General features: G+C 49.6%; 9 protein-coding genes, 2 long non-coding RNA genes and 2 pseudogenes across 15 annotated transcripts in view; 6 read left to right on the top strand and 7 right to left on the bottom strand.

Moving 5' to 3' along the window:
* Positions 1 to 3,138, bottom strand: part of mtmr4 (myotubularin related protein 4) — a 19,157-nt gene extending 16,019 nt beyond the window's left edge. Inside the window, 1 exon segment of the mRNA XM_057055273.1 lies at positions 2,642 to 3,138. Coding sequence (XP_056911253.1) covers positions 2,642 to 2,686 — 45 coding nt within the window. The 5' untranslated portion in view covers positions 2,687 to 3,138.
* A 2,633-nt stretch (positions 3,139 to 5,771) lies between these two features.
* Positions 5,772 to 8,345, bottom strand: LOC130538058 (uncharacterized). The gene is made up of 3 exons (XR_008953757.1): positions 7,329 to 8,345; positions 6,474 to 6,565; positions 5,772 to 6,346 (listed from the first exon to the last, which is right to left on the bottom strand). It is a non-coding gene; the product is annotated as an uncharacterized LOC130538058 (long non-coding RNA).
* Positions 8,346 to 9,807: 1,462 nt separating this feature from the next.
* LOC130538054 (4-hydroxyphenylpyruvate dioxygenase-like) lies at positions 9,808 to 14,879 on the top strand. The gene is made up of 14 exons (XM_057055282.1): positions 9,808 to 9,927; positions 10,086 to 10,112; positions 10,257 to 10,319; positions 10,703 to 10,807; positions 10,891 to 10,933; positions 11,016 to 11,098; positions 11,758 to 11,847; positions 11,915 to 12,021; positions 12,111 to 12,188; positions 12,508 to 12,670; positions 12,779 to 12,850; positions 12,929 to 13,051; positions 13,132 to 13,248; positions 14,579 to 14,879. The coding sequence occupies exons 1-14, from the start codon at positions 9,925 to 9,927 to the stop codon at positions 14,690 to 14,692; spliced, it is 1,188 nt and encodes a 395-aa protein (XP_056911262.1). The 5' UTR covers positions 9,808 to 9,924; the 3' UTR covers positions 14,693 to 14,879.
* A 5,339-nt stretch (positions 14,880 to 20,218) lies between these two features.
* On the bottom strand, positions 20,219 to 23,538 carry LOC130538052 (E3 ubiquitin-protein ligase RNF43-like). The gene is made up of 6 exons (XM_057055280.1): positions 22,743 to 23,538; positions 22,494 to 22,628; positions 22,313 to 22,414; positions 22,054 to 22,224; positions 21,880 to 21,982; positions 20,219 to 21,788 (listed from the first exon to the last, which is right to left on the bottom strand). The coding sequence occupies exons 1-6, from the start codon at positions 22,809 to 22,811 to the stop codon at positions 20,287 to 20,289; spliced, it is 2,082 nt and encodes a 693-aa protein (XP_056911260.1). The 5' UTR covers positions 22,812 to 23,538; the 3' UTR covers positions 20,219 to 20,286.
* Positions 23,539 to 27,188: 3,650 nt separating this feature from the next.
* Positions 27,189 to 34,475, top strand: LOC130538051 (NLR family CARD domain-containing protein 3-like). 5 transcript variants are annotated; one of them, XM_057055275.1, is made up of 9 exons: positions 27,189 to 27,223; positions 28,620 to 28,721; positions 28,991 to 29,103; positions 29,204 to 31,025; positions 31,952 to 32,128; positions 32,239 to 32,412; positions 32,519 to 32,692; positions 32,899 to 33,072; positions 33,604 to 34,475. In XM_057055275.1, the coding sequence occupies exons 2-9, from the start codon at positions 28,621 to 28,623 to the stop codon at positions 33,839 to 33,841; spliced, it is 2,973 nt and encodes a 990-aa protein (XP_056911255.1). In that variant the 5' UTR covers positions 27,189 to 27,223; position 28,620; the 3' UTR covers positions 33,842 to 34,475. The 5 variants fall into 5 exon arrangements, with proteins under 5 accessions (XP_056911255.1, XP_056911254.1, XP_056911257.1 ...); XM_057055274.1 differs by having other exon boundaries at positions 27,205 to 27,223; positions 28,967 to 29,103; XM_057055277.1 differs by lacking the exon at positions 32,239 to 32,412 and having other exon boundaries at positions 27,205 to 27,223; positions 28,967 to 29,103.
* Positions 34,476 to 36,829: 2,354 nt separating this feature from the next.
* LOC130537714 (4-hydroxyphenylpyruvate dioxygenase-like) lies at positions 36,830 to 40,858 on the top strand (the record flags this gene model as incomplete). The annotated part of the gene is made up of 7 exons (XM_057054717.1): positions 36,830 to 36,918; positions 37,008 to 37,085; positions 38,605 to 38,767; positions 38,876 to 38,947; positions 39,026 to 39,148; positions 39,229 to 39,345; positions 40,558 to 40,858. Coding segments are annotated over 7 exons (756 nt in total), but the record flags the coding sequence as incomplete, so codon positions are not given.
* A 4,844-nt stretch (positions 40,859 to 45,702) lies between these two features.
* Positions 45,703 to 50,340, bottom strand: LOC130537713 (E3 ubiquitin-protein ligase RNF43-like; annotated as a pseudogene).
* Positions 50,341 to 52,847: 2,507 nt separating this feature from the next.
* LOC130538053 (NLR family CARD domain-containing protein 3-like) lies at positions 52,848 to 57,298 on the top strand. Its single transcript, XM_057055281.1, has 5 exons — positions 52,848 to 52,865; positions 53,823 to 53,924; positions 54,195 to 54,307; positions 54,408 to 56,231; positions 57,158 to 57,298. Exons 2-4 carry the CDS (start codon positions 53,824 to 53,826, stop codon positions 56,198 to 56,200), a joined length of 2,007 nt encoding a protein of 668 aa, XP_056911261.1. The 5' UTR covers positions 52,848 to 52,865; position 53,823; the 3' UTR covers positions 56,201 to 56,231; positions 57,158 to 57,298.
* Positions 57,299 to 63,183: 5,885 nt separating this feature from the next.
* LOC130538059 (uncharacterized) lies at positions 63,184 to 65,227 on the bottom strand. The gene is made up of 3 exons (XR_008953758.1): positions 65,132 to 65,227; positions 64,864 to 64,978; positions 63,184 to 64,170 (listed from the first exon to the last, which is right to left on the bottom strand). It is a non-coding gene; the product is annotated as an uncharacterized LOC130538059 (long non-coding RNA).
* Positions 65,228 to 66,612: 1,385 nt separating this feature from the next.
* On the top strand, positions 66,613 to 68,819 carry LOC130537712 (4-hydroxyphenylpyruvate dioxygenase-like). The gene is made up of 8 exons (XM_057054716.1): positions 66,613 to 66,618; positions 67,092 to 67,301; positions 67,370 to 67,476; positions 67,566 to 67,643; positions 67,963 to 68,125; positions 68,234 to 68,305; positions 68,384 to 68,506; positions 68,587 to 68,819. Exons 1-8 carry the CDS (start codon positions 66,613 to 66,615, stop codon positions 68,776 to 68,778), a joined length of 951 nt encoding a protein of 316 aa, XP_056910696.1. The 3' UTR covers positions 68,779 to 68,819.
* A 3,636-nt stretch (positions 68,820 to 72,455) lies between these two features.
* Positions 72,456 to 73,153, bottom strand: LOC130538056 (acetylcholine receptor subunit delta-like). Its single transcript, XM_057055284.1, has 2 exons — positions 72,911 to 73,153; positions 72,456 to 72,617 (listed from the first exon to the last, which is right to left on the bottom strand). Exons 1-2 carry the CDS (start codon positions 73,047 to 73,049, stop codon positions 72,508 to 72,510), a joined length of 249 nt encoding a protein of 82 aa, XP_056911264.1. The 5' UTR covers positions 73,050 to 73,153; the 3' UTR covers positions 72,456 to 72,507.
* A 1,419-nt stretch (positions 73,154 to 74,572) lies between these two features.
* Positions 74,573 to 79,514, top strand: LOC130537711 (4-hydroxyphenylpyruvate dioxygenase-like; the record flags this gene model as incomplete). The annotated part of the gene is made up of 8 exons (XM_057054715.1): positions 74,573 to 74,677; positions 74,746 to 74,852; positions 74,942 to 75,019; positions 75,338 to 75,500; positions 75,616 to 75,687; positions 75,766 to 75,888; positions 75,969 to 76,118; positions 79,437 to 79,514. Coding segments are annotated over 8 exons (876 nt in total), but the record flags the coding sequence as incomplete, so codon positions are not given.
* A 310-nt stretch (positions 79,515 to 79,824) lies between these two features.
* Positions 79,825 to 136,363, bottom strand: LOC130538057 (E3 ubiquitin-protein ligase RNF43-like; annotated as a pseudogene).
* Between the last annotated feature and the right edge of the window lie 4,493 nt (positions 136,364 to 140,856).

Below are 140,856 nucleotides of genomic sequence, written 5' to 3'. Positions count from 1 at the left end.
AGAACACAATGTTCCTCTGGCTAAATGCTGCCAAGACCAGAAGTTTAACACATGGAAGAGGCAGTGACACCACACAGGCTTGCACACATTCACACAACACCTCAATACTACATTTCTAAAACACAATCATGAAGCTAATGAGCTAATATACAACATGTACACGTGTGTACTGCTAAAGAACTGCTCCAAGTGACCCCTGGTGAACTGGAACCCTGGTGAACCGGTGCAGGAGCGGTCTTTCACCCCCCCAAAGTGAGTGAGGCAGGTCTGTTCTCTAATATTCACCATATCGTAGCGTGTGTGCAGCAGACAACAACCAGCTTAGAGAAGATTAGAGGAAGGGAGAAGTGCTCTCTGCTGCTCGGCCCCAGAGATGGAACATGCAGCTGACACATTTGGCTCTGTCACTGCAGCCATCTTTCACTTCCTCCCCCGCTTCCACCCAACCAGGAATCAAAAAGCTGCGGCCCCACGGCCTGCGTGCACGCGCACGTAAGCCCAAACGCACGCAGCACGCACGGGTCACCTCAAGCCACCGCAGCAGCAGGTCAGGCGTGTGCACGTGTCCACGTGCAGCGCTCCGTCACAGATATTAGTGTGTGGACAGAAGCAGCAGGTAGGACGGGCCGAGCAGTCCTCAAGCCCAGTCTCCACGAAGAAATGTCTGGTTACCATGGATACAACAACCCTTTCTTTGAAGCAGAGAAGCTTTAAGAAACAATTTTCGAGCCCTCCCTCCTCAGCAGATTATTTACAGATTATTGGGCCTTTGTGGTCCAGATGTGCAGATTAAAGAACTACTACATGATGCAAAGGTGAAGGACGCCCTCGTGCTGGTGCACGGAAACGCAGAGGTAAAGATTAAGAGACTTTTGGAGGGACAGCAGAGAAGGCGGAGCTTGAACGTCCCGGCGTGTTTTGGCAGGATTTGGGTGGTCGGTGGCCTGAACAGGTTTACATATTAGCTGGACCTGCCCCTAACCCTGGACGTGAGGAAAAACCCTGCGAAGAGCCTCATCGTGGCTGTAACAGAAGCCAAAAGCCTCCGTTTAAAAGCCCCAGGCAGGGGCCCCTCCTGGAGGCCTGCAGGGGCCCCTCCTGTAGGCCTGCAGGGGCCCCTCCTGTAGGCCTGCAGGGGCCCCTCCTGCAGGCCTGCAGGGGCCCCTCCTGTAGGCCTGCAGGGGCCCCTCCTGTAGGCTTGCAGGTCCTAGATGGGGAGCAGGTCAGTGGAACAGCTCTCTGTCCCTGGACCAGGAGGAAGTTGGCCACCACGGTCGGGACGGTGGGAACACTGGGACTCAAAAGTCTGAGACACAGGAAGAACACTGGGATTTTGAGGAAGCCAAAACTGGGCGCTGGGGTCCAAACTGGTTTAGTGAGAAGAACCAGAGGCAAATGTTGCTGCTGTGAAGGTTACCGAGTAGATGCAGCGTGTGCACGGACCTCCGCCATCCTCAGCGCCTGCAGCAGATCCCCAGGAAGCCTTTCACCCGCGACCACGCACTGGATCCATTTACCTAGTGGGTCTAATAGAATTGGAGCCATGGAAAGAATCTTAAGCCAGCCGAGCTTTATCGGCCCGTTTGTGCAGACAACGCCACATATGTGTCATTTCCTCACACATGAGGGATCTTGGACACGGAGCGGCGCGGCGCTGCAGCCGCCCTCCAGTGAGGGACAGAACCGCGCGGTCCGTTTTAGCAGCAGTGGACAAGGATGATAAATTATACAGACAGTGACGCAGGAGAGAAAGTGCTGACTCAGCGGCGCTGCAGACGTATTAAAGAGGCATCACAAACCCTGCAACACCCGGTCATGTCTGTTCAGAAAGAAACACACTAAAGTCAAAGGAGCGAGCAGCGACTGGCTCAGCCGTCAGCACCGGCACATCGGAGTTCTGGAGGCCTGCAGATGGATCCCTGGACAAACGCTGCAGGCAGGAATTCTGCATCAAGTTCATTCCAAGCCGGTTCTCTGCAGGTCACATGACAGACGAGTTTCAGCATGTACCATGTGACACTAGGCTGGTCCATGTTACACTAGGTAGAAGATAGAATTTCTTTATTTTAGCTCCACGGTGCAACAGAACACTGGCCAAAGGAAACAGACTGGGCCGGTTCACCTGTATCACCTGTATCACCTGGTCACTCTTGCGTTGCCCAGTGCGGTTTGGCGACTCTTCAGCGTTGTGTTGTGTTGTGTAGATAAGTTACGTGCCCACAAATGATTTGTGTAAAGCTCTACATGGGGGGCATGCAGCCATCTACGGCTGTGTGGCACACCTGTATCACAGGGTGGATTAACTCTACACAGCGAGATAAGCGGAGGCCCAGCAGAGGAGAACTGCCTGAAGACATCCAGCAGTTATTAGTCTGCACACAGTGTTCCGACCCACACCTGTCTGCTGCACCCCCCCCCCCCACACACACACACACACACACACGAGCCGACCCCTGAAAGACCAGGACTCCATCATGACACACAGAAAACGCCACCTCTCGTGGCACCGATCCCCGCAGCCCTCACGTGTGCACACCCGCCGCCCCATCCCCCCACCACGCACCCCCCCTCCGGCACAGACAGGCAGATGCACTACGCACAAGGACCACACTCCCGAGTGGGGAACGGCTCGGACACTTACGAAGCAGTTGAGCATGGAGCAAGACACCCTTCCTGCGAGGCTCATGTCGAGGAGAGGCGGGGTTGCGTCGGAACGCCGCGCAGCCTGTGGAGCAGCAGCACGTCCAGCACACGAGGAGCCGGCATTACCATTCTTCTCTCTGCCGGAGCCTCCCCACTCCCTTCTGTCTCCTGCCGCTCTACCTATTGTACATCCCCTCTTTTAAAAAGGTGCTTTAAGGTAACACCCTGGTGCCGGCATCCATGGAAGAAAAGCCCGGACCCCCCAGGAGAGAGGGAGACAAGAGGCTGGCTCCTGCTATGGAGGTGGAATAGTCCGAACCAGAGCGGCAGATCTGGCCATCAGGGAACTCACAGCCTGGGAAACAGCAAAGGCGCTGGAATGACACCTTCCGAGCCAGAGCGAGAAGAGAGTAGGAGCGAGGGGGAGACGGAGGGAACTGCCTGATGCTAAACTCCACCCTCTGCATGCGCATCAACCGGCCCCCCACACGCACATGCTCACATCGCTCCCCCTCATTTCTCACTCCTCCCCCTCCTCCTTCACCCTTCACCGACATCTCTCAAAATACCATTTTCCTCCAGTAATCAGGAAATTTAAAAGAAGAAATAAAATCAGCCCTGTGACTGCAGCAAATGCCCCCCCCCACCCAGCATCAGGCCCAGAGGGATTCATGCACAGGCTGCCTTGGTCCAAACAGGTAATAAAGTAATGCACAGAGAGACATCCCATCTATTAACTGCCCCATAGCAAGAATGCTGCACTGACATTGGATGGTGACGGAGGACAAAGAGGGAGGGAGAGAGGGAAGGGGGGAGGAGGGAGGAGGGACAGAGGGAGGGACAGAGGAGGGAGGAGGAGGGAGGGGGAGGGTGCTGAGGAGCGTCGATGCAGAGATCTCAGTCCGTGACACAGCACTCTCCAGCCACAAAGCTCCCCATCCCTCTCCTCCCCCTCCTCCCCCTCCTCTCTCCTCTCCCCCCTCCTCTCCTCTCCTCCCCTCCCTCTCCTCCTCCCCTCTCTCCTCCCCTCCCTCCTCTCCTCTCTCCTCCCCTCCCCTCTCTCCTCCCCTCCCCTCCCCTCTCCTCCTCCCCTCCCCTCCCCTCTCTCCTCCCCTCTCCTCCCCTCCCCTCTCTCCTCTCCTCCCCTCTCTCCTCTCCTCCCCTCTCCTCATCTGCTCCTCCCCTCTCCTCCTCTCCCAGCTGCAGCAAACTCAACTGTCCTCTGCTAAAATCACTCAGTCACAGGATGCTAACGTAGCTGCATATCAAAAGGGGACAGGCAGCCCCCCCCCTCCCCCCCTGAGTCGTGACAGCCACTTGCCTTCGGTTGTATGAGGCCTATTACGCAATGTGTCCAAGACAATGAAAACTCTGGGATCAGAGGGATTATTACTATTATTATTGGTTCATCACTCTTACGGTCATGTGACTGTCAAGTGGCTGAATTCCACTTTAAGTGCACCTGCACAATACAACTCACAATCAAATCAAATCCCAACCAGCAGACAAAGAAAAGCAACATTTTCACCTTCCTTGATGGCATTCTTTGAAACAAAACTGTAGAAATCGTGCACGTTTCCGTGTCTGTTCTATCAACGGTGATGGTCTCGGGTCAAAACTGGAGATCCAGTCAGGATAATGATGCTGATGCTGCTGCAGTCAGCAAAAACATGGGACCTCAGGGAAAGTTAAAGGCTTTTAAGTGGAAAAATCTGGCTAATTTCTAATAAAAAGGGATTTTCCACACACCGGCGTAAACATGCAGGAGACTGCAGCACTTCCCCAAATGAAAAGTTACAGAAACCTCCCGGCAGTCCCATGACACGCTTTTGACTGGAAAAAGGAAGTGAAAGTTCTGCCAAAAGACTTCTGCAAACAGCCAACAACTGCGGAGGCGGCACGGCGGCACCATCCCCTCAAAATCAGCTCTCCACGTTCATGATTAGCAACCTCTGTGCCTCCAGTTTGCATTTGGAGCCACCTTTCCTTCAAAGTTGTGACTGGAACCATCTTGAAACACTTGTTATTTGACCCAACGGAACCAGGACAGCGAGCCAGGACAACGGACCAGCACGAGGTTTCTGGCTTTAGCCTGCAAACCTGTGTGGCGTCAGCAGCACATGGCGGTGGTTTAAGTCCCCTTCAAGCAGGTGACACCGTGCACCACCCTTCCAGACGAGCCATAAAGGAACATTGTGCACTGTGGGAGAACCCCCCATTGTCCCCAGTTCCATGATCACATTACTGCTCCCCAGATGACAGCATGAGTGGACAGAGGTATAAACGCTCCTAGTCTCACGTCAGCCCAAAACCAGGTGGAGGCTGGGAAGATATTAAACGCAACTTCTCTAAATGGGATTAAAAGGGTCGGGTTACCTGTACAGAAGGGGCCCGAGCACTGTCTCACTCCTAAACTGGGAGGAAGCCCAACTGAGCAGGATTGGTAACGTAGAAAAGCTGGCAACAGTTGGACCTTCACCCAATGAGAGGTGCTCCCTGATGTGTGTCAGGACCTGATTTCACCCCGACACACAGCAAAAAGCAGGCTCGCAGAAATGGAGGAAGGTGAATCTCACCATGGGACGAGCGGAGCTTCTCATTTTACACGACTGACTGGCTACATTATGTTCCCCAGCTCTCACCATCAATTAAGCCCAGAGCTGGAGCGCACGTACGGCGACAGGGCTGAGATCCAGGCCGTCGGCCACCCCGGCATTCTGTGGAAGCAGCTGCCCAAAGCCTGCCCTCACACTTCCTCTTTCGGTCCCATAAAAAGAAGAATTTATCACTGGGGGCCGTGGCCTGCTCTTAGACAGAAGTAGCACAGAAAGCAGCAGCTAGCAGCAGCGATCGGCTCACAACAGACTGAATTGATCATTTTGGTTTAAGAAAACTTTGCAAACTCCCTCAGGAAAATCTCAGGTAAATGAGGAACCTCCCCAGACGGAGCACGTATGGCTCAGCGATAGCTTCTACGCTACATGTTTGGTTGGCGACCTGCAGCATCCTGATGTGCAGCTGCATGGAGCTGCTGAGGAAGTGATGGTCACATGAGGCAGTTAGAGGAAAACCAAGAGGACTTTCATTTCTTCTGTTGCCCACCGTTGTTGCCTGACGCTACTAAAACACATATAATCAGATAATGATGCTGGAATGATCATAGGACTAATGATAAATGTGGTGATAAGTGTCTTTATGTCCAAAGTTCACGGTGCAAAGTCTAATCTACCTTCAATCATGTGGGAGAGAAATGATGTTATAAAGTCCTTAACTTTATTTGTGAGGCACTTTACGACAACAGAGCCTAAAACACACGCGAAAGCGAACCCATCAGCAGTAAGAGAACAACAAACGAGAAGTGAGGAGCTCAGGCTGCCTGGTGTGTTGGGGGGGCTGATCTGCTGAGCTGAGCGGCCCAGATCGGCCCCCGTAAGGCTGGGGCAGGGCAGGTCAATAGGGCCCCATACTGGGGTGGACAGGAGGTGTCCTTTGGCTCCTTCAACACACCTCTCTCTGGTTCTGGAGGATGTTCGCAGGTCTGCTATTGAGACCAGTCCGGTTTCTTCTGGACGGTACTGCTCTGTCTGGTCGGTACCGCTCTGTCTGGACGGTACCGCTCTGTCTGGACGGTACCGTCTCTAAAACGTTCTGCTTGTTTGGCGTTAAGCTACAACACACGGCCTTCGGACATTCTCAGGAGCTTCTGTGAAACAGAATCCAGCTCGTTTCACTTTCAGAGTAGCACTAATCGGAAGTGAACTTTAATAGCAAGCACCATCTAAACACCGTGACCCCCCCCCCCCCCCCACACACCCCCGTGATAAGCTCACCATCCTGCCAGCTGCAGACGCTCGGCCCGGACGCTCCTCTGCAGAACCCTCCCACACCTCCAGTCACTGAACTCTGGTGCCAGCAAAGGCTCCTGCAAAAAAAAAAAAGAGAGAAAATGAGAAAAGCATTACCTTCAGACGGTGGGTGGGTAAACATGTGGGGGGGGGCTGCGGTCCATAAATAAAGGTCCATGGAAAAACATCACTCCAGACCTGCTAGCTGCACCGGCTCCCTGGACCAGACGGAGCAGAGGTGATATCCCAACCAGTCAGGTCAGTGACATCACAGCAATGCAAACATGTGTTCCGCCTGACACCCATCACAAGCACATAAGCTTCTTATTTACGGGAAATGCAGCTCCAACACGCCTCATTTTCTTATCAGATGCTAAACAGAAAGCGCAGGAAGTGGCACATGTGGGGGAGAGCCCGCGCCTCTAGCCAGGTCGACCCTTTACCAACTTCAGTCCCATTCATCTTTATTTATAGAGCAAAAAGCAAAGTTGCCACCGGGTGCGGTGCAGAACTCCAGCGCCAGTTTCTAAAATCAGTGCAGTGCGGCGTGACTGGGCCGTTACCGTGTCTGCTCCCGTGGGTGCGTGCGCAGCCTGGTCCCACCGCTCAAGGTTGGCGCTAATGTAGTGACAGTAACTCAGACTAAACACTGATTATTGCACATGCCCGTGTGAGTAGAAACACCACAAACCCACGACAAGGACACGTCTAGAGCTTCTGTCCGTCCTCTCGCCTCTTTCCCACCCCCCGAGGACACGCCCCCTTTTGCACACAGCTCCACAAAACGAAAACAACTGTGTGAAGTTAAAAACATCCGACCCCGACGTTGACCTCCCTTACCTGCCGCAGGCCTCGACGCCAAAAGCCCAGAGATCAAAGCTCGACCTGTCTCTGAGGGCTGAAGTCAGCTTGCAAGGAAGCAGCAACGCTCCCTCCCCAAACATTGTGGTAGTGATCCAGCGTGTGGTCACCTCCCACCGCCCTCGCTGGTCGGCTCTAGCTCCGCCCACAGCCAAAGGTGCCAACGCCGGGGCATCTACGAGTTCACCCTGGGCCACTCCCGACTCCTTTTACTGGCAGCCGTTCAGGGCTGGAGTCTTGGTTCTTACAGTAACGTGACACGGTGATCACGATGGGTCCTGATATCAGCTGGACATTTCAGCTTCTCCTCAATGAATGAACACGCGGAAAAAACTGAGCCAAGGGGGTTAAACGGGGAAAAGTAAGCTACAGGGCGCCCAGCTGCCGAGGCTTTGTTCTCCGGCAGGAAAAGGTCGCATCCGCTCCTGTCAGCGGCTCGTTTCCCACAACTTCTGGAGGCCGCGTGTCGCCGTCCAAACACCAACCCTGCACTAACCCTAACCCTAACCGGTTCACCTCCTGGCCCAGGTCTGCCAGTCTGCCTCCAGGTGACTCTGCTAAGAACTAAAGGCTGCAACGGAAGCAAAACTCACAAAACTGTGAAAAGCTGCCGAAGCGCCACACAGAAGGTCCTGGAAGCCACCAATGGGATCGCCATGTCAGCACTGATCAAACACACGATTAAATGATTATATGACAAGATTAAATGCACATTTCCCAAGACTCCATGTAAACCAAGTGTGTAATAATGTGTCATGCTAATTATATAAGCATCACACAATGTCAGGATGGGGGGCTGAGTGGTTGTGGCTCTTATTAGAGGTGGAACACTTATCAATTACTGGAAATGCTCAATCTTTCTAAAGCTTAGACTCAGCCAGACATGTCGCCTTTTAAATAAGAGGTGGTTTTGGACTATGGGGTGTCCAGACACGACCCGAGGAGGGGGGTTGTACTTGTTATTTTGTCCGGTGTAAAAGACATTTTCCCTCGGATTCGAACCTGATCTTTCCCCCTCAACAGGCAGCTGCAGCGGCCACGTGCTCCGTTTCCAGCCCAGGTGAATGATAGCAGGGCTCAGGTTTACACGCACGTAAAGGTGAAAGTGAAAGTGGGCACGGACGGTCTCGGGCGATGGGATGAAGTGGACCCGACCACCCGAAGGAGGGAGCCGAGTTGGGACCTGTTAGCGCCACGCTAGCTGCCGGATCGCAACATTTGTGGACGCCGAGGCACCAAAATCACAAATCTGCCAACCGAAGACGACACGTTGACTCGTGTCCAACACAATTTTGACACCAGAGAAGTCGGGCGCAAAGAACAATGTTCGGAAGTTACTTAATTCTGAGAGAAAATCGAGTTACTCACACAGAAAGGATCAGCTGACACGACGGTGACTCAGTAGACGACACGACTTCCGCATTCTTGTGCGATGATAACAGCGCCCGCCAATAGGAGCTGAGAAAAGTGGCCCTTCTCGACCAATGGCGCTCCACGATGATACCCGGCCAATGAAGGTTTGCTGGCGCGGGTCACTGGAGCGCGCACACCCACAAAACAACCAATCAGGTGTCACCACACTCCCAAACCCGCCAATAGGAATTCACAGCGCGGCAAAGCAGCGCCTCACGCACAACGAGCGGTACGTGCGCAAGTGAGCACAAGCACGCAGTTAAAAATAGCTTGAGTTTCTTTTTGACGGTGGTATTTCGTTTATAGTGTTGTTTGTGGCTCTGTTTTCGATCCCCGTGGATAAAAACCATTAACAATCACTGACAAAAAGAATAATGATAATAATAAATAATCTACAAAACAATCCAGGAGCAAAAACTGCGTCAGGACGTAAAATTACTTTCCCTGAAATTTGTCATACGCTAGAATTGCTTAAGGTAAATTAAAAGGCGCAATCTGGATCACAGGTTCTTCTCAATATCCACGTAATAATCTCCATTTACAAACCAATTCATGGAAGTACAATCAGTCTGACGTACGTTAATTGTCACTATCACGTGACTAAATGCACCGAGGGAGCATGTATCCATCAAGATGGGGGCCATCGAGACGTATTGATAAAGTAACACGGTGTAGCTACTCTGGGATGTGGGACACGTGTTGCCCAGATCCCAACAGCCTATCTGGCTCTGGCGCGCCCCCTGCTGGAGTAACCATTAATTAGTGTTTTTATCATGCAGAATTCACCCGCTCCCAGTCCCCACACGCGCCTTTAAACACAAAGCGCATTAAAAACACGTACAGTTGATTCTAAGCTGAAAGTTAGCGGGCCTCCGTCCTCAAAATGGCGGGTTTGGTGTCAATCACTCGTTCACTTGGACTGAAGTTAATGTGTCCGTGTTTCTGTCAGGACGGAGGCGCTGGGGACTGACAGGCGCACAGACACTGGACTCAGGGCAGATGACAAAACTTATGTCAGTGAACTTTTAGACAGACGGTGGGTGTACATCCCAAAGGGCCAATCACAACTAGTCAGCAGGCCAGTACTTATCTCCAGCACTGCACTGGTTTAAGTCCATCTTCTTCCAGTGGAGCCTGAATTTGAGCCATCTGTAATCGCACCATGGTAAGAGAAACGATTCTAGACGCTTCCTCTAAAGAACCCAGGTGATCGCTGAGCCTCATCTGGACTGGAACCAGTGAAAACTAGGAATTTACAGATGTTGTTTAGTGAGAGCACATGTGGATGAGAGGGTGATGGTGTCAACTTTGCTTTCTTTTTAGACCAGCTACACAGATAAAGGAGAGAAGGTAAAACTAGACCTTTGCTTTTGGACCCGCTGGAGTTTCATCCCAGAGTCAACCTTTAACATGCTCAAAACCTTTTCAAAATAGAGAATTTCATCTCTCCTCCTCTCTTTGCTCTCTTCATCTCATTTTGCTGTGTTCTTTCAGCATGCAAGAGGAAAATTTATCAAGTTCCATCACCTCACCTTCTGGGTCGGCAACGCCAAACAGGTCAACATCTCTTCTCCTTTTAACTTTGACCCTCGGGAAATGAAGTCTTAGCCAACAATCCTCTCCTCTCTAAATGTTATAATAAGCAGCCCAAGATGATTCCTATGATAACTGATAATGCTGTTAAACATCAGCAGAAATACTCAATTATAAGCCCACACCTTAGCTAGCATAATGCCCTCATCTCGACGTCCGTTTACTGTAAACACAGCCAGAAACGGGACGACCTCCACTGTTCCTACGCTCTTCATCTACACTAAAGGAATAAAGTGGCTGACCAATGCTAAAGACATGTTTGGCTTCGAGCATTGTGGTTCTGCTCACATGCTGCAGCCCTGATCACTGATGTGTGAATCTGTCTATATTCTGTCTGGTCCTCACAGGCAGCCTCCTTCTACTGTGATAAGATGGGCTTTGAGCCGTTGGCCTACAAGGGTCTGGAGACTGGCAGTCGTGAGGTGGTGTCTCACGTCATCAGACAGGACAAGGTTGAGTCTCGCACTTCCTGTTTGAGGCAGAGCAGCACTGTTGTTCGGCTGTCACTGATCCCACGTCGCTCCTCTCCTCACAGATTCTCTTTGTCTTTGCATCTCCGCTGAACCCTGGAAATGAAGGTACGTTCTAGCCTCAGAATAGATGCCGGCTGTGACGCTGTGACCTCGGTCTGCACGGTCTCTGGCTCTTCTCTCCCCTCAGAAATCGGCCAGCATCTGATAAAACACGGAGATGCAGTGAAAGACATCGCCTTCCAAGTGGAAGACTGCGACTTCCTGGTCAAGGTAACAGTCGGTACAATCACCAACATTCAGCTACCTAATTGGACCTAAGCCCGGAATAAGTGCAAATATTCCCAACGCTAATGCAACCAAAATACAGCAAATTATGCTTCATTTCATTGATGAGTTGTCTTTAATTATAAAGTAACAATTTGGAGCAAACATTTGGAGAGGTCTAACCCTAACCCTAACCCTAACCCTGAGGGGGGGGGGGGGGGGGGCACGGGAGCTGATAGGAGACAAACTAAACAAAAAGACTTAACTAATTAGCACTGACTGAAACCTTCAGTAACCCAGCTGGAGCTCCCGTAAATGAGGAATTACATGTTCAAACGAAATATTGGGCAAAGATAAGTGGTCTTGTTCTGGAATCAGAGGCACAAAAGAGTGTCAGAGTCATGTTTAAATGTTGCCCCAGAACCTGCCACGTGTGTGTTTAGTGGATCCAGAGAGTTGAAATGGAACCTTCTGAACTTCAGTCAAGGTTTTAGATAAAGTCTGTGTTTGAATCACGGTTTCAGTCCAGGCGTCAGGTTACATAGGACAGGAGCAGCAGGCCGTTCAGCCTGCCACCACTAGGGGGCTTCCAGGAGGCGTCTCCACGCACCAGCGCACTGTTGCTCCTCTGTTTCAAGCTGATCCCAAACGCTCTCCCCCCACAGACGGCCAGGGAGCGAGGAGCCGTGGTGGTCAGGGAGCCCTGGGTGGAGCAGGACGACCACGGGAAGGTCAAGTACGCCATCATTCAAACGGTACGTCAGGAGGAACACACATCAAAGTGGAAATGTGTGTTGACACACATTTGTGTGTTTTCCGCAGTATGGGGACACAACGCACACCCTCATCGAGTACCTCGGCCCCTACACAGGCCTTTTCCTGCCAGGCTACAAAGAGCCTCTGTACAAGGATCCTCTGTTAGCAAAACTGTGAGTCAAATCCAAGGATTAGAGCTAACTGGCTGCAGCTCTTTTCTCTGTGGTCTAACCCAAGATGACCCTTCCTCTCTCTCCGGTAGGCCCCCCGCAGGCCTGCGCTTTATCGATCACATTGTGGGAAATCAGCCAGATGATCAAATGGTGCCCGTCACAGACTGGTGAGCGCACGTCCTCCATGAGGGTCAAAGGTGGTCCCCTGCTCAGCTGCTGGTGTTTACTGCTAACGTTCTCAGAGCCATGTTACACATCCTTGGACATCTGATGCCACAAGACCTCTTTACACTGAAACTACGTTTCATGACTTTTATTTTGACTCTTTCATTTCAAAACCAATGGAGTGAAATAAATGGGTTCAATCAACACCTCACCATCAGACAGGACCACATCAAGGCCAACGCGCTTGTTTTTAGTGTCACATTTAAGCCTCGAAGCAGAAAATAAGGTTGTCCTCACACTCTTTTCCCCCTCAAATTCCAGGTATCAGAAATGTTTGCTGTTCCATCGGTTCTGGTCCATAGATGATAAACAGATCTACACGGATTACAGTTCGCTGAGATCCATCGTCGTGGCTAATTATGAAGAGACCATCAAGATGCCCATCAATGAGCCGGCCGTGGGGAAAAGGATCTCACAAATCCAGGTGAGTTTCCTTCCTTTTGGAACTGCTTGATTTTCAACTCTACACAAGAGCAATATGTGGACCAGCGTCCCGCCTGGTTTCAGCTGTCCTGTGTCTCTGTCCTCACAGGAATACGTGGACTATAACGGAGGACCGGGCGTGCAGCACATCGCCCTCAACACCTCGAACATCATTGAAGCTGTGAGGCTCCTGATACAGATGCTTCCCTCTCAAATCTGCAAGTGAAGACAAGCATGCTGCCTTTTATCTTTGAGCCAGATAGTGAACCTGCGTGCCCGAGGGATGGACTTCCTTTCAGCACCTGACACCTACTACGACGACCTGCGGCAGAAGCTCAAAACGGCAAAGATCAAGGTGGAGGAGGACCTCGATGTTCTACAGGTGAGCACATGTGGGGAGAGAGTAAAGGTTCCACTCTTTTCACTCGTCTACCCGCCTGTAAACCTTCTCTTTCTTTTCAGAAACTGAGAATCTTGGTTGATTTTGATGACAAGGGCTACCTCCTTCAAATCTTCACCAAACCCATGCAGGACAGGCCAACCCTCTTTCTGGAGGTCATCCAGCGGAAAAACCATTTTGTAAGTGGTTCTGAGGATAATCACTGTGCACGTGCGATGGGATATATCAGGCTCTGGTCATATTTCTTGCCTTGAACCCCTTTAAGAAGTTGGGCCAGGACACCTGGTCACCCAGTGTGAGCAGAATAAAAGTCACCCACTTGGAAAAGGCCAGTAAATCTGTCACAGGTACAGATTAAAAGGCTAAACCGGGAGGGGGATCTTTGGATCAGGTTGTGCCCTGTGGCACTCCACTTATACCCCCATCCTTCCTGTCAGAACAGGCATGTTGTCAATCTCCAGTCTTTCACGACATGAAAGTTAGAAAGCAATGCTGGAGCTCAGTGAAGCATCTCTCAGAGCCCTTTGAACGTAGCTCATTCTGTGAGAAGAGGAGGGTTCTTGGTTCAAGTCCCATTGCAGACAAAACATGGAAGGTGTTCTGGTCGTAGAGCCAGTATACCTTCAGAGAACTGCCCAGGTACCCTTGAGCAAGGCACCGAACCCACAAATGCACACGTAGGGCCCTGCGATGAGCTGGCGGCTGACCAAGGGGGGACCTGCCTTCACCCAGGGGGGGGCCTGCCTTCACCCAAGGGGGGGACCTGCCTTCACCCAAGGGGGGACCTGTCTTCACCTAAGGGGGTGACCTGCCTTCACCTAAGGGGGGGACCTGCCTTCACCTAGGGGGGGGGGGGGCTGCCTTCACCCAAGGGGGGACCTGCCTTCACCCAAGGGGGGACCTGCCTTCACCTAAGGGGGGACCTGCCTTCACCCAAGGGGGGACCTGCCTTCACCCAGGGGGGACCTGCCTTCACCCAAGGGGGGGGGGCCTGCCTTCACCCAAGGGGGGACCTGTCTTCACCTAAGGGGGGGACCTGCCTTCACCTAAGGGGGTGACCTGCCTTCACCTAAGGGGGGGGGGGGGCTGCCTTCACCCAAGGGGGGACCTGCCTTCACCAAGGGGGGACCTTCCTTCACCTAAGGGGGGGACCTGCCTTCACCTAAGGGGGGACCTGCCTTCACACATACGTGCTCCCTCCCCGTGACCCCGAAAGGACTAAAGTGGGGAAGAAGACGAGACCAAATGGTTCATTTTCTGACCATTTTCACTTTTTGATCTGTGTATAATTCACAAGTTCTGAGGAAATTCTCTACCAGGTTTCAGATTTGAATCCCAGATTTTAGAATTGCATTCAAACTGTCTGAAATGTTTATGTTCACATTAAGATAATCAGATTAAACCCATTTGTCAAGCCTGCTCTAAATACTCATCTCAGAATGGACTAGAATAGACTGTGAATACAAGAGGCTGCTTTATTTCCCATTTGTGTGTTTGTGGCTGTTCTAGGGCTTTGGAGCTGGAAACTTCAAGTCCCTCTTTGAGGCCATTGAGAAGGACCAAGATGCTAGGGGAAACCTCACAGTGCTGACACACCAAGGGCAGACCAAAGGCTTCCAGTGATCCCCCTACGGCTGCTGAACCTTACGTAGATTGTTATATATGGCCACATATTTCAGATGCAGTCAGCAGCTTCCCGCAGACCCATTCTGCATATGGAGTGTCGACTATCTATCTCTGTGCTCCCAGATATACTCTGAGGTGTCTGCTGATTGTATGCTGCCCAGCTAAATAAAGTTATGCTTGTTCATGTGGGTAGCCATGTGTGTTTGGGACAGTTGAAATGTATGCTTACATTGTTGCCAGGAGACAGCTGAGGAGGCTAAATGTGAAACTCAGCATGCTGTGATCAACTGGACTCAGACAAATATTTAAGCCAGCCGCTCTACCACCCTCATGCCCAGTGATGACAGGAGTGAAGGAGTTTGAAGTTGGCTTGAAGTGAGGGATGTTGAAAAAAGCCAGGTTTTCTGATCTACCAATTAAATAACCCATTCACCTGGGTTCACACTTGCCTTGGTAAAAAGCAGTTTCTGCCTGGGACGACAGGAAACCCGGCTAGTTTGGACCGGGTTATGGCACACCCTGTTTAGACACCATTGCCAGAATGGTTCCCTCAGCCTTGAGTCTCTGGTCTAGGTCTGCATCCATCACATGGGAAAAAGTCTCAATCCACCAGAAGTGTTTCCTAAGGAAATTTGGGTCTGGGTGAGGCCTTGATGACAGGTGAACCTGGAAGAAAGCCCCCAATGTGGAACGTTAGAGCGGACAGATTTAGGGACAAAAAGCCACTGGAGTAGAGTTGTTGGTTGCACCTCCAAAATCCTCTTGTCCATTTTCCAGGAAGCACCTCCTCAATGCAGTAGTGAGGCAGGATGGAACCAGGTTCTGAGCTGGAAAGGTCCGGGAAAACCGGCAAGACAGGGCACCCGGCTTGATGTTACTGGAACCTGGGCAGTACATGAGAGAGAATTTAAAACAGGCTAGAAAGAGCACCCACCGAGCTTGCTGGAGGTTTACCCACTTAGTGTTCCTAAGGTAAGACGGGTCCTTGTGGTTGGTCCACACCACTAATGGCTAGATGGACCCCTCCAGCAAGAGTCTCCTGCAAAGCTATGACAACCACGAGCAAGTCTCTATTCCCCACATTGTAGTTTACCTCCAACGTAGCCTGTAGAAGATGTATCTCTGTAGAAGATGCAGAGATGGAGCTTTTGGTAGTCATGCTGGGAGAGAAAAGCATCTTGTCCACAAAACTGGTGACAGGGATCCGGGTGTGAAAGGATGGGGAGCGGAGCTAAACCGTGTCCTCATCGGACCACTGGAAAACATTCAGGTTGGAGGAATGTTTGGTGAGAGGTGCGGCAACTTTGCTTTAATCGCAAATGAAGCAACGGTAAAAAATTAGCAAAACCCAAGAAACATTGTGACGGTTCAGACGAGAATTGTCCCTGTCCAAGGATGAACCCAGAAAAGAGGACCTCTCTCGTTTTACAAAACGTTTATTCATGAGAAGGCACTGGGACACTAGGTAGACATGTTGGATATGTTCCCCATTAATGTCAGAGATGACAATGTCTTTGAGGGCAACGAAGAGGGATCTAACATTGTTGATTAGAGACAGACTAGAGACAGACTAGAGACAGGTGCATAGTTAAGGCTGAGGGCACCAGGTATTCAGATCCAGGCTCTTTAGAGTGGACTAAAAGCCCTGTGGAAGGGGGTTAATGGGTACTTATGCTTGGTGGTGGTGTTGTTAAGGGATCGATAGTCAATGTCGAGAAAGTCATCCTGGATGAAAACCTGCCCCCTCCGTCTGTCCCTGAGATGGTCGTCTAGGCGTGCAGTAAGGGCGGTTAGGGTCTTGAGGTCTGGCATCTCATCCTTCAGCTCCCTTTTGCTGCTGCTTCACCACCCTAGACCAATGGCAAAGTCTGCTCCTCTACAAGTCTGTAGTCTGTCTTTCATTGACGCTGAGGCCCATTTTGCCGCCCTGATCTTTCTCTTGTTGGTAGGTTAATGGTTGAGGTCAAAAACGAAGGAACACTGCAACAAAAAAATACCTCACCAGAGTAATGCTAACCTGCTAGCATCTGATTGTTCCGTTGAGTCTATGTTTAGATTGGACCCGAAGGCAGACAGAAGACAGCCAATGAGGATGGAACAAATCTTTATTCATAGAACCCGAAGGGTGTGAGGCCTGAAAACTGTGGAGCGGGAAAGCAAAGTGAAGAACCAAAAAGGGCAGTCTTGGAAAGGGGCAACAGTCCAAGTTAATCCAGAGGTGCGATCCTTTGAGGACATTCTTATCCTGCGGGAAGTCTAGTCAACGAAGTGATGCTAGTCTCTTTAAGTGAAGGTAGGGGGGACTAGTGACCTCAAGAGGGATAAACAGGTGGATTCATCTGGATGAATCCTTTACAACTTTAACAAGGAGGGAAAGAAAATCAGAGCAGGACATTTTATTTCAAAATAATTTATTTGCATATAATTGGAATGAAGACAGGTTCATATATCTGTGATGGCACTGGTCAGATTCCATATAGAAACATTCAGTCTATACAGAAACCACTTTCAAACCTGAACAAAATGGATAAATATATTAGTAAATAAATATATTAGTGACGTGTCACTATAATGAAATGTTCTATCATATATAAAATACAACACTATTTCTTTTCTGGTTTTGTTGTTCCTTTTTGTACGCAAAGTATTCAAAAATATACTGACAAGTCCCTTTAAATTCTAAAAGGGACCTTTGTTTTTATTTACTCTGAGCAAAGGCAGTTTTAGCTCATTATTGTTGCCAGACTTGCATCCACCAGATAAAAAAGGCACAAAGGGGAAGATCCTGAAGAGGATTACCACCACACCAGCTAACCCTGGCATCAAGAATCCCATGCTGCCATGTTCTGGGCTGATTTGGGGATTTTAATTTTAATGTAAACTGAATTTTGCCAAAGTGCTGCATGTTATTCAGTCAATTCCAACCCCGGCGTCACAGTCGAGCCTGTTGGGGGTCCAAGCGTGGGTCACAGAGACGGATGCACAGATGGAGAACCTGGGGCTGGAGAACCTCATGCTGGCACATTTCTAATGAGGGTCAGAACAAAGATGCCAAATGTTTCTGAGCTACGGTGAAGGGAAAGCAGAGGTCAACCGAGGTCAACCGGGGTCAACAGGCATGTTCTTGTGTTCCGGGTAAGTGGGTTTACACACTGAGACACACACTGAGACACCACTGAGACACACACTCAGACACACACATGAGACACACTGAGACACACACTGAGACCACACTGAGACACACACTGAGACACACTGAGACACACACTGAGACACACACTCAGACACACACTGAGACACACACTCAGACACACACTGAGACACACACTGAGACACACACACTCAGACACACACTGAGACACACACTCAGACACACACTGAGACACACACTGAGACACACACTCAGACACACACACTGAGACACACACTGAGACACACACTGAGACACACACTCAGACACACACTGAGACACACACTGAGACACACTGAGACCACACTGAGACACACACTGAGACACACACTGAGACACACACTCAGACACACACACTCAGACACACACTGAGACACACACTGAGACACACCTCAGACACACACTGAGACACACTGAGACACACACTGAGACACCACTCAGACACACACTGAGACACACACTCAGACACACACTGAGACACACACTGAGACACACACTGAGACACACTCAGACACACACTGAGACACACACTCAGACACACTGAGACACACACTGAGACACACTCAGACACACACTGAGACACACTCAGACACACACTGAGACACACACTCAGACACACACTGAGACACACACTGAGACACACACTCAGACACACACACTGAGACACACACTGAGACACACACTGAGACACACACTGAGACACACACTCAGACACACACTGAGACACACACTGAGACACACTGAGACACACACTGAGACACACACTGAGACACACACTGAGACACACACTCAGACACACTGAGACACACACTGAGACACACACTGACACACACTGACCACACACTCAGACACACACTGAGACACACACTGAGACACATACTGAGACACACACTGAGACACACTGAGACACACACTCAGACACACACTGAGACACACTGAGACACACACTGAGACACACACTGAGACACACTGAGACACACACTGAGACACACACTGAGACACACTGAGACACACACTAAGACACACACTGAGACACACACTGAGACACACACTGAGACACACTGAGACACCACTCAGACACACTGAGACACACACTGAGACACACACTGAGACACACACTGACACACACTGAGACACACACTGAGACACACACACTGAGACCACACTGAGACACATACTGAGACACACACTGACACACACTGAGACACACACTGAGACACACACTGAGACACACTGAGACACACACTCAGACACACACTGAGACACACACTGAGACACATACTGAGACACACACTGACACACACTGAGACACACACTGAGACACACACTGAGACACACACTGAGACACACTGAGACACACACTGAGAGACACACTGAGACACACACTGAGACACACTGAGACACACACTGAGACACACACTGAGACACACACTGAGACACACACTGAGACCACTGACCACACACTGAGACACCACTGAGACACACACTGACACACACACTGAGACACACACTGAGACACACTGACACACACACTGAACACACACTGAGACACACACTGAGACACACACTGAGACACACACACACACTGAGACACGCACTGAGACACACACCTGACACACACACACACTGAGACAACACACTGGCACACACACACTGACACACACACACATTCAATTCCTAATCAGTGGGGCCGAAGAGCACATTTGTTATTATTATTATTATCACTATTATTGTTGTTAACAACAACAACAACCATATCATGATACTATTATCATCAACATCATTATTATTAGTAGTAGTATTATAATAGTAACAATTATTGTTATTGCTATTATTATTCTTAGTAGTAGTATTATTACTATTATAATTATCACAATTACTATTATAAATATTATTATCATAATTACTGTTTTAGTATTATTATTATTGCAATTATTATTATTTTTAGTAGTATTATAATAATAATAATTGTGATTATTATTAGTTGTGTTTTTACTATTATAATCATCATCGTAATTATCAATATTACTATTATTATTAAAAAGTAATAGTACTACTAGTAATAGTAATAGTAATAATAGTTCTACTAATAATAAGAATTGCAATAATAACAATAATAGTAAAAACAATCATTACTATGATCATAATTATTATTAGTAGTAGTATAATTATTACTATTGCTGTTATCATTGGCAATATTACTAATATTATTATTACTATTATAATTATCATCATTATTAATATTATTATTATTATTATATTGGTGTCTTTATTCATATTCTTGTTGTTATTATCACAATTATTATTATTATGATCAATATTAGTGTCTTTATTCATATTGTTGTTGTTTTTATCATAATTATTATCATTACTATGATTATTCTAATCCTTCTTCCTGTTGCTAGGGACCCTTACCCTGACTGTGATGTAAGGCTTGACAGTACAAACAGAGGTCTGTGCTGCGGTCAGCAGCGTGACCAGGGTGGAACATGCACACCGGCCTGTCCCGGGGCCCCCCGGGCCCCAGGAGCTGGGGGTCAGAGTGGGCCTGGGGCACCCGCTTTTGCCACACCACATGGGCCCCGGTACAATAGGAGCAGTCCTCCATTCCTGAGTCCAGAAGAAGAGGGACAGGCAGCAGGGCCCGGTGCAGCTCCGGCTGGGGGCAGCAGAAACCTGGACTCTGACCATAGTGGATGTGGATGCTGCGGTCCTCCTGCAGGTCCAGTCCCTGGTGGAAGCAAACAGAAGGGCCGTCCACCACACAGCTCCCTGTCCGAGCAGAGGGAGGGTGTCCGTGGCCCCGGTGGCAGCAGTGGGGTGGAATCTGTAAAGGGACGGGGGGCACTTTAACTGAAGGTCCTGCCGGCCGGCTCGGATCACGGTCCTGACAGTCTGTCCCAGGACTTGGTCGATCCGTTGGGTCTGGATTAGGGCACAGACAGGGACTGTGTTCCGGGGAGTCTTTGTCTAAGCTGAGAGCAGCTGGAGCTGCCGCAGTAGCTCCTAACTCCTCCTCAGAACCTCTCGCAGGACTCTGGCTGTGCTCCTCCTCCTCATAGTGGTGATGTCTGTGGCGGTGGTAGTGAATGTGGTTGAACACAGTCTGGGGCTGCTGCTCCTCAGGGCAGACCGCTTTGTTCTCCACAGAATCCAGAGACCTGGGCCGGGTCTGGGCACATGTGTCCAAGCTACTTCTGCGGGCGGCAGAATGTCCGTTACCGGGCCCGTAGTAAACAAACGGATCATAATCACTACTCAAAGAGCTGCGGAAGGTGGACCAGCTACCATAGACCCCCTGCAGAGATACGTCAGTACAATTGAGAACCGAGTCACTGGAGGAACCGTGACACGGCCCTGAGCTGGAGTCACTCGCTGGCCCATCAGCCAGGTACCCACTGCGTTCTGTGTGGTAGCTGCCACCTGAGCAGCTCCCCTCCCCCTGTCGGCCATGGCCCAGCGTCCTACGGGGCTGGGGCCCCACTGAAGGTCCGTGGTAGAGCCTTGAGCTGGACGCACTGCGCTGGGCGGGACAGGACGATCGATAGGTGTGGCAGGACCGACGTGGGGCGTAGTGGTGGGAAGAGGTCCTGCAGTTACCTCCAAACATCTGGGGCCTCCCGGGACCCTCTGCGGGTCGGTGATACCCACAGCTAGAGCCGAACGGTCTGCTAGCCAGGAATTGAAGAGTTTGGTCATCCCTTGGAGAAGAGCCATTGTAGTGGCCCAGATCAGGATAGGGTCCAGAAGGTCCACAAGGATACTGGGGCCTTAGAGAGAAGGGGACAGCATGCTGAGGGAAGTGCTGGTTCCTCGGGCCACTGTAAGGATGATGGTGGAGAAAGCCCTGGCTTTGCTCGGAACTCTGCTGCAGTCTGAACCTCTGGGCCTGCCGCTCGGTCCCTGGGGGAGGCAACCACAGACAAGATGTACCCAATGCTACAGGAGCTAACGGCAGAGCTGCAGACATGAATTAGAAATCAAAGGAACACACCCATGATGTTGTGCATGCAGAGGGGGCAGGTGCGGTGCTGCAGCAGCCAGGGGTCCACGCAGTCTTTATGGAACTCATGAGCGCACGATATAATCCTCAAGTGCTGGCACAACAAGGAGAGAGGTGAAGACAGGAGCATCTACAGGGGCTTTAGTGTAGCATCACCTCTCTCACCTGGCCGTCCTGGAACTCCTCCAGGCAGATAGCGCAGACCGGACTTGAGTTGGAGCTGCTGGCGGACCCCCAGGGGGCCCGCTGGTGATGGGGGCCTGAGCAGCCCTGAGAGTTGTAGGTCTTAGTCTCCAGATGGCTGATGGCCTGCCTGGTCTGTTGGTGAACCGAGTCCTGAACCCACAGGGCAGAACACTTTGACCGGATCCATCTAATAACTCCGGGTGGACTGATGGTGCAAAGGAATGTGACTCGGACTCACCCAGGTTCTGCTGGACCTGCACTTGTAACGTAGAGCGAAGATGAGGACAATGGTGAGGACGGCCAGGACGATGGTGAGGACGATGCCCATGTCGTAGTGCGGCTGCAAAGGCAAGTGGAGAAGTACAGTGGCCATACACAGCACGGGAACACACAGGTGACGCGTTGTGGGTTCTAATTACCCATCGTGGTGGATTCACCATGATCTCGATCCGAACGACGGCCTCCTCGTTCTTGTTGACCAGAGCCATCAGCTCCTCCGCATCGTCAGACTCCACCATCACGACGGGCCGGGGGAGGGAGTCGGCCTCCCGCAGCTGGGCCCGTGGATGGTGTCGGAACCAAGAGGAGGACCACAGACAGACACGGATGTGATGCTTCTGTTCAGAGCTCTGCTCCAGAGGTGCTTCCGGCCAACCCTCCACACTCACCTCAGCGGCAGCGTCGGCATCATCGCTGACGTCGAAGATGACAGCTTGGGCTCCTTTGTCCAAAGCCATGCGAGCCTAAACCATCACACACACACACACACACACACACACACACACACACACACACACACACACACACACACACACACACACACACACACACACACATTAAAGTCTCACTCTGAGATATAAATACCAAGGTACTGCTCAGTGCCTCGGGCCGCCACTAGGGGGCAGTAAGCGCACACGTGACATTTCCACAGCAACTTTCAAATCAGGGTCACTTATTTACCGAGTAAATATTTAAACTGTGGGTTTAAATGTTGCCACAGGTCAGTAGAGGTTATAGCCGAGGAGCGGGAAACCAATGGATCTCTCTCCAACAGATGTTGAGAGTGTCAGCGTGGCTCCGTGTGAGCGTGCATGTGAGCGTGCGAGTTTTCACAGTAACCGGCCAGAACGCTCACCTCACGATGGAAATAGAAAAACAGACTCACTTTCATCTCGCCACAGAAATTCAAGTTTCTGGCCCCTGTCCAACCTTAATAAGGATAATCACGTCTTTTAACCCCCTGGCCTTCTCGCCCAGTACCCACAATGCCTAGCAGCAGTCTGCTCGCACCCATATTGAGGACTGGGAAGATCGTACAGACATTTGCTTTTCCTGGTGCTGCCGGGCAGTGTGTCCTTCAATTACCCCCAGCCCTGTTATTAAGCCCTTTTTACGACACGTTAGCATTATACTGCTAATAGCACGGCGTGGTCTGGGAGCTATACGCCCCCCCAGAGGAGCGCTCGTCAGACACCTGTAACCTTCACCTGTGCAGCCAACTAAAAGAGGGAGATGATGGTGGAGAAGATGAAGAGCAAGTTGACATATATAACGAGGGGAGTTGACATATATAACGAGGGGAGTTGACACATATAACGAGGGGAGTCGACATATATAACGAGGGGAGTTGACACATATAACGAAGGAGTTGACACATATAACGAGGGGAGTTGACACATATAACGAGAGGGAGTTGACATATATAACGAGGGGAGTTGACACATATAACGAAGGGAGTTGACATATATAACGAGGGGAGTTGACACATATACGAGGGGAGTTGACATATATAACAGGGGAGAGTTGAACATTTAACGAGGGGAGTTGACAATATACGAGGGGAGTTGACATATAACGAAGGGAGTCGACATATATAACGAGGGGAGTTGACACATATAACGAGGGGAGTTGACATATATAACAAGGGGAGTTGACACATAACGAGGGGAGTTGACACATATAACGAGGGGAGTTGACATATATAACGAGGGGAGTTGACATATATAACGAGGGGAGTTGACACATATAACGAGGGGAGTCGACACATATAACGAGGGGAGTTGACATATATAACGAGGGGAGTTGACATTATAACGAAGGGAGTGACATATATAACGAGGGGAGTTGACATATATAAGAAGGGAGTTGACATATATAACGAAGGGAGTTGACATATATACGAGGGGAGTTGACAATATAACGAGGGGAGTTGACATATATAACGAGGGGAGTTGACATATATAACGAAGGGAGTTGACATATTAACGAAGGGAGTTGACATATATACGAGGGGAGTTGACATATATAACGAGGAGTTGACACATATACAAGGGGATTCGACATATATAACGAGGGGAGTTGACACATATAACGAGGGGAGTTGACATATATAACAAGGGGAGTTGACACATTTAACGAGGGGAGTTGACACATATAACGAGGGGAGTTGACATATATAACGAGGGGAGTTGACATATATAAAAAGGGGAGTTGACACATATAACGAGGGGAGTCGACACATATAACGAGGGGAGTTGACATATAAAACGAGGGGAGTTTCTGAAAGTTAAGTTTTGCTGTTATGCTAATGACTACTGATAAATAATGAAATGAAGCCACCTCCCGCTCAGACTGTCACCGTTGCATTGTGGGAAATGTAGTATTGGCCTGTGTAAAACATCTGCGGCCTGCGGCCGGTTCTAATAATAAATCAATATCATCCCGGGGGCCATAGAAAACCCTCGACCTTGACTCTGACATATGAGCTTTAAATGATTTCTTTTGACTCCCATTTATTTGTTGTTTGGATATCATCTTTGCTAGTGTGTGGTGTGCTCTATGGAACTGGCATAAAGGATGTTAAAATTAGTCTAAATTAGTCTAAATTAAATAAAAATCCATCCATTCATCATTCCCAACAGGCGGTGTTTGATTAGAAACTCTTTCTGAACTCTGGTGCTCTGAAACATCTCCGCTTCCATTTTCAGCTGTTTTTATTCTCAATAACATCAAATCATCCATCCATCCAAATCGTGGTCCTGTTGGACCACCAAAGGACAAACACTTTCCATTTAGCACGGACAAAAAAACCCAAATCCTGTTTAGCAATGAAGCTGTGGGGAGAGTTTGAGGAGCGTTTCTGAGGAACACGCTGCCATATTGGGTCCAAGCTGCTGGGGTTTTTGTTGTTTCCAGGTGAATCGGTGGGCAGCGGCGTTACCGCCTGTCTCTGCCCCCCCCCCCTCCCCGTGGTCGTGGTCACGCCGGGCATCTTTACTGGTCCCGTTTTAAACAGGTTCTGTTGGGAACAGGTGTTCTCCAGAACTGTATTCCAGGCTGCTGTGCTGAAGGGCTGTTTTCAGTAGCAATAGAGCCAGAGTGTGCCTGCTCCATATGAACCCCCCCAGGCCGTGCTTTCCTCCTGGCTGAGCCATAATCAGCTCTGGATGGACTGGTTCACGCTTGGACTGAGTCAAGATTTGATAGCTTGACTGATTCTTACAGTTTTTGATCAAACCCCCATCTGCTGATTCCAGGAGATCTTTAAAGGATCTCAGAGCTTCAGATTTATGAAGCCTGCTCAGCCCCCGGCAGCGCTGATGAAACCATTTCATTCCTTCAAAAAAGCAGAACATGAAGCTCCAGAAAAGGTTTTTGGATCAAGTTTCCAACAGAACGAGGACAAGTGGGTAAAAGCGCCACTTTAAAGCCTCCAGGCCTCAGAAAACATCCACCTTTAGGATGCCTGACTTTAGAGGATCGTCGGTTCGCTCCGAGCACAAGAACAAACATGTTTAACCTCAGTCCAAGAACATCTGACCTGAAATGATCAAAAAGCTTCAGCGTAAAAAGATGGTGGAGAGAAAGCTGCTGGGAGGTTCTCAGAAGAGAAGTGGCATTAAAGCCAGCTGGAAGAGTCCAGCCTGCTTCCTGCTCCTCCAAACAGGCGTCTCCACACCAACACTGAGGAACACGGGCTTCTGTTCTTCCTTCTTCTCTTCTGACTATTGTGTGTTTGATGAATGCAGCATCCACTCACTGCCCCCCCCCCCTCATTTACACTGCTCCTGGTTTCACAATGCTCCTCAGACAGATGCAACCAGAGACACTGATGCCGTCAGACAATAAACCTGAGTGTTGTTGTGTCCGGTTATTAACATGTTCCATGCTTTTCCTTCTGCAACAGTTCATCACACCTGCTCAGGGAAACCTCGGTGTAAAGGAGGTGAAGCCGTGCCTCAGTGACTCTACTTTGCTGTTTTAGAAACTAACAGTTATTAGATGAATATACAGTGTGCACGTACGCGCACACGTGTGTATAAACACTTAATACACGCGTGTGTGTGGACGTAGACTTTTTAGTACTTTGGGTTCATAGACTTTTTAGTATTTGCAGATACGTGTCTGTATATAAACCAGATCCTCCTGTAATAAAGAACTAAAGGCTGACTGTTGTCACGTGACCTGTCTCCGTCTGTGTCCGATGATGGAACCTGCCTGGAACATCTGGTCCACAGAAAGAGCAAAACAGCTCACAGAACTGGTCCAGTTTAGACCCCAAAATGACAATAAATAATGAAAATGTGTGACGCAGTAGAAAATGGACGAACTTTCTATTGGTCATTGACAGTTTCAGTCGTCATCAGAATTCATCAAAAATATTCAAACCAACAAACTACACACAGAACCGCAAAGTTTAGAGCTTAAAGGGAGCGACAGGTGAAGATTTAAAGCTCAACGCAGCTGAAGAAGTTCCAAAAAGGAGAAATATCATGTGGTGCTTTACCGCCACCCGGTGGACACGCGTGGAACTGCAGACAATAGTTAACGCGCTCCGACACATTCTGACCTCTGCTGCTCCTCCTGGACTCCAGGGCTGCAGAAATATGCTGCTTTTACAAGTCTTTAAAATCTGTCAAGCATCATAAATCTTATTTATTTATTTAACTAAGTAATCAGTTTTCATTTAAATGCAAAAACATATTTAGGGCATTAAAATAGCAAAACAACTTTTAATGTTGAACCCTCCCAGAATGCTTTTATAGTAGTGGGATATTAATCAACAGCCATAAAGTTGTTCATTAACAGAGGAAAAGGAAAGGTAAAAGTATTCCGTTCAGACTGAGCAGGAAGACTGAAGACCGACAAGGTGAGTGGAAACGAAGAGCATTATTGAAAAGAATTGACAGTTGTGTTTGGAGATAAAAATCAAGATTTGAAAACATTTTTGTTACTATTGAAGAGCTGCATAGAGCTGAAGAATTCTTGGCTTAAGAAAATTCAACAAGACTTCATATTTAGTTTTAGCATAAAACATCGTTATACATTATAAATGAAGAGGTCTTATTAACTTTCTTATAGTCTGGCTTTAGTTATAGTTGAATAGTCTTTCTAAGTGAAGTTTAGTTTATTTTTCTGCTCTTTGCTACTGATCCTAAAAGAACTTTGAACTTTAAACCCTCCCAGAATGCTTTAATGGTAGTAATATATACGCCATAAAGCTGCTGATTAGGTTGTAAAATTAAAGTGAAAGTATTCTGTTCAGTCGAAGCAGAAGAGCGACAAGTGAGTGTAAAGTGAGTATTATGCTGTTAACGTTGTTAGAGAGTCTTAACAGGTATTAACAACATTTTAAAACTTTTTTGTGACAGGTGAAAAGCTCTTAGAGTTATTAGAGCTGTTCAACAGTCCAGGTCACAGCTGGATATTTTGATATTACCTGTCAAACAACATCTAATCGTGTGCAAGTTAGCATCTCTCAGCCGGACCAATTTAAGACAATAACTAAAATAAAAATAAAATAAATAACTAAATCCACAGGATCACAGGACACCAACAGGATTTTGGGTTCATGTTGCACGTTTTCTCCAGTGGTTTATTGTTCTATGTTGTGGAACCACTGTGAAAGAAATGCAGGAGTGGGTGTCATTTCTTTCATCTATTTTAAATAGAGCAGTGATCTTTGAGGACTTGGATCATAGAAATAATTGAAGAGGGGAACAAAGGAGGGGAGTTAAAAAGTCCTGACTAGTATGTTTATGTAGCACCAGATAATTTAGTGGCTGAGCTGAAGACAGTCCTTTCACCATGTTGGCCTGTGGAAAACCAGTGTTGTGGCCCCATGGACCAGCGTCCCCGTCGTTGCCGGACCACCGTTGGCCACCAGTTGGGTTTTGGGATCAAAGTGGGGGCGTTTCCTGTATCCGGTTCTCCTCACGGATCCATGACTACAACATGTTGCTGCAAGTGCAGAGACGTTTGCTCTGGAAAGAACTTTAGAGCACATTCAGTGCTGCAGGATGAGGGGCTGGAAAAGGTGCCAGTTCTTTTCTCACTGCAGGGAACAGTTAAAAAAGCAGCTTAAACTCTGAAAACATGAAAATGATACAGAGACATCATTGATTTATTGATTCAGTTGTTATTCAGAATGGATTAGAAATGTTCCTGTTTGATAAAAATGTAGTGAATTGGGATTATTTAACTCCAACCTCTACAGATTATTTACCTTCATCACAGTCTCATCACTATTTCTGATGTTTCCTCAGGATGGACGAGGACAGAGCAGAGTCCACAGTGCCCAGCTGTGTGTCCCTGAAGAGTGACTGGTCCAAAGATAAAGCAATAGACTTCAGAAGTTCAGAGGAAATGTAAGAAAACTAAAAGTGATGATGTGTTTGTGTGGCAGCTGTTAGTCACATTAACAGCAGCAGGTTGTGAGTTTATTATTGGAGATGTTTAACACTTAAACCTCAGACAGTCATATAGTTACAGACTTAATGTGAATATTGTTGATTAGAAACAAGAATCAGGTTTAAACTGAAAGATGAATTCAGACATAAATGCTGGAACAATATTGAGTCTTGATCAGGTTCTTTCATCCTATAAATCAAAGGACTAATAGAGATGTGTTTCATAGTGAGAGGGGGGAGCACATCCTATCAAACTGGGACCAGGCAGCTCCACCAGGAGAGTCCTCTTGTTCACAATCTGGAAGCAGATCTGGAGATGCTGAAATGAAGCCCAAACAAAGTAAAACTGTTCAATATGAGATTTAATTTGTGATGTCATGAATTTGTAGTTGTGTTGATGATTTATTATAGATGGAAATCATTGGTTTACTTATGTTCAGGAAGTGATCTGCAGGAGGTGATAGAAGGTCATAAGATGAGTCTGAAGAGCAGATGTGAACATGTGACTGAAGGAACTAATGAAGCAGGAAGTGGAACCCTGCTGAACAAGATCTACACTGAGCTCTACATCACTGAGGGACAAAGTGAGGAGGTGGACACACAACATGAGGTGAGACAGCTTGAGAGAACCTCCAAGAAGAACATCCAGGACACTCCAATCAAGTGCCAGGACATCTTCAAAGTCTTATCTGAGCAACAGAGACACATCAGAGTGGTTCTGACCAACGGTGTCGCCGGCGTTGGAAAAACCTTCTCAGTGCAGAAGTTCAGTCTGGACTGGGCAGAAGGTTTGGAGAACCAAGACATCAGTCTGGTGCTTCCGCTCTCATGCAGGGAGCTGAACTTGATCAGAGATGAGCAGCACAGTCTTCTCTCACTGCTTCATGTTTTCCATCCAACATTACAGAAGATCAGAGCAGAAGATCTGACTGTCTGGAAACTTCTGTTCATCTTTGATGGCCTGGATGAAAGCAGATTTTCACTGGGTTTCAACAAGCATCAGCTCATCTCTGATGTCACACAAGTATCGTCCGTTGGCGTGCTCCTGGTGAACCTCATCCAGGGGAACCTGCTTCCCTCAGCTCTCATCTGGATCACCTCCAGACCTGCAGCAGCCCATCAGATTCCTCCCTCGTGTGTTGACAGGATCACAGATGTACGAGGCTTCACTGACTCCCAGAAGGAGGAGTACTTCAGGAGGAGGTTCAGTGATGAAGATCTGTCCAAGAGAATCATCTCACACATCAAGGCCTCCAGGAGCCTCCACATCATGTGTCTGATCCCAGTTTTCTGCTGGATCACTGCTATAGTTCTGGAGGACATGATGACCAGAGACCAGAGAGGAGAGCTGCCCAAAACCCTGACTGACCTCTACTCACACTTCCTGAGGGTTCAGATAAAGAGGAAGAAGCAGAAGTATGGAGGAGAGCAGAGACCAGAGGAACTGACTGAGGCTGACAAAAAACTCCTTCTGAAGTTGGGTCGGCTGGCGTTTGAACATCTGGAGAAAGGAAACATCATGTTCTACTCAGAAGACCTGGAGCGATGTGGACTGGACGTCTCCGAGGTGTCGGTGTACTCAGGAGTTTGTACAGAGATCTTCAAGAGAGAGAGTGTGATCTTCCAGAAATCAGTCTACTGCTTTGTTCATCTGAGCGTTCAGGAGTTTCTGGCTGCCGTCTACATGTTCCACCGTTACACCAGGAAAGACACAGCGGTTATAAATAAGTTCCTAAAATATTCTGAACCAAACCGCTTTTCCAGGTTTGTTGGGTTGTTTAATTACAAACCAGTCACATTTCTTGATGGCTTCCTCGGGAGAGCACTAATGAAATCTCTTGAAAGTGAAAATGGCCACCTGGACTTGTTTGTTCGCTTCCTTCATGGTCTCTCTCTGGAGTCCAATCAGAGGATCTTGGGTGGACTGTTGGATCAGAGGAACAGCCACCCAGAAACCATCCAGAAGGTCCTCAACAACCTGAAGGAGGAGAACAGTGATGAAATCTCCCCAGACAGAAGCATCAACATCTTCCACTGTCTGATGGAGATGAAGGATCAGTCAGTCCATCAGGAGATCCAAGAGTTCCTGAAGTCAGGGGAGAAATCAGAGAGGAGACTGTCAGAGATCCACTGTTCAGCTCTGGCCTACCTGCTGCAGATGTCAGAGGAGGTTCTGGATGAGCTGGACCTGGAGCAGTACAACACCTCAGTGGAGGGACGACGTCGCCTGATTCCAGCTGTGAGGAACTGCAGGAAGGTCGTGTAAGTAAAGATTTTTGGGGCCGGACATCGGCGTTTAAATCAAGCGAGTGGATCATGTCAGGTAGCAATACCCCCTCCAGTGGTCATTCCTTCAATTCTTTATCTCCATTGCAGCGTCCATAAATTAAAAACAACAACAATTCATGCAGAAATGTTCAACACTGGCTGGATATAAGTTCAAAGGTCAATCCAGACAAACCAACATAAGCAGGAATAATAGGAGCCACAAGTTAACTGACTATCATGAAATTACTGTCATGTCATTAAATCACTTTTGTTTGTTTGTATACATCGTATTCTAACGACAGAAAAACACATTTTAACTAATGACACGTGACTATTTTGCTTCATTTGTTCAACGTAAAAACAGCCGGCCTCGTTGGTTTAAATGGGTGTTTTAGGTCTTTGTGGTGGTTCCGTTTGGAGCCTTTATGTGACCCACAAAGTTGTTTGACCCTTTCCACACCCGTTAGGTGGCAACTTCATCACTAGCAACAAAAGGTGCAGTGAAAATGATTTGAAGGAAAACAGGCAGATAGAACAGAAGCTGAGGGCAATCGATGCAACCAGAGACTCTGATGTCATCGATCGGATCGCTGAATTAAGACTTGACGCACCATCGTACAAATTGGATGAAATGCAAAATATCCAAAGAGCCGATAGACAGATAAAAAGATGCACGTTTCTTTAAACCATTTGCTATAATCATTTTAAATATTGAGTAATTATGAGCTGTTCTAAAATAAGACAAATGTTGAGAATAATTCAGTTGCATTTCAGATCTGATGGTCGTTCAAAATGTTGCTCTACGGTGTTGAATTTAGCTTTTCCAGGAAATGAGCTACATTTGTGTTGAGGTAGATTCTCAGATAAGTTGATGAGAAATCCCAAAGTTTGACTCACTATTTTTGTTTCATACACAACAGACTGTATGATAGTTTTCTTTCAACGAGTCATTGGGAAGTTGTGGCCTCAGCAATGACGTCAAACCCTTCTCATCTACGGGAGCTGAGCTTAAGCAGGAACCAAAGCCTGACAGATGCCGGAGTAAAGTTACTGTCTTCTGCAATGATGCATCCAAACTGCAGACTGGAGACGCTCAGGTCAGGAGGCCTCTGTTGGTCTTTTCTAAATTTCTTTACATTTTCTGCTTTTCTCTTCATTTTCAGATTTAGAAATGTGTTTTTATTTGCCCCATTTATTCCTTTTCCAGGCTGTGGAACTGCAGTTTATCAGAGATCAGCTGTGACTCTCTGGCCTCGGCGCTGAGGTCCAATCCCTCCCATCTGAGGGTTCTGGACCTGAGTCAGAATCAGCTGCAGGATCCAGGAGTGAAGCTGCTCTGTGGTGCTCTCCAGGATCCTCTCTGTGAGCTGGAGACTCTCAGGTCAGTCAGAGATGATCCAGTACTTTCCCAGGTGTAACTAGTTAGACAATAAATGTTTACGTGTTTGATTTTTATTTGTCTTCTCTCAAAATAATTGTTATTTTAGTCTAAGTCGCTGCAGTTTATCCGAGACCAGCTGTGATTCTGTGGCCTCAGCTCTGAAGTCCAACCGCTCCCATCTGAGGGTTCTGGACCTGAGCCACAACATGCTGCAGGATTCAGGAGTGAAGCGGCTCTGTTCTGGACTGGAGAGTCCAAACTGTAAACTGGAGAGGCTCAGGTCAGTCTTCATTTTTCTACCTATATACCAGCTGCTAAGATGGTGAAGTGAGGCTGTTCTCAACACTGCTGTGATGCACCACATTAAAAAAATTCCTTGGAATATCGTGAATTCAGGTCTGACCCAACTAAGAACTAACGTAGGTTTAGTACTGACGCAGATAACATGCAGACCTGCACCGTATAACCTCATCCTGCATTTTTCAGATTGCGTTACTGCAGTTTATCAGAGACCAGCTGTGGCTCTCTGGCCTCGGCGCTGAGGTCCAATCCCTCCCATCTCAGAGAACTGGACCTGAGTCAGAACCAGCTGCAGGATCCAGGAGTGGAGCTGCTCTGTAGTTTTCTCCACTTTCCAAACTGCCGACTGGAAACTCTGAGGTAAACACCATTCTCAAAAATGTCCATTAGTCCATCCGAGGGTCCTCACACTTTCTGAGTGTGTGTGTTGTGCCCAGTTCCTTCAGGAGGGGGGGCCACACGGGGAACACTTATTCATGATAAATTGATTTAAGGACAATGAAAAAGCCGACAGATGGTAACCAAAATTAGACAAAACTAGGTGAGGGTGCCTGGTAGACACCAGCCAACGAGGAGGGAGATGGTGAGGGAGACAGGAAGTCATCTAAGACAGGTTGTGCCTTTAAAGATGAGCCACAGGTGAGATGGATCTCCATGATGAGATGGGAGGGAAAGAGGTGGGAGAACCTGGGAAGAGTGAGGGCCAGAACAATATATATTCTCCTCTGGAACAGTGCAAACCTGAGAGGTTGGAATTGTGGTCATTACATATTACTGTCATTTTTTAACCTGTAACTAAATTAAATATTTACAGATCATGCCTTTGATTAACCTTTCAGATGAATACTGGTTTCACTTATAACCTTATAAAAGTTTCCCTTCTTTATTTAGATTAAGGGACTGCAGGTTATCAGAGATCAGCTGTGGCTCTCTGGCCTCGGCGCTGAGGTCCAATCCCTCCCATCTCAGAGAACTGGACCTGAGGTGGAACCAGCTGCAGGATTCAGGAGTGAAGCTGCTGTCTGATCTCGTAGAGAATCCAGACTATGGGCTGGAGACATTGAGTCATGTCTGGTTGAAGCCAGTCAACTCCCGCTCATCTGCTGCATCACTCACTGACCACTGGTGAAGAGCATCTGTGGAAACATCTGCCGTCTACTCCCTCCATAGATGAAAAATTCAGTTTTTAAAAAGCGCTGGTGGACTTTCAGGAGATCAGTCGATGGTCGACAAAGCAGAAGCAGCTTCGCCTTGAAGTTAAATTAGTTCCTGGTATCACACAATGCATCTTTATAAAGTTCTAAATGGCTCCTCGGCCACTCTTAGAAGCATGGAAACATTCTCTTAATTGTCTCTTCAAATGTCTGTATTATACGTTACTATTTTACATCATGCCTTCAGAATCTTTAGGGTTTAGTATTTACTGTCTCTGTGACATGGAGCATTGGAATATTTCAGCTGCAGCCAGCAAAAACCCATCAGAATGACGGCTATCGGTGGGAACCGCAGGTCATTTGACTTTAGTCAGTCTGTTCAATGTTATAGGATTTATTGCAATCTAATAAAAACTATGAATAAATGTGGGAAATAGGAAATAAAAAGAAGCAAAATGACCAAATAAATCTCCCATGAATACTGTAAATTTAAAGATGTCAAGAATGGAATATCAGCTTAAATGGAATCAAACATAAAGTGAAAAGGCCTCCTTTAAGTTTACTGCAAAAATAAACACCAAATCAAGAGCGACACGCGCCAAAAACGTCTCATTCTCTCTTCTGTCTCCACTCATTCTCTTATATTCTCTTAAGATAATGGGGACGGGGTCGTGTGATAACAAAACAACCTAATTGGGGACTATATTTTTGTTGCAACGTCCAGTTCTAAATGTATGAATCCGCGTATTGACGTTTCAACGCCCCATCAGTAAACGGAGAGATTTGGATATAGTCCCCCTGAGGTGGTGTTTTTAGAGCAGTTCTTAACAACTTTCTCTTTGCCTGATAAGAGGTCCAAACATTATTTCACTTCCCTATAAAATACTCTAAAATTTGCCATTCAAGATCAGATACCACCAGGTATAATTCATCCTCTAAATTTTCACAATTTCTTATTCTGTCAGGCTGTTTTTAAACCTTTGGCAACATCAAATAAAGTACTCAACTGGTATTATGTCAGGCTGGTTTACATCCCATTAAAGAAGCCAGCAGAAATAAAGCACAACAGTTACACAGACTACGCACAATAATATAGAGGATATAAAAACAGTGTTGAGATGGGTTTGTGTCACTTTAGTAAAATCAAAGCATTTTTCTTTATGTGCCAACAATGAACACAATCTAAGAAGTCTTTGACACTAAACATATGGAGCTGCTATAGAACAAACTAAAGATTTGTTGTTATTAAGATAAAGAAATGCAACATTTCCCCCAGAGAAACGATGGCGATGGAAAAAGCCCTGGCTGTGTGTGTGCATCACAGCAGGCGTGGGTTCTCCTCTCTGGAGTCATGCGGGGCTCCTTTGAAGGGCAGATGAGGAGGTTGGTTACAGATTCCCCTCAGAAAGATGATTACGGTGCCAAAGGTCATCACCGGGGTAACCAGGAAGAGGCAGAGTGGGTCTACTGTACGAGCGATGCCGCTCCAGTTATCCTTCTCCTGTCAGGACCAGACATTTACGCCACTTTTGATCTTTTTAAATCAGACTTTGGGTTGAGGACTCTGTTTGAACCCTCTGAGCTCATTGTAGTCGTTCTTGTTGCGCATGTGTTTAATGATGTAGTGGCTCCATCCACAGCCGGCTTGATCTCTGCGTACAGCTGATGGCTCCTCCCTCTTCTTGTGGTTTCACAGCTCCACACAGACACCAAAGCTCAGAACTCAAATGAAGCTACTGATGCTTCTATATCTCATGTGTTTAAATGTTTCTGGAAACGTCCTGGCAGCGTGTGTGACTGGGGTCACCAGTCCGTGTCTCCCAGACTGTTTCTCAAACATCAGCTCACTGCGGGACTTCACACTGTCGTACTCCTCAGCCGAGGCAATGTAGCCCACTGAGCTGGATCGCCGCGGTAACGCTCCATCCCAGTACGGCTCTGCCTCAGCAGGGCGGGACATGCGCAAGATGTGGGGTAATCGCTGGAGGAAGAGCTGGCAGAAACAGAAACAGGATTTGGAACACTGATACTGATGTGTGTATGTCTGTGTGTTATAGTGGAAAAATCACATGTTCATATATCCTCTTTCATATGTTATTAAGTCATATGTTCATATATCCTCTTTCATATGTTATTAAGTCATATGTTCATATATCCTCTTTCATATGTTATTAAGTCATATGTTCATATATCCTCTTTCATATGTTATTAAGTCACATGTTCATATATCCTCTTTCATATGTTATTAAGTCACATGTTCATATATCCTATTTAATATCTTATTAAGTCATATGTTCATATATCATCTTTCATATGTTATTGAGTCACATGTTCATATATCCTCTTTCATATGTTATTCAGTCACATGTTCATATATCCTCTTTCATATGTTATTCAGTCGTATGTTCACATATCCTGATGTTCATCTGTTCAACAAAGGGACAACAGGATGTGTGTGTCTTACCTGTTTGGTCCACTCAGACATGACGTGCGTGCTCGGCGTCCTGAAGTGGAGGTTGAGGACGACCACACAGTTCAGCACCACCACCGTCACCACCACCATGATGAACATCAAATATCTTCAACACACAAACACACTCAGATGTTTTCCATTTTTTAAATCTCAGCCGGTTGTCACCTGGTTCTGCAGCCCTAATGTAGATATAGTTTGGAGAAGCAGAATATATCTGATTCAGAGTTAAAGTGATGTGGAGTAAATGGTGCGTTTACCTACTTCACAATAAGAGGAACGGACGTGGATGTTTCTGGAGCCTTTGAGAGATCAAGAGTAGGAAGACAGACTGAGCGAGCAGCACCGAGATGGACAGTGTCATCTTCTCACCACCTACACACACACACACATTTTTATTATCCTTTTTAAAATATATTCAAAAATCTGTTGGGGAGCTAATTAATGTTTCTCGATTAATGGCGACCCCTCAGCTCCGCCCACTACCGATGTTTGCTTCATCGAGTACCTCGGCCCCTACACAGGCCTTTTCCTGCCAGGCTACAAAGAGCCTCTGTACAAGGATCCTCTGTTAGCAAAACTGTGAGTCAAATCCAAGGATTAGAGCTAACTGGCTGCAGCTCTTTTCTCTGTGGTCTAACCCAAGATGACCCTTCCTCTCTCTCCGGTAGGCCCCCCGCAGGCCTGAGCTTTATCGATCACATTGTGGGAAATCAGCCAGATGATCAAATGGTGCCCGTCACAGACTGGTGAGCGCACGTCCTCCATGAGGGTCAAAGGTCGTCCCCTGCTCAGCTGCTGGTGTTTACTGCTAACGTTCTCAGAGCCATGTTACACATCCTTGGACATCTGATGCCACAAGACCTCTTTACACTGAAACTACGTTTCATGACTTTTATTTTGACTCTTTCATTTCAAAACCAATGGAGTGAAATAAATATATCAATATCAATATCAATCTTTATTTATATGGCACTTTTCATACGCTAGGTAGCACAAAGTGCCTCACAAAGGATAAAAACAGCAAAGAGAACAACAGAATCAAGAAAAGGACAGACACACACATGCATACAACACACTTACACACACACCCACACACACAAACAAGCTTAAACAAGCTGAGACATGGCTGGGCACCGAGACCTGAGGCGAAGGAGACGCCACCTTTGGAGGCCCACCAGGCCGAGGGAGGTCACGGTCCTGTGACCACAGGTGGTACCGCCACAAAGACCAGCCCGACCCGGACAGTCCGGAGGCTCCACACCAAGGCACAGAGCCCCCTAACCACCCAGGCCAGGGTCGACAATGGGACAGCACCTCCAGCGGTAGACCGGAAACATCTCCCAGCCTGGCAGGCCCCCATGAGGAAACACCATGAGGAGACACTGGAGCTAAAAACTGAAGGACTGAAACAGTAAATGGGATAAAAGGTATAAAAGCTAAAAGCTGAGGAACTAAGAATTGGAGTAGTAAAACAGTACTAAGACTAAAACAGACTAAAACAGTAAATGGGATAAAAGGTGTAAAGACTAAAAACAGAATAAGAACTGAGGGAGTAAAACAGTACTAAGACTAAAACAGACTAAAACAGTAAATGAGATGAAAGGTGTAAAGACTAAAAACTGAGAGACTAAGAACTGAGGGAGTAAAACAGTAAAAGTGTCAAGTAAAATAAGGATAAGACATAAAATAAATTGAAAATAATCAGAAAATCAATTAAAGGCCTGATTAAAAAGGTGTGTTTTGAGCCTCTTTTTAAAAATCTCAGCAGTCTCTGCGGCCCTGAGGTTCTCCGGCAGGCTGTTCCACAGTCGGGGACCATAATAACTGAAGGCCGCTTCCCCGTGCGTTTTAGAGCTTACATGTGGAATGGTTAAAAGGCCGGTGCCGGAGGACCTCAGAGTCCACGAGGGTTGATAGAATAAAAGCAGGTCAGATAAATAAGTCGGGCCAAGACCATTAAGACATTTAAAAACTAATAAAAGAACCTTAAAATCGATCCTGAAACGCACGGGTAGCCAATGCAGCGATTCTAAAACCGGTGTGATGTGCTCCCACCCTCTGGTCCTCGTCAGCACCCGTGCAGCTGAGTTTTGTAATAATTGTAGGTTTGTGATGCTCTTTTTTGGAAGACCAAATGGGTTCAATCAACACCTCACCATCAGACAGGACCACATCAAGGCCAACGCGCTTGTTTTTAGTGTCACATTTAAGCCTCGAAGCAGAAAATAAGGTTGTCCTCACACTCTTTTCCCCCTCAAATTCCAGGTATCAGAAATGTTTGCTGTTCCATCGGTTCTGGTCCATAGACGATAAACAGATCTACACGGATTACAGTTCGCTGAGATCCATCGTCGTGGCTAATTATGAAGAGACCATCAAGATGCCCATCAATGAGCCGGCCGTGGGGAAAAGGATCTCACAAATCCAGGTGAGTTTCCTTCCTTTTGGAACTGCTTGATTTTCAACTCTACACAAGAGCAATATGTGGACCAGCGTCCCGCCTGGTTTCAGCTGTCCTGTGTCTCTGTCCTCACAGGAATACGTGGACTATAACGGAGGACCGGGCGTGCAGCACATCGCCCTCAACACCTCGAACATCATTGAAGCTGTGAGGCTCCTGATACAGATGCTTCCCTCTCAAATCTGCAAGTGAAGACAAGCATGCTGCCTTTTATCTTTGAGCCAGATAGTGAACCTGCGTGCCCGAGGGATGGACTTCCTTTCAGCACCTGACACCTACTACGACGACCTGCGGCAGAAGCTCAAAACGGCAAAGATCAAGGTGGAGGAGGACCTCGATGTTCTACAGGTGAGCACATGTGGGGAGAGAGTAAAGGTTCCACTCTTTTCACTCGTCTACCCGCCTGTGAACCTTCTCTTTCTTTTCAGAAACTGAGAATCTTGGTTGATTTTGACGACAAGGGCTACCTCCTTCAAATCTTCACCAAACCCATGCAGGACAGGCCAACCCTCTTTCTGGAGGTCATCCAGCGGAAAAACCATTTTGTAAGTGGTTCTGAGGATAATCACTGTGCACGTGCGATGGGATATATCAGGCTCTGGTCATATTTCTTGCCTTGAACCCCTTTAAGAAGTTGGGCCAGGACACCTGGTCACCCAGTGTGAGCAGAATAAAAGTCACCCACTTGGAAAAGGCCAGTAAATCTGTCACAGGTACAGATTAAAAGGCTAAACCGGGAGGGGGATCTTTGGATCAGGTTGTGCCCTGTGGCACTCCACTTATACCCCCATCCTTCCTGTCAGAACAGGCATGTTGTCAATCTCCAGTCTTTCACGACATGAAAGTTAGAACGCAATGCTGGAGCTCAGTGAAGCATCTCTCAGAGCCCTTTGAACGTAGCTCATTCTGTGAGAAGAGGAGGGTTCTTGGTTCAAGTCCCATTGCAGACAAAACATGGAAGGTGTTCTGGTCGTAGAGCCAGTATACCTTCAGAGAACTGCCCAGGTACCCTTGAGCAAGGCACCGAACCCACAAATCCACACGTAGGGCCCTGCGATGAGCTGGCGGTTGACCAAGGGGGGGACCTGCCTTCACCCAGGGGGGGACCTGCCTTCACCCAAGGGGGGGACCTGCCTTCACCTAAGGGGGGACCTGCCTTCACCCAAGGGGGGGACCTGCCTTCACCTAAGGGGGGGACCTGCCTTCACCCAAGGGGGGACCTGCCTTCACCTAAGGGGGGGACCTGCCTTCAACCAAGGGGGACCTGCCTTCACCTAAGGGGGGACCTGCCTTCACCCAAGGGGGGACCTGCCTTCACCTAAGGGGGGACCTGCCTTCACCCAAGGGGGGGACCTGCCTTCACCTAAGGGGGGGACCTGCCTTCACCCAAGGGGGGACCTGCCTTCACCTAAGGGGGGGACCTGCCTTCACACATACGTGCTCCCTCCCCGTGACCCCAAAAGGACTAAAGTGGGGAAGAAGACGAGACCAAATGGTTTATTTTCTGACCATTTTCACTTTTTGATCTGTGTATAATTTCACAAGTTCTGAGGAAATTCTCTACCAGGTTTCAGATTTGAATCCCAGATTTTAGAATTGCATTCAAACTGTCTGAAATGTTTATGTTCACATTAAGATAATCAGATTAAACCCATTTGTCAAGCCTGCTCTAAATACTCATCTCAGAATGGACTAGAATAGACTGTGAATACAAGAGGCTGCTTTATTTCCTATTTGTGTGTTTGTGGCTGTTCTAGGGCTTTGGAGCTGGAAACTTCAAGTCCCTCTTTGAGGCCATTGAGAAGGACCAAGATGCTAGGGGAAACCTCACAGTGCTGACACACCAAGGGCAGACCAAAGGCTTCCAGTGATCCCCCTACGGCTGCTGAACCTTACGTAGATTGTTATATATGGCCACATATTTCAGATGCAGTCAGCAGCTTCCCGCAGACCCATTCTGCATATGGAGTGTCGACTATCTATCTCTGTGCTCCCAGATATACTCTGAGGTGTCTGCTGATTGTATGCTGCCCAGCTAAATAAAGTTATGCTTGTTCATGTGGGTAGCCATGTGTGTTTGGGACAGTTGAAATGTATGCTTACATTGTTGCCAGGAGACAGCTGAGGAGGCTAAATGTGAAACTCAGCATGCTGTGATCAACTGGACTCAGACAAATATTTAAGCCAGCCGCTCTACCACCCTCATGCCCAGTGATGACAGGAGTGAAGGAGTTTGAAGTTGGCTTGAAGTGAGGGATGTTGAAAAAAGCCAGGTTTTCTGATCTACCAAGTAAATAACCCATTCACCTGGGTTCACACTTGCCTTGGAAAAAACAGTTTCTGCCTGGGATGACAGGAAACCCGGCTAGTTTGGACTGGGTTATGGCACACCCTGTTTAGACACCATTGCCAGAATGGTTCCCTCAGCCTTGAGTCTCTGGTCTAGGTCTGCATCCATCACATGGGAAAAAGTCTCAATACACCAGAAGTGTTTCCTAAGGAAATTTGGGTCTGGGTGAGGCCTTGATGACAGGTGAACCTGGAAGAAAGCCCCCAATGTGGAACGTTAGAGCGGACAGATTTAGGGACAAAAAGCCACTGGAGTAGAGTTGTTGGTTGCACCTCCAAAACCTTCTTGTCCATTTTCCAGGAGGCACCTCCTCAATGCAGTAGTGAGGCAGGATGGAACCAGGTTCTGAGCTGGAAAAGTCCGGGAAAATGATGTTACTGGAACCTGGGCAGTACATGAGAGAGAATTTAAAACAGGCCCAGAAAGAACACCCACCGAGCTTGCTGGAGGTTTACCCACTTAGTGTTCCTAAGGTAAGACAGGTCCTTGTGGTTGGTCCACACCACTAATGGCTAGATGGACCCCTCCAGCAAGAGTCTCCTGCAAAGCTATGACAACCACGAGCAAGTCTCTATTCCCCACATTGTAGTTTACCTCCAACGTAGCCGGTAGAAGATGTATCTCTGTAGAAGATGCAGAGATGGAGCTTTTGGTAGTCATGCTGGGAGAGAAAAGCATCTTGTCCACAAAACTGGTGACAGGGATCCGGGTGTGAAAGGATGGGGAGCGGAGCTAAACTGTGTCCTCATCGGACCACTGGAAAACATTCAGGTTGGAGGAATGTTTGGTGAGAGGTGCGGCAACTTTGCTTTAATCGCAAATGAAGCAACGGTAAAAAATTAGCAAAACCCAAGAAACATTGTGACGGTTCAGACGAGAATTGTCCCTGTCCAAGGATGAACCCAGAAAAGAGGACCTCTCTCGTTTTACAAAACGTTTATTCATGAGAAGGCACTGGGACACTAGGTAGACATGTTGGATATGTTCCCCATTAATGTCAGAGATGACAATGTCTTTGAGGGCAACGAAGAGGGATCTAACATTGTTGACTAGAGACAGACTAGAGACAGACTAGAGACAGGTGCATGGTTAAAGCTGAAGAGCGTCACCAGGTATTCAGATCCAGGCTCTTTAGAGTGGACTAAAAGCCCTGTGGAAGGGGGTTAATGGGTACTTATGCTTGGTGGTGGTGTTGTTAAGGGATCGATAGTCAATGTCGAGAAAGTCATCCTGGATGAAAACCTGCCCCCTCCGTCTGTCCCTGAGATGGTCGTCTCGGCGTGCAGTAAGGGCGGTTAGGGTCTTGAGGTCTGGCATCTCATCCTTCAGCTCCCTTTTGCTGCTGCTTCACCACCCTAGACCAATGGCAAAGTCTGCTCCTCTACAAGTCTGTAGTCTGTCTTTCATTGACGCTGAGGCCCATTTTGCCGCCCTGATCTTTCTCTTGTTGGTAGGTTAATGGTTGAGGTCAAAAACGAACACTGCAACAAAAAAATACCTCACCAGAGTAATGCTAACCTGCTAGCATCTGATTGTTTGTTGAGTCTATGTTTAGATTGGACCCGAAGGCAGACAGAAGACAGCCAATGAGGATGGAACAAATCTTTATTCATAGAACCCGAAGGGTGTGAGGCCTGAAAACTGTGGAGCGGGAAAGCAAAGTGAAGAACCAAAAAGGGCAGTCTTGGAAAGGGGCAACAGTCCAAGTTAATCCAGAGGTGCGATCCTTTGAGGACATTCTTATCCTGCGGGAAGTCTCGTCAACGAAGTGATGCTAGTCTCTTTAAGTGAAGGTAGGGGGGACTAGTGACCTCAAGAGGGATAAACAGGTGGATTCATCTGGATGAATCCTTTACAACTTTAACAAGGAGCGAAAAAAAATCAGAGCAGGACATTTTATTTCAAAATAATTTATTTGCATATAATTGGAATGAAGACAGGTTCATATATCTGTGATGGCACTGGTCAGATTCCATATAGAAACATTCAGTCTATATAGAAACCACTTTCAAACCTGAACAAAATGGATAAATATATTAGTAAATAAATATATTAGTGACGTGTCACTATAATGAAATGTTCTATCATATATAAAATACAACACTATTTCTTTTCTGGTTTTGTTGTTCCTTTTTGTACGCAAAGTATTCAAAAATATACTGACAAGTCCCTTTAAATTCTAAAAGGGACCTTGTTTTTATTTACTCTGAGCAAAGGCAGTTTTAGCTCATGATTGTTGCCAGACTTGCATCCACCAGATAAAAAAGGCACAAAGGGGAAGATCCTGAAGAGGATTAGACCACACCAGCTAAACCCTGGCATCAAGAATCCCATGCTGCTGGTTTGGGGCTGATTTTAAATTTGTAAACTGAATTTTGCCAAAGTGCTGCACGTTATTCAGTCAATTCCAACCCCGGCGTCACAGTCGAGCCTGTTGGGGGTCCAAGCGTGGGTCACAGAGACGGATGCACAGATGGAGAACCTGGGGCTGGAGAACCTCATGCTGGCACATTTCTAATGAGGGTCAGAACTGCAGCAGAACAAAGATGCCAAATGTTTCTGAGCTACGGTGAAGGGAAAGCAGAGGTCAACCGGGGTCAACCGGGGTCAACAGGCATGTTCTTGTGTTCCGGGTAAGTGGGTTTAGCTGTTCACCCCTTTGGCAGACGGATCAGCGCAGGCTCCTGATTGTCAACATTATTTTTTAACAAATAAGGCACATAAAAGCTTTAGTAAGTGCTACCAGAATTACCCACGATTCTTTCCCCCATCGACACCTGACGCAGGGATGCACCGATCAGATATCTCTAAAACTGGCCTGGTACTCAAATGGATCAGCTGTCACTCTGGTCCTGGTACTGCTGTCCTAGAGAAGGAGCTTAGTTTATGACCAACAGTGGAGAAGAACCCAACCAAACTGTGAGCATTTTGCAACACTCTTATCTACTAATAACAAAACAGCTCATTTTATTTGACAAAGCTGCTGAATGTCTCAATCAAGCTTAATGTTAGCTTATGCATGATTATTGATACCTTCACTGAATTAAGTGTGTTCCGTTTAAAAGTCTTTGTCCAATGTCTCCTGGCAGGCAGCACCATTGCTGACCCACACAGGAAGTCGCACAAACCAAAACTAGAACTAGAACGTCCCGAACGCTCAAGCACAGAGTTTATTCATTGAGGTTTTGGAGTAATTAGCACAGAAGCGGCCAGATCGGTGCATCTCTAATCTGAAGTCAGACTGCGTTCACACTTCAAAAAGTCCTTCTGTTAAGAGAGGGTTGCTCACATTATCATTTAGAGGAGAGGGAAACTCACCTAATTGGGGGGGGGGGTTAAGTACTTTAAGGTTTTTAAAAATATCTCTGACCAGTTCTGGTTTCAGGTGGATCTAAAGTGGTCTGACTGGATGAAATCACATGGACCATCATGAAGGCAGTTTCACATTGGCTTCTGTGTCCGTCAATAAGAATAAGTGTCCTGTTTTCCAGTGCTCGGTTGTTCCTGCAACAGCTGTCACACAGCCGAACAGCAAACCATAATAGTCAAATCCAACCATCGAAGGCAGACTGAGGGGGGCTGCAGGCTCTCTAAAATGGCTCCATTCCACTTTAGTCATTATCTTTTTCTCCTTTATCACTGTCTTTCAGGGAGGATTAGCAGCACTGAGGTCTGAGCGCGAGACGCAACCACCGGAGAGAAATGACAACCAAGAGAAAATAGCTTGTAATGACGACGACGGAGTTCAGTCAAACTGGTTCACCTTAAAAGGGTTAAAGGTTTAACAAAAGAAAACGATCTGACACACACGATGAGAACAGCTGCCATTAGTGAAATGATGAGAACAAGGCCCGCGCTAGAATCCTTGTCGTTTGAGGGGTCAAAGGTCAATCTTTCTCTCCATTTAGACTCTCTGCTGAGTTAATGGGAGCTACATGATTGAGACCAGAAGGGTTCATATCCTCACTACAGCAGTACCTTTAAAGAGCCTCCTCGTGAGGCCGTGTAAGAAATGTGAGGTAGGATGGAGAGAAGAGCTTTTCCTCGAGAAACTGAACTAGGAGGAGGAAGAGGAAGACCACTAGGGTGGAGGAAGGTACCTCAAATCGAGGCTTTCGCAGCGAGCTGAAGAAATTTGACCGATCCCAGCGACTTCTGGGAGATTCTGCTAATCTGAGATGGAGTCTTCTACCAATGCACAACAACCCCCCCACCAAACTGGGTCAAACCCAGTGTCACCATCATGTGTTCAATTTGGTTTGGTTTTAGTGTCGTGGGATAGAAAGAGCTCCTATCGCTCGTTTTATTCACAGTCCTTCGTTAAGCTGCCACAAAGCCGAATATTCTTGGGCACCAGGGTCACAAGAAGCCTCCGAAAGGGTGGATTCTGTCTCAGTTCCTGGAGACTGCTCACCAAGGATCATGTGTTCGGTGTCCCTAAGGAGCAGGAAACCTGTGGATTCATGCTCGTTACTGAACCCCCCTAATGAATCACAAGGGCACGAAGTCTTGTCCCAACAACTCATGAAAACAATCTATGCTGAATGACTTAGTCACAGTAATTGTGCTTTGATCACAAGGAGCTACATTTGACGTGAAGATGAAGGAGGCGTGTCTGGCAGCGTGGTGGAAGGCTTGAGGAGGCGTTTCCATCCTGGCTCCTGAGTAGCAGCGCGATACAATGGGAGACGGCCAATGTTCACACACCAGATTCTTCTTCTGATCCTGTGCACACAAGAAACCACGTTACCGTCCAGCTGGATCAGCAAAACACACTGAGACACACACTGAGACACACTGACACACACACTGAGACACACACTGAGACACACTGAGAGACACACTGAGACACACACTGAGACACACACTGAGAGACACACTGAGACACACACTGAGACACACACTGAGACACACACACTGAGACACACACTGAGACACACACACTGAGACACACACTGAGACACCACACACTGACACACACACTGAGACACACACACACACACACACACTGAGACACACACTGAGACACACACTCAGACACACACACTGAGACACACACTCAGACACACTGAGACACACACTGACACACACACTGAGACACTGAGACACACACTGAGAACACACTGAGACACACACTGAGACACACACTGAGACACACACTCAGACACACACTGAGACACACTGAGACACACACTGAGACACACTGAGACACACACTGAGACACACACTGACACACACTGAGACACACACTGAGACACACTGAGACACACTGAGACACACACTGAGACACACACTGAGACACACACACTGAGACACACTGAGACACACACTGAGACACACACTGAGACACACACACACACTGAGACACACACTGAGACACACACACTGAGACACACACTGACACACACACACACACACACACATTTGATTCCTAATCAGTGGGGCCGAAGAGCACATTTGTTATTATTAATTATTATTACTATTATTGTTGTTAACAACAACAACAACAACAACCATATCATGATACTATTATCATCAACATCATTATTATTATTAGTAGTATTATAATAGTAACAATTATTGTTATTGCTATTATTATTATTATTATTAGTATTATTACTATTATAATTATCATAATTACTATTATAAATATAATTATCATAATTACTGTTTTAGTATTATTATTATTATTATTATTGCAATAATTATTATTTTTTTTAGTAGTATTATAATAATAATAATTGTGATTATTATTAGTTGTTGTTTTTACTATTATAATCATCATCATAATTATCAATATTACTATTATTATTAAAAAAGTAATAGTACTACTAGTAATAATAATAGTAATAATAGTTCTACTAATAATAAGAATTGCAATAATAACAATAATAGTAAAACAATCATCATTACTATGATCATAATTATTATTAGTAGTAGTATAATTATTACTATTGCTGTTATTATTGGCAATATTACTAATATTATTATTACTATTATAATTATCATCATTATATAATAATATTATTATCATTGGTGTCTTTATTCATATTCTTGTTGTTATTATCGCAATTATTATTATTATGATCAATATTAGTGTTTTTATTCATATTCTTGTTGTTATTATCACAATTATTATTATTATGATCAATATTAGTGTTTTTATTCATATTATTGTTGTTTTTATCATAATTATTATCATTACTATGATTATTCTAATCCTTCTTCCTGTTGCTAGGGACCCTTACCCTGACTGTGATGTAAGGCTTGACAGTACAAACAGAGGTCTGTGCTGCGGTCAGCAGCGTGACCAGGGTGGAACATGCACACCGGCCTGTCCCGGGGCCCCCCGGGCCCCAGGAGCTGGGGGTCAGAGTGGGCCTGGGGCACCCGCTTTTGCCACACACATGGGCCCCGGTACAATAGGAGCAGTCCTCCATTCCTGAGTCCAGAAGAAGAGGGACAGGCAGCAGGGCCCGGTGCAGCTCCGGCTGGGGGCAGCAGAAACCTGGACTCTGACCATAGTGGATGTGGATGCTGCGGTCCTCCTGCAGGTCCAGTCCCTGGTGGAAGCAAACAGAAGGGCCGTCCACCACACAGCTCCCTGTCCGAGCAGAGGGAGGGTGTCCGTGGCCCCGGTGGCAGCAGTGGGGTGGAATCTGTAAAGGGACGGGGGGCACTTTAACTGAAGGTCCTGCCGGCCGGCTCGGATCACGGTCCTGACAGTCTGTCCCAGGACTTGGTCGATCCGTTGGGTCTGGATTAGGGCACAGGCAGGGACTGTGTTCCGGGGAGTCTTTGTCTAAGCTGAGAGCAGCTGGAGCTGCCGCAGTAGCTCCTAACTCCTCCTCAGAACCTCTCGCAGGACTCTGGCTGTGCTCCTCCTCCTCATAGTGGTGATGTCTGTGGCGGTGGTAGTGAATGTGGTTGAACACAGTCTGGGGCTGCTGCTCCTCAGGGCAGACCGCTTTGTTCTCCACAGAATCCAGAGACCTGGGCCGGGTCTGGGCACATGTGTCCAAGCTACTTCTGCGGGCGGCAGAATGTCCGTTACCGGGCCCATAGTAAACAAACGGATCATAATCACTACTCAAAGAGCTGCGGAAGGTGGACCAGCTACCATAGACCCCCTGCAGAGATACGTCAGTACAATTGAGAACCGAGTCACTGGAGGAACCGTGACACGGCCCTGAGCTGGAGTCACTCGCTGGCCCATCAGCCAGGTACCCACTGCGTTCTGTGTGGTAGCTGCCACCTGAGCAGCTCCCCTCCCCCTGTCGGCCATGGCCCAGCGTCCTACGGGGCTGGGGCCCCACTGAAGGTCCGTGGTAGAGCCTTGAGCTGGACGCACTGCGCTGGGCGGGACAGGACGATCGATAGGTGTGGCAGGACCGACGTGGGGCGTAGTGGTGGGAAGAGGTCCTGCAGTTACCTCCAAACATCTGGGGCCTCCCGGGACCCTCTGCGGGTCGGTGATACCCACAGCTAGAGCCGAACGGTCTGCTAGCCAGGAATTGAAGAGTTTGGTCATCCCTTGGAGAAGAGCCATTGTAGTGGCCCAGATCAGGATAGGGTCCAGAAGGTCCACAAGGATACTGGGGCCTTAGAGAGAAGGGGACAGCATGCTGAGGGAAGTGGTGGTTCCTCGGGCCACTGTAAGGATGATGGTGGAGAAAGCCCTGGCTTTGCTCGGAACTCTGCTGCAGTCTGAACCTCTGGGCCTGCCGCTCGGTCCCTGGGGGAGGCAACCACAGACAAGATGTACCCAATGCTACAGGAGCTAACGGCGTAGCTGCAGACATGAATTAGAAATCAAAGGAACACACCCATGATGTTGTGCATGCAGAGGGGGCAGGTGCGGTGCTGCAGCAGCCAGGGGTCCACGCAGTCTTTATGGAACTCATGAGCGCACGATATAATCCTCAAGTGCTGGCACAACAAGGAGAGAGGTGAAGACAGGAGCATCTACAGGGGCTTTAGTGTAGCATCACCTCTCTCACCTGGCCGTCCTGGAACTCCTCCAGGCAGATAGCGCAGACCGGACTTGAGTTGGAGCTGCTGGCTGACCCCCAGGGGGCCCGCTGGTGATGGGGGCCTGAGCAGCCCTGAGAGTTGTAGGTCTTAGTCTCCAGGCGGCTGATGGCCTGCCTGTTTGTGAACCGAGTCCTGAACCCACAGGGCAGAACACTTTGACCGGATCCATCTAATAACTCCGGGTGGACTGATGGTGGAAAGGAATGTGACTCGGACTCACCCAGGTTCTGCTGGACCTGCACTTGTAACGTAGAGCGAAGATGAGGACAATGGTGAGGACGGCCAGGACGATGGTGAGGACGATGCCCATGTCGTAGTGTGGCTGCAAAGGCAAGTGGAGAAGTACAGTGGCCATACACAGCACGGGAACACACAGGTGACGCGTTTGCTGGGTTCTAATTACCCATCGTGGTGGATTCACCATGATCTCGATCCGAACGACGGCCTCCTCGTTCTTGTTGACCAGAGCCATCAGCTCCTCCGCATCGTCAGACTCCACCATCACGACGGGCCGGGGGAGGGAGTCGGCCTCCCGCAGCTGGGCACGTGGATGGTGTCGGAACCAAGAGGAGGACCACAGACAGACACGGATGTGATGCTTCTGTTCAGAGCTCTGCTCCAGAGGTGCTTCCGGCCAACCCTCCACACTCACCTCAGCGGCAGCGTCGGCATCATCGCTGACGTCGAAGATGACAGCTTGGGCTCCTTTGTCCAAAGCCATGCGAGCCTAAACCATCACACACACCACACACACACACACACACACACACACACACACACACACACACACACACACGCACACACACACACACATTAAAGTCTCACTCTGAGATATAAATACCAAGATACTGCTCAGTGCCTCGGGCCGCCACTAGGGGGCAGTAAGCGCACACGTGACATTTCCACAGCAACTTTCAAATCAGGGTCACTTATTTACCGAGTAAATATTTAAACTGTGGGTTTAAATGTTGCCACAGGTCAGTAGAGGTTATAGCCGAGGAGCGGGAAACCAATGGATCTCTCTCCAACAGATGTTGAGAGTGTCAGCGTGGCTCCGTGTGAGCGTGCATGTGAGCGTGCATGTGAGCGAGTTTTCACAGTAACCGGCCAGAACGCTCACCTCACGATGGAAATAGAAAAACAGACTCACTTTCATCTCGCCACAGAAATTCAAGTTTCTGGCCCCTGTCCAACCTTAATAAGGATAATCACGTCTTTTAACCCCCTGGCCTTCTCGCCCAGTACCCACAATGCCTAGCAGCAGTCTGCTCGCACCCATATTGAGGACTGGGAAGATCGTACAGACATTTGCTTTTCCTGGTGCTGCCGGGCAGTGTGTCCTTCAATTACCCCCAGCCCTGTTATTAAGCCCTTTTTACGACACGTTAGCATTATACTGCTAATAGCACGGCGTGGTCTGGGAGCTATACGCCCCCCCAGAGGAGCGCTCGTCAGACACCTGTAACCTTCACCTGTGCAGCCAACTAAAAGAGGGAGATGATGGTGGAGAAGATGAAGAGCAAGTTGACATATATAACGAGGGGAGTTGACATATATAACGAGGGGAGTTGACACATATAACGAGGGGAGTTAACGAGGGGAGTCGACATATATAACGAGGGGAGTTGACACATATAACGAGGGGAGTTGACATATATAACGAGGGGAGTTGACACATATAACGAGGGGAGTCGACATATATAACGAGGGGAGTCGACACATATAACGAGGGGAGTCGACATATATAACGAGGGGAGTCGACATATATAACGAGGGGAGTCGACATATATAACGAGGGGAGTTGACATATATAACGAGGGGAGTTGACATATATAACGAGGGGAGTTGACACATATAACGAGGGGAGTTTCTGAAAGTTAACTTTTGCTGTTATGCTAATGACTACTGATAAAAATATAAATGAAGCCACCTCCCGCTCAGACTGTCACCGTTGCATTGTGGGAAATGTAGTATTGGCCTGTGTAAAACATCTGCGGCCTGTGGGCCGGTTCTAATAATAAATCAATATCATCCCGGGGGCCATAGAAAACCCTCGACCTTGACTCTGACATATGAGCTTTAAATGATTTCTTTTGACTCCCATTTATTTGGCTGTTTGGATATCATCTTTGCTAGTGTGTGTGTGTGTGCACGCTCTATGGAACTGGCATAAAGGATGTTAAAATTAGTCTAAATTAGTCTAAATTAAATAAAATTCATCCATTCATCATTCCCAACAGGCGGTGTTTGATTAGAAACTCTTTCTGAACTCTGGTGCTCTGAAACATCTCCGCTTCCATTTTCAGCTGTTTTTATTCTCAATAACATCAAATCATCCATCCATCCAAATCGTGGTCCTGTTGGACCACCAAAGGACAAACACTTTCCATTTAGCACGGACAAAAAAACCCAAATCCTGTTTAGCAATGAAGCTGTGGGGAGAGTTTGAGGAGCGTTTTTGAGGAACACGCTGCCATATTGGGTCCAAGCTGCTGGGGTTTTTGTTGTTTCCAGGTGAATCGGTGGGCAGCGGCGTTACCGCCTGTCTCTGCCCCCCCCTCTCTCCCCGTGGTCGTGGTCACGCCGGCATCTTTACTGGTCCCGTTTTAAACAGGTTCTGTTGGGAACAGGTGTTCTCCAGAACTGTATTCCAGGCTGCTGTGCTGAAGGGCTGTTTTCAGTAGCAATAGAGCCAGAGTGTGCCTGCTCCATATGAACCCCCCCAGGCCGTGCTTTCCTCCTGGCTGAGCCATAATCAGCTCTGGATGGACTGGTTCACGCTTGGACTGAGTCAAGATTTGATAGCTTGACTGATTCTTACAGTTTTTGATCAAACCCCCATCTGCTGATTCCAGGAGATCTTTAAAGGATCTCAGTGGTGCTTTACCGCCACCCGGTGGACACGCGTGGAACTGCAGACAATAGTTAAACGCGCTCCGACACATTCTGACCTCTGCTGCTCCTCCTGGACTCCAGGGCTGCAGAAATATGCTGCTTTTACAAGTCTTTCTAATCTGTCAAGCATCATAAATCTTATTTATTTATTTAACTAAGTTAATCAGTTTTCATTTAAATGCAAAAACATATTTAGGGCATTAAAATAGCAAAACAACTTTTAATGTTGAACCCTCCCAGAATGCTTTTATAGTAGTGGAATATTAATCAACAGCCATAAAGTTGTTCATTAACAGAGGAAAAAGGAAAGGTAAAAGTATTCCGTTCAGACTGAGCAGGAAGACTGAAGACCGACAAGGTGAGTGTAAACGAAGAGCATTATTGAAAAGAATTGACAGTTGTGATTGGAGATAAAATCAAGATTTGAAAACATTTTTGTTACTATTGAAGAGCTGCATAGAGCTGAAGAATTCTTGGCTTAAGAAAATTCAACAAGACTTCATATTTAGTTTTAGCACAAAACATCATTATACATTATAAATGAAGAGGTCTTATTTAACTTTCTTATAGTCTGGCTTTAGTTATAGTTGAATAGTCTTTCTAAGTGAAGTTTAGTTTATTTTTCTGCTCTTTGCTACTGATCCTAAAAGAACTTTGAACTTAAACCCTCCCAGAATGCTTTAATGGTAGTAATATATACGCCATAAAGCTGCTGATTAGGTTGTAAAAGTTAAAGTGAAAGTATTCTGTTCAGACGAAGCAGAAGAGCGACAAGCTGAGTGTAAAGTGAGTATTATGCTGTTAACGTTGTTAGAGAGTCTTAACAGGTATTAACAACATTTTAAACCTTTTTTGTGACAGGTGTAAATCTCTTAGAGTTATTAGAGCTGTTCAACAGTCCAGGTCACAGCTGGATATTTTGGTATTACCTGTCAAACAACATCTAATCGTGGGCAAGTTAGCATCTCTCAGCCGGACCAATGTAAGACAATAAACTAAATAACTAAATCCACACAGGATCACAGGACACCAACAGGATTTTGGTTCATGTTGCACGTTTTCTCACAGTGGTTTATTGTTCTATGTTGTGGAACCACTGTGAAAGAAATGCAGGAGTGGGTGTCATTTCTTTCATCTATTTTAAATAGAGCAGTGATCTTTGAGGACTTGGATCATAGAAATAATTGAAGAGGGGAACAAATGAGGGAAGTTAAAAAGTCCTGACTAGTATGTTTATGTAGCACCAGATAATTTAGTGGCTGAGCTGAAGACAGTCCTTTCACCATGTTGGCCTGTGGAAAACCAGTGTTGTCGGCCCGATGGACCAGCGTCCCCGTCGTTGCCGGACCACCGTTGGCCACCAGTTGGGTTTTGGGATCAAAGTGGGGGCGTTTCCTGTATCCGGTTCTCCTCACGGATCCATGACTACAACATGTTGCTGCAAGTGCAGAGACGTTTGCTCTGGAAAGAACTTTAGAGCACATTCAGTGCTGCAGGATGAGGGGCTGGAAAAGGTGCCAGTTCTTTTCTCACTGCAGGGAACAGTTAAAAAAGCAGCTTAAACTCTGAAAACATGAAAATGATACAGAGACATCATTGATTTATTGATTCAGTTGTTATCCAGAATGGATTAGAAATGTTCCTGTTTGATAAAAATGCAGTGAATTGGGATTATTTAACTCCAACCTCTCCAGATTATTTACCTTCATCACAGTCTCATCACTATTTCTGATGTTTCCTCAGGATGGACGAGGACAGAGCAGAGTCCACAGTGCCCAGCTGGGTGTCCCTGAAGAGTGACCGGTCCAAAGGTAGAATAATAGACTTCAGAAGTTCAGAGGAAATGTAAGAAAACTAAAGCGTGATGATGTGTTTGTGTGGCAGCTGTTAGTCACATTAACAGCAGCAGGTTGTGAGTTTATTATTGGAGATGTTTAACACTTAAACCTCAGACAGTCATATAGTTACAGACTTAATGTGAATATTGTTGATTAGAAACAAGAATCAGGTTTAAACTGAAAGATGAATTCAGACATAAATGCTGGAACAATATTGAGTCTTGATCAGGTTCTTTCATCCTATAAATCAAAGGACTAATAGAGATGTGTTTCATAGTGAGAGGGGGGAGCACATCCTATCAAACTGGGACCAGTCAGCTCCACCAGGAGAGTCCTCTTGTTCACAATCTGGAAGCAGATCTGGAGATGCTGAAATGAAGCCCAAACAAAGTAAAACTGTTCAATATGAGATTTAATTTGTGATGTCATGAATTTGGAGTTGTGTTGATGATTTATTATAGATGGAAATCATTGGTTTACTTATGTTCAGGAAGTGAACTGCAGGAGGTGATAGAAGGTCATAAGATGAGTCTGAAGAGAAGATGTGAACATGTGACTGAAGGAACTCATGAAGCAGGAAGTGGAACCCTGCTGAACAAGATCTACACTGAGCTCTACATCACTGAGGGACAAAGTGAGGAGGTGGACACACAACATGAGGTGAGACAGCTTGAGAGAACCTCCAAGAAGAACATCCAGGACACTCCAATCAAGTGCCAGGACATCTTCAAAGTCTTATCTGAGCAACAGAGACACATCAGAGTGGTTCTGACCAACGGTGTCGCCGGCGTTGGAAAAACCTTCTCAGTGCAGAAGTTCAGTCTGGACTGGGCAGAAGGTTTGGAGAACCAAGACATCAGTCTGGTGCTTCCGCTCTCATGCAGGGAGCTGAACTTGATCAGAGATGAGCAGCACAGTCTTCTCTCACTGCTTCATGTTTTCCATCCAACATTACAGAAGATCAGAGCAGAAGATCTGACTGTCTGGAAACTTCTGTTCATCTTTGATGGCCTGGATGAAAGCAGATTTTCACTGGGTTTCAACAAGCATCAGCTCATCTCTGATGTCACACGAGTATCGTCAGTTGACGTGCTCCTGGTGAACCTCATCCAGGGGAACCTGCTTCCCTCAGCTCTCATCTGGATCACCTCTAGACCTGCAGCAGCCCATCAGATTCCTCCCTCGTGTGTTGACAGGATCACAGAAGTACGAGGCTTCACTGACTCCCAGAAGGAGGAGTACTTCAGGAGGAGGTTCAGTGATGAAGATCTGTCCAAGAGAATCATCTCACACATCAAGGCCTCCAGGAGCCTCCACATCATGTGTCTGATCCCAGTTTTCTGCTGGATCACTGCTATAGTTCTGGAGGACATGATGACCAGAGACCAGAGAGGAGAGCTGCCCAAAACCCTGACTGACCTCTACTCACACTTCCTGAGGGTTCAGATAAAGAGGAAGGAGCAGAAGTATGGAGGAAAGCAGAGACCAGAGGAACTGACTAAGGCTGATAAAGAACTCCTTCTGAAGTTGGGTCGGCTGGCGTTTGAACATCTGGAGAAAGGAAACATCATGTTCTACTCAGAAGACCTGGAGCGATGTGGACTGGACGTCTCCGAGGTGTCGGTGTACTCAGGAGTTTGTACAGAGATCTTCAAGAGAGAGAGTGTGATCTTCCAGAAATCAGTCTACTGCTTTGTTCATCTGAGCGTTCAGGAGTTTCTGGCTGCCGTCTACATGTTCCACCGTTACACCAGGAAAGACACAGTGGTTATATATCAGTTCCTAGAATATTCGAAACCAAACGACTTTTCCTGGTTTGCTGGGTTGTTCACAAATAACGATCCAGCCAAATCTCTTGATGACTTCCTCAGGAGAGCACTAATGAAATCTCTCAAAAGTGAAAATGGCCACCTGGACTTGTTTGTTCGCTTCCTTCATGGTCTCTCTCTGGAGTCCAATCAGAGGATCTTGGGTGGACTGTTGGATCAGAGGAACAGCCGCCCAAAAACCATCCAGAAGGTCCTCAACCACCTGAAGAAGGTGAACAGTGATGGATTCTCCCCAGACAGAAGCATCAACATCTTCCACTGTCTGATGGAGATGAAGGATCAGTCAGTCCATCAGGAGATCCAAGAGTTCCTGAAGTCAGAGAAGAAATCAGAGAGGGAACTGTCAGAGATCCACTGTTCAGCTCTGGCCGACCTGCTGCAGATGTCAGAGGAGGTTCTGGATGAGCTGGACCTGCAGCAGTACACACCTCAGTGGAGGGACGACGTCGCCTGATTCCAGCTGTGAGGAACTGCAGGAAGGCCGAGTAAGTAAAGATTTTTGGGGCGGACATCGGCGTTTAAATCAAGCGAGTGGATCATGTCAGGTAGCAATACCCCCTCCAGTGGTCATTCCTTCAATTCTTTATCTCCATTGCAGCGTCCATAAATTAAAAACAACAACAATTCATCCAGAAATGTTCAACACTGGCTGGATATAAGTTCAAAGGTCAATCCAGACAAACCAACATAAGGCAGGAATAATAGGAGCCACAAGTTAACTGACTATCATGAAATTACTGGCATGTCATTAAATAACTTTTGTTTGTTTGTATACATCGTATTCAAACGACATAAAAACACATTTTAACTCATGACACGTGACTATTTTGCTTCATTTGTTCAACGTAAAAACAGCCGGCCTCGTTGGTTTAAATGGGTGTTTTAGTTCTTTGTGGCGGTTCCGTTTGGAGCCTTTATGTGACCCACAAAGTTGTTTGAGCCTTTCCACACCCGTTAGGTGGCAACTTCATCACTAGCAACAAAAGGTGCAGTGAAAATGATTTGAAGGGAAACAGGCAGATAGAACAGAAGCTGAGGGCAATCGATGCAACCAGAGACTCTGATGTCATCGATCAGATCGCTGAATTAAGACTTGACGCACCATCGTACAAATTGGATGAAATGCAAAATATCCAAAGAGCCGATAGACAGATAAAAAGATGCACGTTTCTTTAAACCATTTGCTACAATCATTTTAAATATTGAGTAATTATGAGCTGTTCTAAAATAAGACAAATGTTGAGAATAATTCAGTTGCATTTCAGATCTGATGGTCGTTCAAACTGTTGCTCTACGGTGTTGAATTTAGCTTTTCCAGGAAATGAGCTACATTTGTGTTGAGGTCGATTCTCAGATAAGTTGATGAGAAATCCCAAAGTTTGACTCACTATTTTTGTTTCATACACAACAGACTGTCTGGTAATGTTCTTTCAACGAGTCATTGGGAAGTTGTGGCCTCAGCAATGACGTCAAACCCTTCTCATCTACGGGAGCTGAGCTTAAGCAAGAACCAAAGCCTGACAGATGCCGGAGTAAAGTTACTGTCTTCTGCAATGATGCATCCAAACTGCAGACTGGAGACGCTCAGGTCAGGAGGCCTCTGTTGGTCTTTTCTAAATTTCTTTACATTTTCTGCTTTTCTCTTCATTTTCAGGTTTAGAAATGTGTTTTTATTTGCCCCATTTATTCCTTTTCCAGGCTGAGACACTGCAGTTTATCAGAGATCAGCTGTGGCTCTCTGGCCTCGGCGCTGAGGTCCAATCCCTCCCATCTGAGGGTTCTGGACCTGAGTGGGAACCAGCTGAAGGATCCAGCAGTGAAGCTGCTCTGTGGTTTTCTCCAGGATCCTCTCTGTAAGCTGGAGACTCTCAGGTCAGGAGGCCTCTGTTGGTCTTTTCTAATTTCTTTACATTTTCTGCTTTTCTCTTCATTTTCAGGTTTAGAAATGTGTTTTTATTTGCCCCATTTATTCCTTTTCCAGGCTGAGACACTGCAGTTTATCAGAGATCAGCTGTGGCTCTCTGGCCTCGGCGCTGAGGTCCAATCCCTCCCATCTGAGGGTTCTGGACCTGAGTGGGAACCAGCTGAAGGATCCAGCAGTGAAGCTGCTCTGTGGTTTTCTCCAGGATCCTCTCTGTAAGCTGGAGACTCTCAGGTCAGGAGGCCTCTGTTGGTCTTTTCTAAATTTCTTTACATTTTCTGCTTTTCTCTTCATTTTCAGGTTTAGAAATGTGTTTTTATTTGCCCCATTTATTCTTTTTCCAGGCTGTGGCGCTGCAGGTTATCAGAGATCAGCTGTGACTCTCTGGCCTCGGCGCTGAGGTCCAATCCCTCCCATCTGAGGGTTCTGGAGCTGAGTCACAACCAGCTGAAGGATCCAGCAGTGAAGCTGCTCTGTGGTTTTCTCCAGGATCCTCTCTGTAAGCTGGAGACGCTCAGGTCAGGAGGCCTCTGTTGGTCTTTTCTAAATTTCTTTACATTTTCTGCTTTTCTCTTCATTTTCAGGTTTAGAATGTGTTTTTATTTGCCCCATTTATTCCTTTTCCAGGCTGTGGGACTGCAGGTTATCAGAGATCAGCTGTGACTCTCTGGCCTCGGCGCTGAGGTCCAATCCCTCCCATCTGAGGGTCTGGACCTGAGCTATAACCAGCTGAAGGATCCAGGAGTCAAGCTGCTCTGTGGTTTTCTCCAGGATCCTCTCTGTGAGCTGGAGACTCTCAGGTCAGTCAGAGATGATCCAGTACTTTCCCAGGTGTAACTAGTTAGACAATAAATGTTTCCATGTTTGATCTTTGTTATAAACGTAGTGTTACAGTTCTCAGAAAAAAGACCACACAGGACAGATTTGCAGTATTAAATTGGTTGTGGAAATCTGTCCCATGTGAGGATGGTCATCAATGACTAGAAAGGAAGTATCAGTTGTAGATTTGTCTTGTTTTATTTTAGGCTGGCCACAAAACCGCCCAAACATTCAGACCAATCAAAAATGGTTCTTCCTGTCTTTTAAAGATCAGAAGGAAAACTAGAAACCCCAAAAAGAAAGCTGCTGCAGTGTGCCATGCCCCTTCTCTCCTGAGAAAAGCCATCCCAAAAAAGAGAAAAGCCCAAGTGTGAAGTGAGCACCCTGTTAAACCTTGGTACCGAAAGCCTGCAGTCATTCTCATCTTAGGTGGCTTCATTCCAGCCAGAAGCCCAAACCTGCCTCCCTCTTAAAGGGGCAGCAGGTCAGTCCAACCACAGAAACCTTCATGAAGATCTGAAGCTTTCAGCATCCACAATTGTTGCACCTCACTTCCATTGGAGTCCAAATCAGAAGTCAACAAGTTGATTCTACACCGATTCTACACAATGCAACCATTTTAAAAAGGTTTCCATCCATAAGTTTTCACACATTTTTAGATAAATCTGTTTGTTCATCGCCTCCTTCTGTTGTAATGGTCATTAAAGAAAATGACCTTATTTGAGTTTTTCTCCTCACAAATATGACTTTCTATGAACGATGCAATAAATGCAGCTTGCAATCTAAGACAATATGGAAGTATGTGTATATAATAGTAGTGGAAGTAGCTCATAAAATAATACATTTGCTCTTCTCATCGAATCTCTCTGTTATTAAAGAAAAACCTGCTCTTAGTCAACAACATCTAAGACATCAACCAAAAATCCTAATTTTATACAATATAATATAAAACAGTAGAGAAGACTCTTTCTGCAGAGACACTGGTGGCAGGAATGCAGAAGTATCACCTGCTCAACTTGGAAGGTGGAGCAGAAACCACCAGCTGAGAAGGTCCTCAGCGAGAGGAAGTGGTGGAGAACCATGAAACTTGCTAAGCTCCACCTCAGCTCCAGAGACGGGCTGAGCTGGAGCTGTGGCACCAGGTATCGCCCAGAAGAGCCTCCAACAAACAAGCTCTTCTCTTGGGAGGAGAGGGCTTTGAATCTCAGCTCAGTGTGCTTGTCTCTAGTAGGTGGCAGCTGCACCTTTTCCTGAGCTCCTTGTTGATGCCCTGAGGGGAATTGATGCTCCTGCAATGTTTTCTGGCAGCATTGAGCTTGCAGTGGGGCAATCAAACACACTGTGGGGGGGCTCTCTTTCCTTCTCTCATCTGGAGAACAAGTGACACCAGCTGCCAATCATTGTTGGAGAAATGTGCAGTCAGGGGAACGATGCGTCCAGACTATAGCCACCCTTCCAGCATCCAGCAGTGTCTAAAACCTTTGATTTGGTTTCACCAGAGAGTGTAGGGATTGCAGGGTCGCTGCAGCATCGCCCACAAGCTGTCAGGAGTGGGTCGCTTTGTCCCAACTCCTGACAAGAGTTGAGTGCTATTGAGAAATGTGGTCTCACAAACTTGGAAGGTATTTTGACCCACACACACTTTACATACGCTGTAGATCTTGTCCAACCGCCCTGAAAGAACCCAAAATAGGAACATACGGCAGATAAGCCGGTGCAGGACCAGAGGTTTGTTGCTTGTAAGCTGTGTTTTGCTCTGGTACATGTTGATTTTTATTTGTCTTCTCTCAAAATAATTGTTATTTTAGCCTATGGGACTGCAGGTTATCAGAGACCAGCTGTGACTCTCTGGCCTCGGCGCTGAGGTCCAATCCCTCCCATCTGAGGGTTCTGGACCTGAGCTCCAACACGTTGCAGGATTCAGGAGTGAAGCGGCTCTGTTCTGGACTGGAGAGTCCAAACTGTAAACTGGAGAGGCTCAGGTCAGTCTTCATTTTTCTACCTATATACCAGCTGCTAAGATGGTGAAGTGAGGCTGTTCTCAACACTGCTGTGATGCACCACATTAAAAACATTTCTTGTAATATCGTGAATTCAGGTCTGACCCAACTAAGAACTAACGTAGGTTTAGTACTGACGCAGATAACATGCAGACCTGCACCGTATAACCTCATCCTGCATTTTTCAGATTGTTTAACTGCAGTTTATCAGAGATCAGCTGTGGCTCTCTGGCCTCGGCGCTGAGGTCCAATCCCTCCCATCTCAGAGAACTGGACCTGAGTGTGAACCAGCTGCAGGATTCAGGAGTGAAGCTGCTCTGTGGTTTTCTCCAGGATCCAAACTGCCGACTGGAAACTCTGAGGTAAACACCATTCTCAAAAATGTCCATTATTCCATCCGAGGGTCCTCACACTTTCTGAGTGTGTGTGTTGTGCCCAGTTCCTTCAGGAGGGAGGGCCACACGGGGACCACTTATTCATGATAAATTGATTTAAGGACAATGAAAAAGCCCACAGATGGTAACCAAAATTAGACAAAACTAGGTGAGGGTGCCTGGTAGACACCAGCCAACGAGGAGGGAGATGGTGAGGGAGACAGGAAGTCATCTAAGACAGGTTGTGCCTTTAAAGATGAGCCACAGGTGAGATGGATCTCCATGATGAGATGGGAGGGAAAGAGGTGGGAGAACCTGGGAAGAGTGAGGGCCAGAACAATATATATTCTCCTCTGGAACAGTGCAAACCTGAGAGGTTGGAATTGTGGTAATTACATATTACTATCATTTTTTAACCTGTAACTAAATTAAATATTTACAGATCATGCCTTTGATTAACCTTTCAGATTAATACTGGTTTCACTTATAACCTTATAAAAGTTTCCCTTCTTTATTTAGATTAAAGGACTGCAGTTATCAGAGATCAGCTGTGGCTCTCTGGCCTCGGCGCTGAGGTCCAATCCCTCCCATCTCAGAGAACTGGACCTGAGTAAGAACCATCTGCAGGATTCAGGAGTGAAGCTGCTGTCTGATCTCGTAAAGAATCCACACTATGGGCTGGAGACAGTGAGACGTGGCCGGTGGTACTGACCACTGGTGAAGAGCATCTGTGGAAACATCTGCCGTCTACTCCCTCCATAGATGAAAAATTCAGTTTTTAAAAAGCGCTGGTGGACTTTCAGGAGATCAGTCGATGGTCGACAAAGCAGAAGCAGCTTCGCCTTGAAGTTAAATTAGTTCCTGGTATCACACAATGCATCTTTATAAAGTTCTAAATGGCTCCTCGGCCACTCTTAGAAGCATGGAAACATTCTCTTAATTGTCTCTTCAAATGTCTGTATTATACGTTACTATTTTACATTGTGCCTTCAGAATCTTTAGGGTTTAGTATTTACTGTCTCTGTGACATGGAGCATTGGAATATTTCAGCTGCAGCCAGCAAAAACCCATCAGAATGACGGCTATCGGTGGGAACCGCAGGTCATTTGACTTTAGTCAATCTGTTCAATGTTATAGGATTTATTGCAATCTAATAAAAACTATGAATAAATGTGGGAAATAGGAAATAAAAAGAAGCAAAATGACCAAATAAATCTCCCATGAATACTGTAAATTTAAAGATGTCAAGAATGGAATATCATCTTAAATTAATCAAACATAAAGTGAAAAGGCCTCCTTTAAGTTTACTGCAAAAATAAACACAAAATCAAGAGCGACACGCGCCAAAAACGTCTCATTCTCTCTTCTGTCTCCACTCATTCTTTTATATTCTCTTAAGATAATGGGGACGGGGTCGTGTGATAACAAAACAACCTAATTGGGGACTATATTTTTGTTGCAAGAACTTTGGCTCTTCAGAAGTTTCTATGTTGGCTTCCACAGATTGTGCATCCACTAGAAACTCAGTGTTTTTGAGGAACTACCAGGAGTGGCTGGAGTGGAGGCCAATGACGCTATAGCTACATATAGCTACATATAGATCACCGTTATCCTCAACCCAAAAGACCACCAGTTGGCGCAGCAATACTAAAGATAGGAGGTTGTGGTCGTTGTGCAGACGCGGAGTGATATCACGCCCAAACGTGCCCTATGTTCTATATACCGTATGTTCGTGACCAAAGGGCGCACCGTATTAAAAGGTGCAGCCTCAGTTACGGGTGCTATTTCTGTATTTAACACATACATCAGGCGCTCCGGATTATAGGGCGCGGGCATGGTAAAACATACCGCTACGATAGCTTAAAACATGCATGCTAGCGCGTATTTAGCAATTTTGCGAAAGCCGGCAGGTCGAACAACCGACAACAATGTTTCCAAAATTAAAATTTTCGTATTTTTCGTATTTTGTTATTAAGCCCCGGAGGACTGAAGCAGGACTGCTGTTAAAAATGTATCAGTCCGCGCTTCCAGTTCTGGTGCAACGTCCAGTTCTAAATGTATGAATCCGCGTATTGACGTTTCAACGTCCCATCAGTAAAGGGAGAGATTTGGATATAGTCCCCCTGAGGTGGTGTTTTTAGAGCAGTTCTTAACACCTTTCTCTTTGCCTGATAAGAGGTCCAAACATTATTTCACTTCCCTATAAAATACTCTAAAATTTGCCATTCAAGATCAGATCCCACCAGGTATAATTCATCCTCTAAATTTCTTATTCTGTCAGGCTGTTTTTAAACCTTTGGCAACATCAAATAAAGTACTCAACTGGTATTATGTCAGGCTGGTTTACATCCCATTAAAGAAGCCAGCAGAAATAAAGCACAACAGTTACACAGACTACGCACAATAATATAGAGGATATAAAAAACAGTGCTGAGATGGGTTTGTGTCACTTTAGTAAAATCAAAGCATTTTTCTTTATGTGCCAGCAATGAACACAATCTAAGAAGTCTCTGACACTAAACATATGGAGCTCCTATAGAACAAACTAAAGATTTGTTGTTATTAAGATAAAGAAATGCAACATTTCCCCCAGAGAAGCGATGGCGATGGAAAAAGCCCTGGCTGTGTGTGAGCATCACAGCAGGCGTGGGTTCTCCTCTCTGGAGTCATGCGGGGCTCCTTTGAAGGGCAGATGAGGAGGTTGGTTACAGATTCCCCTCAGAAAGATGATTAGGGTGCCAAAGGTCATCACCGGGGTAACCAGGAAGAGGCAGAGGCGGTCTACTGTACGAGCGATGCCGCTCCAGTTATCCTTCTCCTGTCAGGACCAGACATTTACGCCACTTTTGATCTTTTTAAATCAGACTTTGGGTTGAGGACTCTGTTTGAACCCTCTGAGCTCATTGTAGTCGTTCTTGTTGCGCATGTGTTTAATGATGTAGTGGCTCCATCCACAGCCGGCTTGATCTCTGCGTACAGCTGATGGCTCCTCCCTCTTCTTGTGGTTTCACAGCTCCACACAGACACCAAAGCTCAGAACTCAAATGAAGCTACTGATGCTTCTATATCTCATGTGTTTAAATGTTTCTGGAAACGTCCTGGCAGCGTGTGTGACTCGGGTCACCAGTCCGTGTCTCCCAGACTGTTTCTCAAACATCAGCTCACTGCGGGACTTCACACTGTCGTACTCCTCAGCCGAGGCAATGTAGCCCACTGAGCTGGATCGCCACGGTAACGCTCCATCCCAGTACGGCTCTGCCTCAGCAGGGCGGGACATGCGCAAGATGAGGGGTAATCGCTGGAGGAAGAGCTGGCAGAAAAAGAAAACAGGATTTGGAACACTGATACTGATGTGTGTATGTGTGTGTGTTATAGTGGGAAAATCACATGTTCATATATCCTCTTTCATATGTTATTAAGTCATAGGTTCATATATCCTCTTTCATATGTTATTAAGTCATAGGTTCATATATCCTCTTTCATATGTTATTAAGTCACATGTTCATATATCCTCTTTCATATGTTATTAAGTCACATGTTCATATTTCCTCTTTCATATGTTATTAAGTCACATGTTCATATATCCTCTTTCATATGTTATTAAGTCATATGTTCATATATCCTCTTTCATATGTTATTCAGTCAATGTTCATATATCCTCTTTCATATGTTATTAAGTCACATGTTCATATATCCTCTTTCATATGTTATTCAGTCACATGTTCATATATCCTCTTTCATATGTTATTAAGTCACATGTTCATATATCCTCTTTCATATGTTATTCAGTCACATGTTCATATATCCTCTTTCATATGTTATTAAGTCACATGTTCATATATCCTCCTCTTTCATATGTTATTAGTCATAGGTTCATATATCCTCTTTCATAAGTTATTAAGTCACATGTTCATATATCCTCTTTCATGTTATTCAGTCATATGTTCATATATCCTGATGTTCATCTGTTCAACAAAGGGACAACAGGATGTGTGTGTCTTACCTGTTTGGTCCACTCAGACATGACGTGCGTGCTCGGCGTCCTGAAGTGGAGGTTGAGGACGACCACACAGTTCAGCACCACCACCGTCACCACCACCATGATGAACATCAAATATCTTCAACCACAACACCACTCATGTGTTTTCCATTTTTTAAATCTCAGCCGGTTGTCACCTGGTTCTGCAGCCCTAATGTATATATAGTTTGGAGAAGCAGAATATATCTGATTCAGAGTTAAAGTGATGTGAATAAATGGTGCGTTTACCTACTTCACAATAAGAGGAACGGACGTGGATGTTTCTGGAGCCTTTGAGAGATCAAGAGTAGGAAGACAGACTGAGCGAGCAGCACCGAGATGGACAGTGTCATCTTCTCCCACCTACACACACACACACACACACACATTTTTATTATCCTTTTTAAAATATATTCAAAAATCTGTTGGGGAGCTAATTAATGTTTCTTATTAACGGCGGCCCCTCAGCTCCGCCCACTACCGATGTTTGCTGCTTTATTAGCTGTGTTGTCCCGTGCTGACGTGATATTCAGCTATAATGTCTGATTCTTTGGGTGCTGTTGAAGGTTAACTCAGTTCATGTAGTTGTGATTCTGAAAAGGTCCCAGACTGTTAATCTGCCTGACGCTGGCTTCAGTACGTTCTGTGACTCTGCACTGACTGTCTGCGGGCAGGTAGTAGACCAGCGAGGCCAGGAAGGAGATGAGCACGCAGGGGATGATGATGTTGACCACGTAGAAGAGAGGTTTGCGTCTGATGACCAGGTAGAAGGTGATGTCCTGATGCTTGTTGCTCTCCATGGGAATGTGTTTGTAGGTGTTTCTCTTGGCGGGTCGGTGGATGATCTCCCACTCACCATTCTCTGTTGGTCAAAGCCAGAGTTCAGACACAAGTGATGAAGTTATGACTGTCAGTCTGGTTGGAGCTGCAGCCAGTCTGAAGGCTCAGGCTCTGGTGAAAACCACTTCTCTGCATGTATCAACAGCATCCAGTACACTGAAAGTCCCCAACAAGCTCCAGGACTGTATGCAGTAAAAAATAAAAATAAATGGAAATAATCTTTACTTGGTTACCTGTAAAGCTTGCAGGATCAATCATGATCCATTTAACCATCCACTTGGTTTCAATGAGTATGTCTTCCTTCAGGAGCAACCTGATCTCTTTGGCATTGTACGTTAGAGAGCTGCAAGGCAACATGGGAAATGCAGTTCAGAATTTAAAAAGCCTGTTTTCCTACTGGGAGAGTTTAGCTGCACCATGCATTTTATTTTTGCACCTTTTTCTCCTCTCATATGTGTTTAGATTCTAAAAAATCTTGACTCAGCTCAGTTTAAAACATCATGTCAGAGTTTGTCTGCGTTTCAAACAACAAGAGCAGGACCATCTGAAGATGGCGGGTGGTGACCAGTAGCAGAGACCTGTTGAATCTCTGCACAAAGGTGGACCTAATTGGACCTAAGCCCAGAATAAGTGCAAATATTCCCAACGCTAATGCAACCAAAATACAGCAAATTATGCTTCATTTCATTGATGAGTTGTCTTAAATTATAAAGTAACAATTTGGAGCAAAGGTTTGAGAGGTCTGGTTTGTGTCCTTTCATCGGTTGTTGATGGAGAAATATTGGTGAATTGCTGGCCTATTCTAACGCATCACAAATGATTTCATTATCATTTGAACACTGGACAAGTGTGTTCAAAAGAAGGAAAAGTTTCTTGGAATCATTAGATAAAATCATGGCTGTGATATAAAACCTTAGCTGCATTTTTTGGACATCAGTGATTTTAAAGATAAAGAGCGTATCATAAAAACAGGTCATGTATGTTCTAAACCATCTTTCCTCTAGTTCTCAGTAGCTTAAACAGCAAAAGATATCGATGAGATTAAACACATGTAAACTCACCGCTCACCTCTAGCATAAATTTAGATTATTCCGGATTATTATTCTACGAATAGTTTAAATAAAAGTTCCCAGCTGGAGCTCCCGTAAATGAGGAATTACATGTTAATATTGGGCAAAGATAAATGGTCTTTTTCTGGAATCAGAGGCACAAAAGAGTGTCAGAGTGTCATGTTTTAATGTTGCCCCAGAACCTGCCACGTGTGTGTTTAGTGGATCCAGAGAGTTGAAATGGAACCTTCTGAACTTCAGTCAAGGTTTTAGATAAAGTCTGTGTTTGAATCACGGTTTCAGTCCAGGCGTCAGGTTACATAGGACAGGAGCAGCAGGCCGTTCAGCCTGCCACCACTAGGGGGCTTCCAGGAGGCGTCTCCACGCACCAGCGCACTGTTGCTCCTCTGTTTCAAGCTGATCCCAAACGCTCTCCCCCCACAGACGGCCAGGGAGCGAGGAGCCGTGGTGGTCAGGGAGCCCTGGGTGGAGCAGGACGACCACGGGAAGGTCAAGTACGCCATCATTCAAACGGTACGTCAGGAGGAACACACATCAAAGTGGAAATGTGTGTTTGACACACATCTGTGTGTTTTCCGCAGTACGGGGACACAACGCACACCCTCATCGAGTACCTCGGCCCCTACACAGGCCTTTTCCTGCCAGGCTACAAAGAGCCTCTGTACAAGGATCCTCTGTTAGCAAAACTGTGAGTCAAATCCAAGGATTAGAGCTAACTGGCTGCAGCTCTTTTCTCTGTGGGCTAACCCAAGATGACCCTTCCTCTCTCTCCGGTAGGCCCCCCGCAGGCCTGCGCTTTATCGATCACATTGTGGGAAATCAGCCAGATGATCAAATGGTGCCCGTCACAGACTGGTGAGCGCACGTCCTCCATGAGGGTCAAAGGTCGTCCCCTGCTCAGCTGCTGGTGTGTTACTAACGTTCTCAGAGCCATGTTACACATCCTTGGACATCTGATGCCACAAGACCTCTTTACACTGAAACTACGTTTCATGACTTTTATTTTGACTCTTTCATTTCAAAACCAATGGAGTGAAATAAATGGGTTCAATCAACACCTCACCATCAGACAGGACCACATCAAGGCCAACGCGCGCTTGTTTTTAGTGTCACATTCAAGCCTCGAAGCAGAAAATAAGGTTGTCCTCACACTCTTTTCCCCCTCAAATTCCAGGTATCAGAAATGTTTGCTGTTCCATCGGTTCTGGTCCATAGACGATAAACAGATCTACACGGATTACAGTTCGCTGAGATCCATCGTCGTGGCTAATTATGAAGAGACCATCAAGATGCCCATCAATGAGCCGGCCGTGGGGAAAAGGATCTCACAAATCCAGGTGAGTTTCCTTCCTTTTGGAACCGCTTGATTTTCAACTCTACACAAGAGCAATATGTGGACCAGCGTCCCGCCTGGTTTCAGCTGTCCTGTGTCTCTGTCCTCACAGGAATACGTGGACTATAACGGAGGACCGGGCGTGCAGCACATCGCCCTCAACACCTCGAACATCATTGAAGCTGTGAGGCTCCTGATACAGATGCTTCCCTCTCAAATCTGCAAGTGAAGACAAGCATGCTGCCTTTTATCTTTGAGCCAGATAGTGAACCTGCGTGCCCGAGGGATGGACTTCCTTTCAGCACCTGACACCTACTACGACGACCTGCGGCAGAAGCTCAAAACGGCAAAGATCAAGGTGGAGGAGGACCTCGATGTTCTACAGGTGAGCACATGTGGGGAGAGAGTAAAGGTTCCACTCTTTTCACTCGTCTACCCGCCTGTGAACCTTCTCTTTCTTTTCAGAAACTGAGAATCTTGGTTGATTTTGACGACAAGGGCTACCTCCTTCAAATCTTCACCAAACCCATGCAGGACAGGCCAACCCTCTTTCTGGAGGTCATCCAGCGGAAAAACCATTTTGTAAGTGGTTCTGAGGATAATCACTGTGCACGTGCGATGGGATATATCAGGCTCTGGTCATATTTCTTGCCTTGAACCCCTTTAAGAAGTTGGGCCAGGACACCTGGTCACCCAGTGTGAGCAGAATAAAAGTCACCCACTTGGAAAAGGCCAGTAATCTGTCACAGGTACAGATTAAAAGGCTAAACCGGGAGGGGGATCTTTGGATCAGGTTGTACCCTGTGGCACTCCACTTATACCCCCATCCTTCCTGTCAGAACAGGCATGTTGTCAATCTCCAGTCTTTCACGACATGAAAGTTAGAACGCAATGCTGGAGCTCAGTGAAGCATCTCTCAGAGCCCTTTGAACGTAGCTCATTCTGTGAGAAGAGGAGGGTTCTTGGTTCAAGTCCCATTGCAGACAAAACATGGAAGGTGTTCTGGTCGTAGAGCCAGTATACCTTCAGAGAACTGCCCAGGTACCCTTGAGCAAAGCACCGAACCCACAAATGCACACGTAGGGCCCTGCGATGAGCTGGCGACTGACCAAGGGGGGGACCTGCCTTCACCCAAGGGGGGACCTGCCTTCACCCAAGGGGGGGACCTGCCTTCACCCAAGGGGGGACCTGCCTTAACCCAAGGGGGGGACCGGCCTTCACCAAGGGGGGGACCTGCCTTCACCCAAGGGGGGACCTGCCTTCACCTAAGGGGGGACCTGCCTTCACCTAAGGGGGGACCTGCTTTCACCTAAGGGGGGACCTGCCTTCACACATACGTGCTCCCTCCCCGTGACCCCGAAAGGACTAAAGTGGGGAAGAAGATGAGACCAAATGGTTTATTTTCTGACCATTTTCACTTTTTGATCTGTGTATAATTCTGAGAAAATTCTCTACCAGGTTTCAGATTTGAATCCCAGATTTTAGAATTGCGATTGTTATATATGGCCACATATTTCAGATGCAGTCAGCAGCTTCCCGCAGACCCACTCTGCATATGGAGTGTCGACGATCTATCTCTGTGCTCCCAGATATACTCGAGGTGTCTGCTGATTGTATGCTGCCCAGCTAAAGTTATTATGCTTGTTCATGTGGGTAGCCATGTGTGTTTGGGACAGTTGAAATGTATGCTTACATTGTTGCCAGGAGACAGCTGAGGAGGCTAAATGTGAAACTCAGCGTGCTGTGATCAACTGGACTCAGACAAACATTTAAGCCAGCCGCTCTACCATCATGCCCAGTGATGACAGGAGTGAAGGAGTTTGAAGTTGGCTTGAAGTGAGGGATGTTGAAAAAAGCCAGGTTTTCTGATCTACCAAGTAATAACCCATTCACCTGGGTTCACACTTGCCTTGGTAAAAAACAGTTTCTGCCTGGGACGACAGGAAACCCGGCTAGTTTGGACCGGGTTATGGCACACCCTGTTTAGACACCATTGCCAGAATGGTTCCCTCAGCCTTGAGTCTCTGGTCTAGGTCTGCATCCATCACATGGGAAAAAGTCTCAATCCACCAGAGTGTTTCCTAAGGAAATCTGGGTCTGGGTGAGAGGCTTGATGACAGGTGAACCTGGAAGAAAGCCCCCACTGTGGAACGGTTGAGCGGACAGAATTTAGGGACAAAAAGCCACTGGAGTAGAGTTGGTGTAGTTACACCTCCAAAACCCTCTTGTCCATTTTCCAGGAAGCACCTCCTCAATGCAGTAGTGAGGCAGGATGGAACCAGGTTCTGAGCTGGAAAGGTCCGGAAGAAAACCGACAGACAGAGACAGGGCGCCTGGCATGTTACTGGAACCTGGGCAGTACATGAGAGAGAATTTAAAACAGGCTAGAAAGAGCACCCACCGAGCTTGCTGGAGTTTTACCCCTTAGTGTTCCTAAGGTAAGATAGGTCCTTGTGGTTGGTCCACACACTAATGCTAGATGGACCCCTCAGCAAGAGTCTCCTGCAAAGCTATGACAACCACGAGCAAGTCTCTATTCCCCACATTGTAGTTTACCTCCAACGTAGCCTGTAGAAGATGTATCTCTGTAGAAGATGCAGAGATGGAGCTTTGGTAGTCATGCTGGAGAGAAAAGCATCTTGTCCACAAAACTGGCGACCGGATCCGGGTGTGAAAGGATGGGGAGCGGAGCAAAACGTGTCCTCATCGGACCACTGGAAAACATTCAGGTTGGAGGAATGTTTGGTGAGAGGTGCGGCCAACTTTGCTTTAATCGCAAATGAAGCAACGGTAAAAATTAGCAAAACCAAGAAACATTGTGACGGTTCAGACGAGAATTGTCCCTGTCCAAGGATGAACCCAGAAAAGAGGACCTCTCTCGTTTTACAAAACGTTTATTCATGAGAAGGTACTGGGACACTAGGTAGACATGTTGGATATGTTCCCCATTAATGTCAGAGATGACAATGTCTTTGAGGGCAACGAAGAGGGATCTAACATTGTTGACTGGAGACAGACTAGAGACAGACTAGAGACAGGTGCATGGTTAAAGCTGAAGAGCGTCACCAGGTATTCAGATCCAGGCTCTTTAGAGTGGACTAAAAGCCCTGTGGAAGGGGGTTAATGGGACTTATGCTTGGTGGTGGTGTTGTTAACCTTTGATGCACAACATATGAACACCCCTCTAATGCACAACATGGGTCAAAAATGACCTGCATTCATTTTCTATATGTTTTCAGGCTGGGTGAGTGTTTCTTTGCTGTATTTTTTAAAAATCAATTCATTTTACTATTAAATGTCCCAATTATAATTTTAATATCTTGTTTTTGATTAGTACAAGGTCAATGCTTCCATTTTCTGTTTATTATTTTAAGAATAAAATAGATTTTGGATTACTACACCACATGGGTAAAAATGACCCATTTATCCAAGTGTGATTTTCAATTAAATTACTACAAACTATAACAATAATCTGCTTCAAATAATCACGTTAGCAATGCTTTAGGCCAAATAAGCATACATTTTATCTTTGAAATGTGTTTATTTGTCACACAAACATGATCGTCAAATGTCAACAGCTAGCTAGCTACGGTAGATCGCTAGCTAGCTACGGTAGCCGATTGAAAATTTTTCCCTTTCTGACCAGAAATGGAGCTACTAATTCTTCAAATTCAAATTAATTACATAATCAATAATTATGCAGAGTTATCACATCAAATTTCTTATTTTAGACCCATGTTGTGCATTAGAGGGGTAGTGATGTAAAAAGGAGGGTGATGTAAAAAGTGTTTTTATTCAAAATGTAAAAAAAAAATTATACAAGAAGGATGAATTATGATCAAAAACAAGTTAATTGAGGATACCTGGAATGCTGAGTAATAAAATTAATTAATTTCAAAGATAAAGCAAATATAAACTCAGTCGGGTCACTTTAGACCCATGTTGTGCATCAAGGGATCGATAGTCAATGTCGAGAAAGTCATCATGGATGAAAACCTGCCCCCTCCGTCTGTCCCTGAGATGGTCGTCTAGGCGTGCAGTAAGGGCGGTTAGGGTCTTGAGGTCTGGCATCTCATCCATCAGCTCCCTTTTGCTGCTGCTTCACCACCCTAGACCAATGGCAAAGTCTGCTCGTCTACAAGTCTGTAGTCTGTCTTTCATTGACGCTGAGGCCCATTTTGCCGCCCTGATCTTTCTCTTGTTGGTAGGTTAATGGTTGAGGTCAAAAACAAACACTGCAACAAAAAAATACCTCACCAGAGTAATGCTAACCTGCTAGCATCTGATTGTTCCGTTGAGTCTATGTTTAGATTGGACCCGAAGGCAGACAGAATATATCTGATTCAGAGTTAAAGTGATGTGGAGTAAATGGTGCGTTTACCTACTTCACAATAAGAGGAACGGACGTGGATGTTTCTGGAGCCTTTGAGAGATCAAGAGTAGGAAGACAGACTGAGCGAGCAGCACCGAGATGGACAGTGTCATCTTCTCACCACCTACACACACACACACACATTTTTATTATCCTTTTTAAAATATATTCAAAAATCTGTTGGGGAGCTAATTAATGTTTCTCCATTAATGGCGGCCCCTCAGCTCCGCCCACTACCGATGTTTGCTGCTTTATTAGCTGTGTTGTCCCGTGCTGACGTGATATTCAGCTATAATGTCTGATTCTTTGGGTGCTGTTGAAGGTTAACTCAGTTCATGTAGTTGTGATTCTGAAAAGGTCCCAGACTGTTAATCTGCCTGACGCTGGCTTCAGTACGTTCTGGGACTCTGCACTGACTGTCTGCGGGCAGGTAGTAGACCAGCGAGGCCAGGAAGGAGATGAGCACGCAGGGGATGATGATGTTGACCACGTAGAAGAGAGGTTTGCGTCTGATGACCAGGTAGAAGGTGATGTCCTGATGCTTGTTGCTCTCCATGGGAATGTGTTTGTAGGTGTTTCTCTTGGCGGGTCGGTGGATGATCTCCCACTCACCATTCTCTGTTGGTCAAAGCCAGAGTTCAGACACAGTGATGAAGTTATGACTGTCAGTCTGGTTGGAGCTGCAGCCAGTCTGAAGGCTCAGGCTCTGGGGAAAACCACTTCTCTGCATGTATCAACAGCATCCAGTACACTGAAAGTCCCCAACAAGCTCCAGGACTGTATGCAGTAAAAAATAAAAATAAATGGAAATAATCTTTACTTGGTTACCTGTAAAGCTTGCAGGATCAATCATGATCCATTCAACCATCCACTTGGTTTCAATGAGTATGTCTTCCTTCAGGAGCAACCTGATCTCTTTGGCATTGTACGTTAGAGAGCTGCAAGGCAACATGGGAAATGCAGTTCAGAATTTAAAAAGCCTGTTTTCCTACTGGGAGAGTTTAGCTGCACCGTGCATTTTATTTTTGCACCTTTTTCTCCTCTCATATGTGTTTAGATTCTATAAAATCTTGACTCAGCTCAGTTTAAAACATCATGTCAGAGTTTGTCTGCGTTTCAAACAACAAGAGCAGGACCATCTGAAGATGGCGGGTGGTAACCAGTAGCAGAGACCTGTTGAATCTCTGCACAAAGGTGGACCTAATTGGACCTAAGCCCAGAATAAGTGCAAATATTCCCAACGCTAATGCAACCAAAATACAGCAAATTATGCTTCATTTCATTGATGAGTTGTCTTAAATTATAAAGTAACAATTTGAGCAAAGGTTTGAGAGGTCTGGTTTGTGTCCTTTCATCGGTTGTTGATGGAGAAATATTGGTGAATTGCTGGCCTATTCTAACGCATCACAAATGATTTCATTATCATTTGAACACTGGACAAGTGTGTTCAAAAGAAGGAAAAGTTTCTTGGAATCATTAGATAAAATCATGGCTGTGATATAAAACCTTAGCTGCATTTTTTGGACATCAGTGATTTTAAAGATAAGAGCGTATCATAAAAACATGTCATGTATGTTCTAAACCATCTTTCCTCTAGTTCTCAGTAGCTTAAACAGCAAAAGATATCGATGAGATTAAACACATGTAAACTCACCGCTCACCTCTAGCATAAATTTAGATTATTCCGGATTATTATTCTACGAATAGTTTAAATAAAAGTTCCCAGCTGGAGCTCCCGTAAATGAGGAATTACATGTTCAAACGAAATATTGGGCAAAGATAAATGGTCTTTTTCTGGAATCAGAGGCACAAAAGAGTGTCAGAGTGTCATGTTTTAATGTTGCCCCAGAACCTGCCACGTGTGTGTTTAGTGGATCCAGAGAGTTGAAATGGAACCTTCTGAACTTCAGTCAAGGTTTTAGATAAAGTCTGTGTTTGAATCACGGTTTCAGTCCAGGCGTCAGGTTACATAGGACAGGAGCAGCAGGCCGTTCAGCCTGCCACCACTAGGGGGCTTCCAGGAGGCGTCTCCATGCACCAGCGCACTGTTGCTCCTCTGTTTCAAGCTGATCCCAAACGCTCTCCCCCCCACAGACGGCCAGGGAGCGAGGAGCCGTGGTGGTCAGGGAGCCCTGGGTGGAGCAGGACGACCACGGGAAGGTCAAGTACGCCATCATTCAAACGGTACGTCAGGAGGAACACACATCAAAGTGGAAATGTGTGTTTGACACACATTTGTGTGTTTTCCGCAGTACGGGGACACAACGCACACCCTCATCGAGTACCTCGGCCCCTACACAGGCCTTTTCCTGCCAGGCTACAAAGAGCCTCTGTACAAGGATCCTCTGTTAGCAAAACTGTGAGTCAAATCCAAGGATTAGAGCTAACTGGCTGCAGCTCTTTTCTCTGTGGGCTAACCCAAGATGACCCTTCCTCTCTCTCCGGTAGGCCCCCCCCAGGCCTGCGCTTTATCGATCACATTGTGGGAAATCAGCCAGATGATCAAATGGTGCCCGTCACAGACTGGTGAGCGCACGTCCTCCATGAGGGTCAAAGGTCGTCCCCTGCTCAGCTGCTGGTGTTTACTGCTAACGTTCTCAGAGCCATGTTACACATCCTTGGACATCTGATGCCAAAAGACCTCTTTACACTGAAACTACGTTTCATGACTTTTATTTTGACTCTTTCATTTCAAAACCATGGAGTGAAATAAATGGGTTCAATCAACACCTCACCATCAGACAGGACCACATCAAGGCCAACGCGCTTGTTTTTAGTGTCACATTTAAGCCTCGAAGCAGAAAATAAGGTTGTCCTCACACTCTTTTCCCCCTCAAATTCCAGGTATCAGAAATGTTTGCTGTTCCATCGGTTCTGGTCCATAGACGATAAACAGATCTACACGGATTACAGTTCGCTGAGATCCATCGTCGTGGCTAATTATGAAGAGACCATCAAGATGCCCATCAATGAGCCGGCCGTGGGGAAAAGGATCTCACAAATCCAGGTGAGTTTCTTCCTTTTGGAACTTTGGAACCGCTTGATTTTCAACTCTACACAAGAGCAATATGTGGACCAGCGTCCCGCCTGGTTTCAGCTGTCCTGTGTCTCTGTCCTCACAGGAATACGTGGACTATAACGGAGGACCGGGCGTGCAGCACATCGCCCTCAACACCTCGAACATCATTGAAGCTGTGAGGCTCCTGATACAGATGCTTCCCTCTCAAATCTGCAAGTGAAGACAAGCATGCTGCCTTTTATCTTTGAGCCAGATAGTGAACCTGCGTGCCCGAGGGATGGACTTCCTTTCAGCACCTGACACCTACTACGACGACCTGCGGCAGAAGCTCAAAACGGCAAAGATCAAGGTGGAGGAGGACCTCGATGTTCTACAGGTGAGCACATGTGGGGAGAGAGTAAAGGTTCCACTCTTTTCACTCGTCTACCCGCCTGTAAACCTTCTCTTTCTTTTCAGAAACTGAGAATCTTGGTTGATTTTGATGACAAGGGCTACCTCCTTCAAATCTTCACCAAACCCATGCAGGACAGGCCAACCCTCTTTCTGGAGGTCATCCAGCGGAAAAACCATTTTGTAAGTGGTTCTGAGGATAATCACTGTGCACGTGTGATGGATATATCAGGCTCTGGTCATATTTCTTGCCTTGAACCCCTTTAAGAAGTTGGGCCAGGACACCTGGTCACCCAGTGTGAGCAGAATAAAAGTCACCCACTTGGAAAAGGCCAGTAATCTGTCACAGGTACAGATTAAAAGGCTAAACCGGGAGGGGGATCTTTGGATCAGGTTGTACCCTGTGGCACTCCACTTATACCCCCATCCTTCCTGTCAGAACAGGCATGTTGTCAATCTCCAGTCTTTCACGACATGAAAGTTAGAAAGCAATGCTGGAGCTCAGTGAAGCATCTCTCAGAGCCCTTTGAACGTAGCTCATTCCGTGAGAAGAGGAGGGTTCTTGGTTCAAGTCCCATTGCAGACAAAACATGGAAGGTGTTCTGGTCGTAGAGCCAGTATACCTTCAGAGAACTGCCCAGGTACCCTTGAGCAAGGCACCGAACCCACAAATGCACACGTAGGGCCCTGCGATGAGCTGGCGACTGACCAAGGGGGGGACCTGCCTTCACCCAAGGGGGGACCTGCCTTCACCCAAGGGGGGACCTGCCTTCACCCAAGGGGGGACCTGCCTTAACCCAAGGGGGGGACCGGCCTTCACCCAAGGGGGGGACCTGCCTTCACCCAAGGGGGGACCTGCCTTCACCTAGGGGGGGACCTGCCTTCACCTAAGGGGGGACCTGCTTTCACCTAAGGGGGGACCTGCCTTCACACATACGTGCTCCCTCCCCGTGACCCCGAAAGACTAAAGTGGGGGAGAAGATGAGACCAAATGGTTCATTTTCTGACCATTTTCACTTTTTGATCTGTGTATAATTCTGAGAAATTCTCTACCAGGTTTCAGATTTGAATCCCAGATTTAGAATTGCGATTGTTATATATGGCCAATATTTCAGATGCAGTCAGCAGCTTTCCCGCAGACCCACTCTGCATATGGAGTGTCGACTATCTATCTCTGTGCTCCCAGATATACTCTGAGTGTCTGCTGATTGTATGCTGCCCAGCTAAATAAAGTTATGCTTGTTCATGTGGGTAGCCATGTGTGTTTGGGACAGTTGAAATGTATGCTTACATTGTTGCCAGGAGACAGCTGAGGAGGCTAAATGTGAAACTCAGCGTGCTGTGATCAACTGACTCAGACAAATATTTAAGCCAGCCGCTCTACCACCCTCATGCCCAGTGATGACAGGAGTGAAGGAGTTTGAAGTTGGCTTGAAGTGAGGGATGTTGAAAAAAGCCAGGTTTTCTGATCTACCAAGTAATAACCCATTCACCTGGGTTCACACTTGCCTGGTAAAAAACATTTCTGCCTGGGACGACAGGAAACCTGGCTAGTTTGGACCGGGTTATGGCACACCCTTTTAGACACCATTGCCAGAATGGTTCCCTCAGCTTGAGTCTCTGGTCTAGGTCTGCATCCATCACATGGGAAAAAGTCTCAATCCACCAGAAGTTTTCCTAAGGAAATCTGGGTCTGGGTGAGGCCTTGATGACAGGTGAACCTGGAAGAAAGCCCCCACTGTGGAACGGTTGAGCGGACAGATTTAGGGACAAAAAGCCACTGGAGTAGAGTTGTTGGTTACACCTCCAAAACCTTCTTGTCCATTTTCCAGGAGCAGCTCCTCAATGCAGTAGTGAGGCAGGATGGAACCAGGTTCTGAGCTGGAAAGGTCCGGGAAAACCGGCAAGACAGGGCACCCGCTTGATTTACTGGAACCTGGGCAGTACATAGAGAGATTTAAACAGGCTAGAAAGAGCACCCACCGAGCTTGCTGGAGGTTTACCCACTTAGTTTTCCTAAGGTAAGACAGGTCCTTGTGGTTGGTCCACACCACTAATGGCTAGATGGACCCCTCCAGCAAGAGTCTCCTGCAAAGCTATGACAACCACGAGCAAGTCTCTATTCCCCACATTGTAGTTTACCTCCAACGTAGCCTGTAGAAGATGTATCTCTGTAGAAGATGCAGAGATGGAGCTTTGGGTAGTCATGCTGGGAGAAAAGCATCTTGTCCACAAAACTGGTGACCGGGATCCGGGTGTGAAAGGATGGGGAGCGGAGCTAAACCGTGTCCTCATCGGACCACTGGAAAACATTCAGGTTGGAGGAATGTTTGGTGAGAGGTGCGGCAACTTTGCTTTAATCGCAAATGAAGCAACGGTAAAAATTAGCAAAACCCAAGAAACATTGTGACGGTTCAGACGAGAATGTCCCTGTCCAAGGATGAACCCAGAAAAAGAGGACCTCTCTCGTTTTAAAAACGTTTATTCATGAGAAGGTACTGGGACACTAGGTAGACATGTTGGATATGTTCCCCATTAATGTCAGAGATGACAATGTCTTTGAGGGCAACGAAGAGGGATCTAACATTGTTGACTAGAGACAGACTAGAGACAGACTAGAGACAGGTGCATGGTTAAATTGAAGAGCGTCACCAGGTATTCAGATCCAGGCTCTTTAGAGTGGACTAAAAGCCCTGTGGAAGGGGTTAATGGTACTTATGCTTGGTGGTGGTGTTGTTAACCCTTTGATGCACAACATATGACACCCCCTCTAATGCACAACATGGGTCAAAAATGACCTGCATTCATTTTCTATATGTTTTCAGGCTGGTGAGTGTTTCTTTGCTGTATTTTTTAAAAATCAATTCATTTTACTATTAAATGTCCCAATTATATTTTAATATCTTGTTTTTGATTAGTACAAGGTCAATGCTTCCATTTTCTGTTTATTATTTTAAGAATAAAATAGATTTTGGATTACTACACCACATGGGTAAAAATGACCCATTTATCCAAGTGTGATTTTCAATTAAATTACTACAAACTATAACAATAATCTGCTTCAAATAATCACGTTAGCAATGCTTTAGGCCAAATAAGCATACATTTTATCTTTGAAATGTGTTTATTTGTCACACAACATGATCGTCAAATGTCAACAGCTAGCTAGCTACGGTAGATCGCTAGCTAGCTACGGTAGCCGATTGAAAATTTTTCCTTTCTGACCAGAATGGAGCTACTAATTCTTCAATTCAAATTAATTACATAATCAATAATTATGCAGAGTTATCACATCAAATTTCTTATTTTAGACCCATGTTGTGCATTAGAGGGGTAGTGATGTAAAAAGGAGGGTGATGTAAAAGTGTTTTTATTCAAAATGTAAAAAATAAAATTATACAAGAAGGATGAATTATGATCAAAAACAAGTTAATTGAGGAATACCTGGAATGCTGAGTAATAAAATTAATTAATTTCAAAGATAAAGCAAATATAACTCAGTCGGGTCACTTTAGACCCATGTTGTGCATCAAGGGATCGATAGTCAATGTCGAGAAAGTCATCATGGATGAAAACCTGCCCCCTCCGTCTGTCCCTGAGATGGTCGTCTAGGCGTGCAGTAAGGGCGGTTAGGGTCTTGAGGTCTGGCATCTCATCCTTCAGCTCCCTTTTGCTGCTGCTTCACCACCCTAGACCAATGGCAAAGTCTGCTCGTCTACAAGTCTGTAGTCTGTCTTTCATTGACGCTGAGGCCCATTTTGCCGCCCTGATCTTTCTCTTGTTGGTAGGTTAATGGTTGAGGTCAAAAACAAACACTGCAACAAAAAAATACCTCACCAGAGTAATGCTAACCTGCTAGCATCTGATTGTTCCGTTGAGTCTATGTTTAGATTGGACCCGAAGGCAGACAGAAGACAGCCAATGAGGATGGAACAAATCTTTATTCATAGAACCCGAAGGGTGTGAGGCCTGAAAACTGTGGAGCGGGAAAGCAAAGTGAAGAACCAAAAAGGGCAGTCTTGGAAAGGGGCAACAGTCCAAGTTAATCCAGAGGTGCGATCCTTTGAGGACATTCTTATCCTGCGGGAAGTCTAGTCAGCGAAGTGATGCTAGTCTCTTTAAGTGAAGGTAGGGGGGACTAGTGACCTCAAGAGGGATAAACAGGTGGATTCATCTGGATGAATCCTTTACAACTTTAACAAGGAGCGAAAAAAAATCAGAGCAGGACATTTTATTTCAAAATAATTTATTTGCATATAATTGGAATGAAGACAGGTTCATATATCTGTGATGGCACTGGTCAGATTCCATATAGAAACATTCAGTCTATATAGAAACCACTTTCAAACCTGAACAAAATGGATAATATATTAGTATAAATATATTAGTGACGTGTCACTATAATGAAATGTTCTATCATATATAAAATACAACACTATTTCTTTTCTGGTTTTGTTGTTCCTTTTTGTACGCAAAGTATTCAAAAATATACTGACAAGTCCCTTTAAATTCTAAAAGGGACCTTTGTTTTTATTTACTCTGAGCAAAGGCAGTTTTAGCTCATTATTGTTGCCAGACTTGCATCCACCAGATAAAAAAGGCACAAAGGGGAAGATCCTGAAGAGGATTAGACCACACCAGCTAAACCCTGGCATCAAGAATCCCATGCTGCTGGTTTGGGGCTGATTTTAAATTTGTAAACTGAATTTTGCCAAAGTGCTGCACGTTATTCAGTCAATTCCAACCCCGGCGTCACAGTCGAGCCTGTTGGGGGTCCAAGCGTGGGTCACAGAGACGGATGCACAGATGGAGAACCTGGGGCTGGAGAACCTCATGCTGGCACATTTCTAATGAGGGTCAGAACTGCAGCAGAACAAAGATGCCAAATGTTTCTGAGCTACGGTGAAGGGAAAGCAGAGGTCAACCGGGGTCAACCGGGGTCAACAGGCATGTTCTTGTGTTCCGGGTAAGTGGGTTTAGCTGCTCACCCCTTTGGCAGACGGATCAGCGCAGGCTCCTGATTGTCAACATTATTTTTTAACAAATAAGGCACATAAAAGCTTTAGTAAGTGCTACCAGAATTACCCACGATTCTTTCCCCCATCGACACCTGACGCAGGGATGCACCGATCAGATATCTCTAAAACTGGCCTGATGGATCAGCTGTCACTCTGGTCCTGGTACTGCTGTCCTAGAGAAGGAGCTTAGTTTATGACCAACAGTGGAGAAGAACCCAACCAAACTGTGAGCATTTTTGCAACACTCTTATCTACTAATAACAAAACAGCTCATTTTATTTGACAAAGCTGCTGAATGTCTCAATCAAGCTTAATGTTAGCTTATGCATGATTATTGATACCTTCACTGAATTAAGTGTGTTCCGTTTAAAAGTCTTTGTCCAATGTCTCCTGGCAGGCAGCACCATTGCTGACCCACACAGGAAGTCGCACAAACCAAAACTAGAACTAGAACGTCCCGAACGCTCAAGCACAGAGTTTATTCATTGAGGTTTTGGAGTAATTAGCACAGAAGCGGCCAGATCGGTGCATCTCTAATCTGAAGTCAGACTGCGTTCACACTTCAAAAAGTCCTTCTGTTAAGAGAGGGTTGCTCACATTATCATTTAGAGGAGAGGGAAACTCACCTAATTGGGGGGGGGGGGGGTTAAGTACTTTTAAAAATATCTTTGAGCAGTTCTGGTTTCAGGTGGATCTAAAGTGGTCTGACTGGATGAAATCACATGGACCATCATGAAGGCAGTTTCACATTGGCTTCTGTGTCCGTCAATAAGAATAAGTGTCCTGTTTTCCAGTGCTCGGTTGTTCCTGCAACAGCTGTCACACAGCCGAACAGCAAACCATAATAGTCAAATCCAACCATCGAAGGCAGACTGAGGGGGGCTGCAGGCTCTCTAAAATGGCTCCATTCCACTTTAGTCATTATCTTTTTCTCCTTTATCACTGTCTTTCAGGGAGGATTAGCAGCACTGAGGTCTGAGCGCGAGACGCAACCACCGGAGAGAAACGACAACCAAGAGAAAATAGCTTGTAATGACGACGACGGAGTTCAGTCAAACTGGTTCACCTTAAAAGGGTTAAAGGTTTAACAAAAGAAAACGATCTGACACACACGATGAGAACAGCTGCCATTAGTGAAATGATGAGAACAAGGCCCGCGCTAGAATCCTTGTCGTTTGAGGGGTCAAAGGTCAATCTTTCTCTCCATTTAGACTCTCTGCTGAGTTAATGGGAGCTACATGATTGAGACCAGAAGGGTTCATATCCTCACTACAGCAGTACCTTTAAAGAGCCTCCTCGTGAGGCCGTGTAAGAAATGTGAGGTAGGATGGAGAGAAGAGCTTTTCCTCGAGAAACTGAACTAGGAGGAGGAAGAGGAAGACCACTAGGGTGGAGGAAGGTGCCTCAAATCGAGGCTTTCGCAGCGAGCTGAAGAAATTTGACCAATCCCAGCGACTTCTGTGAGATTCTGCTAATCTGAGATGGAGTCTTCTACCAATGCACAACAACCCCCCCACCAAACTGGGTCAAACCCAGCGTCACCATCATGTGTTCAATTTGGTTTGGTTTTAGTGTCGTGGGATAGAAAGAGCTCCTATCGCTCGTCTTATTCACAGTCCTTCGTTAAGCTGCCACAAAGCCGAATATTCTTGGGCACCAGGGTCACAAGAAGCCTCCGAAAGGTGGATTCTGTCTCAGTTCCTGGAGACTGCTCACCAAGGATCATGTGTTCGGTGTCCCTAAGGAGCAGGAAACCTGTGGATTCATGCTCGTTACTGAACCCCCCCTAATGAATCACAAGGGCACGAAGTCTTGTCCCCAACAACTCATGAAAACAATCTATGCTGAATGACTTAGTCACAGTAATTGTGCTTTGATCACAAGGAGCTACATTTGACGTGAAGATGAAGGAGGCGTGTCTGGCAGCGTGGTGGAAGGCTTGAGGAGGCGTTTCCATCCTGGCTCCTGAGTAGCAGCGCGATACAATGGGAGACGGCCAATGTTCACACACCAGATTCTTCTTCTGATCCTGTGCACACAAGAAACCACGTTACCGTCCAGCTGGATCAGCAAAACACACTGAGACACACACTGACACACACTGAGACACACTGAGACACACACACACACTGAGACACACTGAGACCATACTGAGACACACACTGAGACACACTGACACACACACTGAGACACACACTGAGACACACTGAGAGAACACTGAGACACACACTGAGAGACACACTGAGACCACACTGAGACACACTGAGACACCACTGAGACACACACTGAGACACACCTGAGACACACACACACACACACAGACACACACACTGAGACACACACACTGAGACACCACTGAGACACACACTGAGACACACACTGAGACACACACTGAGACACACACTGAGACACACACTGAGACACACACACACACACACACACAACTGAGACACACTGAGACACACACTCAGACACACTGAGGCACACTGAGACACACACTCAGACACACTGAGGCACACTGAGACACACACTGAGACACACTGAGACACACACTGAGACACACTGAGACACACACTGAGACACACACAGAGACACACACTGACACACACTCAGACACACACTCAGACACACACTGAGACACACACTGAGACACACACTGAGACGCACACACACTGAGACACACACTGACACACACACTGACACACACTGAGACACACACAACACACACTGAGACACACTGACACACCACTGAGACGCACACTGAGACACACTGAGACACACACTGAGACACACACACACACTGAGACACACACTGAGACACACACACTGACACACACACACACTGAGACACACACACTGACACACACACACACACACATTAGATTCCTAATCAGTGGGGCCGAAGAGCACATTTGTTATTATTAATTATTATCACTATTATTGTTGTTAACAACAACAACCATATCATGATACTATTATCATCAACATCATTATTATTAGTAGTAGTATTATAATAGTAACAATTATTGTTATTGCTATTATTATTATTAGTAGTAGTATTATTACTATTATAATTATCATAATTACTATTATAAATATTATTATCATAATTACTGTTTTAGTATTATTATTATTGTTATTGCAATTATTATTATTTTTAGTAGTATTATAATAATAATAATTGTGATTATTATTAGTTGTTGTTTTTACTATTATAATCATCATCATTATTATCAATATTACTATTATTATTAAAAAGTAATAGTACTACTAGTAAATAATAATAGTAATAATAGTTCTACTACTAATAATAAGAATTGCAATAATAATAATAATAGTAAAACAATCATCATTACTATGATCATAATTATTATTAGTAGTATTATAATTATTACTATTGCTGTTATCATTGGCAATATTACTAATATTATTATTACTATTATAATTATCATCATTATTAATATTATTATTATTATTGGTGTCTTTATTCATATTCTTGTTGTTATTATCATCAATTATTATTATTATGATCAATATTAGTGTTTTTATTCATATTGTTGTTGTTTTTATCATAATTATTATCATTACTATGATTATTCTAATCCTTCTTCCTGTTGCTAGGGACCCTTACCCTGACTGTGATGTAAGGCTTGACAGTACAAACAGAGGTCTGTGCTGCGGTCAGCAGCGTGACCAGGGTGGAACATGCACCACGCCTGTCCCGGGGCCCCCCGGGCCCCAGGAGCTGGGGGTCAGAGTGGGCCTGGGGCACCCGCTTTTGCCACACCACATGGGCCCCGGTACAATAGGAGCAGTCCTCCATTCCTGAGTCCAGAAGAAGAGGGACAGGCAGCAGGGCCCGGTGCAGCTCCGGCTGGGGGCAGCAGAAACCTGGACTCTGACCATAGTGGATGTGGATGCTGCGGTCCTCCTGCAGGTCCAGTCCCTGGTGGAAGCAGACAGAAGGGCCGTCCACCACACAGCTCCCTGTCCGAGCAGAGGGAGGGTGTCCGTGGCCCCGGTGGCAGCAGTGGGGTGGAATCTGTAAAGGGACGGGGGCACTTTAACTGAAGGTCCTGCCGGCCGGCTCGGATCACGGTCCTGACAGTCTGTCCCAGGACTTGGTCGATCCGTTGGGTCTGGATTAGGACACAGGCAGGGACTGTGTTCCGGGGAGTCTTTGTCTAAGCTGAGAGCAGCTGGAGCTGCCGCAGTAGCTCCTAACTCCTCCTCAGAACCTCTCGCAGGACTCTGGCTGTGCTCCTCCTCCTCATAGTGGTGATGTCTGTGGCGGTGGTAGTGAATGTGGTTGAACACAGTCTGGGGCTGCTGCTCCTCAGGGCAGACCGCTTTGTTCTCCACAGAATCCAGAGACCTGGGCCGGGTCTGGGCACATGTGTCCAAGCTACTTCTGCGGGCGGCAGAATGTCCGTTACCGGGCCCATAGTAAACAAACGGATCATAATCACTACTCAAAGAGCTGCGGAAGGTGGACCAGCTACCATAGACCCCCTGCAGAGATACGTCAGTACAATTGAGAACCGAGTCACTGGAGGAACCGTGACACGGCCCTGAGCTGGAGTCACTCGCTGGCCCATCAGCCAGGTACCCACTGCGTTCTGTGTGGTAGCTGCCACCTGAGCAGCTCCCCTCCCCCTGTCGGCCATGGCCCAGCGTCCTACGGGGCTGGGGCCCCACTGAAGGTCCGTGGTAGAGCCTTGAGCTAGACGCACTGCGCTGGGCGGGACAGGACGATCGATAGGTGTGGCAGGACCGACGTGGGGCGTAGTGGTGGGAAGAGGTCCTGCAGTTACCTCCAAACATCTGGGGCCTCCCGGGACCCTCTGCGGGTCGGTGATACCCACAGCTAGAGCCGAACGGTCTGCTAGCCAGGAATTGAAGAGTTTGGTCATCCCTTGGAGAAGAGCCATTGTAGTGGCCCAGATCAGGATAGGGTCCAGAAGGTCCACAAGGATACTGGGGCCTTAGAGAGAAGGGGACAGCATGCTGAGGGAAGTGGTGGTTCCTCGGGCCACTGTAAGGATGATGGTGGAGAAAGCCCTGGCTTTGCTCGGAACTCTGCTGCAGTCTGAACCTCTGGGCCTGCCGCTCGGTCCCTGGGGGAGGCAACCACAGACAAGATGTACCCAATGCTACAGGAGCTAACGGCAGAGCTGCAGACATGAATTAGAAATCAAAGGAACACACCCATGATGTTGTGCATGCAGAGGGGGCAGGTGCGGTGCTGCAGCAGCCAGGGGTCCACGCAGTCTTTATGGAACTCATGAGCGCACGATATAATCCTCAAGTGCTGGCACAACAAGGACAGAGGTGAAGACAGGAGCATCTACAGGGGCTTTAGTGTAGCATCACCTCTCTCACCTGGCCGTCCTGGAACTCCTCCAGGCAGATAGCGCAGACCGGACTTGAGTTGGAGCTGCTGGCGGACCCCCAGGGGGCCCGCTGGTGATGGGGGCCTGAGCAGCCCTGAGAGTTGTAGGTTTTAGTCTCCAGGCGGCTGATGGCCTGCCTGGTCTGTTGGTGAACCGAGTCCTGAACCCAGAGGGCAGAACACTTTGACCGGATCCATCTAATAACTCCGGGTGGACTGATGGTGCAAAGGAATGTGACTCGGACTCACCCAGGTTCTGCTGGACCTGCACTTGTAACGTAGAGCGAAGATGAGGACAATGGTGAGGACGGCCAGGACGATGGTGAGGACGATGCCCATGTCGTAGTGCGGCTACAAAGGCAAGTGGAGAAGTACAGTGGCCATACACAGCACAGGAACACACAGGTGACGCGTTTGCTGGGTTCTAATTACCCATCGTGGTGGATTCACCATGATCTCGATCCGAACGACGGCCTCCTCGTTCTTGTTGACCAGAGCCATCAGCTCCTCCGCATCGTCAGACTCCACCATCACGACGGGCCGGGGAGGGAGTCGGCCTCCCGCAGCTGGGCCACGTGGATGGTGTCGGAACCAAGAGGAGGACCACAGACAGACACGGATGTGATGCTTCTGTTCAGAGCTCTGCTCCAGAGGTGCTTCCGGCCAACCCTCCACACTCACCTCAGCGGCAGCGTCGGCATCATCGCTGACGTCGAAGATGACAGCTTGGGCTCCTTTGTCCAAAGCCATGCGAGCCTAAACCATCACACACACACACACACACACACACACACACACACACACACACACCACACCACACACATTAAGTCTCACTCTGAGATATAAATACCAAGATACTGCTCAGTGCCTCGGGCCGCCACTAGGGGGCAGTAAGCGCACACGTGACATTTCCACAGCAACTTTCAAATCAGGGTCACTTATTTACCGAGTAATATATTTAAACTGTGGGTTTAAATGTTGCCACAGGTCAGTAGAGGTTATGGCCGAGGAGCGGGAAACCGATGGATCTCTCTCTAACAGATGTTGAGAGTGTCAGCGTGGCTCCGTGTGAGCGTGCGTGTGAGCGTGCATGTGAGCGTGCAAGTTTTCACAGTAACCGGCCAGAACGCTCACCTCACGATGGAAATAGAAAAACAGACTCACTTTCATCTCGCCACAGAAATTCAAGTTTCTGGCCCCTGTCCAACCTTAATAAGGATAATCACGTCTTTTAACCCCCTGGCCTTCTCGCCCAGTACCCACAATGCCTAGCAGCAGTCTGCTGCTCGCACCCATATTGAGGACTGGGAAGATCGTACAGACATTTGCTTTTCCTGGTGCTGCCGGGCAGTGTGTCCTTCAATTACCCCCAGCCCTGTTATTAAGCCCTTTTTACGACACGTTAGCATTATACTGCTAATAGCACGGCGTGGTCTGGGAGCTATACGCCCCCCCAGAGGAGCGCTCGGCAGACACCTGTAACCTTCACCTGTGCAGCCAACTAAAAGAGGGAGATGATGGTGGAGAAGATGAAGAGCAGCGGGCTCAGAGACAAGGACATGGAGACGCTCCTTTTTCTGTTGCCCTGGAAACGGTCTTGTTATTGGCTGTTCACAGAAGCACGCCACCGTTCAGCCTGCAGATTTAACTCAAGGGGACCAAGTGAGGCTTACAAACACACACACACACACACACACACACACCACACACCACACTGACCAATCGTTGCCATCCACAAACATCTGCTGTGTTACTTTAAACTCTGTGATTACAGGTCTGTATTGGGCGCTGCAGTCGGGGCAGATTTTATTGGGGCATTAAGGGGACATCAGGTAGGATGTTCAATCATCTGTTGACGTGAGGACGAGAGGCGTGACTGTCTGCGCACGTGTCCAGCATCATGGCTCAACACTAACCCTGGCAGAAGTGAGCGGCTCCTGCGTGCTAGCCCAACATACATGAGCGGGAATGTGCCTCCATTTACCTGGACATCTACAGGGGCTTTAGTGTAGCATCACCTCTCTCACCTGGCCGTCCTGGAACTCCTCCAGGCAGATAGCGCAGACCGGACTTGAGTTGGAGCTGCTGGCTGACCCCCAGGGGGCCCGCTGGTGATGGGGGCCTGAGCAGCCCTGAGAGTTGTAGGTCTTAGTCTCCAGGCGGCTGATGGCCTGCCTGGTCTGTTGGTGAACCGAGTCCTGAACCCACAGGGCAGAACACTTTGACCGGATCCATCTAATAACTCCGGGTGGACTGATGGTGGAAAGGAATGTGACTCGGACTCACCCAGGTTCTGCTGGACCTGCACTTGTAACGTAGAGCGAAGATGAGGACAATGGTGAGGACGGCCAGGACGATGGTGAGGACGATGCCCATGTCGTAGTGTGGCTACAAAGGCAAGTGGAGAAGTACAGTGGCCATACACAGCACGGGAACACACAGGTGACGCGTTTGTTGGGTTCTAATTACCCATCGTGGTGGATTCACCATGATCTCGATCCGAACGACGGCCTCCTCGTTCTTGTTGACCAAGGCCATCAGCTCCTCCGCATCGTCAGACTCCACCATCACGACGGGCCGGGGGAGGGAGTCGGCCTCCCGCAGCTGGGCCACGTGGATGGTGTCGGAACCAAGAGGAGGACCACAGACAGACACGGATGTGATGCTTCTGTTCAGAGCTCTGCTCCAGAGGTGCTTCCGGCCAACCCTCCACACTCACCTCAGCGGCAGCGTCGGCATCATCGCTGACGTCGAAGATGACAGCTTGGGCTCCTTTGTCCAAAGCCATGCGAGCCTAAACCATCACACACACACACACACACACACACACACACACACACACACACACACACACATTAAAGTCTCACTCTGAGATATAAATACCATGATACTGCTCAGTGCCTCGGGCCGCCACTAGGGGGCAGTAAGCGCACACGTGACATTTCCACAGCAACTTTCAAATCAGGGTCACTTATTTACCGAGTAAATATTTAAACTGTGGGTTTAAATGTTGCCACAGGTCAGTAGAGGTTATAGCCGAGGAGCGGGAAACCAATGGATCTCTCTCCAACAGATGTTGAGAGTGTCAGCGTGGCTCCGTGTGAGCGTGCATGTGAGCGTGCAAGTTTTCACAGTAACCGGCCAGAACGCTCACCTCACGATGGAAATAGAAAAACAGACTCACTTTCATCTCGCCACAGAAATTCAAGTTTCTGGCCCCTGTCCAACCTTAATAAGGATAATCACGTCTTTTAACCCCCTGGCCTTCTCGCCCAGTACCCACAATGCCTAGCAGCAGTCTGCTCGCACCCATATTGAGGACTGGGAAGATCGTACAGACATTTGCTTTTCCTGGTGCTGCCGGGCAGTGTGTCCTTCAATTACCCCCAGCCCTGTTATTAAGCCCTTTTTACGACACGTTAGCATTATACTGCTAATAGCACGGCGTGGTCTGGGAGCTATACGCCCCCCCAGAGGAGCGCTCGTCAGACACCTGTAACCTTCACCTGTGCAGCCAACTAAAAGAGGGAGATGATGGTGGAGAAGATGAAGAGCAGCGGGCTCAGAGACAAGGACATGGAGATGCTCCTTTTTCTGTTGCCCTGGAAACGGTCTTGTTATTGGCTGTTCACAGAAGCACGCCACCGTTCAGCCTGCAGATTTAACTCAAGGGGACCAAGTGAGGCTTACAAACACACACACACACACACCACACACACACACACACACACACTGACCAATCGTTGCCATCCACAAACATCTGCTGTGTTACTTTAAACTCTGTGATTACAGGTCTGTATTGGGCGCTGCAGTCGGGGCAGATTTTATTGGGGCATTAAGGGGACATCAGGTAGGATGTTCAATCATCTGTTGACGTGAGGACGAGAGGCGTGACTGTCTGCGCACGTGTCCAGCATCATGGCTCAACACTAACCCTGGCAGCAGTGAGCGGCTCCTGCGTGCTAGCCCAACATACATGAGCGGGAATGTGCCTCCATTTACCTGGACAACAACAGAACCCACTCAGAAGCTGCACATCTACATCAGCGATCCCCCGTTTTAGCTCCAAACCCAACTTTTCCCAACGTGACCACACACACCGTTCATTGCAGGAGTAAATTATAGCGTGGAATGATGTGTGGGAACAAGGAGTGAGAGTGAAAGTGGTGGAGACTGTGGGAGGGAGGGAGGGGGCGGGCTGAGGTGAGCAGGCTGCACGGCTCCTGCTTTAAAGTGTCTAATGACAGGCTGCAGGACTCTGGGCACCCACGTCTGCTCCATCATTTGTCCTGACTGGCCCGTCACACGGAGCCTGTGGGACCGGCCGCAGCCTCAATGAGGTGCAGATGAGGGGAGCTGGAGGGGAGCAGGCTGATGTCAGGGGGCATCTCCAGGGAGCTGCTGGAGGGGAGCAGGCTGATGTCAGGGGGCATCTCCAGGGAGCTGCTGATGTCAGGGGGCATCTCCAGGGAGCTGCTGGAGGGGAGCAGGCTGATGTCAGGGGGCATCTACAGGGAGCTGCTGGAGGGGAGCAGGCTGATGTCAGGGGGCATCTACAGGGAGCCGCTGATGTCAGGGGGCATCTCCAGGGAGCTGCTGGAGGGGAGCAGGCTGATGTTAGGGGGCATCTACAAGGAGCTGCTGGAGGGGAGCAGGCTGATGTCAGGGGGCATCTACAAGGAGCTGCTGGAGGGGAGCAGGCTGATGTCAGGGGGCATCTCCAGGGAGCCGCTGGAGAGGAGCAGATGTTAGGGGGCATCTCCAGGGAGCAGGCTGGTGTCAGGGGGCATCTCCAAGGAGCTGCTGGAGAGGAGCAGGCTGATGTCAGGGGGCATCTCCAGGGAGCTGCTGGAGGGGAGCAGGCTGATGTCAGGGGGCATCTCCAGGGAGCCGCTGGAGGGGAGCAGGCTGATGTCAGGGGCATCTCCAGGGAGCCGCTGAAGGGGAGCAGGCTGATGTTAGGGGGCATCTCCAGGGAGCCGCTGGAGGGGAGCAGGCTGATGTTAGGGGGCATCTCCAGGGAGCAGGCTGGTGTCAGGGGGCATCTCCAAGGAGCTGCTGGAGGGAGGGCAGGCTGATGTTAGGGGGCATCTCCAGGGAGCAGGCTGGTGTCAGGGGGCATCTCCAAGGAGCTGCTGGAGGGGAGCAGGCTGATGTTAGGGGGCATCTCCAGGGAGCCACTGGAGGGGAGCAGGCTGATGTCAGGGGGCATCTCCAGGGAGCCGCTGGAGGGGAGCTGCTGATGTCACGGGGCATCTCCAGGGAGCTGCTGGAGGGGAGCAGGCTGATGTCAGGGGGCATCTACAAGGAGCTGCTGGAGGGGAGCAGGCTGATGTCAGGGGGCATCTACAAGGAGCTGCTGGAGGGAGCAGGCTGATGTCAGGGGGCATCTACAAGGAGCTGCTGGAGGGGAGCAGGCTGATGTCAGGGGGCATCTCCAGGGAGCCGCTGGAGGGGAGCAGGCTGATGTCAGGGGGCATCTCCAGGGAGCCGCTGGAGGGGAGCAGGCTGATGTCAGGGGGCATCTCCAGGAGCCGCTGAGGGGAGCAGGCTGATGTCAGGGGGCATCTCCAGGGAGCCGCTGGAGGGGAGCAGGCTGATGTCAGGGGGCATCTCCAGGGAGCCGCTGGAGGGGAGCAGGCTGATGTCAGGGGGCATCTCCAGGGAGCCGCTGGAGGGGAGCAGGCTGATGTCAGGGGGCATCTCCAGGGAGCCGCTGGAGGGGAGCAGGCTTGATGTCAGGGGGCATCTCCAGGGAGCGCTGAAGGGGAGCAGGCTGATGTCAGGGGGCATCTCCAGGGAGCCGCTGGAGGGGAGCAGGCTGATGTCAGGGGGCATCTCCAGGGAGCCGCTGGAGGGGAGCAGGCTGATGTCAGGGGGCATCTCCAGGGAGCTGCTGATGTCAGGGGGCATCTCCAGGGAGCCGCTGATGTCAGGGGGCATCTCCAGGGAGCTGCTGGAGGGGAGCAGGCTGATGTCAGGGGGCATCTCCAGGGAGCTGCTGGAGGGGAGCAGGCTGATGTTAGGGGGCATCTACAGGGAGCAGGCTGATGTTAGGGGGCATCTCCAGGGAGCTGCTGATGTCAGGGGGCATCTCCAGGGAGCCGCTCACGTTAGAGGAGGCCCAGGAGGGTCTGGCACGACTCTGGTGCCCCGACAGGCACACCACGCACTCACTCACTCACTCACTCACTCGCTCACTCACTCACTCACTCACTCACTCACTCATCCATTCATTTAATTAGTTATTACAGAAATGAGCAGCTAAAGACTATTAATTATGTGTGTGTGTGTTTGCACGTGCGTGTGTGTGTGTGCATGTGAATGTGTGTGTGTGTCTGTGTGTGCATGTGAATGTGTGTGTGTGCGTGTGTGTTTGTGTGTGTGTGTGTCTGTGTGTGCATGTGAATGTGTGTGTGTGTGCGTGTGTGCATGTAAATGTGTGTGTGCATGTGTGTGTGTTCATGTGAATGTGTGTGTGCATGTGTGTGTGTGTGTGTGTGTGTGTTGCCGCTGGCAGCAGCAGTTGGCAGGGAGGGGGGGTGTGGCCTGTGAGGTATCCATTACTCACAAAGGTGCTTTGATGTGAGGCCGCTGGCGGCCGTGGAGGGGGAGGGGCATGTTCGTGCAGGTGAGCAGATTCTCTCAGTAGTTCTCAGCCTGGGGGGGTCTGAATCACAACGTCCCGCTCATGTTTCCCCGACCTGCTCCACGCTCGTGTGCTAACACAACTTTGACGATTTCAGCCTCAAACCTGATCTGATCTTCACTTATAGTTTCAGTCCTGAAGTGTGTGTGTGTGTGTGTGTGTGTGGGGGGGGGTCAGACCCCCCCTGAGGGGAATTCCCAGAGAATGCGGCAGATTCACCGTCTGGTCCTGGAGCAGAGGAACTCGCCGCGAAAGCCGATACGCCTCCCAACACACCGTCCCTGGGACCGCCTGGGGGGGCCCAGATGCGACGCGGTCCCGGTCCAGCCCGGCTGCCACCCAGCACCGTAATGGGAGCCGCTGGCTGGTTCCTCAAACTCCGAGGAATGACAAAAACATCCGCTCAGTGGGAACGTATGGCGATGTTCAGGCATTCCCGTCTGTTTGAAGTGGGAATGGCGGAGGATTCTTTGGGAAGCCAATTACAGGGCCTGTGCGGGCCTTTAGGAGGCAGATAGTGTTCTTGTTTTCATAAAGCATCCTGTTATTTAATCAGGCCTGTAAGTGAGAGCCTGCCCCCCCCCCCCCCCCCCCCCGCTGGAACCCCCCCATCATTCCTGCCCCGAGCCCTCGTCTCATTCAACAACTCCAGTAAGTCCCAAGGAATTCATTCCTGGAACAGCCTGAGCAGTAAGCCCTACTGCAAACACACACACACACACACAACACGCACACACACACACACACTGACACAAACACACACACACACACACACTGACACACACACACACACACACAATTAGACACACACATAGACACGCAAAGACACAGTCACACATAAACTCACAGACACACACTCACAGACACACATAGAAACACAACCATTCAGACACACACAGACCCACACACACTGAGACAAACACACACACCCACACACACACACCCACAGACACCCACACACAGACACACCCACAGACACACACACCCACAGACACCCACACCCACAGACACACACATCCACACACACACACCCACACCCACACACATCCACACACACACACCCACACACACACCCACAGACACCCACACACCGACTCAGACACACACCCACAGACACACACATCCACACACACACCCACACACACACCCACAGACACACACCCACAGACACACACATCCTACGCAGCACCCACAGCAGCCGTCGGTGGCTGAAGGACCTGAAGGCCTCACAGATCCTGCCATCAGAATCTCGACACACTGTGGAGCTCCGATGTCGTGACCCGAGTCAGACACACACAATAGGATCTTTATAATCCCAAATATTCCAAGAGTGAAGCCACACAGGGCAGCGGAGCAGAAGATGCACCTGGGTGTCAGAATGAGGGCCCTCGTCCTCCAGAGGGAAACATTGGTGCCGTTCCAAAATCCCAGATGTTACAAACGGGACAGAAATCACCCTCATCCTGTAAACCTGGGTCACACTTGTGATGGACCCTGAAGGCACCACTTCAAGGCCCTTCAAAGGTCTGCTTCACTTCCTGGTTTGTGGTCCAGGCCTCGTGTGCTCAGGCCTGGGGCCCTGACAGTCCAGACCAGGGAGCCACTGTCCGTCTCTCCAGCGCCTCGGCCACCACAACCTCTCGCTAGGAGCCACCGAGCGGGGGAATGTGTGACGCTGGCCTCTCAGAGTCAAACAGGTTCATGCTGCAAAGGTGGAGAGAGAGGCGGCTCCTCCCGGCCCTGATCGTCCCTGCTCCACGCTCCGGCCTGGGGAAGCAGTTAGGAGTAACACAAGCCCGCTGGCTTTCATCTCCTGCGTGCTCTTGCCCAGCCTGAGGCCAGCAAAGAGGGGGAATTAGAAAATAAAAGGGACAGAAAGAAAGAAAAAGAAAGAAAGAAAGAAAGGGTTGGAACACAAAGGGAGACGGTGGCGGCACGCAGGAAAATGCTTTTCTATGGGAATGCTCCCTTAATCTCATAAAGGTGGCATGAAAACCTCCATGTTTGTCCAACAATTCCAGAGGCTGCACAAGCCTCCGCTTGCTGCTGCATTAGGAGCCATTCTAACGAGATCTGAGGGAGGCTGCGGCTCCACCGGCACAATGGGAAAGTATGGCACGGGAATTAGGGAGGCAAGGGAGAGGAATGTGAGCGAGGGAGGGACCTGGGGGGGGAGAGCAGGGAGGGGGAGAGGAGAGAGGGAGGGGAGAGAGGGAGGGGAGAGAGGGAGAGAGGAGAGAGGAGAGGAGGGAAGAGGAGAGAGGGAGGGAGAGGGAGAGAGGGAGCGGAGAAGAGGAGAGGGGAGAGGGAGAGGAGGAGAGGAGAAGAGACGGAGGAGGAGGAGAGGAGAGAGGATGAGGGGAGAGAGGAGAGGGGGGGAAAGAGGAGAAGAGAGGGGGAAGGAGAGGAGAGGGAAGCGGAGGAGAGAGGGAGGAGGAGGGAGGGGAGAGGAGGAGAGAGGGAGAGGGAGGAGAGAGGAGGGAGGAGGGAGCGGAAAGGGGGGGAGAGGAGAAGGGAGGGGGAGAGGAGAGAGCAGGGGAGGAGGAGGAGAGGGAGAGGGAGAGGAGAGGGAGGGAGGAGAGGAGAGGAGAGGAGAGGAGAGGGGAGGAGAGAGGGAGGGGGAGGGAGAGGAGAGGGAAGAGGGGAGGGGAGGGGGCGGAGGAGAGGGAGGAGGAGAGGGAGGGGAGAGAGGGAGGGGGAGGGAGGGAGGAGGGGAGAGGGGAGAGAGGGAGGGGGAGGGAGTGGAGGGGAGGAGAGGGAGGGAGGAGAGGGAGGGGAGAGAGGGAGGGAGGGGAGGGAGAGAGGGAGAGAGAGGAGAGGGAGGGACGAGAGGGAGGGAAAGGGGGGGGACTGGGGGGAGGAGAGGAGGGAGGGGAGAGGAAGGGGAGAGAGGAGGAGAGAGAGGAGAGGCTAGGGAGGGGAGAGAGAGGAGGGGAGGAGAGGAGGAGAGGAGAGGGAGGGAGGAGAGGAGAGGAGAGGGCGAGGGAGGAGAGAGGGAGAGAGGAGACGAGGGGAGGAGGAGGAGAGAGAGGCAGACCGGGATAAGAGGGGGGGAGGAGAGGAGAAGGGAGGGAGGAGGAGAGGAAGAGGAGAGAGGAGGAGAGGAGGAGAGGGAGGGGGAGGGAGGCAGGAGAGAGGAGGGGAGAGAGAGGAGAGGAGAGGGGAGGAGAGAGAGGGGAGAGAGAGAGGAGGAGAGGAGGGGGAGAGAGGAGCAGAAGCGAGAGAGAAAGGAGGAGAGGAGATGGGGGGGGAGAAGAGGGAGAGGAGATGGGAAAAGGGGAGGGGAAGGAGGAGCAAGGGAGGGAAGAGAGAGGAGGAGAGGGGAGAGGGGAGAGAGGGAGGGAGAGGGAGGGAGGGAGGGGAGAGAGGGAGGGAGAGGGAGGGAGGGGAGAGAGGGGGGAGAGTGAGAGAGGGGAGAGGAAGGGGAGAGAGGGAGGGACGGGGAGAGAGAGGGGAGAGGGAGGAAGAGAGTGAGAGAGGGAGGAGAGAGCGGGAGGGAGGTGAGGGGAGAGGAAGGGGGAGACAGGGAGGTGGAGAGAGGGAGGGGGAGGGGAGGGGGAGATGGGTGAAGGGAGAGGAGAGAGAGGGGGTGAGGGGAGAGGAGGAGAGAGGAGAGGGAGGAGGAGAGGAGAGAGGAGGGGGAGAGGAGAGAGGAAGGGAGGGGGAGGGAGGAGGGAGGGGAGAGGAGAGAGAGGGAGGTGGAGAGAGGGAGGGGGGGAGGGAGGAGAGATGGGGGAGGGGAGAGAGGGAGGGAGGAGGAGAGGAGAGATGGAGGGGGAGAGAGGAAGGGAGAGGGAGGAGAGAGGGAGCTGGAGAGGGAGGGAGGTGGAGAGAGGGAGGGGGGAGGGAGAGGGAGGGGAGAGGAGGGGAGAGAGGGAGGGAGGGGAGAGGGAGGAGAGAGGGAGGGGAGAGGAGAGAGGGAGCTGGAGAGGGAGGGAGGTGGAGAGAAGGAGGGGGGAGAGAGGAGGGGAGGGAGAGAGGGAGGGGGGAGAGGGAGTCTGAGAAAAACAACTTTTTCTTCAGTCAACAGTCCTGGTTCTGACCTGGCTGTCCTGACCGACAGACAGACAGACAGACAGACAGACAGACAGGCAGACAGACAGGCAGGCAGACAGACAGACAGACAGACAGACAGACAGACAGACAGGCAGGCAGGCAGGCAGGCAGGCAGGCAGGCAGGCAGGCAGGCAGCAGACAGGCAGGCAGGCAGGCAGGCAGGCAGGCAGGCAGGCAGACAGACAGGCAGGCAGGCAGGCAGGCAGGCAGGCAGGCAGGCAGGCAGGCAGACAGACAGACAGACAGACAGGCAGGCAGGCAGGCAGGCAGGCAGGCAGGCAGACAGGACAGACAGACAGACAGACAGACAGACAGACAGACAGGCAGGCAGGCAGGCAGACAGACAGACAGACAGGCAGGCAGGCAGGCAGACAGGCAGGCAGGCAGGCAGGCAGGCAGGCAGGCAGGCAGGCAGACAGACAGACAGACAGACAGACAGACAGACAGACAGACAGACAGACAGACAGACAGACAGGCAGACTGGCGTGGGTCACCCCCAGGCCTGGACAGCCACTCCTGTTCATCAACCCGTTCACCTCTCCACCTCTCCTGGGCGAAGCCTCTTCCTTTGTCATGACCTGAGGAATGTTCTGGCTGACAGTGGCACCTCCAGCACCACTCTGGCCTCCCACTCAAGACCCACCTCCAAACCCTCAACAAAGAACCGTCCCAAGGGAAATAAACAGTTCCACCATCCTGATCCGGCAGTAGGACAAGATAAAGGTCTGGATTCTGAGTCATCCAGGGCCTGGCTGTCTGTCCTAGTCTACTCTAGTCTGTCCTAGTTTACTCTAGTCTCTCTAGTCTGTGCTTGTCTACACTAGTCATGTGCTAGTCTGCCCTAGTCTGTGCTAGTCTCCTCTAGTCTGTGCTAGTCTGCTCTAGTCTGTGCTAGTCTACTCTAGTCTGTCCTAGTTTACTCTAGTCTCCTCTAGTCTGTGCTTGTCTACACTAGTCATGTGCTAGTCTGCTCTAGTCTGTCCTAGTCTACTCTAGTCTCCTCTAGTCTGTGCTTGTCTACACTAGTCATGTGCTAGTCTGCTCTAGTCTGTGCTAGTCTACTCTAGTCTGTCCTAGTTTACTCTAGTCTACGCTTGTCTACACTAGTCATGTGCTAGTCTGCTCTAGTCTGTTCTAGTCTACTCTAGTCTACTCTAGTCTGTGCTTGTCTACACTAGTCATGTGCTAGTCTGCTCTAGTCTGTCCTAGTCTACTCTAGTCTCCTCTAGTCTGTGCTTGTCTACACTAGTCGTGTGCTAGTCTGTCCTAGTCTACTCTCATCTGTGCTAGTCTACTCTAATCTGTGCTTGTCTACACTAGTCATGTGCTAGTCTGCTCTAGTCTGTGCTAGTCTACTCTAGTCTGTGCTTGTCTACACTAGTCATGTGCTAGTCTACTCTAGTCTGTGCTTGTCTACTCTAGTCTGTGCTAGTCTACTCTAGTCTAGTCTGTGCTAGTCTACTCTAGTCTGTGTTTGTCTACTCCGTCTGTGCTAGTCTACACTAGTCTGTGCTAGTCTGTCCTAGTCTTCACTAGTCTGTGCTAGTCTGTCCTAGTCTTCACTAGTCTGTCCTAGTCTTCACTAGTCTGTCCTAGTCTACTGTAGTCTGTGCTAGTCTGCCCTAGTCTACACTAGTCTGTGCTAGTCTACTCTGGTCTCATGCGCAGCATATTAGCCTAGCAGGGCCTCTCCCCTGCTCCTGCTGCTCCACCAGGCCCTGCAACTGTTATATAGAGGCTGAAGCTCACATATGGAGCCACTCAGATCCCAAGAATTTTGAGCATAATATTCCCAAAAATCCCTGAAAAAGAACCAAACTTAAATCAAAGCACTGTCTTGATTCCAGAGCCTGGAGTCTGGATCCCAATCAGTTTTCCCTTTGACACCATAACTCTGAAAATAGGATCCCTTGACCCACTCCAAAAGGGGTGATAAATATAAATCCATGTAAATGATTAAAAGAATCCAAGAGTTTATTCAAATATGCTTTATTTACATAGTTATGTAACTTCTGGAAATCTAGACTAAAAGAAAGTGGCTATTGATTTTGTTGTTCTAGTTCAGTCCACATCGGATGGATCTACAGCGTCCTCTCTCAGGGACATGGACATGGGTGCGGGACCCTTCTGTCCCCTGTGCAGGAACCCTAACAGCCAGAGGGACGCCATCTTATACCAGAGGAGGCCTCAACCACCCGGAATGTGATTATGATCCGGACCACCAATCTGGATCTGGATCGCAAACATCTATGAGACCGGATGCTAAAAACCCCAAAGGAACCGAGTAAAAATCCGGTACAAACGTAGAGGCCAGACTGCTGCGGGAGGCGAAAGTGAAGGAGACGCCACGCCAACGGCCCTTAAAACAATTGTGCGACTGCTGTGTAGTCAGGCTTCCTGCCCCTCCGAGCCTCCTCTCCCCGCAGCTGGGGCAAGACCAGGCTCGATCCCATCTGCAAAGATATTTTGTCAAGCCCGCCCTCTGAGGAACTGCAGGGTTGGAGCTGCTGCCAGATCAAAGCACTAATACTTGGGTAATAATAAGCTGCTGCCCTGCGAACGCCTCCTCCGTCAGGGTGAGGCACAGCTATAGTTCACTTGTAACTGCAGGGCCATTAAACACTCATCAGACGATCCCACGGCCGTCCCCCTGGAGAAAAACATCTTCAGCTCTGGAGACCCAGAACCAGCCCGGCCAGAACCTTTAACGGGTGAACAACTAGTGGCCCAACCCCCCCAGATGGGCTTATGTCAGCAGGTGTCGGCGAGCCGTCCGTCCCTCTTTAAGGTGGAGGTATTTTACGGACAGCTGCTACATTTGGCCCAGCCGGGAATCACCTGGGCTCTGTCACTCCGTGGGAATGACGCCACGTTTTATTTTTAGGGCAGCATTTTTTACTACTGTCTGCTTTGGCGACGGCCCGACACACTTCCTTAGACACGCCGAGCAAGACCTCAAACGCACGACAACGTACCGCGCAAATATTTCCTCTCTGGAATAGCAGGAGCAGTCATGCAAGAGGGCGGCAGCGAGCGGACCAGAACCACGTTAGCCGTTCCGTGCAACCTCCCTCTGACAGAGGTGAGAGAAATGTACAACCCGCACATTGAAACAGGCCGTGTCCTGAAACCAAAGAGTACAGAACTCATAGTCAACACACACTTTAATCAGTTGGGCCCGTCAGCGCCCCTAGTGGCTGTGTTGGGAATCACAGGGGGCTCGTGATTAAATGAGCAAAACAGTCACCTGAAACAAGGACACACACTTGTGTGCTCATTTGTGTGTCGCTGATAAGCTTAGTAATAGAAAGTCCCCCTGCAGGCTGCATCCTGGGCGTGCCGTACCCTACAAACCCCTCACTGGATGGCAGGGGTGATGCACCTCTAGGCCTGAGAATGTTCCACCTTCTGAGGCCACAGGATGTGTTTGCATTTCCACAGCTGTACTCTTCCGTTTAATGCACAACAAACTGATCCTTGAGCTGAAAAAGCTCTTGTGGCCATTTGTTTTGGAGACCTAAAGAAAAGGATATTGGACCTTTGCCCCGTTACTGCACAGCCTCTCATTTACTCCACGAGTCTTCGCTGACCTCAGCAGAAAAGCTCTCTTTCAGCAGGTTTGTGGCAGCAGACAGAGGATGAAGACCTCCAGAACACAGCAGCTAACTGTAGCTAACGAGCAGGAAATCTTCCCCAGGTTTTACTTAAGCCCCTAAACGGCCCCCAACGAGCTAAGGTCAGAAAGCAGTCTGGTTCACTTTGGAATGTAAACAACATTCCTGCCGCTCCAGTGTCTTCTCATCCTGGTTGCTGAATGGAAACAGAATGTTTGTGAGGTGAACACAGAAGAACTGTCACCTCCTTTTCCCCAACCTCAGATTTCTGACATTGCTGATGCTCCATGAGTACTTAGAGTCTTTGAACGTGAACTTTAAATTAGGTGGATATGACCTGGAGAACAGTCCCAGACTCACAGATGCTCACAGATGACACACGGGCCGATCAAGGTGACAGCTTGAGTAGCTAATGGGAGGACAAGCAAACTGAACAACTCCAGAGGACGTTTAGCTGAACTGCTTAATAGCTTAAATGTAGCAACCTAAATCTTCCATCAGCAGGTGAAGCCACCAATGATGGGATAGAGAGAAGATGCAGGAGTGCCCGAATCATCCCCAGGTTCTGATGTTCTGGTGTCACTTGAACCAAACAGCATTTAGAACTCAAGGCTAATTAAATGCTGTTACCAGGGAGACGTGGCGGTGTTCCTGGATCTACACAAAGGCACGGTGATTCCACATTAGCTTTGCTTTCAGTTAGCATGCCGATGAAAACAATCAGCGTTTTTGCATTTACGACCTGCTGGCAGAGAAACAGGTCAATAAAGAGGAGCGCGCTGTGGTTCTGCAGAGCAAAACAAGTTCTTGCTTCAATAGACGAAGAACACGTCTTCTTCTGAGCTCCACAACCTCCACGCTGGCCTGCGGCCCCGCAACACAAACATTCAGAAAAGCCGGCGTTAGCGTTCGCCGTTCTTGTCCCCCTCTCTAAACCAGGAGGGACAGCGAGCGTCTGATCTCAGTAACGCCTACATGGCGTAGGAGAAGAACCAAGCAGGACCCTTCTCCAGCCTCCGGTTGTTAGAGATGCTGCTCTGCTGCCCGACTCAGCTGGTTCTTAGGTGACGTAATCGGTCAACAGGAAAGTATTAACCTGCTGAAAAGACACATATCACCCCCTAGTGTTGGGGAGGAGGAGGAGGACACCGTCCTGCCTGTCGTCCCATGCTCTCTCCTGTAAACCAGGAGGGGGAGCAAATACACACAGGACACCAAAGTGCAGTTCTTAGCATAACTGGAATAAAGTGTGCATGGAAACGTGCATGGAGACGACCTGAGCACTCCTGGAGGTGTAGTGAAGCATCGGGTAGAGGAGGCGAAGCCGTCAGTAAAGATCTAAAAATCGTGTGTGGACCTCTGCTGTTAGCAAACAGACAATCAGAGACTCCTGGAATGCACGAAGGTCCAGCAGCCAAGTGAGAGCCTAACCTAAAGGGGAATGGCATTCTCATCACAGGAGGCCTCCCTGAGTAAACACCAGTCTAAGGAGCCCAGGCTTGACGTGGGATTCCTGTCATGTGTGAAGATGCACGCGCAGAAAAAGTCCATCTTTTACACATGAGCATGAAAATGGTCCCCGGTGGGCAACCACTGCCACACAGCAGCCTGTGAAAGGACTGAACATTCATACGGTTTGGTCGGATTTCACCGGGAACCTCCTCATCTTTGCTCCAAACCAAAGAGAATCGGGGTCCAGGCTCCCGACAGAAGGTGGACCTGTGGCCACATGGTCTGGGGGTGGATGATGTCATCATGACCGCGACATCCAGGAATCCATGGCTACAACAACATCAGCATATTCTGGAATACTCTAGCAGCCTGGGTGCTCCTCACAGACCCCATAAACATACGGTCAGAGTCCAAGTGTCGGAGCACAAACGGGCAAAAGCAAAGGAATCCCAATCGTTTTCAGTCGTTACTTGTTCCATCAGGAAGAAAGAATGAACAAAGGAAACAATTCTGAGGAAAAGCGGAAACTTCTACTCGTGCTGCTGGATGCAGAAACCCACCCTGAAGGATGGACCCCCACCTTGGGAACCATCATCTTGCACCACTTTACTCAAAGTCCTGAGAAAACACTCTCAAATATAAGCTCACATGGTTTCCTGATGTTTAAAGTGGAAAAATAGCTCATTTAATACTGGAAGAGGACTTGAAACAATGTTGTTTTGTCTCGTTGAGAGAAAATCAGACAAAGCCTGGTTGAGCTGACAGGAGAGGAACTGCTCAGGCAGAATCAGAGCCGCTGAGGAGGCTCCCTGGCACAGGCCAGCTCATAAAGTATTTCTGTGGAAGTGAAATCAAAGCGAAAAGCAGAAGTCTGCTCAGGCTGAAGTGGGTCAGACCGGCCAAAATGTGCTTTTGTGTACCTGCTGCTTTTTACATTTAGACTCAAGACCCAAACCTCGGCTTTTTCCAGATGTTCTACTGTGCTGGAGCTCCTCCTTATCTCTGATTACTGGAGCCACTGGGCCCGGAAAAGAAACCCAGAAGCAAGGAGAGACTGCAGGGGCCTGAAACCTCCGCCGCAGAAGAACAGAAGACCAGGAGACCAGGAGGCCAAGAGACCAGGAGGCCAAGAGACCAGGAGACCAGGAGGCCAGGAGGCCAGGAGACCAGGAGGCAAAGAGACCAGGAGAGCAGGGGCTCGGGAGACCAGGAGACCAGGAGGCCAGGAGGCCAAGAGACCAGGAGAGCAGGGGCCCAGGAGACCAGGAGACCAGGAGGCCAAGAGACCAGGAGGCCAAGAGACCAGGAGGCCAAGAGACCAGGAGAGCAGGGGCCCAGGAGACCAGGAGACCAGGAGGCCAAGAGACCAGGAGGCCAAGAGACCAGGAGGCCAAGAGACGAGGAGAGCATCAATGCTGTCCTTTCTGATAAAGCTACTTTCTCTCACTGGGGCCACGTTTCCACAGGTTTAACATCTAAACATCCTCCTAAAACATGTGACGTCCTTCTTCGTATCATGATGGTTGGATTGGAACGGTAACTACACTAACAGGCTAACCCCACTGACAATGACAATGACTCCACCTGTTATCAGGTCCCGTTGAACATTTGAGACACATCTAGGAACACACACTGACACACTGGTGCAGGTACACGTGCACGTAAAGACCAGTCAGACAAACAGGAAACTGGGAAAAAAGCCTTTTCTTCCGAGAGGATCGTTTTCTGTGAGAGTCAACAGGTTCAGGCAGACCAGGTCCAGTCAGAGTAAACAGGCTTTTCCAAGAGGATGGTGGTGATTCACACACGTGCACTTGTGCAGACGTCCTCCTGCAGCCAGCAGAAAGGACCCACTCCGACCTTTCCACAGCTCTGGGGGCAGGGGCAACACTCAGCTCATGGAGGTGGACCAACCACCCCCCAGAAGAGGGCAACACCTTCCCGGAGGACCGGGCGCTTCTCTCGTCTCCTTCAGTCATCTCTGAAGAGGGTTCTCATGCATCTGAGGAAAACTGGAAATCAGACACTGAAATGGACCCGGTGCGAGAGAGTCTGCACAATGGATCTCCTCTTCATGAGGTTACCCAGGATAGGAGCGCAGGAACCCAAAATAAAAACAAAGCACAACAAGGAAACATTATCCTTCGAGGCCTTCAGCTTCACATTGTTTGGTTTGCAGGCTATTCTGAGTGCATGTGGTGCAACATGAACCTCCTGCGGCCAGCGGAGTATCTATAGATCAGAGGGGCGGGTTCCACTCCGACAAGACTGTAAACAAGCCCCACGAAGAGAGCACAGCCCCAACCCTCTGATTCATCCTCTTTAAAAGGGACGACTCCTCGACAGCTGCGCCGCCCAGCCCCAATAGATCCTGCAAACGCCGCGCCTGACAGCGGAAGTGAGGCTGCCGCTGGGCGGGGAGCAGCTCCGGCTCAGACAACATCCTCTCCGCACATCCAGCTCAGAACGGGGGATGAAGCCACGGGACCGTGGCGTCCCCGCGCCTGTTCCTACCGCAGGACCACCTCTGAAACACCGTTATGTGTGACGCACTGCTCAGTTTTCAGAGGTCCCCCTCTCACACAGGTCAGCAGGACACAACCCATCATCTCCCATCACGCTGAGCGACCCCAGTCAGGAAAGACCCGGAGGCCCCTCCGCCAGCGACTCGGACGACTGTTTCCCTGACTGACTCTGAGACGACTGACAACAGCACTGGGAGGGAGGCGAGCGGCGCTCCGGCACCTTTGCCGAGTTACCCCCCCCCCCCCCCCCCCCCCCTCTGGCGTCTTGCTCTGGTTCCCAGTAAAGGAGCAACAGGAGGAGCTCAGAAACGAGCTGGCCAAGTGTGGGAATGTCGAAATCGTCACCGCGGCGAGCGGCTCCTCAACATGGCTTTAAATTAGGGGAAAAGAAAACACAGGCTAAAAAAAGGCGGCCAGCTCACTATAATACTGCCTGCTAATTTGTCACCACTTGAAACACAAGGAAAAAATAGCAGCCGTTTGAAAGGGCGCCGCGTTGAAGCGAGGGAACACGCCCGCCCCGGGCAGAAACCCCAGGGGTCCAGCTATACGTTCTGCACATTTGATCTCTGTGGTTGGAATCTATGGAAGTGCATTGGTATTAGAGGGGAGATGAAACAGGGGAAAGTGAGTGTCTGGCTCTGGCCTGCTGGCTGCTGGGACGGGACCAGTGACAGCTGCGGCTTTAAAAGCCTCACATCCCGAGCCAGGGCTCAGGGCCACTTGCTGAGCTGAGCCCACCCTCCTCCTGTCCAAGCCCTCGCTCTGAAGGATCACTCTCCGTGACAAAACCTCCAGCTCCAGCCAAAATATTTCTTCCGCTTTAAAGTCTAAATCCGAGCAACGGAAGAGGTGCTGGACAGAAACAAGATGGCAAGACAGTGGACGGGGCTGCCGCCACATAGGAGGGGGGGGGGGGGGGGGTGGCGTGAAGCAGAGCGAATGTGTGCGAGGCCGTACCTTATCGAGCAGCGGCAGGCAGCGGGGGACCCTCTGCTCCAGCTTGACGATGGTGATGAAGTCGCTCTCCTGTCGTTCATCCTCGCTGGTGTTGCACAGAGACAGAGGGTGATACTGTGGAAACAGAGGAGCAGAAGGTGAACCCCTCCGGATCCACTCAGAACAGTCTGCAACCCAAGCCGCCGCAGATGTGTCTGCTGACATCATCTCTGCTGGCCACCAGCAGATCGTGCACACGATACATTACTGTAGTCTGAAAAGCTCTCCAGTGGGAAGAATGCAGATAATAAATGAGACCTCGTGCTAAGCTAACCCAGCATCCACTCTGTATATGCATTATATGTGTGAATAGATCATAGATGTAGGCGCGCACTGAATGTGGCACGTTTGGCACAACTGTGTGCACGAGCCGAGTGCACTGAGACACGTTTGTCGGGCTTTGTTGTTAACAGCTATCAAAGGAGGAAAAATCCAGCCCGCTTGATCTGTGGAGGAAGAAAAAGACAGAAGCGGACACAAACGAGCGCCGCAGGGCGGCGATGTTCTGGCCAGCAGAGGGCAGCACATGTGCAGCATCTGGATGCACTCGAAACACCAGGAAAAGGGATTTCCATCCCATCAAAGTGGATGGATCCAGGGTCCAGCCGTGTTACTGGCATGCTAAAGTCTGCTCTCATGATCTTCAGGGTTCGGGCGATAGCTGGAGGTGTATTAAACACTCATTTCAGTTCATCCTTGAAATAAACTAAACAAGGTCACATAGGTTTCACAGAAAGAAGCCGCTGTAATTACACTGTAATTAACACTGTCACGAGCGGAGCAGCGGCACCATGACGACAGGGACTCTCATAGAAGCAGGGTTCTCCCCCGATGGGGGGAGGGACACCAGCCAACGGCCCCTCGTCTTCTCCTCCCACCAACATGTGTGAATCTTCAAACATCAAAGCAAAGAGCACAGCTGGTTCTTACACGGCGAGTTCTTGATAAAATCCTTTCATTTGTGGAATTGAAGCATTTCCTTTCTTGACACCAAGAGGAAAATCGCTGGCACACCAGGCAATCAATTACATGGCCCGGCTCTGCCCCCCCGCCGCCCCCCCACCGCCTTCAAACTACTGAAGAACAGGAGAGATTCTTTCGCTGGAACATTTGATCCCCTCTGAAAGGGAGGAAATTCACGGCTGCTGAAAGGCTGCATTTAAGAGCTCAGAGGAGAGCAGCGGCGTGAGCGAGTCTCAGAGATACTGTCACGGCACGAGGGGCTGCGCCGCCATCCGCCCGGGGGGGGGGGGGGGGGGAAGAACCTTCCCTGAGCAGCACGTCTGTGGGAGCGCTGGGAACTACCAGTGGCCTTCAGCACAGCTCACGTCACAACAGTGGGGATGAGACGACACGCTTCCTCTGCTGTGCCTGGTGGGGCTCCTCAAGTGGCCGAGCTGATGCGCCCCCCCCCCCCCCCCCCCCAACAATGCACCTCCAATCTCTAAAGTAAAAAGGCCCAAGGGTGACATCAACAGCTGGCTCGCCTTCCCAGGGAACCTCACGGAATGTGGCGTGAAGGGCGAAGGAGAGTCAGAGTGGCGAGTGTGGATCAGAGCCACGGAACAGAGTGGGGGGGGGGGGGGGGGGGGCACAGCTGCCAGCATCAGTACTTCAGCATCAGTTGTCTCACTAATGAATCTAAGTCATTATAACAGCCATAATTGTTGATGAAACATGAAAAGGTGAAAGAAACAGAACTTTGAAGTCCTGCCACTTCCTGCCATTGTGCAGCCTGAGGCCAGGGCCCCCAGGCACCGACCCTGCTTGGGCCAGCCGTAGGGAGGTCCTGCTGGAGCCTCCCCACCCAGGAGAAATGCTGGGTCTCACCCCGGGGCTGGGCCAACACACAATAAATCCAAGTGGAACACCTGAAGGACAGCACCCAGTGGGTGGACTGGAGGAGGACGAGACAGAGGTGGGACTGGAGGAGGACAAGACAGGGGTGGGACTGGGGGAGGGACTGGAGGAGGACGAGACAGAGGTGGGACTGAGGGAGGACGAGACAGAGGTGGGACAACAGTGGGACCAAGGGCTCTCCTTGAAGACGGGAGGGAGCGTCCGTCTTGTCTTCTCAGTGGCTCCGTATGTGAAGCTACGCTGAACACCTGTTAGTGACCTTTTGACCTTTCAGCCCTGTGATCCTGTAACAGCGGATTCTGGTTCCACCCACAGCTGCCCTGGTCTCAGACTCCAGTTGTTGGATCAGTAGAACCCTGGGGGCGGAGCTGGGGGCGGAGCCCCACCTCACGCTGATAAATGGAGGTACGCTGAGACGAGCAGAGATTGGTGGATAACAGGTCCTTTTTAAGAAGGGCAGCCAGCGGGACAGGCTAACCCCCCCAGGCCCGCCTTGCACGCTCCACATCCAGCTGCCTTCACCCTTCCATATTTACAAGAACCAGATTAAAGGCCCACAGCTGAAGGTGGCCCTTCACAAAGAGAGGATTAATCCTTTAATGGCCCCTGACTGCTGTGGCCCCCAGCAGGACCGCGAAAGACAGTTCAGTCCCTCCACATTTCAGCATTTACGGGGGCCGTCGGTGCGTTGTGCTCCTGGTTTTCTTCTAAACGTGACGGTGCACGTGTGGCTGGAATAAAAGCAGATGATTCCAAAGGGGCCAGCGTCCCTCCAGCTGTGTGGTTCTGAGGGGACCCACCTCCGTGACCACAGTGGCCCTGTTTCTCATCGCTCACCAAACATTATCTTCTATTTTGGATGCAGTCACATCAGAGGGCCGTGAGGACTCCTCGTGCCACCGTCAGTGCCACCCAACCGCTGACACAACTCTAAAATGACTCCACAAACGGGGACCCGGCTGAGCGGAGACGTCTTCATTGCTTCATGGGGTTTTTTTTGTGGCCTTGAGGAAAAAAAAGTAGAGTCCTGGGAAAAGAAATCAGTGAGTCTCCAGTTCACAGGGCCCAAAAACAACCGCAGGGCACGCAAACAGCTCCCCACAGACTGTCAACAATACACACTGGTGCACCCGGACGCCTCCTCCACTGCCTCCATCTGGAGCTGGGACTGACTCCGTTCCTTTGTAGCCACCATTAAAGGAATTCCTGAACCACCAGATAGCCTCAGTCTGAGGGCCTGGAGCACAAATACAGCGCACGGACAGAAGATGGGGGGGGGGGGCAGATAGTAGCCGCGGCGGGAAGTCAATAATATGTTTTCCACTTGCTTAGACCTGCAGAACAGCTTTTTTTCTGCTGCCAATAATCAGCGAGAGGGTTCTAGTTGATCTGCTGCCAGCAGGGAACCAAGGCCAGGACCCAGGTCAGCCTGCACCAGCACACACAACCTGCTCACGCTCATCAGCACTGTGCAGGCAAGTGTGTGTGGGGGTGTGTGTGTGGGAGTGGAGTGTGTGTGGAGGGTGTAGGGGTGTGGTGTGAGGGGGAGTGTGGGGGGGAATGGGTAGGGTGGTGGGGAGGGGGAGTGTGTAGGTGGGGTGGAGTGGGAGTGGGTAGGGGGGTGGGAGGGGAGGGTGTAGGTTTGGTTGGGTGGAGTGGGAGTGTGGGTGGGAGTGGTGTAGGTGTGTGAGGAGTGGGGAGGGTGTGGGGGAGGTGGGAGTGGGAGTGTGTAGGTGTGTGGGGTGAGTGGGAGGGGGTGGTGGGGGGGGTAGGAGGTGTGGGAGTGTGAGGCATGTGGGTGGAGTGTGAAGGAGTGGGTGGTGTGGGAGGGTTGGGAAGGGGTGTGTGGGAGTGTGAGTGTGTAGGATGTGTGAGTGCGTGTGAGTGCGTGTGTGGGGGAGGGTGGGAGTGTGAGGGTGGGTGGGAGTGGGAGTGTGTGTGGGAGTGTGTAGGTGGGTGGTAGTGTGTAGGTGTGTGGGAGTGTGTGTGGGTGGGGGAGTAGTGTGGGAGTGTGTAGGCATGTGTGGTGTGCGTGTGAGTGCGTGTGTGTGTGGGAGTGTGTAGGCATGTGTGTGTGCGTGTGAGTGTGTGTGTGTGGGAGTATGTGTGGGAGTGTGTCGGCCTTGTGTGTGCGTGTGCGTGCGTGTGTGTGGAGTGTGTAGGCATGTGTGAATGCGTGTGAGTGCGTTGGTGTGCGTGTGTGTGGGAGTGTGTAGGCATGTGTGAATGCGTGTGAGTGCGTGTGTGTGGGAGTGTGTGTGGGAGTGTGTAGGCATGTGTGAGTGCGTGTGTGTGGGAGTGTGTAGGCATGTGTGAATGCGTTGAGTGCGTGTGAGTGCGTGTGTGTGGGAGTGTGTAGGCATGTGTGAGTGCGTGTGAGTGCGTGTGAGTGCGTGTGTGTGGGAGTGTGTAGGCATGTGTGAGTGCGTGTGAGTGCGTGTGTGTGGGAGTGTGTGCTCTCCTGTTGGTGCTATGAAAGCTCCAGCCTTCAGCTCAGATTATTCCTTTATTACCACTAAAGCAGGTGAATAAATGTGTTATAGCAGCAGGATCTGGGTGTTATTACTCCTCTGGTAAATCAAACCTTTCCTTCCACGTAAATCACTCTGACTCCTGAGTCGGAGATGAAAGGGAAAAGAGTTGTCATGAGATGATTGTATCAGCACGTATACAGTAACTCAAGAGTGAGAGGGAGGGGGGCAATTACAGCTCCTGCCCCCCCTTCCCACCCCCTGGGGCTGAGAAACCTGTCAGATTAGTGCACATCAGGGATCCACCAGGTCTGCTCGCTGCAAACCTCTGCACGTGCTGACACGCACGCACACACACACCTGTGCACACTCATGGTGGCCCAGTGGGGGGGCTGTGGGGGGGTTAGGGTTGTGGCCCTGCTGTGCAGTGGTGTTGCCAACACTTGTGTGTTTAGGTGTTATGGATGAAAGCTGCAGACAGCAGGAGCAGGAGCATCTGCTGGAGAGGCCCATTACAAGCAGTCAAAGCGCTTCTGACGTGGAACTTTTTCCCATTTGGTGTTTGGAAAGCCAGGATCTGGTTCCCCCTGAGCAGACCCAGAAGGAGCAGGAGGCCTCGGTCCTGTCACAACACGGCGTGTTATCTTTTCCCTCACCTTTATCATCAGCGTATCCAGTAACTGTTAGCACACTTGTGTAAATGTGATACCATAATGAGGTTCAGGTAATTACCAGCAGCTCCGCAGCTGCCTGGCTGCTTCCATGGATATGAGATTACATATTTGGGGATCCTGCGAGGAGTGACGGTTCCAACAAATGAGCCTGAATGTTGATGCTAAACACAGTTGCTAAGTGCTGCTGCAGCAGCTTGATGGATGAGCCAGTAAATATTTGCTTTGCCTGCGGCAGCAAAATAGTGAGGTTCATTTTTCGGATCAGAATCATCGGCTTCCAGAGGCTTAATTTCCACGTTGTAATTGTTTTCTAATGTTTTCTCTTCATTTCTCAGCTAAGCTTGGTAAAAATGTTTGCTCCACCAAAGTCTTGTCAGGTAAGTTTCACTTCCGCGAAAACACACTAAGAAAAATAGTGCCGTTGGTTGTTGATCATCTTGACATGGTAGCAGTAGCAACTGTCTGAGACTAGCATGGTGCTACCTGTGTCCTCCCCACAAACACCCCAGCAGTCCCAACCGGAGCATCAGTCCATCAGGCCGCGGGCCAGAACGCCAGCATGCATTTCAAAGCTCCCAGCTAAAGATAAACAAAGCACTTCCCTGTTAAAACAAGCTGGTCATTTTTTAGCTGGGTCAGACAGGGTTGGGTGGGTCAGACAGGGTTGGGTGGGTCAGACAGGGTTAGGGTGGGTCAGACAGGGTTGGGGCTAGAGTAGGTCAGGCAGGGTTGGGTGGGTCAGACAGGGTTGGGTGGGTCAGACAGGGTTGGGTGGGTCAGACAGGTTGGGGCTAGAGTAGGTCAGGCAGGGTTAGGGTGGATCAGACAGGGTTAGGGTGGGTCAGACAGGGTTAGGGTGGGTCAGACAGGGTTGGGTGGGTCAGACAGGGTTGGGGCTAGAGTAGGTCAGACAGGGTTGGGTGGGTCAGACAGGGTTAGGGTGGGTCAGACAGGGTTGAGGAGGTGAGACAGGGTTGGGTTCCAATCAGTCCAGAGAAAAGAGACGAATGTTTCCAGAAAAGAGACCTTAAAACCCAGAAGGAATCATCTGTAAATATCCCAGTTCCTAAAAGGAATTCACGCATGTGATGCATAAATGTTCCGTCCTTTAGGCCAGGATGGATCTCTGGTGATCAGGCCACACCTGGTGATCAGGCCGCGCCGGTGATCAGGCCATGCCGGTGATCAGGCCACACCTGGTGATCAGGCCGCGCCGGTGATCAGGGTTTAGGCCGGTCTGAGGGATCTACCGCCATCATGTGATCACGTGACCTGATGTCACCTTAGAGGGGCGGAACTCTTGAAGCAGCATGTAAATGATCACAACTGTCATCAGCTGCTGTGTTTCCCTGATAGTGAGCAGGAAGAAAACACACACACACACACACACACACACACACACTGACTGTTGCTCAGTGGAACGGGGGGGGGGGGGGGCTTAAGGGGTTCAGTCTAAAACTACAGCATGACGTAGAAGACAGTGGAGATCAGAGACTCTTAGCCTGCCTCTGGAGTGAACAGTGCTGCTTTTTCCATGAAATGGCCCCATCTGACATTCCTGAACTGAAGAAGAAGAAGAACCACAACAGACTGTTGAAGGTTCCACATCAGCGCCTGGTGAAGTGGCCACATTTAAAAAACAAAACAGAGGAAAGACTCAAACCTCCACACAAACACTTTCTTCTGTAAAAGGCTCCTGCTCAGGTCAATAACCATATCTGGATATTCCTTTTGCGTTGGGAATACTCGAAGACCATAAAGATCCCTCATGAGGGCTGAGGAACGTTGACCAAGCCAACTCTGGGAAGCTCCACACCTGATTTAGCTGGAACTCAAACCTGATTTGTGAGTACGAGCAGTCTGACCTGGAGGGTCTGGGATGTGAAGCAGGCTGCTCTCTGGAGAACCTCCGACTCACAACCTGGATCCAGTTAAACGGTGAAGAGCCGTTAGCAACATTCAACCAGCTCACTCCAAGAGGAACAGCAGAGGTAGTGTGTGATAGCTGGTATCGCCATGGCAACCCACCCTCCCAACCGGACTAACCCCTCCACCTCACAGCTGATCCCTTTAACATCTGGACTGTGGTCTCCTCGCTGCTGGTATCACTTCCTAGAAGGACGCCCTGAATCCCCAAAAGCCTGGAGAACTAATCAAAGCATGAAACGTAGCTGAAGGTTCTAGTTGAGATGGTTATGAAACGTAGCTGAAGGTTCTAGTGGAGATGGTTATGAAACGTAGCTGAAGGTTCTAGTGGAGATGGTTATGAAATGTAGCTGAAGGTTCTAGTTGAGATGGTGATGAAACGTAGCTGAAGGTTCTAGTTGAGATGGTTATGAAACGTAGCTGAAGGTTCTAGTTGAGATGGTTGAAACTGCAGCTGCCACAACCACACGTCCGTGATCGGGACATCTTCTGCTGCTATCATCCCTAACATCTCCTGGTACCAGGTCTTCTGCTGCTATCATCGCTAACATCTCCTGGTACCAGGTCTTCTGCTGCTATCATCGCTAACATCTCCTGGTACCAGGTCTTCTGCTGCTACCATCCCTAACATCTCCTGGTACCAGGGTGGAACGAGGCTCCTTCTCCAGGCTGAAGCCACCTAGTGCCAGAGCCGTGGCCCCCCAGCAGGACCCCAGCAGCCCGACGCCTCTGCTGAGGGCCCGAAACAGGCCTGGTTCCGCTGCCCTTCAGGCCACCTCTAAGGTCAGCGAGAGAACAGCGCAGATGTTTGTGTCTGGCATCGGCAGACGGACATTAGCGTGTCTGGAGGTTCCGCCCCAGCGGTCAGAGCGGTGGGGGCCTTTGAAGCATCCGCCCCCCTGTGGAGGGACGCGGCATGTGATGGTCTCCCCTCACTTCCTGCTTCCACGTGCTCCAAGCCCCGTCTGTGTCTATGGGAGGGGCCGGGGAGGTGGGGGTGTGTTCGGGTAAACACTGCTGAGGTGTGGGCCCCATGCCAGGAGCAGGGAGCTCCTGGTGGAACGGCACGGAAAAATGAGACAGAGGAATGTCGACTCCATCAAGCAGTGTAAACAAGCTGGGCTGATAGAATGCTGCCACTCCGCTTTGAAGTTGCACGCACACACACACACATGCACGCACACACACACTCACACGTTTCTAAATAGGATCTTATGTGTGATTCCAAACAACCATCCCAAGGATTGGATGGATATCTGTGATGTGGAGATACATGAAGATCAGCTGGTTCTGGTCACATTAGAAGGATATCGGAGCACCTTTCCCAACGCGTAGCGACCAACGCTGCCCCTACTGGACGGTGCCCGCCTCTGCAACCCAGGCCGGAACTTACGGCTCTATTTATTACTCTCAGACACACACACACAGAGACACACACACACACACACAGCAGGCATGTGCAGACCCCAGCACCTGCTCATCTTACACATGCTCCACCCGTCAGTCTTCCGCTCTTCCAGATTTCCTTCCATCCCACTCTTCATACTGGTTCTGGCCCTGCTGGGGCCCTGTTGACCTTCTCTGCTGAGGACGCAGCAGCGACACCAGCCAACATGGAGGCACCACAGCCTCCGTGCACGGTGCACGGTGATGGTCTAGTTCCCTACAGCACTGATCACCTTCATGCTAAATGCTAACCTTCCTCTTGCTTTAGTGTCCACCTCACCAAGAGTTAAGGTGTATCTCTGCAAAGCTAAACTAAATAGATTAGCTAGTGCACAGGTGTAAATACCAGAGCAATTCATCAGCTGTGGAGCAGAGCACGCAGACGGTTCTACACTAATATCCGCCTGCACACTCGCATCTGCCGCCACCATCAGACGCTTCACGAGCTCTCACACACGCTCACAGAGGCCTGCCGTCAACACACACATAAATATCTGCTCCTTCTTGGTAACAGTGTGTTTACAGGCCACACAAACACAGCAGAGCTGCTGCAGCCTCCACAGGCTGCAGATGTGCACGTCCGTGCACGTCCGTGCACGTCTGACTGGCCAGGAACAGTTAGTGCATGTGAGGAGAACGTGGGTCTCAGCACAGAGAAACATTCACATGGTGATACGGCGGAAAACTCATGTTTAACAAGTTAAATACAGGAGACAGCAGAAGACATCAGAGGACACCTCAGCTTCTGCTGAGGACACAGGACAGAGGACACAGGACACAGCACAGAGGGCACAGGACAGAGGGCACGGGACAGAGGGCACAGGACAGAGGGCACGGGACAGAGGGCACGGGACAGAGGGCACGGGACAGAGGACACAGGACAGAGGGCACAGGACAGAGGGCACAGGACAGAGGGCACGGGACAGAGGACACAGGACAGAGGGCACGGGACAGAGGGCACGGGACAGAGGACACAGGACAGAGGGCACAGGACAGAGGGCACGGGACAGAGGGCACAGGACAGAGGGCATAGGACACAGGACAGAGGACACAGGACAGAGACACAGGACAGAGGACACAGAACAGAGGGCACAGGACAGAGGGCACAGGACAGAGGACACAGGACAGAGGGCACAGGACAGAGGGCACAGGACAGAGGACACAGGACAGAGGGCACGGGACAGAGGGCACAGGACAGAGGGCACGGGACAGAGGATACGGGACAGAGGACAGAGGACAAAGGACAGAGGACAGAGGACACAGGACAGAGGGCACAGGACAGAGGACACAGGACAGAGGGCACAGGACAGAGGGCACAGGACAGAGGGCACGGGACAGAGGGCACAGGACAGAGGGCACAGGACAGAGGACACAGGATACAGGACAGAGGACAAAGGACAGAGGGCACAGGACAGAGGACACAGGATACAGGACACAGGATACAGGAAACAGGACAGAGGACACGGGATACAGGACAGAGGACACAGGACAGAGGACACAGGACAGAGGGCACAGGACAGAGGGCACGGGACAGAGGGCACAGGACAGAGGGCACAGGACAGAGGACACAGGATACAGGACAGAGGACAAAGGACAGAGGGCACAGGACAGAGGACACAGGATACAGGAAACAGGACACAGGATGCAGGATACAGGAAACAGGACAGAGGACACAGGACAGAGGGCACAGGACAGAGGACACAGGACACAGGACACAGGACAGAGGATACAGGACAGAGGACACAGGACAGAGGACACAGGATACAGGACAGAGGACACAGGATACAGGAAACAGGACAGAGGATACGGGACAGAAAACACAAGACAGAGGACACAGAACACAGCGGAAACAGGACACAGGACAGAGAACCCAGGACTAAGGACAGAGGATACAGGACCCAGGACAGAGGACACATGAAAGAGGACACAGGACAGAGGGCATAGGACACAGGACAGAGGACAGAAAACACAAGATGGAGGACACAAAACAGAGGAAACAGGACACAGGACAGAGGACAGAGGAGCCATAATCAATCATCGCATGTGGAGGTGATTAATGCCCACACACACACACACACACACACACACGCTCTCTCACACACATACACACACACTCTCACACCCACACACTCTCACACGCCCACAAACACGCACACACCCACACATGCACACACCCACACACACACACCTGGGGGGGAGGAGGCAGGAGCCTTTTAACAACACACACTCCGCTGACTCGGCAACCTGATCCATTTTATTCCAGACTCCCGCTGCAGCTCCACAACACTTCCTGGGTCTCCTTCCTCTGCCCCCCAGGGTGTGAGGACCCCAGCTACCACGGGGAGCCTCCATACATGTGGGCAACCACGCGTGCATGTGTGTGTGTGTGTGTGTGTTGTGTAGAGTACAGGAGATATGATCACATGACATGAAAGCACACCTCAGAATTCCAGCCTGACTAAAGAGTTCACACAGAGTTGGGAAGATTACATTGTTGTGCAGAATTCATTAACACACACACACACACCACACACACACACACACACACACATGCACACACCCACACATGCACACACCCACACACACACACACACACATCAATGGAATGCCCTGCCCAGATGCAGCCAGGTGACAACAACAATGTGGCAGTAAATTTCCGTCACCTTTGGTCCCTACAACTATAGCTAAGTCCGTTTGTGGCATTTACAGCCGTGTCGAGATGAAAGCGCGCCGCTCAGACTTGACTCGCTCGTCACAAATCTGTCAAATATTCCGGGAGAAGCTGTTCAGTGGCTCCCTCCTCCCGCTCTCACGGTGAGCGCCGATCCCGCCGGGCCGCCATCACCGTTCGGAGGACAAGAACCCGACGTTGGGTCTTTCTGAGCCGAGCCGGCGGCCATCTTGGCTGAGACGTTTCCTCTCACAGGCCAAAGTGCAACCGCTGATGCAACAAATGCTCCCGGCTGACGACGCCAGAGACGGAACCTCGTGATCGGGTCGGGGCGACGCCGTCTTGATCGCTCCTTTCATGTTCATGTTGTTTTAGCAGCGGACAAAATGGAACCAGAATTTCCTGATTCGTTTCTCCCATCGGGACCTTTGTAGGCGAGCCAGCGTGGAAGAGCGCACGCACACCTGCACCCAGCAGCAGGAGGCGCTAACGAGCGACCAGAGAGGCCTTGGTACCACCACAGCCCACATCCCAGGCAACAACCGTAGGAGCCGTCCTCAAAGATCACAGCATGGAGGAGAGGCTCAGCCCGAATGGTTCTGCTAGCTGGAGCCTCCACCCAGCCGGGTCTCCGGGTTCTGCTAGCAGTGCTGGATGCTGGAGCCTCCGCCCAGCCGGGCCCCCCACGTCTCCTGGTTCTGCTAGCAGTGCTGGCTGCTGGAGCCTCCGCCCAGCCGGGCCCCCCACGTCTCCTGGTTCTGCTAGCAGTGCTGGCTGCTGGAGCCTCCGCCCAGCCGGGCCCCCCCACGTCTCCTGGTTCTGCTGGCAGTGCTGGATGCTGGAGCCTCCGCCCAGCCGGGCCCCCCCACGTCTCCTGGTTCTGCTAGCAGTGCTGGCTGCTGGAGCCTCCGCCCAGCCGGGCCCCCCCACGTCTCCTGGTTCTGCTGGCAGTGCTGGCTGCTGGAGCCTCCGCCCAGCCGGGCCCCCCCACGTCTCCTGGTTCTGCTGGCAGTGCTGGATGCTGGAGCCTCCGCCCAGCCGGGCCCCCCCACGTCTCCTGGTTCTGCTGGCAGTGCTGGCTGCTGGAGCCTCCGCCCAGCCGGGCCCCCCCACGTCTCCTGGTTCTGCTGGCAGTGCTGGATGCTGGAGCCTCCGCCCAGCCGGGCCCCCCACGTCTCCTGTGGTCTGCTAGCAGTGCTGGCTGCTGGAGCCTCCACCCAGCCGGGTCTCCTGGTTCTGCTAGCAGTGCTGGCTGCTGGAGCCTCCACCCAGCCGGGTCCCCCCCCCACGTCTCCTGGTTCTGCTAGCAGTGCTGGCTGCTGGAGCCTCCACCCAGCCGGGTCTCCTGGTTCTGTTAGCAGTGCTGGATACTGGAGCCTCCACCCAGCCGGGCCCCCCCACGTCTCCTGGTTCTGCTGGCAGTGCTGGATGCTGGAGCCTCCACCCAGCCGGCCCCCCCACGTCTCCTGGTTCTGTTAGCAGTGCTGGATACTGGAGCCTCCACCCAGCGGCCCCCCCCACGTCTCTGGTTCTGCTGGCAGTGCTGGATGCTGGAGCCTCCACCCAGCCGGGCCCCCCACGTCTCCTGGTTCTGCTGGCAGTGCTGGATGCTGGAGCCTCCACCCAGCCGGGCCCCCCACGTCTCCTGGTTCTGCTGGCAGTGCTGGATGCTGGAGCCTCCACCCAGCCGGCCCCCCCACGTCTCCTCTCTAAAACACGCCCGTTAAATACTCCACATCAGCGTGAGAGCCTACACAGATGATGGCGGCAGATGTTTAGCGTAGAGGGACCGGTCCAAGCGGACATGAAGATCCAGGACTAGATCCAGGATCCAGTAAAAAGAGCTGTTTGATCCCTGAGGTCTGGCTGAGCTGCTGGTGCGGGCGGTTCTGGATCAAGGCCGTCACATCACATCACACCATATTATATTTATTTTCTGTTGTTTATCCGTCCGATGCTCAGGCAGCCGCGTGGAGCTGCTCTAGCAGGAGAAACGCGGCCTCCTTATGTCCCCGTGATGAATGCCAACTGTCCTGCTGGCAGAGGACGGGGACGTGTCCTCTGCTACTATGGCTTTATGGAACGGAACACCTCGTACCCAAGCGCCCTGAATGAAAATGCAGATCCAATAAGTTTCTCCTCTGTGGAAAAACGGAGTGGGACTCCAAACGCTCCACTTTTAGCTCAAGTGTCCAAAGACGCGATTCCTCTTTTGTCCCATTTCTCATTCACACTGAACATGGCGCCCCGGCCGGCGTGCTGAGCGCCGTCCCAGGAGGGGAGACGGCCAGTAGAGTCACAACTGTGCGAGGAGCCGCGCTGGAGCGCCGCCAGGACGCCATCCCGCCACATTAAAAGAGGGCAGTGCGTCACGCTGGCGTCACGTTACTCTGAGAGCTCAGATGCTCCGACAATAAAGTCAAAGAAAGCCCTGAGCCAAGATGGCCGCCGAGGGAGGCGCCAGAGTTAGCACAGCGACGCCTACGTTCAAGGCTAATATCAGCACCCTTCTGAATAAAACAGGAAGGAGGAGGAGGTTTGGTCAACAGGTTTGGTCAAAATGTCTGGTCAACAGGTTAGTCGACAGGTCTAGTCGACAGGTTTAGTCAACAGGTTTAGTTGACAGGTTTGGTCAAAATGTCTGGTCAACAGGTTTAGTCGACAGGTTTAGTCGACAGGTTTGGTCAAAATGTCTGGTCAACAGGTTTAGTCAACAGGTTTGGTCGACAGGTTTGGTCAACATGTCTGGTCAACAGGTCTGGTCAACAGGTCTGGTCAACAGGTTTAGTCAACAGGTCTAGTTGACAGGTTTGGTCAAAATGTCTGGTCAACAGGTTTAGTCGACAGGTTTAGTCAACAGGTCTAGTCGACAGGTTTAGTCGACAGGTTTAGTCGACAGGTTTAGTCAACAGGTTTAGTCGACAGGTCTAGTCGACAGGTCTAGTCAACAGGTTTAGTCCACAGGTTTAGTCAACAGGTCTGGTCGACAGGTTTAGTCAACAGGTCTAGTCAACAGGTTTAGTCAACAGGTCTAGTTGACAGGTTTGGTCAAAATGTCTGGTCAACAGGTTTAGTCGACAGGTTTAGTCGACAGGTCTAGTTGACAGGTTTGGTCAAAATGTCTAGTCAACAGGTCTGGTCGACAGGTTTAGTCAACAGGTTAGTCGACAGGTTTAGTCAACAGGTCTAGTCAACAGGTTTAGTCGACAGGTTTAGTCGACAGGTTTAGTCAACAGGTCTGGTCGACAGGTTTGGTCAAAATGTCTGGTCAACAGGTTTAGTCGACAGGTTTAGTCAACAGGTCTAGTCAACAGGTTTAGTCGACAGGTTAGTCAACAGGTCTAGTCAACAGGTTTAGTCGACAGGTTTAGTCGACAGGTCTAGTTGACAGGTCTGGTCGACAGGTTTAGTCGACCCACATGTGCTGTTTAGCTGCACGTTATTTCCTCAGATGCTCAGCAGGATCTCAGCTCCTCTCTCCTCCTTGTTCAAACGTGATCAATTAGACATTAATCCTTAATGAACTGATGTTTCCTCAGATATTTTGGCAGGACGAACCTGCAGAGCTCCCACACAAGGAACCTTTTATCTCTGTGCCTGAAGGCATCGGGCCTCACAGGTAATCCCGCTCCAACCAGGCAGGTTGGAAGTCCAGCCGCTGGTCGATCAACTAGTGGACCCAGCAGGTGCACGCCCCCAACATTGGCTAACGCTACGTGCACCCGCTGAGGTGCACACGGAAATATCCTCCTTATCCATGTGAAGAGCGAGCCAACGCCAAACATCAGGATTCTACCGCCAGCCTTCGCCGGCGTAGCGTTCAGGGCCGGAGGCCTTTTCTGTAACGCCTGTGATGCAGCGTGCACGCTCGCCGCTGCTCACCGCCCAGACGCACGTGAACATCTGTATCAACACGGTCAGAACAGCTGCTGCCACTGAAGGTCCGATTCAGACATTCCTCTGACGTACATAGAGCAGACAGACAGGCAGGTAGGTAGACAGGCAGGCAGGCAGGCAGGCAGGCAGGCAGACAGACAGGCAGGCAGGTAGACAGGCAGGCAGGCAGGCAGGCAGACAGACAGGCAGGCAGGTAGACAGGCAGGTAGACAGACAGGCAGGCAGGTAGACAGGTAGGTAGACAGGCAGACAGACAGGCAGGTAGACAGGCAGGTAGACAGACAGGCAGCAGGCAGGCAGACAGGCAGGCAGACAGGCAGGCAGGCAGACAGGCAGGTAGACAGGCAGGTAGGTAGACAGGCAGACAGACAGGCAGGTAGGTAGACAGGCAGACAGACAGGCAGGTAGACAGGCAGGTAGACAGGCAGGCAGGCAGACAGGCAGGTAGACAGGCAGGCAGGCAGACAGGCAGCAGGCAGACAGGCAGCAGGTAGACAGGCAGGTAGACAGACAGGCAGGCAGTAGACAGACAGGCAGGCAGGTAGACAGGTAGGTAGACAGGCAGGTAGACAGGCAGGTAGACAGGCAGGTAGACAGACAGGCAGGCAGGCAGACAGGCAGGTAGACAGACAGGCAGGCAGACAGGCAGGTAGACAGGCAGGCAGACAGACAGACTGTCATCTGCGAGGTGAGACGGGTGCTCGTGCTGGAGGGAGGCAGGAGCCTGGACACGCAGCCCCTCTGGGTAGTTGGCGGCCCGCATCACTTCCTGCTCGGCTCCGGGGAGAGAGCAGACATCCATCACGCCGTGACGCACCCGAGCGCCAGAGGAAGCTACGCCAGCCTCGTTTATCACGGCCCATTAATTTGGCCACTGAGCTCGGAATTATTTTATCTGACGCACAGGTGAAACTCCACTTCCTGTAATTAAAGGCTGCGCCGCTCCGGGCGTGTTGACTCGACCCGGTTCAGAAACAAAGCGCCGCCGGGCCTCCGGAGAGCAGGTCCAGCACCACGGGTCATCCAAACACGCCTGGCGGAGGTCCGACGGGCCAGAACCAACTGGGCGGATCTGATTGGAAGGTCAGGTACCGCCAGGGTTCACCTGAGGCCTCCACTCATCTGAGAGTTAAGATCCAGACCTCATGCTGTGTGTGTGTGTGTGTGTGTGTGTGTGTGTGTGTGTGTGTGTGTGTGTGTGTGTGGCCAACCATGCAGGAACTCATAAATACGTCTCCTCTCGTTAGCTTTATCAACAGGTGCACACACACACACACACACACACAACACACACACACACAACACACACACACACACACACACACACACACACACACACACACACACACACACACACCGGCAGCAGGGTGGCGGCCCGACGCATCCAGGAGGATCCAGGATCTTTATTGTTGATTAAAAAGACGGAAAGGAGAGAAAAGTCCAGGTGGGATTTAGGTTTCTACACAGGCGATCCCCAGCTCCACGTCCGTGTGGGCACGGGCGACGTGCACGCGCCCAGCTGGAGTGTGTGTTGTGCTGCGTGCTCAGCGTTTGCACTTTGACAAGGTTTTCCATTCAAGATAAGACAGGCTGGCAGCGTTCTGTGGTACGCCTGCGCGCCACCTCACACCTCTCGGGGCAGGTAGACCTGCTGGAAGAGCCTCACCGCCGGAGCTCTTCCCAGCTAGCAGTTAGCTTAGCACGATGGGTTCGCTGAAACATGCAGAGCGACACGCGTCCACACAGGTGCGCCACTCTTCACAAGGTAGCGGTTGAGACCGAGTCCCCCCCCGCCCACGGGCTGGGAACATGTGACCCAGAGGGGGAATTCCGCTCTTTTCCCATGTTTTCCACGCCGCGGATGAAAGGAGCTGCGTGTAGAATGTCAACACCAGCGCAGCTGTGCTGAAACAAAAGCAGGGCGACAGCAGAAAGGACACGAGGACCCGATAACGCCACGTGCACAGGCGAGCCACGACCGGCACGATGAGAGGGAGCGATAAAAAAACACGGTCTCAGCTGAGAGGACGAGCAAAAAGAAAGGAAGATTAAAGGGGAAGAAGGAAACGTGTGTGTGGCACCTGTGGCTAATCTCATATCGCTCCTGCTTTAACAGGCTTCACCTCCTCTAAACGGACCCGACGGCCCGGAATCGCTCCTCTTTCATTCCCATCTTTTCCAGCAGAGCGCCCACCGAAGCATCGGTCACCGTGGCGACGTCCCCCCGTCCCTGTCTCGTGCCACTCGTCCCCGTTCATCAGGGGGACAACCACGATGTGGCTTCCTGCTAATGTCAAGGGAAAACTGGGATGTTTGGGCTGTCGCACACGTTCGATACGGAGGAGCCGCGGCTCAGAGCGGAGTTTCCCCGGAGGACCGACGCGCTCACGTGTTGTCCTCACCGTGGACACAGGCGGGACAAGAGAGGTGAAGGTTCGGGGAGTAAATGCCCCGCTCCCCTCCCCTCACACAAGGACGCCCACTGTCTTGGATTTGCCTTCTTGTTAGAACCTCGGATGGAGACGGGAATGGTGCCAAGCGCACCAGCTATTTCCTCCACAGCTGCGAGCAGATGGCCGGCCCGGGCAACAACGGCGTCTTCTTAACAAAGTGCCCCGGTTCCTTAGAGACCTCCACGCCCAACATTCACCACACGGGCCAAAGAGGAGGGAGGAATGCCGAGATGATGGAAATTCAGGTGGGAATTCTGCTGGATTATTAAAGAGGAAGATCCCTGAAGGCAGACGGTGACGACACCACCGTGACGGGAGAACGTGAGCGATGGGAGTCAAAACAAGCGTGTTCCAGTGGTGTCTGCAGCCCTGGAGAAGCCGCAGCGGCGCTAACGTTTAGCTAGCCCGTCACAGGCAGCTGAGGTCTCCATGCCTTAGCATGCTAGCGCTAATACATTAGCCTGCCGCTAGAGCCAGAGGAGGTGACGAGATCTTTATCCGATGCCTGGACGGTGTGAAAGAACGAGCATTAAAGATGGCCGTGAGGGCCCCGAGCGACATGGACGTCCCCGGTCTCATCACGGGCCACGGCGCCGCCCCGGTCGCCACAGAACCACAAATAAAAGAAACATAAATGTGGTGCTGAACTGCTTTGGTTACCGTGGCGACACTCTTTCACACTGTATTTGATGAGACCCAAGCAACACAGTCAGCGTTTCTTCCAGAGGGTCCCACCAGAGGAGCTGATCAAGGAGACGCAGCCCTGTGTGTGTGTGTGTGTGTGTGTGTGTGTGTGTGTGTTTCTCACCACATCCTTATTCAGGAATGGGGACATAACTTACTGCTTCGCTCACGTAACCTGACCCGTGCTGGTAATTGCATTTCTTTCTTTCACATGACTCCGTGTGTGTGTGCATGTCGGGGTGTGTGTGTGAGTGTGTGTGTGTGTGGGGGGGGTGTCCAAGGCGAAGCATCACCCGGAGGTCTGGGGCAGCCAGCAACAGCTGGCCTTTCATTGACAGCTTTTGAGGGTTGGTTAATATTTCAGTCCAAAGCAGTTGTGTGGAGGGAGGCGCCTCCACATTGTTCTTATGAAACACACGCGCTGAATGAGAGTATTGTCCTGACAAGCACGGACAGGGCTGCTCTCAAGCTAGCTCCACGGCAGCGCCAGCTATTTGGAGAGAAAAGCAAAGTATAATCACTATTTGTGCACCACTGTGCCAAAGCTAAAAATCATAGACGTGAGCCTGTCATCTGTGATGTTGTGCCAACTCAGCACCACCCAAGCCACATCTGAGGCCGCCTCCCCGCGCGGCGGCCCTGTTAGCGCGGCTAAAATAAAATCAGACAGTCGAGCACTGTTCCGCTCGGAGAGGTGGCGTCCACCGCCGGGGAGACGTTAGCGCCGGATTACCGGGACGTTAGGAACGACCGCTATCGGGGCAGGGCCGGCGTGTGTTCGCGCTGCAAAGCATTGTGGGAGCTGGGACTGTGCTGCTGTGCTAGGTGAGAGCGGGTGGAAAACTCCCAACAGGAGGAGGATGAGACGGAGGAGACTCATGGAGGGGTGAAGGAATGAAACAAAGCTCCGTTTGGTGTCCCAGGCCAGTTCCCCAGCACACGAACACACCCGGAAAACACGGAACGAGTGAAGACTCAGCTGAATATTTGGGATTTAGTCCTTTGGAATACAAGCCCTTGCCTATTTGGCCTCTATCTTCAAAGTGAAGCCTCAGTTAAAAAGAGGAGTAAAAAGCCGCCACTGACCCATTTAGCTTGAACAATTAGAGCCTCTGGTTGTTGATCTTTGCTAATGAATACCGTTACTGTTTAGAAGGTCCAGCCTGTCGCTCCGTGGGATCAGTCTCAGCTATCAAATAGCCCGTGTTAGCAGCTGGCGCTCTGAACATAAAAGGTGGCCAGTGCAAATAAATGCTAACTTTAGCTTTATGGCTTTGCTCACTTTAAGTCGAGCCAGGTTTGTTGTGGACAACTCTCAAAGCCATTTGGGGCCCCGACCACACCCTCCAGAGCCTTGGGAGGCTCTTCCCATTCGTTCCTTTTGTGACATCACTAAGATAATGGAGCCGCTCCGCTGTGCCGCTCCGCTGTGCTAAACGAGCGGTTCTGTGAGAACAACAGGCGTCCTGGCGTTGGCGCCGTTGGCAGGTATGCACCCGCGACAAGTTGCTGCAGAAAACTTCCAACCAACTCCACTTAGTCAAATGTCAAGTAGCTTTCTTGCGAAGAGGATCGCACCGCCGTACATGTTGTTGCTATGCTAAAGAGAAGCTATTCCCGGGTTTAGGGCAGGCAGCCGGGGTGGGACGCCACCAGAACCGCCAGCGGGCCAGAACCTTCTAAACTTGTGTTACGTTTGAATCAGGCCCCAAACTTGAAGAAAACAAACTGCAGAAGCCGTCTGCTCGTCACGTCCGACGCTAGCAAGCAGCGCAGGAAAATGTTGCTTCTTCCCTTGGCTCCTCGAAGGAGGGGTCCCAACTGACTTTGGAAAGACACACTTTGATTGTGCTTCCAGAAACGCTGGCAGATACGAAGAACCTTTCGCTTATTTACCTTAGATAAGCCATCAGAGTAACAGTGAAATAAGAAGCAACGCAAAGATTCCCGGCTCCATTTCAGACTGTTGCAATACAAATAATGTAACCGACGTCTACAGCCTGCAGCTCAAACTGCACGTCATCCCCATCCCACAGTTACGCCTCAGCCACTTGATTTAAGGGATTATGGAATTCTGGGAGAAACAGTCACGTCCGACAGGAAAGCAGGTCAGCGGTGGACAAGGTCCTCCAGAGAGGAAGCCAGGGGAGGAGCTGCCCTGGTGGCCACCTTGAGAACCAGCCATAGATGTGGAGCCCTGCGCGACCCCCCCGCCGTGTCCACAGCCAAGACAGACCCGAAATGAGACGCTTCTGTCCACTGTCCCTGTCCTCGTGCAGGAAACCCTGCTCGTGCTTCGTGTCAATGATTGTTGGACCTTTGATGTGAACTTTGAACCAACAGGACAAATGTGCTGCCTCTCAGGGGGGACACTGGGGGAGACACTGGGTGAGACACTGGGGGAGACACTGGGTGCTGTGGGACTGTCCCCACCTGTGAAGATCAAACAGGACACAGCCCTTATTACAGGGGGGCTGATCTAAAGCTCCCTGGCTGGACTGGTCACCCAAGAGGACATTATGGGAGGAAGCAAAGGCGTCCCAGATACAGAGGAACTCCCCCCCCCCACCCCCACCCCCGAGTCTGCCCTCCTTCTACCTTCCAAACATCTCAACGTCAAGTGTCCAGTTGCAGCGTCCACCTGGTCACCAGAGCCACACCCACCTGTGGACCAGCAGCAGGACGGGCCACGGCTACAACCTGCTGCAGCGCTCGGCTCATGCTAACGCTAACGCTAACCTTCAGTGGCTGCCAGCTCATTTGGGGCCTGAAAGAGCTGAAAGGGGAGGGGGGGGGGTCCTGCAGCCTGGACCAGGTCCTGCTCCTGCTGCTTTGTTCTGTGAGGCTCCCCGCTGCACCCACCAGGACTCTGGGTATTAATAAGCTCCGGTAACACAACACGGCGGGGCTAAAAATATCACATTTACTTTTTGTTTGGAGCTCTCACACGCACACACGTGCACGCACATGCATGCACATGCTCGCACGGCGACACCCATATATGTAATTAAGGTGCCATGTGTGCGGACAGGCTCCACCGTGCGGCTGCCACCTGGTTAAATAAACCACATATGGAGATAACGTCCACGCTGGGCCGTAAAGTGTCCCCGTCCCCCACAGCAGGTCTCTCTGATGCTAACGCGTCCCAAACGCCACATCTGTGTTTGCAGCCTGAATAGAGGCTTAATTATTGCTGCGTGCTGACGCTGCAGGTGGCCCCAGGTGAGGCGACCCTCGCGCCGGCTCCTTCCTGATCCTCCTATTTACATTTCTGGGCGCGGTTGCCTTTGTCTCTCCGCTAGCACGGCGTGCGAGCGTCGACAGCGCCGCAGCCACAGCCTGGGACCCGTCCTTTAGGAGCAGAATGTGGCTGCGGCCTTTTTGGAAGGACTCCAGTGTTTGTAGTGCAGCTCTGCTTTGATAATAGGCCTCAGTATGTGTAAGAGTGCTGGGCTCCAGCCAAGGTACACAGCCTTTGCTAATAGTTAACAGAGTGGGCAAACAGGAGAAGGCAGCGGCACGGAGGTAGGTCAGATGCTCCGGAGTCTTCCTCCCTGGCTCCGCTTCGGCTCTTGGCGCCGTCCTTTGAGCCAGAACTCTCCAAACATGCGTTTGCCTCAGATTCATAAACACGCTGCTGACTCAGTCGCTTCCCTGGAACATCTGGAGGCATCTGCGTGTTCTTGGGGCCGACTGCCTTTGATCTTATTTGGCTGGGCTAATAAATGTTTTCCCTGCAATGTTAGCGTGTCCTGGTGAGTCCTGCGGATCAAAGTGACCCTGTGAGGACACGGGAACGCATCTGGGCCGGCTCAGACCTCTGTGGACCCAAAGCTTCTGCTGGGAGCCGCCGTCCATCAGGTGGTTTGAAACGCCCAGGCTCGGCCGTCCCAAACACCACCTGCCTTTTGATCCGGTCCCGGTGCAGGGACCAAGGGCGGCTGACACTGGAGCCGCCATGATCCGTTTGATCTGGTCCGTGCTCCTCGCGGCCTACAGGAAGCCTGACTTTGGAGTGAGTGTAAATACGCCGTTACGTAACCCAGATGCAGATGATACTACCTTCCAGAGTCCCCGTCCAGGGTCAAGGCCACGCCAGCACAGAACCTCTTGAACGAGGGGAACGATCCTCGCGGCCGGCTGACTTGAGACTTCGTTGGCTGTTCCCCCTGCTGGCCTTAAACACCAGGGGGCCTCTGGAGTAGCTCTCGGAGCACCCGGAATGGTGGACTGGCAGCATTCCTGCTGGGTGCCAGGGTATTTATTCGAACAAGAGAGGGAGGCACCGCCAGGGACCGCTTCTAATTAGGAACAGGCAGTCAGGGGGTCACAGTCAATTGGAACGGGTCTCCTGGATACACAGCCTGGTCCTAGGGGAGGTGGGACACCAGGCCCAGAAGGTTTAGGTCTGGCTGTTTAAGCACCAGGGTCGCCGTGTGCCTGCGCTGGGTCACCTCTACCACCGGGGGTGAAGCTAAAGCTAACAAAGGAACCTCCAGAGATGGTTTCCTTCAGAAAAGGCCAGACGCAGCGTTGTGTTGGACCACACGGGACCTGAAGCAGCAGCAGAGTGGTGGTCGTGGTGACCACCCGGTCCCATATCCTTCCACTCCATTAAATAGTCCACATGCTATCAAAGCTAGCTCTCCCAAGGAGTCATCAATCCAAATAATGTGCCAGTAATTCTCTATTGTTCCTGACTGTGTGGAGCTCGTGTGTGTCCCTGTGTGATAGAAATGCCTTTAAACTGCGACACATGTTTTAGGGGTTGACTCCCCACAGTGTGACGGTCTGGCCTGAACAGCACAAACGTGCACAGGCGACAAAAGAATCCTGCACACAAAACACAACGATCTCAAATAAAAGTGACAAGTGAGAGGCTCCGTAGTAGTTCCACCCCTCTGAACCTGAACACTTCTGATCCTGTTGGTGGACAATGTTTGCTGCTTCCACCGTCAATAATTAACCTGCGTGTGTGTGTGTGTGCGTGTGCGTGTGTGCGTGTGCGTGTGTGTGTGTGTGTGTGTCCTGGGACATTGTCCCCTCCTCATCTACAGGCAGCTTCAGGCTGATTTTGCTCTGTAAAGCAGGAGACAGTGATGGAGGATAGAGTCAAACTAGCATGACTGTCTGAGAAGAAAGAGGCAGGAAGAAAGGAAAGGTCAGAAAGGGGACATGCTGGTGACTGGCTGGACGGGACCATGTGACTCGTGAAGACATAAAGCATTTTTGTCAGCAGCGTTATCTTCCAGGATCTCAGCTCACAATATGGCTTTTGTAGTCAGGCAGCACTGAAAGATCTGAGACACTTTGATCCTGCTTAATAGAGTTTGGTAAATGATCTCAGTATGGGAGCTCCACACACACACACGCACACACACACGCGTTGGAATCTCATCTATGATCAATGACCCGACCGCTCAAGCAGAAAAGTAGCAAATGTGCATTTCATTTGAAATATGAAAGCAAATAACTGCAGTTGTGCTGCTGCCAGGAGCCCAAAACAAGACATGATGGAGCCACGCTAGCCACGCTAGCCACGCTAGGAAGCGCCACAGCGGTGGGACGACGCGTTGAAGCTACCAGCGAGTTCCAGGCAGTCTGAAGAAGACGGGGCGGCTCCAGGAGAGGACAGGAAGTCTGAGGCGAGGGTTACCTTGGGCGGGAGGAGCCTCACCTGGCTAACAGGAGCACTTGCTTAAATGAGATCTCAAGTCATTAAGATCAAGTGGAGAGCAGGTCTGGACAGGCTCTGGTGTCAAGCTCCCAAGAACCGTGCCCCAGTGAGTTTGGGAAGGCAGGAACCGACAGAAAGGACATAAATCTGAGGACGGATCAACAGATGCCCGCTCACTTCCTGCTCACTGGAAAATCCCATTTCTGCCTCAAACATCTGGAAGAGAAGGGTCTACTTCTTCCAACCTGAGGCGACGCCACACCAAGATGTTCCAAAGGGCCGGTTCACCTTTATTACCCACCACAGAGAGGCCAGTTGGCCCTGTTGCCGAGCAACCGTAGATGCACACCTGTGTAGCGCCATCACCCAGGGAGCTTCGCTGCCATGGTCCGGGGTTTGTATGTCGCCCGGTCACACCGGTGCGAGCGGGGCAGGTGGGCAACACGGACACAGCTTTATAGGAACATTTGCACCTGCGGGGGGAACTACCAGGACAGCTGGAGCTTCCACAGGTGACCCACAGCACCGGCGAGTCCAGGAAGAGCCAGAGATCAGCCAGCCAACGCTTCACATATGTGCTCGGGGCCCTGAACGCACCGTCGCCCCGCCCTGGCTTTATTGCCAAGAATACAGACATCAAAGGGAAAGCAGCATTTGTGCCAACACTCATATAGACACACACATGTGTGTGTGTGTGTGTGTTCTTTTGTTATCAGCGGTGACACACTCCTCCCTTCTAAAAGATGCAAGGCGACACAAAGTAAACAGTTCAGTTGACTTTGTAAATGCAACATCTTAAGAGGAGGGAGAGACGACATCACTCTTTCATCTCACCGAGCTGCAGGCTTTGATCTCAGCAGAGGAAGCGCCGTCCAGAACTAGGACCCCACCATGTGCAAGTGGGGGGGGGGGCAGAGAATGTGGGACGGCGTCTAGACCGTGTGAGAGAGGCTGGGGAGCTGCAGTCCCTGGCCTGGCGGGTCTGGGGGGCCTGGGGGGCCTGGCGGGGCCTGGCTCCCAACAACAAAGGTGGAATCACTGTAGAAGGGAGCAGATAGGTGACGCCTGGGGGAGTGGCCAGTGTTTCCTCTACCTGTCGCTCCTGCCCCTCCCCTAAATGCAACGGGGGGGTCGCTGAGGGCCATATGGAAATCTGAGCGTGTGGGAGCAGATCTGTGGGAGTGAATGTGAATCACCTCTGCAGCGGGCAGAAAGTCTTCCCCTTCCGACCAGAACGGCGGCAGATCAAAGAAAAGAGCGGGAAAGCAGAGGGAAGCTGAGCTTAAAGCGGCTTGTGCGTGTGCCAGTGATGGCGGGGGCTAAAGGGCACGTGGGGACAGGCGACTGCTGCAGGTACCGGGGTCTAACGTGCACGTTGGGAGCAACAGCTGCTTTCTAAAGGCAGGATTCTGTGTAAATGATGGGTTGATACAGGAGGCTCGAACACTCATGGCCGTAATTACAGAGGAATCCAAAATAACACAGCTTTAAAAGCTGACCCTAATTAGACAGCCATAGCGCCCCCTCCACGGTAATTCCTGCTTTCAACACAGCGTTAATGGAGAAAACAACGTTTCATTTCACTCTGGCACAGAGGAAACGCTCTTAATAAAAGCAGCTCTTTGCTCTCTCTTCCCAGCGTGCAGCTGCACGGCTGCTCCCTGCGACTGGACCGGGCTGAAATCAGAGCCCACGGCCATGATGTCAGCCCTGACCGGGCTGGGATTGGGTTGCAGCCATTATCTTTAACACAACAAGGTGGCTTATTCTGGCAGGCCTGGTATGCTGCAGCGACTCCAGACCCTGCTGGAGTGAAGGCTGAGCCACCACAGCTCCGAGAAGCACCTGATGCCAGCCACACCTGTGTTCCAGAGGGATTGATCTGCCTCCCAGAGAATCCAGTGTGTTCCAGAGGGATTGATCTGCCTCCCAGAGAATCCAGTGTGCTCCAGAGTGATTGATCTGCCTCCCAGAGAATCCACTGTGCTCCAGAGTGATTGATCTGCCTCCCAGAGAATCCAGTGTGTTCCAGAGTGATTGATCTGCCTCCCAGAGAATCCAGTGTGTTCCAGAGTGATTGATCTGCCTCCCAGAGAATCCAGTGTGCTCCAGAGTGATCTTTATTATCGAGGAACACAAACAGCGCCAACAGAAGGGGAAGCAGGTAAAACACCTGTGTTCCTCCACCTTCCTGCAGGAGGGGACACAGGAGCACCCCTCCCCCACCTGTCCACACGCTCGCTCAGAGGAGATGGAAATAGTTTGGTGGTGATTAAACCCTCCACAATAATTACGAATATGTTACCTGCTGTACACGCTAATGTGAAGGTGGAATTACATAAATATTCCACCAAGATTCATTTGAACTGATTCCAGGTGACTTTTCTACAAACATTAACATCAAGAGTTCTGGAAAAGCAAACAGACACATGCACACAGTGCGTTAGCAGCAGCAGCAGCTACAGCAGCAGCTACAGCAGCTGCTACAACAGCAGCAGCTACAGCAGCAGCAGCTACAGCAGCAGCAGCTACAGCAGCAGCAGCAACAGCAGCTGCTACAGCAGCAGCAGCTACAGCAGCAGCAGCAGTAACAGCTACAGCAGCTGCTACAGCAGCAGCAGCTACAGCAGCAGCTACAGCAGCAGCAGCTACAGCAGCAGCAGCTACAGCAGCAGCAGCAACACAGCACAGCAGCTACAGCAGCAGCTACAGCAGCAGAGCAGCAGCAGCACAGCTACAGCAGCAGCAGCTACAGCAGCAGCAGCTACAGCAGCAGCAGCAACAGCTACAGCAGCAGCAGCTACAGCAGCAGCAGCTACAGCAGCAGCAGCTACAGCAGCAGCAGCTACAGCAGCAAGCAGCAGCAGCAGCAGCTACAGCAGCAGCAGCTACAACAGCAGCAGCTACAGCAGCAGCAGCTACAGCAGCAGCTACAGCAGCTACAGCAGCAGCTACAGCAGCAGCTACAGCAGCAGCTACAGCAGCTACAGCAGCAGCTACAAGCAGCAGCAACAGCAGCAGCAGCTACAGCAGCAGCAGCTACAGCAGCAGCAGCAGCTACAGCAGCAGCTACAGCAGCAGCTACAGCAGCTACAGCAGCAGCAGCAGCAGCAGCTACAGCAGCAGCAGCAGCTACAGCAGCAGCAGCAACAGCAGCTACAGCAGCAGCAGCTACAGCAGCTACAGCAGCAGCAGCTACAGCAGCAGCAGCAGCTACAGCAGCAGCAGCTACAGCAGCAGCTGCAGCTACAGCAGCAGCAGCAGCAGCTACAGCAGCATAGCAGCTACAGCAGCATAGCATCAGCTACAGCAGCACAGCTACAGCAGCAGCAGCAGCAGCAGCAGCTACAGCAGCAGCTACAGCAGCAGCAGCTACAGCAGCAGCAGCAGCTACAGCAGCAGCAGCAGCTACAGCAGCAGCAGCAGCAGCAGCTACAGCAGCAGCAGCAGCTACAGCAGCAGCAGCAGCTACAGCAGCAGCAGTAGCAGCAGCTACAGCAGCAGCAGCAGCTACAGCAGCAGCTACAGCAGCAGCAGCTACAGCAGCAGCAGCAGCACAGCAGCTACAGCAGCAGCTACAGCAGCAGCAGCTACAGCAGCAGCAGCAGCTACAGCAGCAGCAGCAGCTACAGCAGCAGCAGTAGCAGCAGCTACAGCAGCAGCAGCTACAGCAGCAGCAGCAGCAGCAGCTACAGGAGCAGCAGCAGCAGCAGCTACAGCAGCAGCAGCAGCAGCAGCAATACTGTGGAGAAGCCCTGAGGAGTGGAGGCCAGCCTGTTATCTCCTGAGGAGATAGGAAGTTTGGGCAGGAAATCTAGCAGGGGGGGGGCACGGGCCCATGTGGGAAGTGCAGTGTAAACAGTCTGTGTTTTTTAATCAGCCCAGCTCATGTTGAGAACTGGACACACTTTGATGTTCTCCCTCAGCACCCCCCCCCCCCCCACACACACACACACACACACACACACACCCCTCCCATGATCCCAAGCAACTGTGCTGAGCCTTTTGGGGAAACATGTTGATACCAGCCCCAGTGTGTGGCGGGACGGCGGAGATACGGAGCGGCCGAGGGACAATGGGAAGGAGGCGAAGGAATGTGAAGTGGTGCAGGGTTCGCTGCTCCTCAGCCTGACCAGCTCTTATTGGAACTGATGGCCTTCAAGAGCCGTCAAGGGTCACCACAGGAGAGCATGAAGGGAAGGACACCGGGGGGTTCTAATGATAGCTTCTGCTTCAGTCCAAGTCCTTCCCTCAACGGTTCACACACTGTCGAGAGCTCCTGGACATTAGCTGTGGATTAACCCCCCCACTGGAACATCTAGTGCCAGTCTGGCTCTGAAAGGTCCTTAGTTCGTTACTACAGACAGTCAATTGACTCTGTGGAAGAAGAGTGATCAGAAATCCCTTCCTCCAGGCTATCTCTGAGGTCATCTGGAGACCTTAACTCAGAAGCCATGGTAGAGCGTCACGTGCACCGTGCACGGCGTAGAATATAAGCCAGGACGTAAAACGTGCAGAAGCAGCGAGGACCTGTTGGAACAGGCCTGCACGGCACAACCTCCTCTTTCAAAGTGAAAAGAGCCTGAGAGGAGAGAGTCCCACCAAATTAGGTCTTGACGCTTCTCAAGGAACCAGAAAGATCACCGATGCATCTTCATCAAATCCCTGCTGGTCTCAGCTAAGTTCCTGTTCCTGATCAATCATCCTGTTACCAGCAGGGCAGCTCAGGCCAAGTCAGCAACAACATCTAGACAAGAGACCAATCCCTTTGGAAGAGAGGAGAATAAGCATGGATTCAAAGCAGGAGGTCACAACAGACGTTTGGTCCAGGACCAGAGTTCTGCTGGTGCCGCCCCTCGGAGGAAGGTACGACTCTGCCGTGCCTCCGGGGTCTTCATGCTCCAGGAGCCTTCGTCCAGCCCTGAACCCCAGCTACGGTTTCATAAACATGTCTAAACGTTGCAAAAGTGTTCAACAGTATCAGTTTATTACGCCGTGTGTCAGAAAAGGAAGCTTCCAAAAATAACTGAGAAAATAACTGAGAAAATAACTGAGAAAACAACTGAGAAAACAACTGAGAAAACAACAGAAAACAACTGAGAAAACAACTGAGAAAACAACTGAGAAAACAACTGAGAAAATAACTGAGAAAACAACTGAGAAAACAACTGAGAAAATAACTGAGAAAACAACTGAGAAAACAACTGAGAAAACAACTGAGAAAACAACTGAGAAAATAACTGAGAAAACAACTGAGAAAACAACTGAGAAAAACTGAGAAAACAACTGAGAAAACAACTGAGAAAATAACTGAGAAAATAACTGAGAAAACAACTGAGAAAACAACTAAGAAAATAACTGAGAAAGGCCTGAAAGCTGAGTGAGGTGGAGGTTCATCCCCAACTGATGTGCAGCTCAAATATTCCACAACTCCTGATGGAGCCATCTAGGGAAGAAGCTCCTTAGGTGTGTGTGTGTGTGTGTGTGTGTGTGTGTGTGTGTGTGTGTGTGTGTGTGTGTGTGTGTGTGTGTGTGTGTGTTTGATCCCATTGGGCTCCAGACAGGAGTCAGAAGGAGGACACAGCACGTCTGCTCGTGGCCCAGGTGAAGCTAGCAGCTACCGATACCGAGCCATGGAGACACCTTACCTGCATGAGTTTCCCCTCTGCTTGCCCAGCGCTTCCTCCCACGAACACCCCTTCCAGGATGATGGGCTTCCCCGACAGATTGTGATTCAGCAGTGTCACCTTGATGACGGCTCGGTGGGCCTGCCGCTCGGACTCCGGGCCCGGCTGGCCCAGCACCACCTGCAGGGCCGCCATGAGCAGCCACGGCCAGAGCGCGGCCAAGCAGCGGGGATGGGCGCTCATGGCCTCGGCTGCAGCGGCGGTGCCCGGCCGCACATGGTGGACTCTAAAGCAGGCAAGCACCGCGGCGGGACCGTAGGGAGGGAGGCTCCGTCTTTATGTGTCCGGCTTCTCCTCTTCCGCCCTACACGACAGATGGGACAGGAATACAAGCTCGAAAGCTCGGGGCGTCCATAGCAACTCACGCGTAAAGTTCCGAAACTTCCATTCAGCACGTTACTCAAACAGACGCACGGCCGTGCGCGTCGCTGCGCACATGAAGCGCAGCGCAGCGCCGAACAAAACTGTCCTCGGATCCAAAAAAGATCCGCCTGGGTGCGTGTCGGGCTTTGGCGCTTGGTCTCCGTGGACCGACCCCCGTCCCGACAGGAGGGTTCTGGTCGGGCCGAGCTGCTGTGATCCGCAAGGGCAGGTCCCGGCACCGGCAGCAGCAGCAGCAGCAGCTTCCCCGTCGCACTAAGGTTCCAGCCCAGGCCAGTCGCTGCACCTTACCATCACATGTTGCCACCGAACACGGCTCGTCACGCACATCCTACGGGCGCCACATTTGCGGGATTAATCCAAAAACGTCCAGCGCCGCGTCGTGAACTTCAAAGTCTGGCTTGCAGTTTGCCGACGGAAAGTTAGAGAGCATGCTGGAGGACTGGCGCGCCACCAAGTTGGGGAACGAGCTCACGGCCAAGGAGTTGCGAAAAAAGACTCCTCGGAGGACTGGCTGGATCCCGTGCGGCGGTGGATCCGCTGGATCTAATGATTAACCACAGCGACGGGGCCAGCGTCGCGCTTCGATTCTAATTGAACTTGGTCCCCAAACAGAGCTGTGCCGAACTTCCGCTGGCTTTTTTCTCCATTCCCATAAGATAACTAGGAGCTTCTCCCTGAACGCCGCTGCGCCAAAGGAGAGTCGGACCTCCAGAAAACTGCGCCGAGGCGTCTGAAAGCAGGACCCGACAGGCGACCAGCTGCGAATCCAACCCGAGGGGGGGCCTGTCTGATCCTGGCCACGGCTCCAAGTCGCTGAAGAGGCGAGACGCCGTTACAACAGGGTCCCAACGAGTCCCCTGACCCGGACTGTCTGGTACTCTGCCTCCCCAGAGTCCTCATTGACGGTCTACCTGCTCGCTGTCCGGCTGCCTTCACGGCGGGTCGGAGAATCCAGACGGCGCAGAGCGGAAGACTGGGAAACTTCCGAGTTGTACTTGAAGGCCACACTGAGGTGCCGAGAGTGCGGCTGCGTTTTGAAAACCCAGCCGGTGGCTTCCCCTAGCGGGCAGGACCCGGCACGACAGGCAGGCAAAGACCAAGACAGAAAAACATTGCTGCAAACAATGTCTGACAGGACAAAAATGATTTACAGACTGTAAATAATAACCTAGTGATTAATGTAAACTAGAGGAATAGATACGGTTAGAAAATTCCCCGGGCACCTGTGAATGATACATTCTGCTGTCACCAGGGCTGCTCTTATTACCGGTCATTTTGATATTAATATTAGAATATTGGCATGTTAATGAGTTGACATGGGTTCATCTTTAGATACAGGGGTAGCCATTAGCTTTATCCTGCTTGGATTAGGAAAACGTCAGTAGCCTGAGAACTTTGTGCCTCAGTCTTACGCGCTTTGCTGACTCTGCAGCGCCCCCTATGTTCGTGTAGCACACACACAGTTCACACACCGATGAGATCACCCTGCCCTGAAGTCTGACCTGGGGTCATACCGAGCTGTTTATCATCTGTAAATCATTCAGGGATGGCCATGAGTTTTGAGGATTAGCACCAATGAAAAACACCCCTGAAACATCTGCCAGGGAACGAGAAACCCGGAGAAGAAAAGAAGAGAGAAAATGGATGGAGTCAATGAGGCTGGTCACATTCTCCAGAAACGTGTATTAGGGGAATTAATACATTTACTAACGACTGATACACCTGATGTGGAGAGAGGAGGGGAGGGGAGAGAGGGAGGGAGGGAGAGGAGAGGGGGGGGGGGGAGAGGAGAGGAGGGGGGGGAGAGGGGGCTTTTCTTTTTTTTCGTCTTCTTCTTCTTTTCTTTTTTCCTTCTCTTCTTTTCTGTCTTTTTTCCTTCTTCTTTGTCTGTCTTTTTTTCTTCTCTCCTGCTTCGTTCTCTTTCTCGTCTTTTCTTTGCTTTTTCTTCTTCTTCTTTTCTTCTTTTCTCTTCTCCTCTCTTTCTTCTCCCTTCCCTTCTTTTCCTTTTCTTCTTCTCTTCTCTGCTCTTTTTTTTCTTCTTTTCTTCTTCTCTCCTCTTCTTTTTCTTCTCTTCTTTTCTTTCTCCCTCTTTCTCTTTTTCTTTCCTTTTCTCGGATTCTTTTTTTCTTCTTTTCTGTCTTATGCTTCTTGTTTTTTTATTTCTTTTCTTCTTTCTTTTTTCTGGGTCTTTGTCTCCTCACCCTAACTTCCCTCCTGAAACCGAAAGAGAAGCTTGTCTCTTCAGAAGCTTCTGCGGCAGCAGGTCCAGGTCAGGTTGCTGCCGTATGCTGGCTCAGCAGAGAGGCTGAGCTCTGGGTTGGTCTCCACCTTCAGGAGCAGGACTGTTATGAGCACTGACGGTTGAGGTTGAGCTGTCATTGCTGTTGAAAGAGAGATGTGAGCCTGAACTGGACAGACTCTCAACACAGCTCTTTGGCAGGCACTCTTTGGAAGGATCCAAGATCTTCTGTGCCAATGGAGAAGCTGCCTCTACGCGGTGCATGGGTGGAACCTGAGCTGTGCTGCTTGGACATCCCATCTGGAGACCAGAAAAACCAAACACACATGGATACCAGTCAGGTCCATAAATATAGGGACATCGACGCAGTTCTCATCTTCTCACCTTTAATTTGAGGGGACTCTCATCCAAACCAGGTGGAGCAAAGACCACAGTTTAGACATGTGCCTCCCAAAGTGATGGACGGAGTTTATGCTCCATCAGATTCTGCTCAGGTGGCCCTGACGTAACATTCTGCTACTTTGCCTTCAAAGCTTGACCATCCAGTTGGTTCTGAAGGCTGAATCTGAGCAGATCCTGATGCTTGGAACACTTGAGAATTCCTCCTGCTGCTGTTCTCAGGAGTCACATCCTCAATAAATGGGAGGGAGGGGGTTCCATTGGCAGCCATGCAGGCCCACGCATGACACCAGCCTGGGTCTCATCTGTCCACAGCATGTTGCTCCACAACTGTGAAGTCTTTTTTAGATGTTTGGGAGACTTTGATCTGGTCCTCCTCTTTTTGAGGCTCATTTCCATCTTGTGGTGAGCCAACTCCAGACCGATGACTTGTTTAGTTGTTGATTGGAACTCATCTGTCCAGGAAAGCTTTAGAGGCAAACGTCCCATCACGTTGGGCCCTTTAGAAGTGGGAGGCACTTGTCTAAACTGTTGTGTTTGCTACCCCTGGCTTGGATGAGAGTCCCATCAAATTAGCGGGGAGCAGTTAAAGCACGTTGTGCTTCTTTCATTTTGGATCCATCATGGTGGTTTTAAGAGGCAAAAGGATGAGAATTGTGTGGAGGTCCCTTTATTTATGGACCTGTCTATATACATAGAGGCTGTGATGAACCATCAAATTCACCAACCTGGTAAAAACCGAAGAAACTTGGAGCCATGGGATGCTGCCGGTACCAACAAAGAGCTTAAAGGAGAAGAAAAATGCATGTAGTAAAGCTCAGTTTGAGATCTAAAATGTAGCTATCATACAGAAAAACATCATATCAGCTGTCGGGACTTTCAGGTCCAAAAAGACCACTGATGATACAACAAATGTACCCAAGTATGCAGACAGGAAGGCAAACTTGGTGCTCACCTGGGACAAAGTGGCCAGGACCGTAGACCATATTAGGAACTCCTGTGTTCAGGATGGGATATCGCCTAGAAGTTGAATATGGGACTAAGCTTGTAGAATAGTTTGCTTGAGGTACTTGGGGTCTATTGTAGCCTCTAGGCGGACCCGCTCCTTTGTTGATCCATTTGACATGTGGCTCCAGGGCAGCTTCAAAGACCGGTATCACGGTGCGGATGGGTTTGACTGGCTGCTGAAGTGAGATTTCTGCAGAATCAGCAAAGACATCAGATCTTAAAACTGGCTCTCAAAACAGGACCAAGTACGCTTGATTACGGACTTCGGTCAAAAGTTCTGTGAAGAGAAAAATCTTTAAGTACAGCATGTAGACATAGTTTCAACACTGACGCTGACCTTCGCGCAAAGCTTCTTCACCATCATCACACTGGACGCACACGTCTTTATTTTCATTCTTCTTTTCAGGCAGAGTTTTAGCTGTGAGATCGTCCCGTTGCACTCGCTTATACTTCGGAGCGCTTCGAATCATCAGTGAAAGAAGTTCCGGATTATTTTTCTTGAAGTTAGGGTGGAAGAACTGATAGCTGTTTGGCTGAACTGTGGGTGGATATGGATCCTTTTTGAAGCCGTACGCATAAAGCTGACGGATAAAACTTAAAAAAGCGATGGGTCTGAAGGTGTGGCAGCTTTTCAAGGAGCTGTCGCTGGGAGACAGGACCTGCTTCTCAATGAGGTCTTTGTCTATGATGATATTCTCACCTCGGCTGTCCCATACAATGGCAGGAATGTCTGGATTGTTTACCACGTGCCAAAGTTTAGCAGGGAAAACATTAGGAATGACTAAAATCTTGCTTTCTTGGGCTTGCATTTTCTTTCCAGTAGAAATAATAAACAATAATGATAATAATAATAATAAATGGTCCAAACTATACTATTCATGATGTCAGAAGCTTTGATGACAAAGGTCATCAAAGCATATTTATCAGCTGTATAAAACATGTAAGGCAAGGCAAAATGCTTGCTCTTTGTGTGTAAGGGCACTATTTAAAAGAGTTTTATTGTATATATTGTACCTCACGAGACCTTTCTGTGGCCCTGAGAAGCCAGGGCGCTGCGATTCACACATTGCAACACATTAAGAAAAACGCCCTGGACGTCCCACAACACAATCAAAAATCGCTGCAAATTGCACAGCACAACACATCGCTAGCTTGACTGCGGCCACCCATTGGAGCAGCATGCCATCATAGTACAGCACCCTTACTCCTTATGTCTGGAGAAGATAAATGATCTAGTAAATGACAAGACAGCTGGCAGGCTTTCTTTTCTTTTTTAGAGACGTGGCATTAAATAGCTATGAAATGCTTACATGGACATATGAATCATCAGCTCGAGAAGTACTGACATCACATGTTGTAAATGGTATTTTGGTAGGCATGGCAATAACATTATTAGCATAAAACCTGACATTGCCATGCCTCCATGCTCAATACCATGACCTTGGAGAGGTGTTCAGCAAACAGTCTCTCAACCCCCCACCGACCCTACAACCTGCTTCCTGGGGCTCTAGTGCCTATCTCGACTGGAGCAGGAGGCCGTGCAGAAGTACGCTGGAGACTCACTGGCAGCTCTGTGATTCGCTCATCTTCACACCCCTTGGGGGCAGGTGTCTTCTTCATCCAAAAGAAGATTTACTCTATCTGCCCCCGCATTGACTACCGAGGCCTCAGTTATATCACGTCCAAAAATGAGCCTTCACCCTTTAGCCCTTCGCGACTCCATCGAGCCTGGATCATTTCCAGTCTCGATCTTCAGAATGCTCACCGCCTGGT

Source organism: Takifugu flavidus, chromosome 14, assembly GCF_003711565.1.
Source record: "Takifugu flavidus isolate HTHZ2018 chromosome 14, ASM371156v2, whole genome shotgun sequence".
Lineage (NCBI taxonomy): Eukaryota > Metazoa > Chordata > Actinopteri > Tetraodontiformes > Tetraodontidae > Takifugu > Takifugu flavidus.
The sequence above is the reverse complement of the archived record's forward strand: the minus strand, read 5'-3'. Positions and strand labels throughout refer to the sequence as shown.

Coding starts and splice junctions, on each gene's coding strand:
- LOC130538054 (XM_057055282.1), top strand. Junction 11,099..11,757: donor ACTGCGACTTCCTGGTCAAG/GTAACAGTCGGT, acceptor CTCCCCCCACAG/ACGGCCAGGGAGCGAGGAGC. Junction 12,022..12,110: donor GATCCTCTGTTAGCAAAACT/GTGAGTCAAATC, acceptor TCTCTCCGGTAG/GCCCCCCGCAGGCCTGCGCT.
- LOC130538052 (XM_057055280.1), bottom strand. CDS start 22,811: ATGGCTTTGGACAAAGGAGCCCAAGCTGTCATCTTCGACGTCAGCGAT. Junction 22,629..22,742: donor ATGCCGACGCTGCCGCTGAG/GTGAGTGTGGAG, acceptor CCACGGGCCCAG/CTGCGGGAGGCCGACTCCCT. Junction 21,789..21,879: donor CTGCATGCACAACATCATGG/GTGTGTTCCTTT, acceptor TGCCTCCCCCAG/GGACCGAGCGGCAGGCCCAG.
- LOC130538051 (XM_057055274.1), top strand. CDS start 28,621: ATGGACGAGGACAGAGCAGAGTCCACAGTGCCCAGCTGTGTGTCCCTG. Junction 31,026..31,951: donor AGGAACTGCAGGAAGGTCGT/GTAAGTAAAGAT, acceptor CATACACAACAG/ACTGTATGATAGTTTTCTTT. Junction 32,413..32,518: donor TGTGAGCTGGAGACTCTCAG/GTCAGTCAGAGA, acceptor TTGTTATTTTAG/TCTAAGTCGCTGCAGTTTAT.
- LOC130538053 (XM_057055281.1), top strand. CDS start 53,824: ATGGACGAGGACAGAGCAGAGTCCACAGTGCCCAGCTGGGTGTCCCTG. Junction 53,925..54,194: donor TTCAGAAGTTCAGAGGAAAT/GTAAGAAAACTA, acceptor TGTGTTTCATAG/TGAGAGGGGGGAGCACATCC. Junction 54,308..54,407: donor TGAAATGAAGCCCAAACAAA/GTAAAACTGTTC, acceptor ACTTATGTTCAG/GAAGTGAACTGCAGGAGGTG.
- LOC130537712 (XM_057054716.1), top strand. Junction 67,644..67,962: donor ATGGTGCCCGTCACAGACTG/GTGAGCGCACGT, acceptor CTCAAATTCCAG/GTATCAGAAATGTTTGCTGT. Junction 68,306..68,383: donor CCTCGAACATCATTGAAGCT/GTGAGGCTCCTG, acceptor TCTTTGAGCCAG/ATAGTGAACCTGCGTGCCCG.
- LOC130538056 (XM_057055284.1), bottom strand. CDS start 73,049: ATGGAGAGCAACAAGCATCAGGACATCACCTTCTACCTGGTCATCAGA. Junction 72,618..72,910: donor CTACTACCTGCCCGCAGACA/GTCAGTGCAGAG, acceptor GTGTGTGTGTAG/GTGGTGAGAAGATGACACTG.